Genomic DNA, 130,636 nt, shown 5'->3' on the forward strand with positions numbered 1-130,636 from the left:
CTTCCTCAAATATGTTTCCCCAGAGGTGCCACGAGTGTTGCTGAGCCATGCTCTGCGGTGGGTCCATTGGAGCTGCCCAGAAGTGGCTATGTCTGGCACAGGGCAGCCCCTGGCCTCTCCTCACAGAAGCCACCTCTGCAGCCCCCACTACCAACACTCGATGCATACCCACTTAGAAAACTTCAGAGACATTCTAAGTGAACTAAAGGATGGCATTCCTGCTGTAGGAGCAGAAAAGGAAAAAGAGAGGAGAAGCCCTGGAAAAGCAGCAGAGAAACGCTCTGCCAGTTGAGCAGGCTGAAAGGCTCACCTGGCTCAGGGCCCCGGGGACAGCAGAAAGGAGGAAGCAAGACCAATTGGCCAGGAATGGTTGCCAAGGCAGGGGAAGACTGACACCCTTTTTGGCGTCAGCTGTACTGCGAAACCTTACGTCTGGGCGGGTGTGAAACCTGCTCTGAGCTTTTGATGCTACAGCCCAAGTCAGCAGCTCAGCCAGCACTACCGACGACACAAAGTACAGCTTTATACACGGATTTACTCTATGAACCACTCGTCTGTGTTTCTTGGGCACTGGCTGGCTGGATCCTGGTCTTGGTCATCGAGACCTCTGTGCACCAGCTCTTTCCACAATGTGTCCAGCTAGGCCAGTTGGAGACAGTTTGCAATCACAGAGAGTCTGATACTGCCTCACCTCTTCTAGCTTGCTCTCTTGAAGTCTAACAGTCCTCCCAGACCACTGTGTAATTTATACAGATTAGCAAAGTTCTGCAGTCTTTTGGCAACCAGGCTCCTCTTTCTGTGCATCCACTAAAAAGATTATAATAATTTTTGACAGAAGGAATAAAAATAACATTTCATACTTTTTGTTAAAAGCTAAAATACAATTTAATTAATCTATGCAAAACCTAAAACTACATTACCAGAACATTGTTACCTGACATTAATGGATTATCTGTTGTAACAGAGGACTTCATAGTCCGTGTACATAAAGAGAATTCTTCCCCACTGAGATGCAGCCAGCTCTGCAATGGAAAAACCTCATCACCGATGGCAGTAATGCTCCACAAAAATGTTTAAATGCAAGAGAAGAAAGTAACTTTTGCATTTCTAATGAGCAGATGCAAGGCAAACGCAAGTTTCTGAGTTGGGATTTTTCCATGCTGCCATGACCAATATACTTGTCTTGCAAAATTATCAGTCCCATAAAAATACAGGATTTTTTATATAGCTACGGCTGATCAGGACAGGCCATAGGTTTTATCTCTCTGTCACAACACAACCGCTCAAGCTCCAGGGTGTTTCCCGACACCAGAATATTTATTCCAGACCAAATTAATATGACTTGTGATTTATGAGCACATGACTTCTTAAGAAATTGCAAATGCCTCTTTTAGTTCTTCATTATTCATACGCCAGCCAGATCCAACCCTCTTGGCTTCTGAGATTTGATACAATCATAGCCTGAAGTGTAGTAGTACAAGATTGCAATAATATCATAGTCACTACCAACCATTATTATACTTACTTTAATTTCAACAAACTGCTGTAATTAGTGATTTCCCTCGTGGGGATGTTGTGAAATATATCTAATTACAGCCTAATATAGAGCTGTGTGATCCCCAGACAGTAGTTTCTAGGTAACTGAAAAATAAAACTTTTTCATTGTAAAAGTTATATTAGCAAGGATTTGGTGAAAGAGTCCTGGCATACCCATACCCTCTGGGCACACGCAGCTCGCAAGGAGCCTTTCAGACTCCACTGTCCCTCCCAGGAGGGCAGCGATTCCGTTTCAGGAAGAGGGAAGTCCCTCTCAGGCAGACAGGAGCATGTGCATGGGCTGTGCCCCTGTATGGGCTGGCTTTTATCCCTACACAGCTTTGTAGTGCCTGCTTACCTGCAGGTAAGAAGATCCTAACTCCCTTTCCTCCTCCTCTGGTTTGACACTCGCGCATCACCCCAAGGGCGCCGGGAGGGAGCTGTGCTCAGTAAACATGGGGACCTGCAAATCTGCCCAGGGCTTCAGCAGGTAGCGTAAGGAAGCGAGAGTTCACCGTGCGCGCATCTGCACTTCTCCTAACAGCGGGCAGAGTCAAGTCTGCTCTGTGCTGTTGGAAGCTTCCCAGAATGCACAATGCCAAACTTTCACAATCTTCTTTTTAATGAGATTCATCGTAGTCTCTGTGTGCGTCTTTTAAAGCTCTTGAAATTGTATCTTTGTGACAAAATCTGAAGGGTGTCTTGTTTAATGCAGGTGTTTAATGCTGTTGGTTACAGAGAAGACCTTGAAAATATCACCTCTAAGACAGGCAAATCAACAAGACAAAACAAAAGAACTTAAATACTACTACTTTTTAAAAGCTCATTTAATGTTTTTTATCAGGAAAGGTTATAAACCCTGTACCTGAGATCCTGGCAACTTATTTAGAACAGGCATAAAGCTTTGAAAGCTTTGAAAAGGGTTCCTAGTTGAGATTAGATTCAGCTATACTCACAGGAAACTCTGAATTACAGATGAGACAAATTACACCTGACAGTGGCGATTCCTTACATAGTGTTCAACAGAAAGGAAGGGTACTTCACTGCTGGGTTCACTCTCTGAGGCTATGTTCTGATACACGTTTAGGACAGAACTGTTACAGAAAGCACACCTTGCCTCCAGCTGCTTATTTAGATCCCCAATCACCTATTGCAGTGGGACAGCACAAATGTTTGTACAGATGTGTGGTAAACTGTGTTGGGGAACTGATGAATGTGAAAAACAACAATTTCAATGAGCCATCTGTGCATTTGAGTCTCATAGAGACACTCTTTTTTTGCAGAAGCAGATGACAAATATACTGAATAGTATTTTCACACAGCAGTCATCCAATGTCTGAGATGACATGAGCCTTTTTTCGTCTCCCTAGCAGATTCTCCGCTGCTGGAGACTCTTGCCAGACTGAACACCAGCAGAAGTTGGTCTGGAACTTGAGACCGGGTGGAACAAAAAATATTTCAAGCATTGGAACAGGCTGCCCAGGGAAGTGGTTGAGTCACCATCCCTGGAGGTATTTAAAAGACGTGTACATGTGGTGCTTAGGGACGTGGTTTAGCGGTAGACTTGGCAGTGCTAGGTTAACAGTCGGACTTGATGACCTCAAAGGGCTTTTCCAGCCTAAATGATTCTATGATTCTGTGGCTAATTGTGCACTAAAATGCACTATTTTGTGTTGCTATTGGTGATTTTGGATTAACTTCTTCCTGTTTTTAAGCAACATATAGTTTTCCAGCATCTCCTTGCACATATGATTTATCCCTGGTCACCAGTAACTTTGCTGAACCACAATACTGCTGGACAGCAAAGGAAGGGGTTTCTCGTGGCTGTCGCCAGCATAGTCTGTTAACTGTGCTATACAGCTTTAATGCTGGGGTTAGTTAAGTGGGAATGATGGATGGGTGTGCCTCTGTCCCAGGTTACTGTGTACTTACATGCTATGACAAGGAAAAGCACAAACAGCAAAACTGAATAGTTCATATTTGCTAATTTGTTTGTTCAGAAATTACCTTCCACATATTCCCAACATAAATTACCTCCCCTGTAAGAAATTACATCGTGTCTACAAATCTTCTTCTGTCGCTGGTTTTCAGGACAAAGATGAGCAGAGTTCTGTGCAAGACATGAGACACAGACAGGGAGCATACTATTTCAAATCACTCTTAAAAGGCACTTCACAGAACTACGTGTAATTTCAGAAGTTTTTAAATGAAGATCTAAATAGTCAATAATTTTAAACAGGCACAAATTAAATATTGTTGGCCAGATGAATGAAAGCATCCTTTGAAAGTAGACCATAATGTATTTTATCCTAGATAGTTGAAGTGTATATCCTAATATTAGCAAAATGGACAACATAATGTATGATACAAAACCCAAATTAATTCTGAACTTTGCCGCAAGCCATCTCTGTGGCAGAAATTCTGTAGCTGAGAGGGTCACAATCTGCTTAAGTGCTGCTAAAGTGGTGAGCACACTCACTCAAACAGAGCACAATTAAGTTTTCAGCTATAAAACTTGTTCTCATTTAGCAATTACAGGTTCATAGATCTTACACAAGAGTCTAGACCCTAGATCCTTTTTCGTGATACGAAGTGAGCTGCCATAAGTGAGGTGTTGCCCAGCATTCACTTCACCAGGAAACCTTGTGTTCCAGCTGAGCCTCTAGTTGAGGCAGGCACGACTCTTCAGTTTAATGTTAAATGAAAATGCAATGTAATGACAATAAAGTTTATGGAGTGTATCTTTTGCGGTTTATGTTTAATAGGGCAGAAATTCAGATAACAAGCTACAGTGCTGATTCAGCAAGGCATGTATGCACGCGCTAAAACCTACAGATTTCAGTGGGATTTAAGCAAGAGCAAAGAGCTAGGCATGCAGTTAAAATTAAGATGAGTTTTAATGGCTTGCTGCATCATAGCCCCGCAGCCCTTACTTTCTCCCCTAAGCTTACAGGACTTTTTTGTTTTAAAGAGACACTACAGTTCCCTTTGTATCCTCGTTAAAATTGGCAAGATCCTCTGCCAGCATCTACCTCCAGTTACGTCTCTTTATCCTTTACCCAGGTCTCTAGCACCTCATGTATGGGATACTAAGTGGAGCACAGTTCCAAAGGTACCTTGGTGAAATCCTGGAAAAATATATTCAAGTGCTGCAGCAGTGCTGGACTCTGCCTACATTAACTGTAGGGAATTACACAGGACCTGTAACCCTGAATAATCCCCACACAGGTCAAAATTTTTATCAAACTTCATTAGCACACTAATGAGCCAGTGAATCAGATCTAAACTTTTTAATACTCTACACATTTTAATATTCAGTGCTAACTGTAAAAAAGCCCTACTATTAAAGTAAACAAACACAGGATTCCATTTGTTTTGCCTTTTCTTCCCTTTCTGTCCTTCAGCAGAATGTGTAATAAACATTCTAGACACTGTTTTTGGAAATACTGCTACGTCACTGTAAGACTCTGAGGAATAAATTAGTCAAACTGTTGATAACACAAAATTGCAAGGGATTCTGCAGAGACAGCAGATGGAAAGAAAATACTGAAGTAATTATTAATTGGAAGAGTTTAAACTCTAAAGCTTGCTTGCATATGAGGAAGACTTGTTGCACTAAGACTGGTTTTCAAATAGCATAATGTGCACTGAAGGAGCAAAAGTGTTCAGTACAGAAATCAATAAATTAAAATGGTCAGAGAGGAACTGGGGTCAAATGAAAGATATGTTCTCTTGCAAAATAGACCCACTCATCAGAGAGCAGTACAAATTAGACAAATATGACATGTGGAAAGACCTTCCTTTCAGTCCAGATAAGTAGAAATACAGATTTTAATACTGTAAGGTGAAATCCGAAAGGAATTCTGTGATCATATCCAGGGGTATGTATACTCCATGTAACCTAGATATAGTTTAGGCCAACTGATAGTGACTTAAAGGGCAAAAGAAGGGAATCACAGCCATGTCATGAGAACCTGGTGCAGAGCTGGCCGATGAGCAATGTGAAAATGGGAAATGTCTTTGAATTAAGGAAAATGAAGTCGCTGCTCACTCAACTCTGTGCTGTTTGATGAATTTCAGTCCCTCTCTTTCCAGGAGCTCAGGAGTTATTCAAACTGTGGTAACCTCTGTAAAAATTTTTCAGCCAGAGAGGCATCAGGACAAAGCCAAATAAAAAGAAAGAAGAACCAAAGTCCAATAAGGATGTCTCACTTTGGGACTCGTACTATACTCTGTTTCAGACCTATTCAGCAGGATCTATGTTCCCAGAAAAACAGTCTAGTAATTGTTGCTGGTTTTAATCAGATAAGGAAAAATCTATCTCTCCTCCAGTTCTGTAAGTGACTGCACATCTTCAGAACAGGCAAACTATTTTTTGAAATCGCAGTACTCACTGGGATCTGCTGCTGCCAAACAATCTAGGTCCATGGGTTTCCTTAGCTCTGGCATAATAGGTCTACTAATTAGATATGTAACTCTGTCACCCAAAGCAACCTCTTTGTAGGCAGTGGAAAAAAACTTTGGGATTGCAATTGATCTGAGACAAGCACTTTTGGATGACACATCTCAAATGTCTGTTTTTCTTTGTTAACTATAAAGTCAACAAATGGTGGTGAACACAGACCTAGACATCAAAATTTTGTCTCCCTAAAGCTGACCTTCCAAAGCTGTTTTAGGTAAATCACACTTTTTACATGGAACTGTTTATCATTGATTATTTCTAGCAGTCTCTGTAAGTTATAAGTGCTATACGTAAAGGAAATCACAGTCCATGCCAGAAAGGGCTTACATCTGGAAAGCAGCTAGACCAAATCAGCTCACACACATTAAAGAGGTGCCTGGTATAACAACTCAGCTTCAAACAACTGGCTAAATTATACTTACTTATAATTATGAAGGTGATGTATCTATTTAGGTAAAAATACTGAGTAAACAACTCTTGATCATACCCTGAAACAAATCCACTGAAAGTCTTATTCAGGCATATGAAAAGAGGTTCTGATTTAAATACTTTTGTAAGACAAGGCAAACACAATGTTAATTTTCTGTGTTAAATTGGTCTGTGGTCAATTTTGTATACTACCTATTTGAAATTATTTCCTTTTAAAATAATTTACTTTGAAGTTCCTCTCTCTATTTCACAGCTATTTACACACTAAAGGACTAAATAGCAAATAATAGAAACCAACAAGGAAATAATTAGAAAACATCAAGAATACAGCCAGCTGCTATGAATGTATAAGTACATGAGAGAAAGGCCTCAAACCCCAGAATGTGAGTGAAACCAAACTTCAGTGCAAATAAAACAAAATATATCTTCCATAATGAGCAATTGCACTTTGTCAAGATGTCTATGCATCTCTCGGTTGTGGCAGAGCACTGAAATACTTTCCACTGACGGGCTGTTGGGGACTGACTCATTGCACACTCAGGGTGTCTCAGAGGCTGCAGAATATGATGGATGAGAAGGGAAACCGTAGGAACCATCCCTGTAACTCTAAAGAACGTAACTTGTCTGTGTCAGGGTGTCCTGCAACCTGCTGGCTGTCCTGCCGAGAGACTGCGCCAGCAAGTCCCTGTGAGAATGCCAGTCCCCTCCTCCTAGCAGTCCTGTGGGGAAGCCTGGTTTCCTAACCACACAGTCATGTTCACTGTTTCCTGTTGCCACGTTTGTAGCCATTTCCACCTCACCTTTGTGCCAGTAGCCTCCCTCTGGCAGCCCTGGTCCTACTACTTCCTGCTGCCAAAGTCCGTATCCCAGGCAGTGGGTCATTCCTAGACTCCTTCTCGTTGTGTGGGGACTCTGGACCCTCTAAGGGGATGTCAGCTATGACAGCTTCACCTCTTCGAGGGAACGGTCCCTGATAGGACCCACAAAAGCAGTGAAACAGAACATTATTCTTCTGCTGATATTAAAAGAAAATGTTACTCCTTGTTAAGTTTCTGAGTCACTGCGGAGAAGACATTGCAGATTTTACCTCTCAGTTCTCAGGGTCATTTCTTCTTGCACTGGTGCTGCTGGGTGCCTTATTCCTCTACGTGAAGACAATAGCAGAGAAGATTAATGACCGTGTGTGAACAGTTGACAAACGAAAGCATCGCTGCAAAACATTTGCTCTGCTGAGTGTTTGGAATTTCTGCTGAATTAAAAACTTGTCTCGATCTTATCATGGCAGTAGGACAAAATTTGAGCTGGCGTAAAGCTGGCAGTAAGACGGGGTACAGCAGGATAGAACTAGCGCGTATGTGATAGTGCCTCTGTAACCTTGGCTTTTCTCCCACCGTACCAGACTGCTGAGTGACTGACAGTGCCTTGGGCTTAATACCACTAGAGGTCATGCAATGTACTTATTATCTAAGCTGCTTTTGAAAAATGCTCTAATACTCCACATCTAGTGGATATATTGGTACTGACTCCATTGGTAGACACTGCTTTGACCTCTAGATATCCCTGCTTTGTATGCCTGTAATAACAACACCACAATAAATCACCCCATCTATTCTAATGGCCAAACTTGGAATTTATCTTGAATAGCACACAACCGGGGAAGGATGAAGACTTTGGAATATGCAAATAATATTAGCATCAAAAGCTTTCTTTATAGAATGAAATATCCCGTCCACTAAAATAAGGAATAAACAGGGAAAGACAGTGCAGTACAACATCAAATCCTTCCCTACAGCAGCCCAAGTGGTGGCTTGTGTCTGACCTGACAACTGTGATGCTGATTCCACTAACATATCTGCCTCAGACTTTTCCTATCTTGGGTGTGCAGCTTGAGATAATCTTGATTGCATCTTGAAGCAGCTGACAACTGCTCTCTGTCTTTGATTTCAAGCCTTTTGGAGTCTTTCTCCTCTTTGCCTTTGGCCAGCAGCCTGGCAGTCAACAAAATAACAAACACCCCTATCCGTATCATCCACATCCAGCTCCACCTTGAATAGGCATGCTTCTAGGGAGCTGTCAGACTTCTACATTCTGTCACAGCTTGGGCCAGCTCCACTATCATAATTTTTCCAGTAGATGTAGATCTGTTGTGAGAGGGCTCAACTGTTGGAGCCAGCATGTTTTCCCTTAGAGCTTACCATTGGTATCAGCCAGGGTCCATCAGGAACCAATGGCACTGCCCTCACCAGCCCAAGTTCACTTATTCTTGGAAAAGAACAACCAGCTCCCAGTACTGGCATCACCTGTTTTTATTCTGTACTTATGTCTGATACTTGTCTTTCAGCTAGGCAGCCCCTTCTGACTCCCTGACTCCCAGGTTTTGGGGAACTGGCTGCTTGCATAACCTTTTGAAAAACATGTCTCCAAATTTCCTGCACAATTTGGCAGACTCTGTAAAATAAGATCAGTAATAGTCATTCAGTTGTTCAGTTTCCACAGTAATAAAAATTTACAATCAAATTGTTCTCATCCTTTTGAAGCACCGTTCTCTTATACTTTTGCCAGTCTGGAAAACTCTGGAAATAAGTATTGTTACTAAACTAGATATTACATTCATAATCTCATTGTTGATAATCTCATCTCATTTTATCATACATTGATAATCTCATCAATGTATATAAATACCTGAGGGGGCGGGAGTAAAGAAGAGGGAGCCAGGCTCTTTTCAGTGGTGCCCAGTGACAGGACCAGAGGCAATGGGCACAAACTGAAGCACAGGAGGTTCCCTCTGAACATCAGGAAACACTTTTTCACTATGAGGGGGACCGAGCACTGGCACAGGTTGCCCAGAGAGGTTGTGGAGTCTCCATCCTTGGAGATGTTTAAAAGCTGTGTGGACATGGATCTAGGCAACCAGCTCTAGGTGGCCCTGCTTGATCAGGGGGCTTGGACCTGGTGACCTCCAGAAGTCCCTTCCAATCTCATCCATCCTGTGATTACTGGCCAGTTAACTGACATTCTGTCACTGTCTTAGTAAGTTATTTATTATCTATGTAGAAGATTGTTTATATTATACAAACTGACTGTATTTGTATGTTGTTAATAATTCAGTAATTTCAGCAGAAAAAGCCTATGGAAACACAGCAGGCAAGTTATACCTTCCTACCAAACCACTAGGCTTCTTCCAAAGCTGCAGAGCACAGTGTTCAGCATGATGGGAGCCATTTATCGCTCGAGCCCGCTCCTCCATGGATGTTTTAGGATCTAATATTTATAGGAGATCTTGTTTTCCTGTAGAAGAAACTAGAAGTTTCCCTTTTTTTTTTCCAGAACAAGAGCAAAAGTAAATACTTTCAGACATAACTTCCCAAGATAGATGTAACTATATTCTTTCATATGTCCAGCCATGCCTCTGGGCTGCCTAATTCAGATGAAGCCAAGATACTTAGAATAACTTTACTTACACAGATTCACTCTCTAGCTAGGCAATGCCTACAGGCATAGCATACTGAGCGTAATCAATTTAATCAAATATAATTTTGACTTTCTGTTTCTCTATCAAGAACAGAACAGTAGGCTTTTCTCTGAGAGCTTTGTCAAAAGATATGATATAATTGTACAAATATAGAATAGAAATATTTTATAATAAATTTGAATGCCACAACACTGTACCCACATTTTCCCCAGTCTTTCCTCCTTTGTGCTTTAGAACTACATCTGGGGGAACCTTCCATAGGCATTGTTTCCGGCAGCAGTCAACTGACAATTAATAGTAACAGAGCATCCATGTTTGCATACAAATGAAAATGATGTTCACATAACTTCTCATAGGGCTAGGCAAGATTAATTTTGTGCAGGAGGAGGTCAAATTATAATTCATATGTCTCAACCAAGGTTCACTTGCTCTTTTCCAGAACTTTTTCAGACTCTTCTGGCACAAGTTGAGCCATGGCATTAGGGTATTCACTTGTTTAAATATTTATAGGGAAAGTGGTGGGGAGTGATGGGAACAGTGATCACTTAGCTGCTTCTTTGACCAATTATAATACTGAACGTCATAACCATGATTTGCACGTGCAAAGGGTAATGAACTGCCTGCTTCTGAGGAATAAGGGAAAACCTGCTTTGTCCCTAGTAGAGTGACACTTCCTGATATCACATACAGCTAGAAGGGGAAAGCAATCTGTTTGGATATGAGAGAGATGGCAGAGCATCCCTCTGTAGATAAAATTTCTAGTCATATCCCTCTCAGACATTTTGGAAGTTTACCATGACATGAAAGCTGCACAGTGAGTGACTTTTGGACCTTGCAAATAGTACAGAACAGATTTTACTCTAGCTAGAATTTTGCCTACTGGAAAGGCTAATGTTGATTTCTGCATTTCCAGTGATGAAAAATAGGGTGGGCTGATCCATATCTCTCTCTGTGATGTTTTGGTCAGACTTCTGTGCTTCAATCCTACAAGTCAATCACCAACTATGTGCAAATGCACGTAATTATTAGCATTTAATACCAAAATCCTCTGGCATCGCTCCAGGTATGGTTGAACTCTGTCAAATGGCTGGATTTTGTCCTTCGCTCTATTTCAGCCCCATCTCATAGCTTTAGTTTAAAGTCTTCGATACCTCAGTTCTGATCCCACTTGGCCATTGCCTTCCATCTCCCTAAGCACACATCATTGTTTCTGCCTCAAGTGTGGTCTCTCAAACAGCAAGCAGATCAAAGACCTCTGCCTGGCACCAGACAAGAAATAACAACTGGGCAGAAAGCAGGAATAGAACAAAATGAGTTCTGCAAAGCAGGCAGGCTGACTTCCGCAAACATACGTGGTGGCCTCCAGTCCAGGTCCCACCTTTACAGAACACAAAGGAGGTTTTAGTGTGGAATGGCTTGGGAAGGTAGGTAGAGGTCTGCCAGAAAAGGTTTGGAGCACGAACTGTAGCCGCAGGGTTATTACAGAGACAGAGCTACCCCTAGAGGTGAAATTACTGATGTTCCTAATGGACTGAAAGCACCACAACAATCTGCTAGCCTCACCGTGTAAGGAGTTGAGCTCTGTGAACACAGCTCTCCTGCAAGGGTTCAACCTGATTTACAATGGTGTATAGACAAGCTTGGCTTGATACCGTACTCTCCAGATGATCCTGTTTAAATCAGTTAAACTATCCAGGCACCATGATACCAAGCTATGAGCATAAGGACAGCAGACTTTGCCTGTAGGAACTCAATATACTGTGCATATCAAATTCCCTGCCAACAACATATTAGACAAAGCACTAAGTTGAGGAGACCTCAATTAGATCACTATTTGATGCCCTAAATGGGCAGAAACAATCATACTCCCATCACCAATTTGTGTATGGGATTTAGTCACAGCCACGTAGCCCAGGGTAAGAATGAGTTGTGCCCAATTTTGTGCACAAACAGTGGTGGAGATATTTTTTTTTTTTTTTCCAGTAAAATTATTTGGGGACAGTACCTACTGGTGTGTTGATTTTGGTGGAGGTGTTCCTGGGATAAGGTGATACCTGTGCAGAGGCTACACGGGTAATGCAGCAGTGAAAACGCCCGTAGTTGCGAATGTGAAGGTTTAAAGCTTTTGCTGGTGGTAGCACTGATTTGGCAAACTATGAATGAATACTTTCCTCCACAAACAACATAGTTCAGCTGGAGAAAAAAGTAAAACCGGGCTATTATGCTTAACTATTAAAAGACTTGCCCAGATACTTCTCATTGTTGCCTCGAGAGCAAGAGGCATAGTGCAGTGACCTGTGCGAATGCTAAAGGATAAAACACAAGTTACTGATGGAAGATTTTGCAGAAAGTTACTTAAGACCCTGACTGCAGCTCTGCTAAGAAGTAGATGAAATTATAACATATGTGTAAATTGTCTTCTTAAAAAGAGACGCAATATGCTTGGCTGGTATTGCCATTCAACTTTTTATTTTCCAACTTTATCAGCATTACACATACTTAGCACCATATTGCATACCTGTAGTCTGCTGTGAGGCCTATAGGTTATTACATCCTAAAGATATACATCACATTGTATGTACGGATGTAGGTTGTATACCCTAAAGGTATACAATAAAGATTTAGAGGCACAATGCTCTCATTATAGCAGAAATGTTAATTTTGAATGTGAGATTTAATGTAAGGCAGTCTTCAGGCAGTAATTTTTAATGGTTCATGTAGGTTTAAGAGCTAGGTCTTCAGGGCAAATTAATGCTTTTCATCTCTAAGAGGTTTACAAATGACATCACTGTCAATGTAAACTTTCAGCCCCACACAAGCAAATAGTTAAAGGTAATTGCATACAATTATACTGGATTTTGAAGGTTGTTGAGGAGTTTGCATAAATACCATCTTTAAAAGGATGACATATAAATAAAAATGTGGATTTACATACCTGTCATCTTGAAATGTTTCTAAAAAGGAGTCTCCTAAACAAAAGTACATGTGACAAGAGACAATTCCAGATTGACTAGCAGGAGGGGAGAAAGTTTGGAGGAGAGACTCTTGTAACTAGAACATCCCAATAAACACCCTCAGAAACAGCCAGGCAGCAACATTAAGAAAGAGGACAGCACTAAAGGAGATACGGTCTACTGTATAACAAATTAAACATGTGGCCAAAGGTGTTCCACTTTCTTTTAATGCACAATAATGGCTAACATACAACTGTTAAAAGTTGTGATTGAAAATAACAGTGCTGGGAGAAATGTCAGCACGGCTCATGCCACCACTGGAAACAGGGAGGGAATCCCTTTGGTAGCCAAAGGCAAAGCACACTCCTGATGAAGCTGATAAAAACAAACCAACCAAACCCAAGTTTTACATCCATTCGTATTTCTTTAAAACCAAACATTTTCAGCACTCAGAATTCCCTGGTTTTCCCCCTTTCTTAAAAAAAAAAAAAAAGTTTTGTGATTCATTAGAGAAAAAAAGCTAAAAGAGAAAGTTCCACTTTTGGTTTGTTTGCAAAAAGTGACTTTTCTTTCCCTCCCCCAAAACGAGACGATTTTAAACCAGTAGGCATATGCTCCTATGTTTTTTTCAGCAAAGAAATTTCAGATGAAAAAATACCAACCAGCTCTGTTCATTTCCTACAACTGTCTTGCTCCCTAGAAGCAAATCTCCAGTAGGATGTGTTTGGATGGAAACCCCCAAGTTAGCAATTTGCATTCAGTAGGTTCCGCTACCTCCGGGGCAGGGGAACCCCCCGTGGGAGAACACTCGAGTGAGTGTATTCTCGCTCTTTTGGGACAACTTTTGCGAATTCATCGAGGCCCTGGAGCAACCAGTGCCTGCGTTTGTTCCCTTCCAGGTCTCAGAGAGGGCACCAGCTCCTGACCCGGCTCGGGGAAGGGCGGAGCGGGCTCCAGGGTGATACTACACCGGCTTGCTGCGCGACGCGGAGGAGCGGCACCCACTCGCCAGCGCTGCCCGGGGCTCCCAAAGCAAACCCGGCCCCCGTGGCGGGACGGCTCTCACCCACCCCGGCGCCACGCGCCGGGCCGGGCACGGAGGAGAGAGGGAGAGAGAACACCGGACCCACGCTCCCCGGCCGAGGAAGCCGGTGCCGGGGCTGCGCCTTTAAGGGGCCGGGGGAGGCGGTGGCGGCGGGCGGGTCCCTGCGCGCCGGGGCCGCTCCCTCCCGCCCTCCCTTCCCCGCCGGCCGGCTGGGAGGTGGGCAGTCCCCGCGGGTGTGGGACGGGGAGCCGGCGCGCAGCCATGGCTCTGCCCCTGCGCCGCCGGCTGCCGGTGCTCCCGCTTCTCCTGCTGGCAGCCGGCGGGCTGGGGGCGGCGGAGCGGAGCAGCGGTAGCGACAGCAGTAGCAGCGCCATGGAGGAGCTCGCCACCGAGAAGGAGGCGGAGGAGAGCCACCGGCAGGACAGCGTGAGCCTCCTCACCTTCATCCTGCTCCTCACCCTCACCATCCTCACCATCTGGCTCTTCAAGCACCGCCGCGTCCGCTTCCTCCACGAGACCGGCCTGGCCATGATCTACGGTGAGTGCGGCCGCAGCACCGCGCCTCGGCCCCGCTCCCCCAGGCAGCCGGCTCTCTGAGGGCCGGTGTCACCCCCGGCAGGTGCCGGGAGGGGCGGAGGCGGCGGAGGGTCCCGGTGCTCGGCCGCGCTCCGCCGTGTCGCCGCTGCCTGAGGCGAGGCGGCGGGCGGGCGGCGCCGCCGCGGCCTGGCTCGCGCCCCCCTCACGACGGGCGGGCGGGCGGGCGGCAGCGCAGGGGTAGGCGGCAGCGCAGGCGTAGGCCGCGCCCCGGGGGGAGAGGGAGCCCCGGCGCGGCAGAGCCCGTCCGTGCCGGTGCTCCTGCACCCCTCCCGTCAGCTTCCCCCGTCCCTCGGGCCGGGATCAGGCGAGGGGACGCGGCCCGCTGCCTCCCGTGCGGCTGCGGAGCGGTGTCCCGCCACCGCCCCTCGGCGACGGAGTGGCAGGGCACGGCCACGGGGAAGCGAGCTGGCCGGGGGGACTTACAGCAGTTTGGAGTACCGGGCCACGCAGGTCGCCGCAGTAAGGGTTTTTTGGGAAGGGTTATCCACATGCCCTGGCCGTGCTGTGGCACGCAGCGTGTGAAAAGCAGCGTGTTTAAACTTCGAGGCTGCGGGCTTTGCTCGCTGGCTGTCAGCGTGCTGCTGTCACGGGTGGCCTGCGCCTGCCGGTTGCTGGCTGACTGCAGTGACACCAGGCACCCTAGGCAGTGCCCGCAGCTCTTCCTTAGCCCACCCGGTGGAAGAAGGGCTTGTACCGAGTTGAGTTTGTCCTCTCCAGCCCCCCCTCTCCCCCAGTGGATGGGAGCAAAGGGAAATAAACCCCTCGGCAGAAGGTGTGTTCTCCCCAGCGTTCGTGGGGCAGATGATTCGGAGGAGCTGGGCTCTGCGCTGGTATGGTTAATGGCTGGCGCAGAGGCCCGTAGGTGAGCCTGAACCCGGAGTACCCGCTCTGCTGTTAACTCACGCAATTGTATTTCGTGCGCGGTTCGCTACGTGGAGCATAAACAGTTGCGATGAGAAGCAGCCATCCGTTTAAAGAAATGATTTGTCTGACGGTGATTGGCTACTGCCATAGTGCCGAGGGCACTTCTTCTCCTCCGTGAGCCGAATCGGTTCCTCCTGAACGGTGTGAAACACCTACCCAGTGCTGGCCGGGATAAGCACGTTGAGGGTAACCACGATGACAAATTCAGCACTCGAGGGGAGGAGGAAAGTGAACCATTTCCTCCCCGATGAGTACTACTGCTCTTGAGAGCTATGTGATTGCTTGCAAAGCAGTGGAATTTTCCTCTGCTGATGCTTCTCTTAAACTACCTCGATTTGCTCTTAGTCACTGATTGCTTTGCTGCATTGCTGTGTATTTCACATATGCTTGTTGTTGAAAAGTGGCAAATTAACGACTGGGCATATAACTAAGTTATGCACTAGCATGGTAATGCTTAGCAGCTGAATAGTGTTCAGGAGATGGTAGATTAAGTGTATGTGCTGATCACAAGAGACAGGGTAAGGTTGTATTGAAGATGCTGTTCAGATATTACCCTGGTGTTGTCACCTTCAGAAAGTTAATTTATATTTTATGATTAGTTCAGTGATTCAGTTGTTTTAGTTGATGAGGGAAATCTTGTGTAAGTGGGGATGCTAATGTGTACAATACAAGTACCAGGGCATCAGGGGCATTTGGGTATGCATTTTGATGAGCTGTGTGGAAAATAAGAAATTGTTCAACTTCTGCCTCTGATTAAACTCAAATTAGCTTACTCTGATATCTGGTTCCTGATCGATGAAATCACAGAATCATTAAGGTTGGAAAAGGCTTTTAAGATCATCAAGTCCAACCGTCAACCCACCCATGCCCACTAGACCATATCCTGAAGTGCCACGTCTGCACGTTTTTTGAACACTTCCAGTGATGGTGACTCCCCCACCTCCCTGGGCAGCCTGTTCCAATGCCTGACCACCCTCTCAGTGAAGAAATTTTTCCTAATATCCAATCTAAACCTCCCCTGGTGCAACTTGAGGCCATTTCCTCTCGTCCTATCGCTAGTTACTTGGGAGAAGAGACCAACACCCACCTCACCACAACCCCCTTTCAGGAAGTTGCAGAGAGTGATCAGGTCTCCCCTCAGCCTCCTCTTCTCCAGACTGAACAACCCCAGTTCCCTCAGCCGCTCCTCATAAGACTTGTGCTCCAGACCCCTCATCAGCTTCGTTGCCCTTCTCTCGACACGCTCCAGCACCTCAACATCCTTCTTGTAGTGAGGGGCCCAAAACTGAACACAGGATTCAAGGTGCGGCCTCACCAGTGCCGAGTACAGGGGCACAATCACTTCCCTACTCCTGCTGGCCACACTATTTCTGATACAGGCCAGGAGATGGATGCTAGTTTCCCAGTTGACGTACAAGTGCTGAAATTGTATATTAGGAAAGGCACTATGCTATAGCCCTTTCCGCCCGCTGGCAGCACTGCCAAAAGAATGATTGGCTCAAACCATTGCACGTTATTGGTGTGCTCTCACTTAATATTTTTGTTTTCATAGATTATTCCTCAATACACTCGCCTTCTAAATGAGACCCTTTATTATACCAAAGTACATGCTGTTTTCCCTCCCAAACAAACTGACTCTTGCCATGTCATGGCAAACATCCGAGGAACTATGTTTAGCAAGTTTGTTTCTTTTCTAACAGGGTTAACCCTCATGGCAGTAAAGCTCTGTTGAGGCCTGGCTTCACTTAAGCATTTTGCAGACTTCCTTTAGAGCAAAGAAAACAACATAGCAAGTGTCATAGTAGCTGTCTGTTATACTTCTGATAACCAGGCTTTATTGTTCAAATAGGAGTTTGTCCTCTTCCATCTTTGTCACTTAGACGATAGCGGTTCAACTGAGAGATGGGTTTCTGTTTTGCTGATAACTTGGTATCTGAGAAATGCACATTTTTTTCATGCTATGTGTGTATTTAAAGTGCATATGTTTGATCAGTCTGAGTTAAACACAAAATCATAAGGCAATATTTCAACCAAAGTGTTTGTAATCCTAAAAACACAAGTATCTAGCATGAAACAGTTCTGGGTGTCTAGGTGTTCTCATAAGGATGCATTTCATAGTATGTAACTGGTGTAGGCCCCAAACTCTCCACAGTAGGTAACTTTCACATGGTTTCATGGTCAAGTCTACAGCACTTGTACCATTTGTGGTCAATTTTTCTGACAGAAAGAGTAAAGTGTTTCTATCACAGCAGTTTTAAATGCTACCTGAATAAGTGGCTTTCATTTACAGGAGAAGTAAGCTGGCAGTTCAGCGCTGATTAATTTTTATTTTGGGGACAATGACCTAGGAAAAACTGTCTTGTTGCACCTAAAAACCCCCAAAACTGTTGGTTTTACAGTGATGAATCTTTGGATGATTGTATTACATCAAATACGCATTTGATCTGAGCTAGTTAGAACTGCAGGTCTTGGTGGTTGCTTGCTTCTTTTGCTCTTTAAGAAGAGGTAATGGAGCTGGGTTTCTTTTCTTCTTATCTAGCCATGTTGATTTACAGTAATGTGCAATGAGACCTCTTTCCTTGGGCGCAGCAGGAATCAGGTGGCACGACACTGGCTTGGAACGGTGAGCGGAGAAGCTGCCTCCAGCCAGAGCTTTAATCAACACTTCTCACTTTTCTGAGAATCCAGGTACGAGCACATCCTGTTCTACTTTCATGTCTCTGCTGTTGATTTGATCACGTTTCTGTTAAAGGTAGAATGTGTTTTACTCAGCTAAAAAGACCCAAGTACTGCTGATGCTGCCAAAGTCTGCATTTCTTCCTGACTTTGAGTAGCATGTTTTCTGCTGCTCGTTGAAGGAGAGGCATCTGTCATGCCTGACAGTTTCAATGTGGTGGTCTAATTGCTCAGTCCTCAACAGAGCAAAGGCTACTGCCACGTCCAGGTTTGCTGTGTTTTTTGTAACTTCATCATGCTAGCTGCTTCGACTGAAGATTAAGAAGTCATTAAAATCATTATGTAGTCTTTCCATGTTTCTTATTTCCTGTGTTGGCACTGTCTCTTCAACAGACAGCCGCTGTTTGTCTGTCTGTATTATTCTGATGTGTTAAATATCTTTCTCTGGAAACATCTGTTAAGATGGGAAATAACATGAAGTTTACATGAGTGCTTAATGACTTACAGTGCTGCTTTTTTTTGTGATGTGCAACTTAAAAATCTTATTTTTGATTAAGCAATATGAAAGTTCCAGACCTCAGCTGCACATGCTAGATCTAATGATCGTGTATATGAAAGAGGAAGAGACACAACTTTTTTGAACGTCATAAAATACTTTGCACCTAAAGCTGCAGGTTCAGGCACAATGCTGTTTTTAATTGATTATGTACCATGTCATCGCACTGTGATTATCTGCAGGTCATTCCACAAGATGCATTTGTCTTAATAAAGTGCTAAATACAATTGAATTCTGGTCTTGAAACTGTAACAAGGGTGTTGCTCTGTGAAAATTAAATATTTGCATGGGGCAAATGTTCTGCAGCTGCTCCAGCAACACTATTACTAATGCAAATCATCATGGAGCAATTAAAAAAACCCAACCAACCGAACAACCCACAACAGAGCAATTAAGGAATTGAGACTTTACTGACACATGTATGCCAACTTGTGACAGTGATGGTGATGCTCGCTTTTCTTTGTGCTGGCCTGAGTCCTAAGGGTAAAGTGTTCTGAGCTGTTTTTCCTGAAGAGGTTCAACTCCGTGTTTGGCACAGCGTGTTCTCCACTCTCTGCCGAGCAGCATCCCCATGTGGTCGGGAGCCACAGGACATGGGCTGTGTGTCTTGAGAGCCCAGGGAAGAGCTTAAGGGTGGTAAGTGATGGTGGCTCCTCAGCTCTCTGCTCTGTAGGAAGCAGCTATCTGTCCCAGCAGATCACAGAATCACTAGGTTGGAAAGGACCTTCAAGATCATCAAGTCCAACCATTAATCCAGCACCACCATGTTCCCTAAACCATGTCCTGAAGCGCCACATCCACATGTTTTTTGAACACTTCCAGAGATGGTGACTCCACCACCTCCCTGGGCAGCCTGTTCCAATGCAGATCCAGTGGTATCACTCCCATTAGGCAATTAGTTTGTCCCTCTCATAAGTGGTAATTTGGGTAACTGGCAACCTGCACATCAGCACAGGTATCAGTCCTACCAGGTACCTTCTTGACTGTGGGGTTGTGCTGGAACTCCCTGGGGGCCGTGCTGGAGGTAATGGTAAAAGCAAAGCCAGACTTGGGTACAGAGAAGTAAAAACAATATATGAAGAGACATATAAAACTTCTGTTGCCTTTTGTGGGTCAGAAGTGAGAGAGATGAGGTAAATGGTCAGAATAAAAATATCAGATTTATTCTGAAATACTCTGTATCAGACAAAGTTTCTGTATCCACAAAGTAGACACAGAAAAGGCCTATTTTTATCTCACCTGGCTGCAGTGCTCTCTGTTACAATTCTAGTCTCTACGCGTGCTAGAGATGACCTAATGCATCTCCATGGCCATCAAAATAATGGCAGTGTTGGTATTTAATAAGCCACTTTTACATAAGCATTCTCATACCAGATTTAGGAGCATAACTCTGAGCACCCAGTTTCGAGAACATTATCCTTTCTCTGGCAACCTGCATGTTCCTCCTGGATGTTATTTTAAATTACGTAGTTACAGGCTTTCAAAGCAAGTCTTGCTCAATTTCTTGGCCGCTCAGGACACTATAATTTTATTGTAAATCTTGTCTCTAAGCTTGCTTTGTGGCCTGTGACTGGGTGGAACTTAAAGTTTTATCTTGTGAGAAATTTTGGAAGAAATGCTATGTCTCTGTTATTAACCTACCTGTATTTCAGATTTGCTCTTCAGATGGGGTAGTTGGATAGTTTATAAATTGCTAATGTTTCTGAAATGTCTTTAGAGTACAATTTAGCTGTAGTCCTCAGAGTAGAGATTGTGGGGGGGAGGTTGTGTTGGTTGGTTTTGGGGTGTTTTTTTTGGTTTTTTTTTTTTTAGGGAAGGCAGTGGTTTTAATAGCAATTAAGATAAACCAACTAATTTTTATGTTTGTTAACTTCAGCTTCATGAGATGTTCTATGAAATAAGCACCAGAGTATGCTTCTGATCACCACTGTGAGCCAAAGAAGAGAGAAATGGCAACCCGGGTTTTCTCTACAGGAGAAGACATAACTGGCTGTTAAAGCTGGTGCTGCTCTACAGCACCACATGGTTGTAGGAACCAGATGGAGGCTGAAGGGGAAGGTGTTCCTTTGCATACACTGTAATTCTCACCTGAATTAGAAAGTTATCACAAACAGATGCCAGTTCTGTAATATTGCAGAGCTTGCACGTGTGCCTGCCTTCTCCTGCATGCGTGCTCTGTGACTGGTTGTGTTGGTAGGATTGTGCTGAACTGAGGTAACCTGATGGCTGGTGCATGAGCTTGTTGTCAGTCAGGTGGTTCTGCAGCATGTGACAGGTTAGCAGTGCTCTTGTCTGGGCCCTGTAGGCGCCTGGGACTTTCATTAGTCCACTTCAGAAGACTTTTTTTTTTTTTTTTGGCAACCTTTTCCAATTTTTCTTTGCTACCTTGCAATAGACATAGGAGTCTAAACAGGTCCTCCAAGGAATCTCCCTAAAACAACACAAGGACTGAGCTCCTCTGTAGATGCAGAGCCTCTGCAGCTGCTCCAGTAGCTTCTGCTCTTGGTGCAGATGAGAAGACTGAAAAGGGGATGGTAAGGGAGTATATAAAAGCTGTCAAGTCCTACAGGGTGCCCAAAACTGCTTCTCAGGTGCTGATGGTGTCCCCATCTCAGTGCTGCTCTACTCAGTCACTGGGGCTCTGTGTGTTTTGGGGAAAAGGTGGATGGGACAGTTGAGGTCTTGGTTTTCAGGTGTCTCCTTTCCCTTTGGTATCTTAGGCCTTTGTTTTATGGATGATTATAGACGGGTAATACGGAGTGTTTCCTTGGCTATGTTAAAAAATCTATGTAGCAGCTGGTGTGTAATCTTATCTCTGGGTTTCAAAATACAGCATTGACTTATACCTTATGCAAAACAGAATGCACAATTCTGACATTATTCTTTCCAATATTTAATTTAAAAAAAACCCAAAACAACATGTTGTGCTGGACTGAAGTGATTCTAGCCGTGCTTTCTCTTGCAGTGTGTCTTTTACGGACCTTTCTCACTTCCTGTGCTGTAGAAAGACTAGAGTATCTTAACACTGAAGTCATTTTCACCCCAAGCAATTAGTCACGCAGCAGGGTGCTTTCGGAAGTGCCTCTGGTACAACCAGTCCTGGGCAGCTTTTAGGTGCAGGACTGCAACCTGTGAAACACCTTTCTAAACTACTGCGTGTCCTGGGCTCGCTAACAGAGGTGGAATTCTGAAGACTTCTGCGGTGTGTGCTCCCAGCTCTTACTGTCAGCAAAGTTGGTACAACAGGAAACAGGCGTAAGCCTCGCCTCTGACCGGCTGGGGCCCAAACCCTCTCTTCTCAGGGAACTGGCCTTGCCTCCAAACTGGGGTGGTTTCCCACAGCACACACAGATAGCTCTGGAAGCGGTGATGGGAGGGCTCGATTCCCTGTGACAGAAAAGTGACATCGTTCAGCTAATTATGCTCCCCCTTGTGTCCTCTGTCCCCACGAACCTCATTTTGTGGGTGCATAGTAGCCCTTTTTCTTCATCCTTCCTTCTGAAAGTGGGCCTCCCCTTACCAGCCTACTCTGTAGAGTCGTTCAAGACAACATCTTAAGGAGTTGGGTGAAACCTTTCCCTTGCTTCTGGTAGGGAGATATTTCCACTGTTTCCCCTGCTATCTGAACAACCATTCTCTCCGTTAGGTATAGTTGTCAGAATCCACCCCCCTACTGGTCAAGAGACCAGAAATCCGGAGCAGGAATCACAGGTCAGCCATCATTTAAAAAAAAAAAAATAAAGCCTCAGAGCTATGGTGTGTTATAGGATACCTCCTGCAGTCCAGAACTACATATCTTGGCCTGTTAGGGGCCAGCAGTAAAAATATTTTGCAGTTCCTATCTAGCCGTTTAACAGGTGCTGCGCACCATGGATGCTCTTTCCTTGATCACATGCTGACTGCTGTGAGTCCGGCGCTGAGCTGCTGAACTGTCCCTGTGTGTTCAGGAGACAGCCCCAGTGTTTAACTCAAGGCTGTTGTTTCCACTCTGACAGCCAGAAATACTAGCTTTTCTTTTCTTTTTTTTAAGAGAGTCCTTATTTGTGACTGAGGATTACTGCAGTATCCCCATTTAATACTGAGTATAGCCTTTCTCCCACTGCTTTAGACTAAGTAGTGTCTATATTGAAAGAATGTGATGCAAGCAATTATTTTTTCAGAAGGGCATTTATCTTGAAGGGTTTTTTACTAGTGTTGTAAAAAATACACAGTTGTTCTCAGCAGATCAGATCTTTTCTGTGTCTACCGAAGATGGGCAATTTAGCTCAAACGCACTGCTTCCCCCCCCCCCCTTAAAAGGCACTTCAGTCTGCTATTAACTGAGTGTGAAGGGAGAAAAGAGAAATGCTATAAAACTGCTTTTTTTTCATGCCCTGAAATCAGACAATTCAGATTACTTTAGAAGTGCATCAAGACCCTTGAAAACTATGGTGGAAGAAGCTGAGCCTTTTTTATCAGGGAGAAATAGGTGAAGGCGCCCCCTCAACTGGAATAGAGATGAACTGTGCTCTTAGCCAGGGGAGGTGCGTGTTCTCTGTGCTTTCTTCTTGTCTTCGGTGTTTCAAAGGCTGGGTTTAAGCTCTGCATTTCTCCTGATAAAGCTGCATGTGTGAGCCACGCATGGAAAAAGATCACACCCCTACCTGCCAGGTCTGTCCTGGCAAAGCTCTTGTAGGTCCAGCACTGCTGCCGGGAGGTGTCTGTGAGCTTAACCGGGCTGCTACCCCAGCTGGCCCAGCAATAGGGTAGCTCTGCCGCCGCTGGAGGGTCCTGCCTGTAAAGCTGTGCTGGTGGGGCTTGCAGGTCTGCTGTTGTCTGGGCTACTTCTCCATAGCTGCCGTTTTCTCTGCTAGCAGGGTTTTCAGACTACTCCCACCCTGTTAAATTAGGTTTTAAAGGCAGCTGGGAAGCACTGAAATACGTGGTGCAAACTTTTAAGTGCACGTAGTAAGTGTATTACTAGTTTATCCTCTGTTACTTTGTAAACCTCTCGGAGGGGGCAGTTTGAAGAGCAGACCTGTGGGTCTGATGGACACCTTGGTGTGCTAGCGTTGTAGAAACGTTTAAACAAAGTGGTATGCTTATTCTGAATGCCATATCTTTCCATAGTTGTCTTCACTTCTCACTAATGCTTAAAAAAATAATTAGTTCTGAGGAGATTTTTTTTTTTTAAGTGGCTGCTCTTTGACTCTTTCTTCTCTTTCATTATGAAGGTGAGGGACTACTGTGAACAAAAAAAAAAAGGTGGAAACAAAGGAGCATGGTGTAAATGTATTCTAAAATGCAATTAACTTGTCTGTGCATAAGATGAGTCTTCAACGTGCTGTGTGTGGATGCACTTGTGACTCTGACCATCAGTAGCTAGCTGAAGAGAAAGCTGCTCGTGTGGATTGATGTCCCCGACGTGTGAGATTCTTCCCTGTGTCAGCTCTGCAGCAGGGCATGCTGTGGCCGTGCTGGGTGCCAACACACCGGGAGTGCAGTCATTGCTTCTGAGGCTCAGACACTATCCAATTAATTCAAGAATTTGATTAAATATGAAAACTGCTGTTAACGTTTGCTATTGCTTTGAGTATGACATACTAATAGAAAGATGTTATAACTGATGATAGTTTAAAAATATCAAGTGTCCCACAAGGATATGACTGGCTTTGACTCTTTGAATCCGTTAGAATGGATAATATCTGTTTCCACACTAATTCTGAGAAATTATTCTCCCCCCCACTTCTTAGCACTTGATATCAAGTCCTTCAGTAGTGAAATGGGATCTGAATTTAAGGTTCCATATACCTCTCTGCTGTTGTTTTACTGCTGCACAGTCCTGTTTGCTCTTTCCTTCATGTCAGTCTTCATTGTGCTTACTGATTGTGTAATGGCCTTTCTCCTGGGAGTAGTTTCCTTATCCATGAGACAGCTTTACTGTTCTTCCTTAAATTGCCTTCTTAGTGAGCAAATTGTTAGTGTTTAGCCCCAGAGTCCACCCTCTCCTGCAGCTAGAGAACTTGCTTGACAGCCTTTGCTGAACATAAGTCACTTGCTATGGAGTTGGACACTTGCCCCAACCAAAACTCTTCTGAGGCTGAAGGTGTGTATTTACATTCCGTGTATACCCAGCACCATTATTTGCAGTCTTGGGATCTGGCTGTTTTTGTAGGTGAATTACAAACTCTACTTTTATACACTGTGAAGTTTCAAAAAAAAAAATTTTTGGAGAAGTAGAGTGTGTGTATGTTTGAAAGCGATCTGGGTTGGCTTTTTCGTATAACAGCAATCATCAAAGACTTAGCTAGCTTCTACCTAATTGATACTGTATTTGCTTGTCTGTGTATGTGCAATGAAGTTGATAACCTAAAGTGGCTGAGAGAGAACACAATTCATGCTTTATTTGTGTTTGCTAGTAGATAGCATATTTAAACTTGTTATCCTTGGCCTGAAATACCAACTTATTCCATCTGACTTTTAGCTTTGCTATGTAATTGACTCTAGCCTTTAGAAGTTGGACTCAATAGAGGAGTTTGAACTGGCACATGTAGGGATCTGTTTGGTTAGGCAGGAGGACTATGCCACCTGAGGTGGAAGGGGCATTCACAGGACATATGAAGCAGTGCATGGAGTTGTCATCACCGGCTATGCTGCAGTTCTGCAATGGCTGGAAATACAGGAATAAGCATGGAGGAAGAAAACTCACATAAAGGCTTATTCCGGTTGTGGAAGTGCCACCTGATCTTTCCTTCTGGGGTTATCTTTGATATTCTAGTGGGATATTATGTAACATTGCCTATCAAGAGCAGAGGAGGGTGTATGTATGTGACCTTCCACAGACATGTCTAGCAAGGTTGGCTGTAGCATCCTTTCCAGGCTCACAGAATTGAAGCAGGCACTTCAGCTTGTTTAACTTGTCTTGAAGCTTTATACTTCGGCAGTCATGGCTGCTGCACAGCATAAAGGATATGTTTTTGTCATGCCTATGTGCAATACTTGCAGGGAACATATTCTCACTGGACAATGTTTATAGTGAATAGTTTTCTGAAGGAGGTAAGTATTTTGGAGACATGAAGGTGTGAGTAAAGTAGCCTTAATGCTGAAATAGACTTCCACGTGGGCATCTGAGTGCCAGTACAACATTTCAGCCTAACCATTTTTGCTTTTCATCTCTGCACAGCAGTATATGAAACTTGGCAAATACTCTTTTTATGAAGCTGATTTTTATCTCTAGAAACTTTTAACCTTTTTCCCAAACACATTCATATATGTTAGAGCAATTGTTTACCTGCTCAGCCCCAGACATGTTCTTCAGGCTTCAGGGGCTTGAATGGAAAGATTGTGTTTCTGTACCAGGTTTCATTTTCCTCTGAAGTTCTGACTTAGCAAGTTCTTAGGGAGTTTGCTGCTCCCAAATCTCTCTCTCAGAGAGAAGGAGTCTCCTTAGAACACATAACAAATCTCTTGGGCTTCCAAAAAAATCTACTGGGTGATCATCCTCCTAATGATCTTTTACAAAGATTCATGGACCTAAAAATAATCTTTTCCTCACAGCTGCATGACCGAAGAGCTAGTGAGTGATTTTCTACTGGTGACCTGCTTGTTAAGCTGCAGTAACTAAATATAATTGCAGCATACTCAGTTTTATGTGTCCCTACATGAAACAGAGAAATGTCAACATAGATAACTTGGTGATACCTAGTACTTGCTATTTCCCTCTTCTCCATACATTAGCCTCAGAGAAACATAAAAAAAAGAGTTCATTGCTCTTGCTGGCAAATGTGTATATTTCAACACTTTTCAGTTTTCAACTCTAATGGTTTTGTCTTTTCTTCCAAAATGTAAAACATAGGACAGTTCTATTTCTTGTATGCTGTACTTCAAACACAGTTGCCTGCTCAGGGATAGAGGAAACTTTGCATTACATGCTGTGCATATGTATGACAGAGCCCCTCTCCTTAAGACTGGAAGGTCGGGGCAGGAGTTGTAAGCACAATCTACTTTGTGTTGATGAACACTTTCTTCTTAGCCTGTTGAAGCTAAGGCCCCCCATCAGGGCCTTAATCTTTTAGGTGCTGCTTAAATGTATAGTTAGGTTCTTAAAAACAAACAAAAAGTGCCTCTGAAGTGTTTGATTTGCTACTTTGCTGACCAAAGTCACATGTCTTTTCTCTGTTACTAGACCACAAGTTATTTTCCTGCATTAGGGGCAACCTGTACCACAGCTTCAATAGAAACTAGTAACTCCCAAAAATTTGGAGGATGATACCTGTATGGATTTTGGTAGTCTCCTTTTCCCCTTTCTCTCTTCATACATGAGTTGTTGACACAGATACAGATAAATCTTGCCCTCTGGCTCTTGAGTATTCATTTCTGGTCTTCGCATTTAGCTCTTCTGAAAGAAGTACTATACTTATTTTGCCCTCTTGCTTTTTTGTTGGAATTGCCTAAAACGCTTTCCTTGTCTGTTCTCCACTTCTCCCCAAGGTGCATCTAATAGCTTATCTTAATGCTGACAACTTGGATTCCTCTCCATATACCTGACCTTTTTTTCTTTTCTTTCAGTCTAAACTAAAATTATTTGCCTGCTTCCCTGCCTCTGGTGAGCATGTGGTAAATGGCTCAAGCTCAGAATGACTGAAATAACTTCTTGTCACCTTTTTCTTCCTTCTGCTGCCACAGTCTTGTCAATCACTTGGGCAGGTTCCCTGATCACTGCTGAAATGCTCTGTACCTTGTCTTCCCCTGCAAGCTGTTCAAGCTGTGCAGCTTCTTTCTAGGTAACATGTATGTAGGCTATTCATTCCTATCTATCTTTACACAGCTGTAGTTCAGGCTTTCATTGCTACATTGACTCCTTCGATGCTCTTAAGACATGAGTGAAAAATTGTGTTCAGATTAAACTTTTGCTGCATTGTTATGAATAAGTAACCTTTTTCTCCTAGACCGTCTCTTGCTTTGTTGCTATATTCTCAACTGTCCTCATGATTCTGTGGGTATTGTTTTAGATTTTTGTTTTTAATTAATGCTATATGAATCAGTGTTTTTGTGAAGTGAAAGGTAAAGATGCCACTGTCTCTAGGAATATTTCATTATAACAAGAATTAAACTAACATTATTTAACTTGCTAATAGCCCGTGTCAAAAGCAAGACTTACTTTTCAGTCTTCGGACTTCCAAAGAAGGCTTAAAGTTTGACTCACGGGCTAAATGCAGGTTGCTCGGCTATAAGATGAAAACTTGGACCACTGATGATTATTTACTACCAGGGTTATGTTATGGGATTTTCTTGGAATGGCGAGTGAGGAAAATAACTCAATTTGTAACACTAGATTATAACAAATTTGTAAAAAATAGTCTTTTAGTAAATCTAATCTTCTGAGATTTTCAGAACCCTTAATGGCAGAAAAAGGCAATGCTTAAGGACAAAAGTTGGCAGCTCTTTCAATGATGGCAAGGTACCAGAACCCAAATGATGCAATATCTGCATGGTGTTTGCTGGGCACTGAGATCCTTGAACTGGTCACATTTCTGACCCACGTGTGTGCACCCACATACAACATGCACGCCTCAGACTTGAATCACGTGCTTTCCAGAATAGCCTGTTCTTGTGTAATACTCTCTATCTGAGCACGGAGACAGTTTTCTGATGCTTCACTTGATTGGAAACAGTATTTCCTTGCATTTGATTTAGTATTGAAAATATACTATTTTACGTGCAGAGATGGTATTTTTTTCTAATGACACCAGAAAAACTTGTCAACTAAAACTTAGGTGCCCTCTTTCTATTGTCCTGAAACATAAACTGAGTGTAATATTGTATGGAGAACATAAAAGGTCTATGAATCATATATTGAAAAAAATGTATGATCAATGGCAATCTGATGCACCTTAAGTAATCATTAGGTATACTCCTAAACTTTGACAATTCTTGCTATAGGTGATTTACCTGTTACAATGTATTTGCTTCACTGATGGACAAACTTGAAACAGTAGCTTGTTGATGAATGTGGATTTATGGGAAGTTCTCGAGTAGGCAGGAGTTCAAAGGCAGAGGGCTGGTACAACCAGGAGGGTGTCCTGGGGCTGTTAAAAAGTATTGGGAAGACCTTACTGATTCCTGTCAGCAGCTGTTTGCCAGAGGTCCATTCCATAATGCTGGGCTTCAAAGTTAAGGAAAATTCAATTTGAGCTGAACAAGTTCCGTGGACTTGGGGTTACTACTGGGATGTCACATTTGAGGACACGTTCTGCTAGACAAGTGGCTGTATTGACCAGGAGAATTTATCTATGACTTAGTTTGATGTGCTTGAGGATCGAGCAATTTTGTTGAAGCTTCAGTGGGCAGGAGATCAGCCAGTGCTGAAGAAGTCACCTACCCTGTCCAGAAAAAGTTGCAGAACAAATTGCTGGGGCAACAGGTACACCAAGGAGGAATGCTTGCCTGAATTGTATCTGCAGAGAGAGATTTAGCCAAGGAGAAGGCAGCACATTCAGCCAGGCTTACTGAAATGGGCTGACAGACTGCCTGTGGGAAGACAGAAGTATTCTGGGGGGATATGACTTTTTTTGAGGGGTGACGAAACAATGGCTGAAAAACTAGAAGCTTTTCTGCAACGAAGAAAAATATTCTGATTACTGGTCTAGGCTTTTCACTGCTACATTCTGGTGCTATTTGGAAGATCTTTCTGCATAGTCTGTAGGTCACAGTCCAATAACATCAAGTCTTTGAGATGATAAACAGGAAATCCTGAGACAGAACACTTCCCCTCAGGAACTTAACTGGGGAGGGGGCTTCTGGCTGCAGCCAGTGTTATAGGCTGTTGAGCTACCTGGCATATATTCTCAGAAGTCAATGCCAGTTGCATCATCTCTGAACTACCACAACTATATTGCTCAGCCCATAAAAATGTTTCTGGTCACCTGTTTATGCTGCTGTTTTTTCCTTCGTACTCCTACTTGCTTGGCACGCTTGAAGGGATGGTGTGATGGTAGAGAGCAGGGGAAAGGTTGGGCCCCTGCTGCTCATCAGCCTAAAGTTTGGATCAGTTCTCCTCACTACACTTTAGACCTGTTTACGTGGATGGAAAAAGAAGTGTGTGTATGTATTTACAGCTCCATGAAATACAATATTAGCATCCAAACATTGTAAAGCCTTAACCGTTTTTGCCTCCTAAAGGTGGAAGATAGTACTGGACCTGAAGCATGCCACAGGAAATGTTTGCTCAAAGCTGCTTGGGAAACTCGCTGCTGAATTTGGATCATGAGCTGTGATTCTGTCCTTAGTGATTTCCACCAGCGCCATCCTTTCTGTTCAGGGGAAAGCAGAGCCCTCTGCTCTGAAGCAGTCGATGCTGTGCATGCTCTTTGCTCCTGTAGTGATCATACAGTGTCCCGATTAAACTTGATCTGGCTTTGCATATCTTAACTGTGCCAATAACAAGTCCATGATTTTGGCTTTACAGCAGCTGTGTAAAGCAGGCAGGCTGCCATGTCCCGTATGGGAGGAGTGGGAGCACTGGAGAGCGTGCGGCTGCTGGAGTGCCCCTTCCCCATTGCTGAGTCTTAATCTGGTACGGGGGTGTGTCAGTGACTTCTTGTGCCTTTTTTTTCTAGCCAACAGTTATAAGGAGAGGTGATTATTTATTTTTTTTATGGTTGTCTGAGTATTGGTACAATACAGGTGACAAGGGGGGGTCACCTGGGCTTTTTCTGGGTTTTTTTGTGTTTGCCATGAGTGTCTTAGTAATGCACACAGCGCCCAATACTTACCTCATAAGATCCGCTCAGTCCTTTGTTTGTTTGATTCAGTGCAAGATTTTTAGTTACCGTTGTGACAGGAGAATTGTGGCATGCCTGGTTAACTTTCAGTTGAATTTAGTGATAAATCTTCCACTTAAACTGCTGGCAAAAATGATCTTTTGCTCAGAGAATAACCAAGTCTGAACCCAGTGCTCAAAGCTTATCTTTTAGTTGTGCCTAGTCATCATGCTGGTTTCTGAATATGTAGATTTTATATGTTTAATGATATCTGCCAATTTTTTTACTGTTATGTTTGTGGTTTAAAACTTGGCTGACTGCAGTCTGATGAGTGTTTTCCCAATGATCTGGCAGTTCAGTCTGTCAGCGTTTAGCATGAGTAACTGGGCACACCTTTTGTCTGTGTTTTGCTATTATAAAAATCCAGAAGGTGACACTGTCTTCTACACCCATCTGGATCTCATAACCTGAAACATTATGGTGACAAAGATAATGCTGTACTCATCCTCAAAGTTCTGCTGTTCCTTCTGAAGTATTATAGTTATTTAGGCCAGAAGAAAATGATAGGATATGTTAGCTCTGATCCCAAAACTGATCCTGTATACCTGTGGGTCTAATAACTAGGTAACACTTTACTGTAAGGAACAGTTATCCAATTTGATCTTCCATTTATTGTTGCTTAACCTGCTAGTATTTCATAACACGTCCTCTTGTTTAAATTGATACAGCTTGTTAAAAGCTTCGCAAAAAACCCTGTGATGAATGTGTATTTACTGGGCTGCATTATCTATTCTGTAATCTGTTATTTTAGAACTTGGGAGGTGATTTTTTTTTTTTATTCACATTGGGCTATAGTAAAAGCACTGTGCAGCTGGTTTGCCTGCTACTGAGGGAAGGCTCGCTGAAGCAGTAATTCTCTCGAGGTCTTTGGTGTGAATAGGCATCGCAGCAGTAATTTTTCTTTTCTCAAGAACTACTTTAATTGCTACAGCTTCAGAACCTATCATTGTCAGGAGCTGACATGAACATACTTGCTGTACAGAAGCAGCAGAACGCTCCACAATGCCCGTAACAGCATTTCAGCATATCCATAACTCTGTTTTATTTTTGTTGTTCCTTCTTTCTGTGAGTTACTGATCCCTAGACAAAGGATTGGGGAAAGGTAGTCTCTCTGTGTATTTGGGAAGGAGGGTGCTGCAAAATAACTTTATACAGAAGCACTTTGCAGCTTTTGAAATACAGCATCTGAATGGTGCAGTGCTTCATAAACCCTTTCTGACTCAACTTCCACAATTTTCCAGTTTTGTTTTGAAGAGTGTGTATGTTTTCTAGCTGACTGTTGTACAGATCAACAAATCTTCAGTGCATGCTCTGAAAGCTTGGATTTTCTTTGGACGGATTTTCATTACGGCCGTATTGCTGTTCTTTATAACCTAAAGAAAGCCCGCATTCATAAGGATTACTGCATCTGCGAAGGATGAAGAATAAGTAGGAATGATGAACTCCAGTAGTCATGAATGGACGGATTGTCCCGGGATTTGTTCAATTGTCAGTATCTTGTGAAGTATTTGGGCTGCCAAAAAAAAAATGTTAGCTTTGGGTAACATACTCATTTTATTAGAAGCATAGTAGAGTACTTGGAGAAAACGTATTCCAAGACAGCACGTGACGTACTAGTGTATCTCTCTTCTGTGATTGATTTGTTTATTTCTCACTAAAAGACTGTAACTTTAGATTTTCATTCTACTTTCCACCACTAGCTGTGCTTGTCTTATCAGACAAGCCTTATCAAAAAGGTACTTGGAATTCAGAGTGGGATACTGCATTGTGATATGCCAGGAGCGCTGAAGAAGAAAGACCTTGCTGTACTGGCTGAACATTAGAGTAGATTCTGGAGTCTGAAGTCTTCCCTGTGTTCGCAAACATAAATAGTGTTGTGACCAAGAGTTGTGTGCCTTCAGATTCCACTATGCTGCCCCTGTCATGGTGGGTGGTAGTAAATGCAAGTTTTTTCCATGGTGTTCCGCACTTTAGCGGTTCTATCCTCAGTGATGCCAGTCTAAACTAGTTCTAAATACAGTGTTAGTTGGCAGTAGATGGTCACTGAGCACTTGCTGTAGTCTTATGTAGCATGCAGCACTTTGCAATGCTCCAGTACTAGACCAGCTAAATAACATCTCACATTACCAGTTTGCTCTTGATAGAACCATCTGGTTCAACTACGACCAACACTTTCAACAGATAAAACATTAGAAAGCTAGTACAATGTAATTTAAAATAAAGAATGAGAATGAAATTGTTTGGTAAAATGTTTTGCAGGGTATGGGTACCTATTGTGCCTGGCACTGACTGTGCAGAACAGAACAGAGATGTCTCTTGTGACTGACTGGGGCTTCTGATTCCATTGGTACTAACTGTCTTAGCAACTGCATGAAACAAATATAACACCTGTTAATATTGTATAAAAAATGTAACACTCATATGAGTGGTATTTATTGCACACAGTATTAATATTGCACACAGTATTAATATTAACATAATATGAAGAAGGTTATTTTGCCTTTGAGTTTTCACTATGGAATCTGTTTTGGTTGAGTCAACAAGCAGACCCATGGACTTTCATACAGCTACTGAAGTGGCAAACATTTAGTGGTGCTTTCTGAAGACATCTATAGTTAAAGAGAGAACCTTTCCTGAACAGTATTATGCTAGTGACAGGTCATTACTAAGCACAAGTCTTGCATAAAGAGCCTTTGAATAGCAAACCAAGAGCCTGAAAATAGTAGCTATTTGAGATACATATATTTAGAGGGAGGGAAGCAAGGGGGAAGAGATTTTTCCCTTGATGAAGACATAGTGCTCTATAATCCATATAGGTGCATAATTTGAATATTGTTTTCTTCAGATTTTCAGTCAAATAATTTTGCACACAGTTGCCGTCATTAGGATCTTTGCTAGTGGCAGACTTGAGCACGTAGTGATGTGCTTTTTTGCAGATCTCTGCTAATGTATGTGTGTTCCCTGGTTTGTCAGGAATTGGTGTGACTGCATTCCTTGACATCAGGACATCTGTGATTATTGCTGATAGAAGTTGTTAATTGAGTATTTGCATTTCTGTAGGCATTAGTTGCCCAGCTGTTATCTGTCAGGCTGGATTTGCATTGCTATAGTCATGTCACGGATTTTTTTTCTTTTTTTATGTTCCTATTTGACAATTTTGATAGGTCACACTGAAGGAACTGGCCTGTACAATACATTTGTATGAACCGGCTTCCACGCTACTTCTGGCACAGAAAATTGAATAACAATGTCCAATATTACTGCATCCCATGGTCATGTGGACTCCTAGGATGTTTCACCAGGTCTTTTGGCAACTACAAAAGCAATGACTGTCACGCTCCAAAAGTGTGTTGGATTAACCTGTGCTCTGCTCGTGCCCACTCTAAGAAAATGCATCATCATCTTCGTGTCAGCATACCTCACCCATGCTTCAGCATTAGCTGCAATAGCCCAACTTGTGCCTCACCTTGGGCTCAAGGATACTGTGTTTCTAGCAGCAATGAAGGTTAATTCCTAGATATTGTGGGAGATGGAGGGTGACCAAAACAGCGAATGTCTGCATCCTCATAGAGTTGACTTGAAAGGTCTATTTTACTCAGTGTTGTCTCTTCTTAGCCTCTAGAAGAGAGCTTGTATGTGGTATATGGAGCTGTTATCATGTATCGCATCTGTAAAGTTTTCTTCCTTGCTTCTGTTCTTTGGGAACATGACTGCTACTCTCTGAGGGCTCACAGAACCATTAAATCCTGTGACGTGTATGCAGGGGAGTGCTATTACTCCATCTTGCAGGTAAGGGGTTGTGGCAAGGAACAAGATCAAAAGCATTCACTGAATCTCTTTTAGTTGTCCCTTTTTGGTGCCTGCAGTTGAGATTGTCTTCTCTTGATGCTCCCAGATATGCTCTTGCGTATCAGTGAAGCTTGCAAAGTCTCACTACTCTTGCAAACCAGACCTCTAAATACTTGTTCAAGAAAGCCAAGTCATGCTCCCTTATGAAAAGTGGTTAGTGGTTGTTTGCATCACCCAGAAACTCTTAGAGACTCAAGCCTGGAATCCAGCTCTGCAGACAGCATGGCTTTGCTTTAAGGTTTTGTCGCTCTTGGATCTACCTTGCTGATGTCCTTTCCAATTTTTAAGAAACCTGACATGGTCTTAGTGTACAGCAGCCTCCTGTGAGTTGTAACAAGTCCAATCTTAGAGTAAATTCAAAATGTATGTTGGAATGAGGCAGGATTTCATGTTTGAGCTGTCTAACCCAGTGCAATGTTCTCATGTTCTGCCCGCTAATTTCTGGGAGCGGAGAGCCATTTTCTAAAAGCAAACTGAAATGAAGTTTATTGTGCTGCATGTGCAGAGTGGAACCCTTCAGTTAGCTTTAGAAAACTGTTCTGCACAAAAACGTGTTATTGGAGTTAAGATAAAGTAATGGTAGCAGTAGTGGAGAGAAGAGACAAGTCAGGGGATGTAGCTCCATGCAGTTTTGGTTACAGCTTTTTTGGACTCTGCTTCTTGGCAAGTGTGTTTGTCTCTGCTTCTATAGCCTGTAGTCACCCAGCCACCTTCTTCCTCCCTCTCTGAGCTATGTCATGGTGCCTTCCCTGCTCCAGTGTCTGTGGGTTTTGATCAAGGTAAATGTGGAAGCCTAGGTAGATACCCAGAATTGTTTCTAATCTTTTATAACCAATGCCAGAACCGTGATGGAAGCTTCTTTGGAGATACTCATAAGCTAATTCAGATTTTTCTTTCTAGTGTAGTGATTGTCTTAGCAGCTACAGTATAGAGCCTTTTCTCACTATTGTCACTTTTCAGAAGTCTTGACTTTCTTCTTTCAATCCCATTTTAAAAAACTTTTATAAAGCTCTTTAGTTAATTTTTTATAGCAAATTTGTTTTAAAGCATAGGCATTACTAAGGGCTTGGACTTAAGACCACTCGGTCTGCCACTGTTGGATTGCAAAGTCTTGAGTCTTGTTGGCATCTCCGCAATTTGTCTAGCCTTAATATTTAATAAGCCTGATACTCTGCAAGCTCCAGAGTGAGAGCAGTTCTTTTAAAAACCTCCTTGTGCCTTTAAATTCAGAGGTGTGATTGCAACACGGTGTCTGGAGGGTAAAGCAATAATCCTCAATTTTATGGCTCCATACTCTTGTTGTATTAAACGTTTTTAAGCAGTTTGCAGAAAGAATACTTTATATAGCACAGCAGGACCTTGGTTTTGCTCCTGATCCGTGGGAACTACTGCAAGTCTCAGGTTGCCTTTTCAGGAGGGTGAGCTTTAAGAGGTAAGTGACTTGTCAGAGGCTGCTTGTCCAGGCAGCGCTACAGCCTGCGTGTTCCGGTTGTCCGCTTGATGCCGAGTGGCTCACTGGGACCTCCAGAGGGAGCTGGTTGTTGAATGCACAGGTGATGCATGAGACGCGCAACCAGCATCCATCAGTGAAATGGCAGCAGTCGAAACTGCAGATAAAAGTCTGCTGATGTGCTAGAAAAGAGCAGCTGGGGCTGCTTCATGCAGACAAACTTGGTTTTGTTTGCCAAAGCCGGGGGGGAGGGTCTCAGGGAAATACAGTTGAGTAAACTGTTTCAGGCAGCATCTGTGAACATAAGGGCTCTTTCATTTCCAAACTTCTGATTTGAGCTCTGGTTTTGCCTTTGGATGCACAGGGGTCAATTTTCAGGATTGCTAACTGTCTGCAGGTTCCCACCAGTTGGACTTACTTGTGGTAGCGGAAAGCGTTTATCATATGCACCTTGTATCTCAGATTTGCTAGATCAAGTTGGAGGCTGCTGTTGAAACAGCTGCCTTTTCTGGTTTTTAGGCAGCCTAAACAAAGAATCTGACTTCCTTCTTTCTGCAAACTCTTAGCCAGTAGAAAGTCAGGAACAAATTATTAAAAGTATTTGTCATTACATTGGCATATTTCACCAAGGAAATCCATGATAAACATGATAACACTTTGAATTATTCTTGTGTAAGAAGCTGTGTGGCTGAACAGTTGGACTTGATGATCTTAAAGTTCTTTTCCAGCCAAAATGTTTTTATCATTCTATGAAACTGAAAAGCACTGCTCTAAGTTATGTGGTTTGGGAGTTTTCTAGAACTCTTCCAAAAAACTTCTCAGTTTTTAAACACACGGAAGTGGCTTTTTTTAGGTCTCAAAAGTGGTTTTAGCAAGTAACTTTCAGCTGACTTCTAAAGGAAAAAAAAGTAATTTTTTTCCTTTTCCCCTGGAGGCTTGAGTAAAATTTTGATAATTTCTTTCTCTCTTTAGTTACGTATGCAAGTTGCAAATGCTTTATAAAGACATCTCATTTTTGTCCTAATATGTGTTTAGATTTTGAACTTGAGCTTGAACTTTAGTATTAGATTTGTTTGTCAGACTTAAGTTGGTGCTTATGCTTCAACACTGTAATTTGTTTTGTTTGCAGTTGATTACTGTTCTTTTTTCCGCACCCATCTTGATGAACAACCTGAAAGATAAAACCATGGGTGCTCTTGCAAACTGGTAATGGCTTTTAAAAGGCAAATTATTAAATAAGAATTCTCTTCTTCAAGTTCAGCAGGGACTTTCAATGTCCGCAAAAAAATGAACTTTGTTTATAGCACTTTTGTGGCTTTTTTAACATGAATTGCACAAAGGAGATCCAGAGTCTGCCTATGGGGTGTAAATGAACTCAAGTTTAACTTGAGACATATTAAAACATAGCTTCTGGGATGTAGAAAGTTTCACGTTGGGCTGAAAATGCTCTATTGAGCTGGAAGCCTCAAGCAGTGGGATGAAAGGAAAAGTTATTTATCTTCTGGCTTGGAGCAGTAATGGGAGAAACAGGCAAGCCTAGGCTCTGACTGGTTTCTCTTCTTAGCTTGTAAGCTTGGCTGCTTGGAAGGGGATGAGATGCCAGCTGTGTTTCCTGCTGGCTCTGGGCAAGAGCCAGTTACTTATCCTAATGGCTTCCCTAAATGTCAAGGTATACAGAGTGGTTGTACCAAAACTAAGCTTGGTGGAGGCAAAACAGAAACTTGCAGTGAGGTGCCCTAGACATTTTACCTCCACTGAAGTAAATCTGCAGTCGTTATGTATTGACCACTGTTCCAGCTTTTGTGCTGTGAGGGTACTAATAAATGCACATACACTGCCATTTAACCTGTAAATTCATATGGTAACAAATCCAAGATTTAAGAAGAAGTACTTCTTAAAGTTTTAAGAGGTGTTTTTCCAAGCGTCTAGGTAATCATCCATCTCAACCACATTGTCCAAAAGCAATAGTACTACTGTGTAATTTTTTTTTTTTTTTTTTTTTAATTAAAAGCTACCTGAGGGTAGCTCTCTCTTGATGAACAATGTTGACAGATGTAGATTGCACTTTAGTGCAGGGTAGTGTAACCTGGTATCTACACAAACCAATGTTTTTGGGTTTTTTGTGTTAGTTTAAATTATTTATCTGGTACCAGACCTTTCAGCCACATCGCTATTAAATGAGGTACTTTTTTGTGGTTTGGCATGGCAGTTGTAAGTTAGGCAAAATGCACTGTATTGTATTGCATGTTGTTGTCTCTGGCACTTGTATTATTCTGTCAAGCATTTTCTTAGTTTAAGAAAAGGGTATCTTTGGAGAAGTCAAAGTGAAGTGAAGTCAGAGCTAGCTGATGCTGTGTTTCACTTGAAAAATCTAAATGGAAAAGTAAAAAGAAAAGGCCATGGAGGTTACATCTGGGCAGTAATGTGTCTGGTTAATTAAACTCACATATGCAAAAATGGTAAAGGATGTGCATGGTGAGCATCAGTGCTTGGTTTCATGGCTTGCTTACTCTGGGTGCTACCTCATGCGTGTAGGTGTGAGTCCATTCCTTGTCCTCAAGTTTTATGGAAAGTGGGAGTTTTTCATGCTTCTGATGGCAAATGTGTAAGTTCCCAGGTTTTTATACATACCATGTGCAGTTAATTCTTTTAAAAGCAAGTTAACTTAAGCAATTTTCTAACTGAACTAGTTAGACATAGTTAACCCCTTGTATTGATAAAAATGATGTTATGAGAAACAACTTAAGGAAGTTTGGAGGATATTTTGGTGACACTTATCTGAAGCAGCCCTGAAAGTGCAGTGGTGTGAAGCAAGTGAAATAGAAAGATCCTTCTTTTGGCTTGGTATCTTCCTGACAGGGTACCCATCCACCTTGGCATGCAAGAATTGCTTTACAGTGATTATTTTGCATATGTCCAAACCCAAGATTTTAGTGTGGGGCTGGGAGTTGTTGTGTTGAAACAGTTTGTGTGGAGAAAACCTGCTGGTTCAGTCTGAGAATCTCTTATGTTAAGATATCTCATCTCACCCTCTACTCTGCGCTGGTGAGGCCTCATTCTGGAGTATTGTGTCCATTTCTGGGCTCCCCAGTTCAAGAGAGACAGGGAACTTCTGGAGATCCCAACGGAGGGCTACAAGGATGATTAAGGGACTGGAACATCTCTTATATGAGGAAGGGCTGAGAGACCTGGGGCTGTTTAGTCTGGAGAAGAGAGGCTGAGAGGGGACCTTATCAATGTCTACAAATATCTGAAGGGTGGCTGTCAGGAGGATGGAGCCAGTCTCTTTTCAGTAGTGCCCAGTGATAAGATGAGGGGCAATGGGCATAAACTGCAGCACAGTAAGTTCCACCTCAACATGAGGAAAAACTTCTTTACCATGAGAGTGACGAGGCACTGGAACAGGCTGCCCAGAGAGGTTGTGGAGTCTCCTTCTCTGGAGACCTTCAAAACCCAACTGTATACATTCCTGTGCAATCTGCCCTAGATGACCCTGCCTTGGCAGGGGGGTTGGACCAGATGATCTTCAGAGGTCCCTTCCAACCCCTACTATTCTGTGATTCTATGTTTGTTCTTGAGGTTGTATTTGTTTGAGAGAGTATGTAAGGGAGAGGAACGAATGGCCAAAGGACAGTAAATAAATAGCTTTATGCACTTAAAATGGCTAGCATGAGAGCATGGTGGTTCTGCTCATGTAAATGAGATTGGCCTTTGGAAGGATGTTTTACTCCTTACCTTTTTCTCTCCTGCCCAAGGAGTCTTGCACCAAGCCCCAGTGGTGTCGGTAGCTGCCCTGGATGTCAGTGGGTCAGATGATTCCACACAGCAGGAATTGGCCACTCTTTCTCTCTGATAAATCTGATCTTGCTAGTGCTTTGCTGGCAACTTTGGACTAGGAGGGAACGTGAAATTATAGGTGCCCAACCATGTCTGTGCCACTGGTGAGACATGCTGGGGTTAGATTTGAGGTGGGATGCAGAGGAGAGCTGAAGCAGATATGATTACTCGGGCACCGTGCTGGCACCATTGATGCTAAAAAGGCTGGAAGGGATGGCAAAAATGTCGGGCCAGAGATATGAGATCTGTCAGGAGTGGGCAAAGAGGCATCAGTCTGTAGTGGGAGCAGAGCAAGAAGTTAGTGACTAGGAACTGTAGGGTGAGTTTGGCTGGAGTAAAGTAAAGCTTGTACCAGTTTAGGAGGGAAGAAGGAGGGTGTAACAGGCTGCATAGGAGGTTGGGAACTGCAGCTATGGGACCCCTGGACAATGTGCTGCTTGTAAGCAGGCTGAGCTTTTGGCTGGCTTTTCTTGTCGCAGTTCAAAGTGCAATGTTTCTTCTTCCTCTCTAGCTGGTGGGAATCAGTCAGGAAGACAGAAGTGTCATAAAACTGCTCATGCACTGCAGGCTGCAGCAGCAGTCATTTGCCTGGCTTCTGCAGTTAGTGCTAAAGCAACTGCTTAAATTTTACGCTATATATGAAAGTGGAAAAGGCAGTCTTGGGCAAGTAGTAGTCAATTTTTTTGTTCAGCTATCCATAAGGTTCTAGAAGAGTATTTCCCAGCTTTTTTTGGTCCCTAGCATGTAAGGTGGGATGGACATCAGAGTAGCTGGGTCAGAGGGTTAAACAGCTGTAGAGTGGGACTGAGAATTGTGGTGTGTTTGTGGGAAGGCCATGGCTACTGAAGCGCCCATGCTCAGAGCAGTCACCCGGAAAGCTGAAACAGAGGGAACACGTGTCTCTGCTTTGGGAGACATCTGTAAGTGTTAGGTTGCCCCTAGGAGATGGAATAGATCTTCTGTCGAGACTGTGTTTGAAAGTTGCAATAACAAGACTTCTATGGTCAGACATAATGATCACAGAAAGCCTGTTGTCATCTTGCCACTGCTTCTGTCTTTTGGGTCAGTGCATTTCCCTGTAAGCCACAAACCATCTTGTTTACAAGTGCTGGTTGGTCTGCCCACAGCTACAGAGCATGGGTTTTGCCTCAGCAAAAAAGATTTCCTTGAAAATTTGGTCAACTTGAAACCTTTGTCCGTGCTACAGGTAGGAGGCTGTGTTGTTAGTAAATGGATGGGGCTGGGGGCAGCAAGACCTTTGGGAAGAGAGAAGTACTGGGAAGTTCTCCTCGAGACAACTGAACGCCTTTCTGATGCAGATTTTGGTTCATTCACCTCATTCACCTTGCTCAAACTTCTTCCTTTTTTTTTTTCCTCTCCCTAACAATTTGCTTGGGCCCCTGTCCTAATCAGAAGCTCCCAGAAATGTGTTTGGGTTTTTTTTTTTGTTTGTTTTGGCTTTTGTTTTTGGTTTGTTAGCTTTTTTTTTTTCAGGATGAAGGCCTCCACACATGTCCATCACTTTAAATCTCCTTCAAATGAGCAAAGGCCTGAGGCTGGGATGCAGAACTCCTCATAGCCAGAAAACAGTTTATTTATAGTTAGCAGCTCTCCTTGTAGCTATTGTGAGGTCTTTGAAACTGAAGCTATGCCTGTATTTCCTGCTCCTTCTCCCTTCATCCTCTGCTTATGTCAAACTTTGCTGACATTGTCATTTAATTTTGAAAGAGATTGCTGCTGCTTAACTAGTTCCAATTGGCTTGCAAATTGGAGCCTGACTCCTTGCAATGACAGATTAATAACTCCTGCTGAAGCTTTCCAGTACATTTTAAGGGGAAAATAATCATTGCCTGGGCTTTTTTCTTTTAAACAGGGAAGCTTCACTTCTTGATAGTGCCTGAGCTAGGTGATATTACTGTAATGCTTTTTGTAACAAGTGGCTTGACATTATTTTTTTTCAGACTCTGAGCCTGTGGCCTCCTGTTTGACATATGCCGAGCGTTTCTAGCATGCATATGCAAATGAAGAGAAAAGCAATAAGAAAACACAACAATTAAATAGGAAGTTTTCTGTTATATACCATAGAGCTGCTGCTTCTCCTGCTGTTTGTTCTTCTCGAGTGCCTGCCCGTGTGGTCACCAATGTGCTTGGGGGAAAGAATCTCAGTTTTGGGGTTTTTCCTCATCTGGCTTAGAAGTCTGCATTGAAAGAAATGCTTCGGTTCTGCTCCTGCCAAAGGGGACTGGGACCAGTTCCAGTTTGCACCCTGTTAGGGAGTTACTTCTGTATGGGACAAGGAAAGGGAATCGCGGCGGGGCAGAGGTTAGTGTCTTTGTGGTTGCCCATCGCTGCTCATGCCTCTAGGAACATGTGTGGTGTTGGTATGTGTATGGTTTCACTGCTTTGGGGTTTATAGCTAAGGGGGAATACTTAAATTTTTTTTTAAATATAAAGAATCTTTTAAAATGTTATTTTTAAAATATTTAACAGCAAATGCTGTGTTAAATCTGTGTTGCATGAAACAATGGTTATGTGGTAAATTAATTTGAAAACATGTGAGTTGAGATTAGTTGCAGACTCTGACCTTCTTTGTAATCTCTAACAAATACCTGTGCCTTTCATAACTGTGGTATCTTATTTCTAAGTTGAGAGCATCTCTTTAAATTGTCTTCTGTGTCTTGTCTGAGCTTCTCTGCTGAGTCACTGCTGAGGTTGGGAATTGGGTCAGGAACCTTGACTCACAGTCCTGTGCTTGGACTAGAGGCCACATGTTCTCACCACAGGACAGCAGTTTCTTCCAGGGTTGAGCCTTAAGTTTATGCTGTTCAATATATGGTGTGGGGTTGTAGTTTGTTGTGGTGTGTTTTTTTTGTGTGTGTGTGTGGGTTTAACTCTCTCTTTTCTGGATTTTAGATTCTATGGGAGAACACAGGGAACAATTTTTCTTCCTGATTATCATTTTGCTACATCTTTATGATGATGTTTCTGTGGTTGCCATCTTGCTGATAATGTCTGTTCTTCCCTCCAAATTATTTGGAAGAAACTAATTTTTTGGGAGTTATAACTCTCCTGTGCAAATGTGAAGCTATATGTGGAACTTAATAATTCTTCAGAAATTAGCTATTGACATTCCAAAGCAGTCTTCTGTGTAACTGTGTCAGTAGTTGTATTTTTAAATTACCTTTTTCTACCTTAAGCCTGTTCTTTAACCCCATCATCAGAGGGTAGATTTCGACTAGATGTAAGGAAGGAATTTTTCACAATGAGGGTAGTGAGACACTGGCCCAGGTTGCCCAGAGAGGTGGTAGATGCCCCATCCCTGGCAACATTCCAGGTCAGGTTGGACGGGGCTCTGAGAAACCTGATCTAGTTGAAGATGTCCCTGCTCATTGCAGGGGGGTTGGACTAGATGACCTTTAAAGGTCCCTTCCAACCCAAACTATTCTATGATTCTGTGATCAGTAAGAACATGCATTAGAGAATAAAGCATATCTGCCTGTTTCTGTAGTTTATAATTTTTTTTGACCATTTCACTATACAGTAATTTAAAAATACAATTACTGAGTATGTAGATCACAAAAACATGACAGGACCTGAAAGAGAATTAGTTCCCCTAGGAAAAAGCAGAGCAACTGTTAGTCAGAAGGAATTTCTGACCATCACAGATGCTCGTGTGGGTTTTTTTGGAACCCAAGGCTTGTGAGAAGGCAAGGGTGTGCACGGTACACACGTGTCTGGCAGCACAGAGCCAGCAAGTTAATTTGACATTTCGTTCTACACAGTGTCCCAGTAACTTTTTTGAGAAATCTATTTATTTAAATTCAAAACTATGCTTAGTTTGGCTTGTTTAAAAAGTGAATAAAATGCTTATTACAAAGATGCCCTTGATAGCATACTGCTATGTTTGCCTACAAGGAAGAATTACCAGCTTGTTTACTGTCTTTTAACTTCCTTATCTAAAATAGCCCTAAGGCAATGACAACGCATGACCTTGAATCTGTTGTTCAGAATTTCAGGTTCTGGATATCCCCTAAATTTCCTTCAGACTTAAAGAATTGTCATCACCTGTGTGGTGGGTTGACCCACCAAAACTGCTCTATCACTCCCCCTCCTCAGCTGGACAGGGGAGAGAAAATACAACAAAATGCTTGTGGGTTGAAGTAAGGACAGGGAGAGATCACTCAGTAATTGCTGTCATGGGCAAAACAGACTCGACTTGAGGAAATTTGTCTAATTTATTAGCAATCAAGTCAGAGTAGGATAATGAGAAAATAAAACCCAAATCTTAAAATACTTTCCCCTCGCCCCTCCCTTCTTCCTGGGCTTAACATCACTCCTGATTCTCTACCTCCTCCCCTGAGCAGCACAGAGGGATGGGGAATGGGAGTTGCGTTCAGTTCATAACATGTTTTTTTGCTGCTCCTTCCTCCTCGTGGGGAGGACTCCTCACACCCTTCCCCTGCTCCAGCGTGGGGTTCCTCCCACGGGAGACAGTCCTCCATGAACTTCTCCCACGTGAGTCCCTCCCACGGGCTGCAGTTCTTCATGAACTGCCCCAGCCTGGGTCCCCCCACGGGTGCCATCCTTCAGGAACAGGCTGCTCCAGCCTGGGTCCCCTGCGGGGTCACAAGTCCTGCCAGCAACCCTGCTCCAGCCTGGGCTCCTCTCCCCACGGGGCCACAGGTCCTGCCAGGAGCCGGCTCCAGCGTGGGCTGCCCACAGGGTCACGGCCTCCTTCGGGCATCCCCCTGCTCCGGTGTGGGGCCCTCCCCGGGTGCGGGTGGAGATCTGCTCCCCCGTGGAGCTCCATGGCTGCAGGGGCACAGCCGGCCTCACCATGGGCTTCCCCAGGGGCTGCCAGGGAACCTCTGCTCCGGCACCTGGAGCCCCTCCTGCCCCTCCTGCTGCTCTGACCTGGGGGCTGCAGGGCTGCTGCTCTCACACATTCTCACTCCTCCCTTCTCCAGCTGCAGTTCTGCGTTTTCCCTGCCTCAACTCCATTCCCCCAGAGGTGCTGCCACCGTCGCTGATGGGCTTGGCCTTGCCCAGCGGTAGGTCCATCTTGGAGCCGGCTGGCACTGGCTCTGTTGGACACAGGGGAAGCTTCTGGCAGCTCCTCACAGAAGCCACCCCTGCAGCCCCCCGGCTACCAAAACCTTCCCACGCAAACCCAGTACAACCTACCTCCATTCCCTGTTGAAAAAATGCAAAAATGCTTTTTTTCATTTACTGAAATGCAGTGAGGACTTGTGTTTATGCTCTTGAACATAAACTACCAGAGACAAGGTTTAATTTCAAAACAGGCTTTCATGTCTCAAATCTTCTGCAGTGATGTGATGAATGCCATGCTGGCAACATTGCACCATTAAGTAACTAATAGATTAGCGATGCTGCGTGCAAGATGCTAACAGAGGTTTGGAGCTCTGCAGTCACTTGCTTAACCCTTCTTCAAGGGGTCGTATAGCCGTGTTCCTCTGCACTCCGCTACGGGATAGTACAGTGAATGGCAGGCAAATGGTATAGAGAGTGGGTTGCTAGCGCTTCTGGAGGTGGTATGTAATGTTTGATCTGATTTTTTTTTTTTTTTTAATTGTGCAACATTACTGGCTCAGTTCTGGATCAGAAACAATGCTTGAATTACTTTGTAAGAAGCATTGAAATGTCCTCATAAATCGCTGTCAAATTTGATGGTGTGGACTGTGAGGTTCAAAGATTGACCGTCTATTAGGAAAAATACTTTCTCTGGTGTTTCAGGCTATTTAAAGTAAAACTTTCCAACTGTGGTATCTCAATGCACACAAACATCCTATAGTAAAACAAGCTGTGTTAAAAATACTGTGTATTATTATTAGTCTTTTGCCTTGAAAATAATTACAGGGCTTTCTTTTCTTACTAAGTTTTTCTTTATTGTTGTTTCTTTGTCTTCCAGCTGGTAAAAAGCTCCATTTGGGAGTAGGGAGGAAACATCTAGAATTTCAAATGTAAGAAATCCTTTTTACATATTCTTTATGTGTTTTTTCAAAAGCGAACAGGTATTTTACTCACCATCACCTTGCACCACGAGGAAGCTGGTGTCCAAGTACCCAAAATGGGCTACTCTGCCTCTCTGTGTGGGCTGCGCTAAGGGGAGGTGGGCTGCGTGCCAAGGTGAGTCTGGGTCTCACCACTGACAGTGCTGCTGGGCTTGGCAAACCAGTCGATGATCTGCTGTCGCTTCCAAAACTTACTATTTTTACATTAAAAAAAAACACTACTAGCAAGTGCTTTCTCTGCTGTATCACAGTACCTGCTCTTCTGTATTTATGTCACTAACAGTAGTTGGACATCTCCTGGTCACCCCTTCTGCCTGCTTTCTGTAGGGTGAGTTGTGGCCAAGGGCAGGGGGCAAGTCAGGGCTAATTGAGGAAGTAAGAGCATCCCCTTCCTCGTCTGCTGGATCACTTTGGCTTTTATGATCAGACTCATATTGCCATTTCTTTTCCTCTGTCTTAGCTTTAGAGTCAGCAGTGCAGTCTGTCATTTAAACAAACAAACAAAAAAAACCACCTCCAAAGCAACAGAAATCCCCAAGGCTGACCCAAGAAGCAACAAAGCTGCTTTTATAGAAACCTTTTGCAGCGTAAAGTACCTGTCTGAGGAGTCCAAATGTTTGTGGGAAAGAGTATGAATTGCAGAATAATTTAGGCTGAAAAGGACATCTGGAGATAGACTTGTCCAGCCCTCTGCTCACAGCAGGCCCCTACAGCTTGGGTCACTCAGGGCCATATTCATGTGAGTTTTGGCAATATGCAAGGATGGAGATTATACAAACTTTCTGGACAGCCTTTTCTGGTCCTCAGCCACTTCATTTTTTAAAAAAAACACCCAAACCTTAATCACCATGCACTTTTCAGAAAAGTGTTCCCCTCTGTTCTCTGTCTTCCTGCTAGATAGCTGCAAGGAGCAATAAGATCTCCGCTGAGTCTCCTTCAGGCTGAAACGTGGTTAATGCAACCTGCACTGCATAGGGAAAGACCCTCAGTATTCAGTGCCGGGCTCTTTACCAGAAGCGTATGAAATAAACAGTACCAAAACAGGTTTGAGTTCACAGATTGATCCAGTCCACGGATTCAGAGTCTCCATTCCCTGATTGAACTGTGTGTCATGGCGTGCAAATACCTCCGGTTCCTGCAGGCTGCTGAAGCTCCCTGAAACGTCAGGGCTGGTTCTTCAGCAGAGAATTGGGATGGAAACCACGCAGAGGTCAGCTCTGACCAGGGACAGTCGCTCGCAGTTGTGCATGCTTATCTGAGTTCATGGTCTCACTTCACTCACAGTGAGTTCTGTACTCAAACAAAACCAAAAGTAAATATGCCATTTAAAATGGTGTATTGTTAGATTGGTGATATGTCCAAAGTCCAATTTTTTTTTTTTTTCAATCAATAGTGATTTGTTTTAAAAGGGAAAAAAATATTCCCAGCTTTTTAGTGCTTCATTTCCAGTAAGATGTCCTTTGTGTACCAGCTGTGTGATCAGCATTGTACAGGCAAGGTACTGGCATAAATGCTTTCTTTGTTAAAAGTCAGAATGCAAGTCATGCATACAGGGCATTAAGTATTAATTTTTGAGGTTATCCTTCCTGAGAGTCTTTGAGCAGTGATGTAAACTCACCCTTGCAACAGTTACCACAAACCAAAACTTTGAAAGTAAGGCTTCTTGAAGTATTTGTAGCCCATTTCTTTTTTTCACTTGTGACAGTCTTGCATTAAAAGACTGTGCTGGATTAGTGGTCATAGAGGTTTCTTTCTGAAGGGGCAAAATGTTCTTAAGCAGTCAGATAAGTATTTGCTCTGTTGATCCAGGTTCTCCATAAACTCTTCACCAGTGAGACCTTGTGGCACAGAAGTGTCACGGTTTAGCCCCAGCCAGCAACTAAGCACCACGCAGTCGCTTGCTCACCTCCCCCTGCCCCATTGCAAGGTGGGATGGGGGAGAGAATTGTAAAAAAAACCTCAGGGGTTGAGATAAAAACAGTTTTATAGGACAGCAAGAGAAGAGGACACAACAATGATAACAATAATAATATTACTGATAAAGGAATATACAGAAATAAGTGATTCACAATGCAACAATTGCTCCCCACCTGGTGACCCATAGCCCGGCCTGGAGCAGCGATTCCCACCCTCTGGCCAACCGCAGTTTATACACTGAGCATGATGTCATACAGTATGGAATAGCCCTGTGGCCAGCCTGGGCCAGCTGTCCTGGCCATGCACCCGCCCAGCTCCTTGTGCACCTCCCCGCTGGCAGAGCGTGGGGAGCTGAAAAGTCCTTGGCCGAGTACAAGCACCACAACTACTTGGCAACAACTGAAACATTCAGTGTGTTATCGGCGTTACTCTCATACCAAATCCAAAACACAGCACTGTACCAGCCATCAGGAAGAAAAACCAACTCTATCCCAGCCAAAACCAGGACAAGTAACCCAGAGATTGTGTGCTGACTCTTCTGTATCTGTTCCTAGCCTCCAGCATCCATCCCTCCCCTTGCTTCCAAGTAAGTGGCAGCACTATACTGATTTTATGACTGTTGGCAGCCTAGAAGTAAGTCTATAGAGTATCCCATTAGGTTTGTCCATTGAGCAATGCCAGGTCTCTCTCTCTTTTCTGTTTTTGTTCTGCAGCTGCAATTCTGGAAATGGTTGAAATCAGGTATCCAGAGAGAATTTATAAAGTGTGCCCTGGCTTTCCATAACACCTAATGGCAAGCAGCTTAGAAGGGCATCCTTTCTGAAGCTGTAAATCAGTCTGTTTGGTCTGCCTGAGAAGTGCTTAGGTTTTTTGGTTTTTTGGTACCTTGGGGGTTGACTAAGTATGTAAGTTTTTTAATGTTGCTTTCTGAAGTGATAAAGAATGTAGAAATTGTCTAACAAGTCCAGTAAATTTTTAGTTTGTAAAAGACTTGATGTTCATTGGAAAACTGAAAATACTTCCATATATTTTTCCATAAAGACTTCAAATTTTTTTTGGAAAGGTGTTAATGACTTCAGCCTTTCTGCAGCTCATGTCTCTGCCAAATGTGCCCAGCTGATGCATTTCACTATAATGTTCAAAACCTGTTATTTCGGGACTGTATGATAAATACAGCAGTATGCCTGTACCTTTGTAAGGTCAGGGAACTTGCCCTTCTTCTAACTCATCTTTTGAACTACCAGGTGCCTGGTGTTTTTGGCTAATGAAGCTGGCCATGGAATCTGTGTGGCCTCCTTGGGGCCCCTTCTGTTTTCATACCTATGTCCCTTATCTGCCACGGGTAGCTTTAGCCACTTGACTGCTTCTGCTGGCCTCCTGCCTCGACGCTGGCCACGCTGGTCCCAGCTGCATCCTGCTGCGAGACAGCAGCCTGGCACCAGGGCTCTCGGGCATCCCTCAGCTCTGTGGTGCTTGGTGCAAAGCTCGTCCAGTTTGGTATTTTATCGGGAGAAGGTGCATGTTAAACCGGGTATTTCCCTGTTGTTAGCTGGGCCATGGGACGCTGAGGGTTAAAGGACGTCTCACTTAAACGCTATGTATCAGTTACGGATATAATTGGCACGTCTTCAAAACTTGTTTTAAAATAACCGGTATATTTTATTACCGGAGGGAAATGTATGAGTGGATTATATCCAGTTGTATAATGCAATGACATCCTGCTCTGCAGTGTCTCTTACTAATGCTGTAGCGACGGGGTTCCCCATCTGCTTTTGCAGTGAATTCACCAAGGGCAGCCTCTGAGCCAAGAAGCTGTTACGGCTGTCGGTGTCCCCCTCTCTTTTCAGCTCAGCAGCAGTATAGAGCCGGCTTTGTGCCGCTGCTATGTATAAGCTCCTCTGTACTGTTTTCATTCCAGCTTCTGATTTACTACAGGATTTCTGGCTGATGCCGGTTAGATCCGTTTTTAACACCGACGATCTTCCTGATGTATTCTGTGAGCCTGGGCGTGAGAGCAGCAGAAAGCAAGCTTTGGCTGCTTGCCTGGCTGGGTTGGTGACGATGTCTCTGGCCATAACTGGTACTGCAAGTGGCTCGGAGGTGGCTGGCCCTAACCTGTCACTTTGTGCAGAGCTGTGTTTCTGCCGCATCCATCATGTGTAGCTGTAAAATGCTCTGGGGTCATTAGGGGCCCGCTTGTATAAACCTCCCTATTTAAGTTGTCAGCATTTGAAATTTCAGTAAGTAGATTTATCTTGCTGAGGGGGTTTCTTCCCCTGTGTTCTCTTTGAGTATGTACTTCTCTTTTCAAAATAAAACACATCTTAATCTTCCAGTTACTTTTTAATGACCTTGTTGCTGCTGTGTTCTCTTGAGCATAGAGAAAGAGGGCTGGAGGCAAGCGGCCCACTAGTGTCACAGCTACTACCTGCTGTACCTTCTCTTGCCTTAGAACTATTTTTCCACTCTGAACTTGGTTGGCTTTTGTCGGGTGCAGTTTGGTTAGTTTTCACACTATGCCATAAAGATAAATCTCAGGGCTTTTTGTGGTGTGTGGTAGGATTTTTTACTTTGTTATATCTCATTTATTCTCTGGTTATTACCCATCAACTTCATTTGCCACCTGGGGAAACAGATCTATGGATGCAGATTGAGGGTCACAAGGAGCAAAACCAGCATTGACTACTGACTTGTCAATAAATGGATCAAACATCCATCTTCATCTTGCAGTTGTCTGGAATGAGAATTAAATTGCAGATCGTCTTAAGGAGACAGGGGAGCCTTTAGTAAGTGGGTATCAATTTGTTTGATTTGTTTGTTTTGATTTGACCAAAACCACTTTGACTGTTCTTATGTTCTCTCTGCAGAACTGGAGTCTTGTTCTTTTCTTAGCACATTGTAAAAGGAATGGTGCTCAGTTAAAACCTTGTGCTTCTCCAGCCTCCTGGCATGACCCTTCCACTTGGCTACAAATTATTTTTTGTCATTGTGTTTGATGCATCCCTTATTGATAGTGTTTTCTGGTTGGATTTTATCTAGACTGGCTGAGTAGTTCTTCCTATATTCCTGAATCTCAATGCTCTTATGATTTCTCATTTTTTTTACCATACTTTAATTTTGTTTTCGTGAAATGTGGAAAGTGCTTGCAAAAGACATGTAGCTGGCTTCTTTGTGCATGCCATCTGAATTCTAGGTGTGAAGTTTGCAGGGTATGTGGCAGACCGTGCAACAAGCATTGCTTGCTTGCTTAGAATTGCCAGGCAAAAAAGCTGCATCCTTGCTGCAGCTGTAAAATCTTATGGCAAACACCAGGGTTTCAGCTCAGTTCTGGTCATGTGTTTTCCGCAGTCGTTACTTGCCAGCAATGGTGGAACTGCTTGGGTCTGCCCTTGGGCAGGTGAAATGCATTCCATGTGTCCTAGTGCTTAGCCTCTCGTGTAACTCGGGGTTTAGGCGTTAGAGGTGTGAATGAGAGTGAGGAGGACAAAACACAAAATGGCGTATTTTGTTTGTTGCTTCAGGGGGATACCGGATTTTATAAATTCATTGGTAGCTTTGATGTGCTCAGGGCCTCTCTTCCTCTGCAGGGAACTGATAGTAACTACTCACTGCAAAATGTTTATGATGGACGTATGCTTGCAATGCTCATGCATTGTACCTTGGATGTTATTTGAAACTAGAAAGTTAGGGACAGGAGTAGTAGATCAGCCTCATAGCTTTGTGTTGTGTTCTTTTTTTTTTAATTCTCTTCCAGGACTCATAGTTGGGGTGATCTTGAGATATGGGACTCCCTCCACCAGCGGCCATGACAAGCCGTTCAGCTGCTCGCAGGAGGACAGGCCGTTTACAACCCTGCTGGTCAACGTCAGCGGGAAGTTCTTTGAATATACGCTCAAAGGGGAAATAAGCCCTGGGAAGATCCACAACGTGGAGCAAAATGACATGTTGCGAAAGGTGAGGGTGGATGGTTTCTTGTGCTTGGCTGAGTGTTTCTCATTTATCTGTGCTTCCCTCCCTCCTCCCCCCTCCATCCATTTGAATGTTGGGTAGTATCAAGTGTCTGTATTCCTGATAGTAACAGCACTCCAATGCTTAATTCACAAGTATTATATTGCCGCCAGCAAAACTGTGCTCTGTTGCATGTATGTAATGCTTTCCCAAAGCCCTTGATTGCTGTTTGAAGACTTAATGTACGTTTCTGACATCCGTGACAATTCATGGAGGCCAGCTGAACAAAAAAAGCCTGATGCTGCCTTGTATAATTCAATATAAGGAAAATGATAATTTCTTAGTGAAAAAGTGATTGTTTCTTGGTGCTTTTTTTAGGGTTTTTTAATCTGTTTATTGTCAGGAAATAGTTACTGCTTACATCCCTATAATCCACCAAATGAGATAGTCTGGTATTGGAAGTGAAATTTATCTATCAACTGTTACTGGGATCTGCTGTTTGGCTGCTTACACTATTCAGTGTAAGGAATTAACCACCTTTTGCATGTATCCAAGCTAGACTTTGAAGTATAGGATTGAGACTTTAAGGTTTGTAACCTAAAAATACTACTGTCTGCTGACTATGAAGAGAGCTTAGGTGTCTGTTTATAGATATCTATAGCAGACAGGTACATAAAGGTAGCTGAAATGAATCCTATTCTGGGAGTGCACACTTGTGTTTGTCTTCTAACTGGTGCTTAGAGAAGGGGTGAAGAGAGCATGATTAGTCTCACATGTGTGCAGGTCTTCTGTTTGGATTTTAAATGTTGTTTTTTGTTCCTTACTATAGTGTAGTCTTTCATGGATATCTGGAGCTTCTAGTGAAATACATGGAAATGATGTATGATCCCAATTCCTGAAAACCAGTCTTGTATCTGATTTGACTGGCTTACAGTAACTGTGCAGTGGCTAGACTTGCAAAAAAATCCATAAGCTAAAATAACATTTAATCCTCAGATACAGGAAGATCATGTACCACAATGAGAGATCTTCTTCAGAGTAATTTCTATTAGAATTTTTTAATTTAAAAAAGGGGACTGTGTTTGGGACTGCTGCAAGATTATCATTGGTGATGAATGTAATGCCTGTTTCTTCTTGATGCTGTTTACCAAGAAGACCTGCAGCTTTTCACTGCTGCTTATGTATAGAGCTGGCCAGTATTTTGGAGGGTCAACATAGCTATTTCAACAACCAAAATAATAGTTGTCAGAAAATGAAAGAGGAGAAAGACCTAACGATTTATGTATGTCTGTTTCTAATTGAAGTTTCATATTTTATTTTTTAGGTAACATTTGACCCAGAAGTTTTTTTCAACATTCTGTTGCCTCCTATTATTTTTCATGCTGGTTATAGCCTGAAGAAAGTAAGTGTAATCATTTCTGAGGAGAATAGCCCCCCCCCCCTTTTTTTTTTTTTTTTGTTAACATGAGACTGATTCATTCAGAAGTGCAGTCTCCATTCCAAGCATATTTTTTTTTTATGGCAGTAAGAAAAATTTAATTTCCTCCATAGATGGTTAGGTCATATTGTTTTAAGAGAAAATATGTGTACTTTTTACTATTAACAGATTAAACTATTTAATCTTGCTGATTTGTTTTCCTTTGAACTTTACCAGAGGTTAACATCAGTTTCATTAAAAGTAAAAGATATCCTGCTGTGAAGTGTTTTGGTCCTTCTCAAATATCCAAAATGCAGTAAATTATGCTGAGAAGTGGACCCAAACCTGAATCGCAGTAGGGATCTGCCAGACTCTGAATGGCAGAAGGGCCCAGATTCTGCTCTTGCTTGAAGACACCATGAGTTGGTGCTGGTTTTCAGTCTTGCAGCTAACTCTTACATCTCTTACGAAAATGTCCGTGTGGAAAGCTTCCTGTCAATAAGCTACATGTAGGATTTAATACATGGTTCAGATTTGGTTTATTCAATTTGTTGAAGTTGGACAGAATTTACATTGCAGTAATTGAAGCGCTTCTCTGAAATGGAGGAGGTTTTTTGTGTATTAATGCAAGTGTAGTAGTGCGCTGTATGTTTTTGAACAGGTGATACAACTTGTTTTAAATAAGTATATAAACCTGTTTTTCCTTTGCAGAGACACTTTTTCAGGAATTTGGGGTCCATTTTGGCTTACGCCTTTTTAGGAACAGCAGTCTCTTGTTTTATTATTGGGTAAGTGAACTCTGTTCTGTAAGTATCTTACTTACTTACTTACAGTCTTTCTTACTGTCTTACACTTACTATCTGTAAGTGATATCAGTTCCTTTCCATACTAAAGTTTAAGTTGATAAAGTGTATGTTGAGCCTTCCAGATTGCCTCAGTTTTGTAATTTGTTTGAGGATTTTATTTATGTATCCTCCAGACAAAATGCAAATGTAACTTTTTTTTCTGAGACTTATCCCACTTCTAAAAATACTGTCCCTTGAAATGATATTGTCAAGTTTGAATCACTTGACAAGTCCATAGTACTAAAGAGCGGCACATGTGTGTGTGCGTGCTCTCTTTCTCTCTGCATATGTGTATATATAATTTTATGTGCATATGTACACACACATTTAGTTTAAGATAGCTAGTCACATTGGTTTACTTGCATACAATCTCTTATGCTGCTAATATTACTGTGTGCGGTGTGTAGATATTCTCAAATACAGAAATCCTGAATTGCATAGGTGACCCTGGTTTGTGTCTCAAAGAATTTCACTAGAGAAGTATTTTGAAGGCTATTCTTAGCCTAGAGCTTTTGGTCTATGTGCTGTGTTGGGATAAGCAATACTGAGGGGAATTTTGAGCAGTGAAATGCTCTCTGGTGGAAAAAGGAAACAACTCGTTGATTCTGTGTACTAGTTGTGCAAACAGATTTCATGCTTTGCTTACTGGTTTTAAATTATATCTGCTGGATCATATATCACTTGACTCAGTTCATAGCGAAAAGAGGAAAATTAATTTTGAGAGCTTAGTGTTAAACTGTGGCAGTGTCCCAGAGAGCTGTAGCATAACCAAACCCACCTGAAATATGCTTCCTTGTGCTTTTCCTTTGCCTGACTGAAATGCACCAACTTGTGTGACTTGTACTATTTTCTCCTCCTTCTCTTCAGGAATCTCATGTATGGGGTTGTGAAACTAATGAAGTTGGTGGGTCAGCTCTCTGATAAATTCTATTATACAGACTGCCTCCTTTTTGGAGCGATAATATCTGCCACTGATCCAGGTAACTTGCTGAATGTTTTTAATAACCTTCCAAAATAATCCTATTGCTAGGACTTTTGGCTGCGTAGTACCAACATGTTAATAGCACTTTATTTTCAGTTATGTTATGCTAGTATCTCTGATCCTCTTCTCTGAAATGCGTGCAAATTCTGAGTATTGTGAAAGCTGTTCTGTGTCTGTTTGGTGCTGGACTGGTATGACATGATGGTATGTTTGGGGAAAAGCGTAACTTTGCTGTTCAAATACTTGAAATATTTTTTTTTCCCCGGTAGTGTTTTTTTGTTTAATGTACATCAAGTTTAAGACTGAAAATAGATTAAATTATGACATTGTCTGCATAGCAGAACTTTTTAGCTACGTTGCTTGGGACATTGGATAATTTCAGAGCAATATTTGAGGTTTTTAGGCTCTTTAGGTGTGGGGAATTTTTTTTCCCCCTTCAAATGAACTTCATATTTACAAGTTTAAGTGGAAGAATGCTCTTCTGGCAAAGTAATTTGAGCTTTTGCCAAAATAATCTAGTCATTCTTCAAAGACGAGCAGGCTCACCTAGGGGTGTCTGCTTGACAAGTCAGCCTGGAGAGCTGGTGTGTGTCAGGGGATGGGATAGAGAGTGGTGAAGTATGAAGCTTGACATTTAAAACAGCTTATTTGAGGTGCTCAGCGGTGATTTGTGCAAAAATGGGAAGTAGCTCTTGTGCTTGAGCTGAGCTCTGAACAGGTGGTGGTTGCACACGATTTATGCAAAAAAATCACCATGTGATTTTTGAAGCTCATATATGGGAACACCTTCAAGATCATAGTCTTTCATCTCAGACTGAAGTTTCTTGAAAGGATGGTTATAAATACTTAGCAGTCTTGCCCTTTTCAAATTCTGCGCAAATGCACACTCCTGTGGCATAGCATGTGCTTTGAGGAACACTTAGAATTATTAGCGCTATTTTATAATGGCTGAAATAATATAGCTATGTCAGCAATCCATACAGCCTTTAAAAGTAGCAAGAGCTGCACAGCGTTTTGTTGATTATCTTGTATGGAACGTGTTCCACAAAAAACGATCAGGGCTTTGGTAGAAGTGCTTTGACTGCCCCATGCCCCTTGATCACAGAGGCTTTCCCATAAACACTGTGCAAATGGGAGGACAAGAGAGCCACCTCCTAATGAAGCTGCCCTAAAACTGATAGTGGAATTACTTGCTTATAGATAAATGTGACTACTCTATTTCCCAGTTTAATTTTGATCCTGTGCTTCAATTCCTCATTTTTGTTGCTTTTGGCAAACTGGAAAGTCTGCTCCAGCTCATGCAGTTGTTCCTGAAGTCAGCCACTGTGTTTTTTCTCTTTTCTTTCTGTAGTTACCGTGCTAGCAATATTTAATGAGCTGCATGCTGATGTCGATCTCTATGCCCTTCTGTTTGGGGAGAGCGTGTTGAATGACGCTGTTGCCATTGTATTATCTTCGTAAGTAACTACCTGAATTTCTACTCTGAGAGTACTTAATTGCTTTTGGTAGTTGTCTAAAACAAATGCTTTTTCTGAGAAATGTTATTTTAAATTTAAATGGATTGTCTTGAACGGAATTAATAAACATTGCAAACATTTGCTGAGATCCCTCATGCATACATATACCGGAAAGGCGAATTTGCCTTCAGTATGGGATTGTCTCTTCTGTTGCTCAGGTGTTACTGTTAGAGGAAAACTTTTCTGATGCTGCTTCTAACTTCTCATTGAGTTACTCTCTTTCTAGATCTATAGTTGCCTACCAGCCAACAGGTGAAAACACCCATGCTTTTGATGCAGCAGCGTTTTTCAAGTCTGTTGGTGTTTTCCTGGGAATATTCAGTGGCTCTTTCATGATGGGAGCAGTGACAGGGGTTGTGACAGCTCTGATATCCTTTTTCATGTTTAGCTCTTCCAGAGTGGATGCCACATTCATGTGCTATCTGGGCTCAACTGTTTCCAAGTATAGCAATGTTGACACTAACTTCGTTTTAATCTGAGTGTGAAGATGTGATCAGTATTTATGTAACCTTTGTCTATAGAAAGATCTATAGGTACCCACAGAGATCACCCTTTTTACAATATAACTCTGGCCGCACTAGAAATTTTAGTGATGTTGCTGTATACTGCAAGCCAAGGAGAGGCCCAAAATGGTCATGTCCTAATATTCAGTTTCTTTTTAGGAAATTAAAAAAAGGTTTTTTATTATTAGGCTTGAAAGACATCTCATAACTGATGTTTGATTCTGTTGTCACCAAAATCATTAATAGCTATCTCTGACCCAACAGGGTTCTTCCTGAGACTCCTGCATTTAACTTTTCTGCTGGAAATCTAATATCATCTGTTGTGCTTTGCACAGCATGTCTTGCTCTCTTGAAGCTTGCTGCCACTATTCGATTAGAGCTCTGAGGCACTCAGCGAGCTATCTTGTGTGGGTTTTGTTTTAGGCTCAGGTAGTAGACCTTATTAAACCTGACCCGCTCCAGAAATTGTGATGCTTCTTCAGGAAAAAATTCAAATTCTTCGCTTTTAGACTGGGTAGTATATTTGTATACATCCCAGATTGCTTTGATCTGCCTAGATTTATGACAACTAATCTAAAAGGGGTAGAATGTGATAATTTATATAATAATAATGAACCTGTGATTCTTCATCTTAAGTAATAATGTCTCAACCGTGTCTTGTTATATGTACAACCATGCAGATTTGTCTGATGTATGTCTGCATAACGGTAACCCTTCAAGTATAAGGGGAAGATGAGCTATTGATGCTTTAATGTTCGGTCTTCCAATTCTACTGTTCTGCAACCAATGTGGCCCAGAACCATGATTCTTCATCTGGCTTTTAGGCTACCAGCAATCTATATCTTGCTGATCAAATACTGTTGCTGTGTTTTTTGGCTTGCTGGTTGGCTACTAATTACAGCTGAAATGCATTGAGATCCATTTTGTAAAATTATGCTTCTGAAGCATCAATTGGTTCTTGCTGTTTCTAATGTTTGTGCTTAGGAGGGTGCATGAGGCTGGGAGCAGGGAGGCTGTTCAGAAGGCTGTGGGTTATTTGGTTTTGCTTGTCTTTCAAAAAGAAAATAACATAATAAACAATCTATAAATTGTTGATCAGTTGTAAAACTTTAACTATTTCCTTTTGGAAAAATACTTAATGTCATGCAGTACTGTAGAAGCAAACTGTAAATTTGCATTTTACTCTTTGTAGCTGAATAGGACCCATAACTGAAGTATGAAGTTAATAGATAGCTTTGAAGTACTTAGAACTCTACATCTCTATGAATGAGGGATTTCATGCAGTCATGCATTGTCCTTTGAAAACAGACAGAATACTTATTTTCTAAATATGATTCAGATAATATACAAGCACTTGTTCTGGCTTTCAGCAAGTGGTTCTGGCCTCACTATCTGTGGTTATTTTTATAACAGTTAAGGTATTGTACCAGTTTGTATTTTCTTTCTAAATTGCAGAGTCTGCTTCATTGAAATTAAGTGAAACAGAAGGCCATGCCTAAGGAATAAAGTTAGTTTGGAATAAAGTTGGTCTTTGCTTTAATGTTTAAATTAAGTAAATAGAAATAATTTAATTTGAATTCACATACCAATTTTGTCAATTGTTATATAAAATAATAAAAGGATTTTTTTTTTTCTCCTTACCTTTCTCTCACCCTCCTCTTGCTCCAGAATGGTGAGCACAGTTTTTCATTTCAGATTTAATTACATGTTTTGGTATGGTTACTTATAATAACAGCAAGAGGAATAAAGAATTTAATTCACAAAGCTGCCAGAAAAGACTGGAAACAAGGAATTGGTTCTGACAAGAACCCTTGCTTAACTTCAGGGGAGCAAGGTTCAACCTCTTCCTTTCTGGTGGAGTGACTATGGCTGTCCAGTTTCCAAAGCATCCGTGAATGTCTCCGGAGCCAGCCACTGGGATAAGCTTGTGGTGGGATTATCTGAGCACTCTGTGGGAAGGTGGGTTCTAATTGCTGCTCTGGTGGATGTTGCTGCTTCAGAAGCACGATGTTACAAAATGGGTCTGTTTAGGGGAGGGGAAATAAAATCTATCTCAGTGTAACACTACATCCTCAAAAGTTTTGGAGAGATGGTTTTTATGGAGAAGTGACTGTGGAGAGTAACAGCTGTTTAAAAAAATGCTGAGTTTTATATTTGGTGTAATGTCAACTGTCATGGAGAAAGATTCCCCCCCCCCCTTTTTTTTTTCTTACAATAGTTTGGGCTTTTGTTTAGAGTGCAGCCGTCTGACAAAGTAGGGTTGCAGCTGAAGGTGTGGCTGCAGCGTGTTTCGGAGCCCTCGCCCTTCTCCAGGCAGCGCAGAACGTCAACAAGAAGTAGGTGTGGGTGGGAGCGGGTGGCTGGCTTCAGGATTGCTTCATCCTAACCAGCACCCACTGAAATGCTGCCAGCTGTTTGTGTCTGGTGTTAATCACGTGTGGCTTGTTGTGAATGCCATATTCTGTGATAAAGCCCACAGGAGATTGATTCCCCCAAGTCTTTTGGGCTACCTGACTGCTGCTTGTAAGAGACAGCTAAGAGTGCTGCGAGCCCAAGACCTCCCAGGACCTGTGAATTTCCTTTGAAAACGGTGCTGCTCATGGCTTCTAGCGTCCCTGCCCCACGCTGAGCCATGGCTCCCCAAGTAGCAGCGCCGCCGTTAGCTGCAGATTGTGCAGTGCTGCAGGGAGCCCAGGATGCAGCTGTGTTATGCGTGGAGAGCAATGGTGGACGATGGTGCAGCCTAGGTGTGTCTGTCGAGGTACCGATTGCCTCCATACGGGCAGGGGAGAGTGCTACCACTATGCTATTTCAGGTATCTTTGCCGTGCTCTTGCTGCCCTCCTGCCTGAATTTCAGGAGAGACTGTACTAGTTATCAGCCTTGGGAAGGTCTGGGGACCTCTCTGACACCCCTGTTAGCACATGGTTTCTTTCTGTATCTTCTGGTAGAGTTGCACGCAACTGTCTGCACCTCAGGTACAGTGAGCTGTACAGTGCTTACCTGCTGCCTGAGTAGTGATGGGGCGGGAAGTTCTATAAATACGTGAACAACTTTTTTGTAGGTGAAGAGCTATATTTAACACTACTGAAGTCTGTTCCACTTCAGTAGCTGTATGAACTGTTAATTCAGTGTGTGCCTGACGATCCTCAAATTTTACTGTTTTCTGGAAGATGAACTTTTTTTTTTCTTCCCATTGAAAGACTGAGCTGCTGTGATTGAGTTGGCTTTTACTCTAAAACACATCAACACAAGGAGAGGAAATATATTTTATCGTAGGCAGGATTTCTGTTTTGCCTCAAAAGTACAGAAGTAGCCATGCTTGCTGAAAAAGATTTGTCAGCAAATCTGAGCAGAAAAATTCTGATAAATCTACTTCGTCTTAGGGTTCCTGTAGTCAAGAACAGCCCTGTGAATTAAGTGCTTCTGAATTTATTTAATGCTTTATTTAAAGTTGGGGGGGGATATCTTTACTGGGGAGAGGGGGAAGCAAAACAAACAAACAAAAAACCCGAAAAACCAAGACACATAATCTAAAAGGAATGCCAATCCTATCCCTTCCCTGCTGGCACTTTGCAGGGAAATGTGGCATAGAGTAAGATACTACCTCAAAGAGGTGGAGCCACAGTTATGCCATGGATATGTAGCAAAAATATACAAAACTGGCTGTTGCAAGGGGAGACCTTGATTCTGAAGTCTGTCTTGATGTAATGAAATTTATATTTTTCAGCACTAAAAGTGTTCTGATTTCCAACTACCCTTGGTTGTTAGCGTATAAAAGTGTTTTTCATAAATACCAGCTACAGAAAAGCCAAAGGATTTACTTTTTGATCCCTTAACAAATGACTTTACGTGACAAAGTTTACCAAGTTGCACTGCTTCCCCCTGCTGGAAACGGCTCTCTTCTTCTTGATGTCCTGGAGCACTTTCTTGCTTGCAGAAGCTTGTGGATTTACTGGTGAGTTGTTTGGATTCAAGCATATGGAGACAGAAGTCCTCTCTGTCTTAGCAGCCCTTTTTCCACTTTCTTACTGAAACCTTCCCATGAGAAACAAGATGTCGGTGCTTTAAACTTTTCGATGTTCTGTACAATGCCATAGAAGGTGCAGTTCACGATGTGGCTTTTGAAAGCACTGGTTTGGTTCACACACCCAACTCCCCCCCTGATTCCAACCTGGAATCTAATTCTGTTGAAAATAAGGTCCATAAAATCTCAAGGTTAAGGATTGTGTATACATTTAATAGAACTTGAGAAGGGTAAATGTGTTGAACTCACGCAGTGAACAAGTTGATTTTTACATGTTGTTCTGTTCACAGGTGTGGTGGCTGTCCTCTTCTGTGGAATTACCCAGGCGCATTATACGTACAATAATTTGTCAGTCGAATCAAGAAGTCGCACTAAGCAGGCAAGACCGTCTTTCACCTTTTGTACACTGTATTGCTGTAGTATTCTGCATACTATTGTTTTTGAAAAGCAGCTTTATTGCTTGGCCATTAACATGTGACTCTTTTCTCCCTAGCTCTTTGAGGTGTTGCACTTCCTGGCAGAGAACTTCATATTTTCTTATATGGGTTTGGCTCTGTTTACTTTCCAGAAACACATATTCAGCCCAGTTTTCATCATTGGAGCTTTTGTATCCTTTTTGGCTTTGTGTGAAGTTTCTCTGTCTTATGTGCCTGAAAACTTGTTGGTGTCTGTTGGGTTTACCAAGCAGAGGATGGCGGCTGGCCTAAGTTTCCCTCATGTCTTGCAGGCACAATAATTTTGAGAATAATCTTTGGTTACCCCTTACATCAAATCGCTAAGGCCTCTGTGCCACACAGTTGTTGGCTCTGCACCTGAGCAAGTGCTAGAAGTCATATAATTTCAATAGATAGATAAATGAATATGCTCTATTGTGTGACTTGGCTATTGACAGCCGGCAGTGCTTGTGTTGCTCTTGTATGTGAGCTTTGGGGGCCTAGGAAGGATTAATTTTTCTCTTCACTTCCAACAGTCAGTCCCTTGAAGAAAACAAACAAATTTCAAGTAAAAGAGGATCATGGGCAAACAGAGAATCTTTGAGCAATGCCCCAAAGGTAGAGGTCAAGTTCTCAGGTGATGGGAGGAGGAAGGAACTGAGCTGTGGTGCAGACCTTGACAAGGTCCCTTTCAACCCTATGATTCTGTGAAGGGTACACACTGCTGAAAGGTGCTGGAGTTGGAGGCGGCTATCCAGTTCCTATTGTCCCTGGCTGACTTGGTACCTGGCTCTTGAATTTCCCAAAACTGAACACTTCTGTAGCAGTCACACTCATGTAACCTGAGAATTGCTAGATGCCTCTCTGCGCCCTGTTGAAATAGCTTATGTACCAATTTCTTCATTATATTCCTGGCTGTTTGAAAATTTGAAGCAATTAAAAGTGTGTGTGAAGCAAAGGGAACTAGTTTTACAGTTGTGATTTCTCTCTGCCTGCTGCAGGAGGAGGGCTATCGGCAATGACATAAAACCCAGTGAAAGGACATTTAAAGGTGGCCTAATCCAGAATGTATTTCTTTTTTCTCCTTCTTTCTGTTGTTTTTCTCTCATCTCTGTACTGCTTTCTAGGAATTTATCACTTGTCTTTATTTTCCTTTGGCCATTTACTTTTTTTCTGAAACAGTAATAAATTTTATCCTGTGTTTGCTCACCTCTGTTCTGACCTAAAAAAAAATGCTCCAGAGCCCTGCAGCTATTGGATAAAGACATTAACAGAGTAGTTGCATCAGGTATACTAAGCATTGTAATATTTTATCTTTGCGGCCTTCTGTCCTGTCTCAGGTTATGCTATCTGTCTTGGGTTTGTTTTCAGTATTTACTTTGTTCCTTTCTCATCCTACTTGCCAACCTTTTATTACATTTTCACATCTTTTTCTACCATTGCACTTGACCTCTGTTGCCTCTTGAGTGTTTTTTCTAGCTTTGTGAGGAGGGCAGCTAGTACTAGCACCCACATTTTGCCTCAACAGTTACTGACCACATTAAGACCTTGCAGGAGCGAAATGCAGAGGTATCATTACCTGTTGAGGGAGAAAGGTTGGACTGCAACAGCAGAGCTAAAGCCTCAGTGTCATTGACAAAATCCTAGCCGTTATTTCTATGTACATTTGGTCACGATGGCTTCTGATGACTGATTTCTGCACTCCTCAAAAGGACTGCTATAAAAGTTGTTTGTAATAATTATATGAAACTTTTTGTATGAAGTAATAATCAAAATCTTCTTTTCTTAAGAGACATAATTTCCTGCAGACAGTGTTGCTTTACTTTAGCTATGGCAACAACCCAGTGTTGTCTAGAGCTCTTACATGGTTTAATTTCGTTTTTGTAAGAGAGCTGTTTGATTCTTCTGATGTTGTTATCCCAGCAGCAAATGATCAGTGTTTGGTGGGCTTCTGGTTGTGTTGATGTTTTATAGGATTTCAGCACATCACTGTAGTTTGTCCCAAAGTGGTCCTTAGACCGTGGAGAGTATATTCAGCTTTCTGCTTCTTCATTAGAACCATTGGATGTTTTACACCACAGTAAGGGGGGGAAGGAGCTTAGCACCTACTGTCATGAATTTCTGCAATACTCTTACTATTCTTTTTGATCTTGATTCTAGAACTGACAAGTGGTTTTTGGATTTATCATCTTAGTAACTCTGTACTCTTAAGTGCTTGCCAGCCTCTGCAGGAGCAGTAATGGAGTGGCTACTTACTGGCCTTATGTTGGTTTTCCTTCTGTACATAGGACTGCATTTCTGTTGGTCTGAAACACATAATTGAATGCAATAGCTGTTCAAAGTGTGAATTTTTAAAGTCTTTATTTGTGCCACTGGTAGTTTTATTATTAGGTATAATTTCACTGTGCATTAAAAAACTTGGTTTTATTAGTTAAAATTTGCATTCTGTGCAATGAGTTCTGTATGTACATATTGGTGAAAGTCTGTTTTATATAGACGGAGAGAACAAAACCACCTGATACCATGATGTAAACCTCTCACTAAAACAGAAGCTTCATGTTAGAGCCAGGTACCCAAGAGTACATACGTCAGGAAAGTGAAATCCTTAACCCTCAGCTGTGAATAGATTGCAATCTTTTTGGGCAGAGCTGCACACGTCTACCCCCTTTCTTTCTTGCTGAATCTGGGCAGAAGGCATAAGATCAGCTGGAACTTTCAGCACATGATGATGTTTTCAGGTAAAAGCAAAAATGTTTGGTAAAGCAAAAAAATCTTATTTTTAACTCATAAGCAATTTATACTACTACCATCTGTTCTTATAATCCACATCCATGCATCCTGAATAGAAGGCTTAATGGTTGTTGCAGCGTGCCATCGTGTATCTTTCAACCTTTACAGAAAGCGTGTCATTATCTGGGAAGAATGTCATCTTGAAATGCCAGCTGCTGACAGCAAGCAGTCACCTCATGTTGGCCATAGAGTATTTTCATTTGAAGTTCCTCTGAAGGGGATGGGGGAATTGGGATGTACCTCTTCCAGAAGGCTACTTCTAGCTGAGATGATGTACACATTCTGCAGAAACAGATACCTGCTGAGCAAATCGAGGCGTGTTTATGGGTGCCCTCTCCCGCTAAGTCAAATATCTTGCTTTCTCCAACTAAAACTCCCTTACAATTTCTGTCACACAGATAACTGTTGAAGTTTGTCATTTGAAGCAAATCATGGAGGCTGTGTCTAAACATGTGCATCCTCAAGAAGTGCCAGGGATGCCTCTGTGCACAAGAGGGTCTAAAGAAGAGGGAGCCAGGCTATTTCCAGTGGTGCCCAGTGATGGGACCAGAGGCAGCGAGCACAAACTGAAACACTGGAGGTTCCCTCAACATCAGGAAAGAGTTTTTACTGTGTCTAAGCACTGGCACAGGCTGGCCAGAGGGGCTGTGGCATCTCTGTCCTTGGAGATACTCAAAAGCCATTTGGATGGGGTCCTGGGCAACCTACTGCAGGTGACCCTGTTTGAGCAGGGGAGTTAGACCAGATGACATCTGGAGATCCCTTCCAACCTCAGCCATGCCGTGATTCCCCCTACTAAAGAAGCCTGCAGACGGCCAAATGCCATGGCTTGTCCTTGCTAGGGGAGTTTCATAATTGGGGGCGGGGAAGGGGGGAAATATAGTCTACTTGTGAACACATTAGAATATTTTTCCAGCTGATAACAATTTCATATCAAGAACTCATGCTTCAGTTATGGAATCAACTGGAAAAGTGTGCATTTTCATTTGGACTCAGGGAGCTGCTTAATTTCCACAATATGTTTTGCTGTTGTCCACAACGTGTTTGTTTCTGCATTTCCTTCATGTTAGTTTCTGGAAATACTTACACCTTTTCTGAGCACTAGTGGATTCTGCAAGTTGCAGAAATGTACCAGGGCAAATTATGTACTAATTCATCCCAGGGCATAATTTAGCAGGGAAACCAAGGGAATTAAAACTTGATGGAGCTCCATGCTTTCTGCCTGTCACTTTGTGCCTGTGTGGCAGGGAGGGAGCAAGGAAAGATGCTTTGTTATAAATAGGTGCAGCTGCACTTCTGAAGCTCTGCTATTTCATTCTTTTGCATAGGTCTCAGGGGAGCCATGGCATTTGCTCTGGCTATACGAGATACTGCTACCTACTCACATCAAATGATGTTCTCAACAACTCTCCTCATCGTCTTTTTCACTGTGTGGATTGTTGGTGGAGGTACAACTCCCATGCTGTCATGGCTGAACATCAGGTCAGTATGCAACTGTGTGCTGGGGAAACATCACTTTTCAAGTGGCAACTGTGCTAATCGGGCATAGTCCTACAGGACTTGTTTGATGCTTACTAGAGGTGTTCTAGGTATTTAGAACATTATGTTTTATCGAGGAAGGTGCTCGTGTAGGCTGGTGAAGAAAATGTACTGATGATGCTGGGATTCAGTACTTTTGGGCTGCAAGTACAGTCATGTTTGAGGATATTTATCAACAGAAGTGCTAGAGAATCCTGAATCAATCATTGTTAAAGACCACATCTGTTATCTTTCTGTGAAAGCTTTGGTAGCTGGGGAGGCAAAGGTAAATAGAGTGGAATTAAAACAATACACACTGTACAAACCCTTCAGCATGTTTTTCATATATAAATTATTTGTGCTCTTTGACACTTGAAAGCTTACTTTGTCTTCCTTCCTAATTGTGCTAACCAGAATTCGTATCCCATTGTCTTGTGATAGGATAGGAAAAAACAAGCTTATGTAAAACCAGTTTCAGTCTTTGGAAGAGCTGATCACTTTTAGGGACTGGTGTTGCTTTTGGAAAACTTAAGTGAACTGTTTGTGGCAATACGTAGCAGGTGGTTTCTAGGTTGGCAAAAAAAGTATGCATAGGAGTCCCAGAAATGCTTGTGAACTTCTCACTGAAGTTAGCATGCTTCCAGCCAGACAAGCATTACAGCAGTGGTTTACAGTATCTCAGCTCTGACTGACAGCAAACATTGGGAAATCACGTTTCCTTTTTTGTTAACTAATGAATCCATTTCTAACCTTAAAAACTGTCTTTAAATGCAAGTTCCCAGATGTTTGGCTAGCACACCAGAAAGGAGCATCACTTCCATGTAGTCAGACTCTCTGAAGGTCATGTTGCTAACAGGTAATGCAATGCCTGGTGTGAAGTCAACAACAAAACTGTTCCAGTGCAGCTGTGTCATTAATGATCATGACATACCACATCATAACGACATTTCGAAGCCCAGCCTGACTGGTTTCTGTTTCCACGTGAGAGCTGTGTAACAACTTTAAAAAGGTACCTGGAACAGGTGCCATGTGCAGCTTTCCGTTTGGAAGCATCCAAGAATGTGCACTTACTCCTTTAGCAGAAGTAATCTGGCTCAGTAATGAGACTCCATGAGCCTGGCTGACGAGTTGCTCCTGAAGGGAGAAAGGGCTGACACTCCCGCCATTCCAGGCTTGCCCTTTGGGTAGGCTATACTTGCAAAAATCCTTAATGTGGCCAACAAGGCAGAACAGCTGGAGAGGCCTTGATACCATTCCTAGAGGAGCAGCTGCCAAAAGGCAGTTGGCCAAACTGTAGTTATGAGTGTTTAGCTGTAGTTTTTTGGGAGATTTACCCACCCTTGCTAGTAGACAGTAATTTTAACTATCATTTGTTTAGCATGGTTGACAGAAAATAAATGTTTAACTTCTCTATTAAGGGAAGGAAGTCATGTAAACAAGGGAACTCTACATAGGAGGTATTTTAGAGAACTGCATGGGTCTGCCTACAGAAGCCTTGATAGGCACTGCTCTATTAAAGATAAAGATGAAGACTGGACTTTATGAGAGCAGATGAAATGAGATTTGTGCCAGGAGGTGGCAGCCGTGTGCAAATGATCGAGAATTAGAAACTGCTGGTAAAGTACCCTCTGTGATAGAGCCCTTTCTGCTGGAAAGCAAGAAGTCCTGTCTGACCTTACAGATTTAAGAAAGGGACAAATTAGTTTCCAGCTGGATTTTAGAAATATGCTGCTTTTCTCTTCTTCATCCCTTGACTCAGTGGAAGAGATAGGCAGGAGAAGATGAAGATGAGATGCTGTCCCAGTGCCTCGCTCAGCGGCACAGTGTATAGTGCTGATACAATCCTGAGGCTGTGCAGTAGATAACTTGTCCCTGGGATGCTTTCTGCCCCTTGGCACTTGTCCATTAGGTTAGACTGCAAGAGGCTGGAAATAAGTAGTGCTCCCATACAGGATTATTTAGCAGAAAATAGGTTAAAAGATAAAAGGTTGTTTGTTTTCTATGCTAAGTGAAGGGACGTAGGAAACTAATGCCATTTGTGTGTTGGACTTAAATATCAGGATTTGTGTAGACTCCTAAAAGTCCAGCTCTGGTGTGAAGTTCACACCAGTTGTGTCCTGGTTGACTTTGGCCTTTGTGGAAGTAAAGATGGAAAGCCAGTCAGCATTACAAAGTCCTCAGGAAATAGCTGGCCTTGCTGCAGTGTGGATGTGAGAAGAAGACAAGGGCATGCTTTAACGAAGAGTCGACCAAGCTGACTGACCCTTTAGACTGGTTTAGCTTGCCTGGTCATTGTGTGGCAGAGGGTTGTTACTGTAATCCTGTGGGTACTGGTCTGCCCATCAGTGGGGCTTCTGGGTGACCCCTCCAATAGTTCCTGTGGGCTGTGAGGGGCCGTGCTTCTTCCCTAGGAACTGCAGGCGCATGTCTGTTGTACTGGGCAAGTCAGAGGAGGCCAGAAGAGCTAAGACAGCCGTCAACAGTCAACACCAAGGAGTCAGGTTATGCCTGTGCAATTTAAGTGGAACAGTACCAGAGAGCTGACTTCAGCCAAGGCTTTTAGCCTGGCTTGATACCAGTACGTTCATGGGGAGGCAGTTGCGTGCATGCATGCATGAGACAATGGCTACGTAAGGATTCAGAATTGGTCTGCTGTGGCTTAGAGGCAGAGGCCCATGCCTCTGGCTGCACCATGAATTGCATTAGCAATTGGGATGCAAATGCTTTGTTGTCTACTTCTGGTGGTCCCTTCTCTCCCATGATGTGAAATGTATTAAAAGTAGGTGAGGGGTAGAGAGGCAAATGTATAAATTAAGTTTCAGTAAAATAAAAAGCAGTAAAAGGAGGAAAATAAGCAAAAATGCCCTCTGCCTTCCCTTGCTCTGTTCTGAATGTCTCAAGTAATCGGAAGAGGAGGTATCTTTCCAGACAGGGCATGTTACCAGTGTACCAGTGTCTTGAATGTACAGATAAGCAGAGGACCTACGGTTTGTAGCAGAGACTTAACTTTAGTTTACTGCTTAACTGGTTGGGAAAGTGAGGTCATGACAGCAAAACCAAGTAAAAAATAATGAGATCTTTAGATGCTTTTGATTTCTGCCATGTGATGCTGAGCAAGTTAAAAAATAACACCAGAAGCTAGAGTTAAAGCCATGATGTCATGTGTCTGAATTTTTTGGCTGTCACTGAGATGTATCCAAGCATGTGGGTGGTAAACAGTTATACTTTTCTAGCTGTAGATTATCCTTTTCTTAGAAGGCAAAGCATGACTTGGATATTAAAAATATAGTCTCACCCTTTGAGACTAAAACAAAGAAACAATTTCCTGTCTGAAATTTTAACAATTTCAGCAAACTTGAGAGCCCTGTAAATCAAAACCACTGGCAAAGTTCCTCTTGTCAGAAAAGTAGCTGACATCATTTCATTTATCTGTCACAGAAAAAAGGGAACTCCTAGCATTTGTATTGCAAAATAATCTTTATTCCATTTTTCCTTAGCGGTTACTGACCTGGCTCTTTTCACCTTGAATGAAGCAACATGTAGATTAATGCTGCCTTCTCCTTTATAATCTGCTTCAAATGAGGACGTTTGTGTTTGTTTTAATGAAGTAATTCCTGTGGCACTTAGCAACCGTTTCCTAAATCTTAAATATCTTTCAATTTAAAATATTTTAGGTATCTTTCTACCATAAAAGTTAAAGGTTGTACAGACAATGTCAACTTAGATATTTACTGTCTTATGTCTGACTTTGCAAATACAATCTTTTTAAGAGTTTTCTATGTAGGAATTTTTTTGTTTTCTTTAAATGAGCAAACTGAAAAAGAAATCTGGAAACACTAACTCTCACATAGCTGCTATGTGAGCTACCTAACTATCTGGGATGGTGGTAAAACTGAGAGCTTGGTGGCAGTCTCAGGTTATACTCTATTATCTTACCCAGGGTGGTCCCATGATAAAATGTGCATTTCTTAAATACCATGCTTTAGTGTGCTGTGGTGGCAGGAGGCGAGTGTTGATGCTGGGATCCAGCCTTGTGTTATGTTCTGGACTGGAGTGGGGGATGTCTGCTAGGAGGTTACAGCTGTCTGTTTTGCAGCCCGTTTCCCTTATTCTACAATTTAGATCCTTCACTGCCTTCTAACTGCTCTCTGCTGCCATCGAAGGGCAGATGCACAGACACGGGCCACTCTTTCTTGCCCTTTGTTACTGGCTTTTTCCTTTTCACCTTTCATAACTCTTTCTGCACTGTTTTCTCTAGTCATCTTTCCCTATCTAGTTTCTCCCATCTTCCTCCTCCTTTCCCAGTTTCTAGTTTCTCATCATCAGTCTTGCATTTTTCTTAATGGAGGTGCAGTGCAGCCGCTGAACCTTTACCCTCACCCCTCTGGGTCTTTCTCTTGGTAGGAGAGAGATTGCCTCCTCTTCTGGATGCCTACAGGTAAGCATGGGAGATGCTTCCTTATCTCTCTTCTTGTGCTTAGAAACATAGCAATTCATACCAGAGAGATAAAGTGTGGGGAAGGCCTGGACCCTGCAGGAAGTGGGTTGAGATATATTTAGAGCACATGGGTGATATAGGTTTAACTGCCAAGCTCTGGCAAGCCTCAGCAGGCAGTTTCAGGAGTCATTATCTTGGTTAGGTCAAGTAAAGAAATATCCAAAGGCATACTAAAACTAATCTGAAACAACATTTCCTAATTCTAGGGTTTTTTTTAGTGATTGTGTTGTGTTTTGGTTTTTTTTAAAAACATCGTGGTGGGAATTCTCTTCTTCCTCAGCCATCTTCTGAGAAACAGTTGAACTCTTCCAAAATAGCTAAAATTTTCAAAAAAATGCTGCACTCATTATAGACATCTGGGAAAACTTCAGTATACTAACTTGGCAAAGATACAGCAAAGGGAAAGTTGTAGAATGGAAGTTATTGGGCAGTTATTAATTTTAGGTTTTGCTGAATATGCAGAGCTGTCTCAGTGCTGGCCTTTTGGAGCAGAGTGCTGTGACCTGGAGTGTATGTCGGTATGGGAGAAGAGCTATTGAACCAGGAATCCAAAACAAATCTATCCAAAGTCTGGTATTTGCCTCAGCCTTCAAGGATTAGATGAGTGCGTGCTCTTCATAGCACAAGCTATGGCCTTAAATATTTGGTTCATCAAGATGTCAGCCTGTAATCAGGGTGTGTACACCTGCTCTTTGTAAAGTGAGGCCTCTGGATTTCTGGTCATCTGGGCTTTTATTTCACACAGCAATATATAGTTCAAGTAGCATGCCTTCATTGAAAAACAGGGGAGGGGAAAACCCCACAAGCTGCTAAGGAATTTATGTGGAAGATATTAGAAACCAAACATACTTTCTCTTGTGGTTTTCTTTTTTTAAGTAAAAATGAAAAAGGCAAAGCAAGGAGTAAAAACACACTCTGCTGCGACTGGAGATTAATTGTCTTAAAGATTGTTAGTCAATTGTTAGTTATACCAACCAAGTGATTTAGTACATATTACCAGTTGTTTTGGACTGCTCTGAATCTAGGCAGTATTGATGGCCTCTTTCATATGTGCATAGCTTCCTGCGATTAGTTTCTCAAATGACTTTTTTTCTTTTAGACCATGTGCAGGTCTGAAGTGGTAGGAATTACCTTAGATCGGCTCTGTGTCTGTGTAGCAGCTCTCTTGAGAGCTATTGAATCTAATTTTCTGAGGGAGGTAGCCTGTCATGAATACAGGTGTTTTCAGCCTGAATCTGAACGAATGAAGAAGATTACTGGACATCTCAATCATAAAGCGCTGCTGTTTGTTAATTTTTATGATTTTTGTCACTTTGTCATTGTTCTGCCATTCTTGTATGCTTTGTCTTTTTTGATTGGGTAGGGGGTTTTTTTTGTTGGTTTGCTTTGTTTTGCTAGGGAGCTCTGTGAAGCTACCATCTCATGAGCATTTTGTTACTCACATTGCATTCTTGTACTGTACCAGAGTTGGTGACCATGTTCCATCGGTGGAAGAGATGAGTGAAAGCCGCTGGCTGTACTTCAGGTGACACTGTGCTTTCCTTGATACCAAATTAACGTGGTGCTTGGCTTTCTTGATAACACTGTGTGCTTTTTTTCTATACTATGGCATGCTGCTGCTGCTGCTTCTTTTCTGCAGAAGAGTGCCGTAGATGTTCCTCAATTCTGAATCTGTTCTCTTTTTCTGAGCTCCGAGAGTGTGGATCACACATCATGCCTATAGTTTAAAAAACCAAAAACCACAAAACACCACATCCTTTAACTCTGTATATGGGTACTTAATGAAGCAAAACTGGCATCTCTGGTCTGGGAAGACTTGAAAGCCGAGAAATCATGGATGCAATCCTGTGATCCTTAATAACACAGGTATTCTTAAGTATTCCTTGGGGTTATTTTGTACAACTGTTCAGATTGCAAGGGACTTCATAGGTGATTTAGCCCAGCCTCTTTAGGGATGCATTTTAAAAACAGAGGGTTATCACATTGTTTGATAGGAACACGCTAGTAAGAGTGGAGATAAACCAGAATCCTAGTCTTTTCTGGTTGATGGCTTCTAGAACTGATGTATGGATAGAGAGAGAAGGAAAAAACCCAAATAAATCTCTAACTGGCATCTATAAGGGAATGTGCATTTTTGTGCGTGTGTATACGTGTATATAAAAATACATACAGAACATTTATGTAAAGAAAACTCTTTGGGATGGGGCAATGGTAAGTTTTTGATGTATTCTGTCACACTTGAAGGCTCACAGCTAGCTACTAAATTTGCCAGAGATGCAGTACATTAGCTTGTATAGAGAATCTGAGAACTATTATCTCTTACAGTCATTTTTGGCTGTTGCCACAGTAATTACATATGCTAAAATGTAATAAAGCGTGGTATTTTGGTAACTTGTCATCTATGTATTGCTGGGCCTCGGAAAGGTTTTTGAAGTATCAGAAGACATGGTTCTACTCATGTTAAAATGACATAGAACTACTTCAAGTTTTCCACTATCTGTTTTTTTTACCATTCTTTTCCATACATTTCCATATACTTTGCGTTCCACATTTGGTGTGTTAACCATTTTCTACCACACTGTTTAAATTCAGTATTATGTATACTTTGGTATTATACATAAGCTTAGTGTTTGAGGGATCAGATCTGAGTAACTGTTCTCCTATGTGTGATGCTGGAGTTGTAGCTATAGAGTAAGGACCAAGAAGGTCAGTAGTCAGTTAGGAGCAGAGACGTGGTGCTTTGGTATTGGGCATTAGGAGCTCAGTGGTAGTCCCTTAAGTGAGCTCTTAAAGCATGTAAAGCCTTTTATGCCTTAAAAACAAAAATGTATTTTAATTAGGGAGGAGTGAAGTAATATATTTAAATTGGCTTAATTTTTACTGTAGAATACTGTTGTCTACAAATTCCAGTAAACTTCCCAAGGTAAAAATAAAGATGGCTGAACTTTATGTACTAGTCACTGTCTGCAATGAATTATTATGGTATCTGTCAAATACTGAGTTGATTCCAATGGAGGAAATAGATTAATTTTTTTCACCAGTTTTGGGATATACATGCATTGTTACATCTGAAAGACTGCTCATACTCTTCATCTGGCATCTGCTTTTTAAGAGTTACTTGTTTGAATTGCTACTGCACACCCTCAGGGAATCCACACACCACTGCTGCAATGGGCTTTCAGAAAGGATGGAGGGGAAAATGAAATGCTTGCTGTCACCTGCACTGCCGTGGCCCTCAGTCCCCACCACATAGACTATGCCTCTTCAGCAAAATACTGTTTTCAACTAGATCTTGCTCGCCTGCCTTTCTGCTACGGGGTTTGAGCAAACCACCACAGTCGTTAGCAAGGCTACCCTCTCTGTGCCTCTGAGCTCTGAGAGGGGCTCGGCATAAATAAATCCAGTAAAAATTTTTCTTAATTTAAAAACTGCTTAAATAAATGAGAACTGATATTGGGATTTCTGGCACATTTAAATTATGGGAAGCTTTTTAAATGTACTTAAGGATGTGAGATGGATTTTTTCCTTTCTTTTAACCACCAGAAAAAAATTGTTGAAGACATACATGCATCAGCTTTACTTGTACTTTTAATTAGAGAAGCAGTGAAGTAAGGATGAAGTAACTAAATATTTTCTGTTCTTCTCTTCACTGTAAAGGAGGTTGGGAGAGACTTGACTGGTTTTTGGTATTGTTTTGTTCAGGTGATAAAGATGAGACTTCCTTAGAAATTTGGGGGCAGGTCCTGCAAAAATGTGACGCTTGTCATGACACCAGGGTGTATATACCTTGAAACTTAAACAGGTAGACTTGCTACAAAAAAATAAAGCTTCCTATACAATTCATGCTAGAGAGAGGATAAGAGACACAGTGTGCTGGTTAAAAGATATAAAAAAATAGTCATGGGAATTCAAAATAATAATGTATTTTGTGTTAGTCTGTGAACAGAGGAACACACTTTGAAACATGAAGTTAAAAAAAAGTGATTTATAGAAAAGAATTAATTAGAAATACTTAAAATATAAAATCACCTGAAGAATAAATTTGGGGGGAAAAAATTAAAATGGACAAGTCTGTGTCATTGTACTATTTCAATATTGAAAGAAATGTCTGTAGTAAGAATTTTTTTCTAAAAGTTGAACATTTTTAATATAGAAAAGCTCTCTTTTCCTCTCCAGCCCAACAGTGTTGTGATGTACTATGACCTTTCTCTGAACAGTATGGTCATCCTTGCTTTGGTCCTCCACTAAGCCCCCTTCCCCTGCCTAAGGGCAGTTAAAATCCCCAAAACAAATGCACAACCTTGTAAGTCAGGTAAAAGCTGACACATTCTGTATTGTTTGTTTTTCTTATGTACTGTGAAGTAAATGGGTAGCCCAGTGAGTTAAAACTATTTAGGGAATGCAAACTATGTTCATCTTCTGGAACAAGCTTCTTGAGCTCCCCGTTACTATTGCCAGCTGCACGGCTAACATGAGCATGTTGCTGTGCGTAGCGTGTTGAACTTCCCCAGCATGCAGCTGGGGTTTGGAAAGCCACAAATCTGTTTATGTGTATTTATAAAGGAATGCACAGTCTTATATACGTTGCCATACTGAGCAGGTTTCCTGATGTTGCTTGTCAGCTTTCTGCGTGAGGCTTCATTAGGTAACTAGTTTGTCTGGAGCAAACACTTCTTACAATGTCTTCATTGCTTAGTGATAGCCTAAGCAGTAACATCTAAGCCCTTGTAACCTTTCAGAGCTCTCGTGTGTGGCATTTTATTTTAGCATGTGTTACAATCCTGACCTGTCTGTCCAGTGTTCCCTTAAACTGGTGAAGATTTTTAGTCCTGAGGCTGGTCAGTGCCAGTGAATTCCCAGGCCAAATGTGCCTAAGGGTTAAGATGACTCTGTGTGGAAAAAGGAAGCGATGAGGAAAGAAAAGAGACTCAGGAAAAAATCCTGGGTCAGCACTAGCTCTGTGTGAGGCTGCTGCAGGCTGTGTTAGAGGGGCCTTCCAGGTTTTCCCTGAACTACATTAAGTCATGTGAGGCCTTGGATTGGTCTTGAGCCCACAATGATGACTTAAAACTTCGGTTCAGTGCCTACTTTTCTTCTTCTTTTGTTCTATTAGAAAGTGCTGCCCTGGAAGTTATTTGAAGCTGTTTCCTTTTCGTTTAATCCTTGCCATCTTCTGTGCCTGAAGGTAAATCATGTCTGGATCACTGCCTGCCTTATGCAAGCACGTGTCCCTGGACACACAAATTATATGGTCTTAACCAGCAAGTTTTTGCTGGTTTCTGGTGACCCTCAGGGATGTTGCACAAACACTGTGGCTAGAAATAGCTGACACAAAGTCTAGGTAACAAAGAAATTGCACTAAACGAGCTCAGTCCCTTCCAAGAGAGAGGAGATGAAGCTAGCCATTTCAGACAATATGTTTTTGTTATTGTATGCATTTTCCTGCACTTATTATGCAGGTAGGACTGAAACGCAACACATTTGAGACTGACAATCTTACCTAACATTTGAGGTTGGAGGTCTAGGTTCTACAAGAGAGCACAGAAATTAAAGCATGAATAGGATTTAAAACTAGACAAGTCTAATCTTAACAAATAACTACCCCAAAACAAACCAGAAAAACCTGAACATAATTGTAAGGATTAAATATCCATCTTGGATAGCAGCACTACGTGAAAGGACAGTTCAGTAAGAAGATGCTTGCAAACTATGCAAAAGTGAGTAGGCAGTTTCTTATTAACATTATTCTGCAATCATCCACCACCTCATTATACAGACCCTCCCTCACACAGGTGGGAGGCTGGACTAGACAGACCTCGTGTTAATCCACTGTGGCTGTGTTGTCAGGTGAATTAAACTTGCAGTAAACTAATATTATCAGTCTTTATAAAATACTTTTATTGTTTCACACAGTGCATTAAAACAGGGGGGATGTGTGTGTGTGTGGCTTTTAAAAATTGTGTATTTGAGCCATTCTCAGGCCTGTCTGGCAGCTAAGTTATTTGCTGTGTCAAATATTCAGGCTGGGCTTATCCTTAGTCTCTGGTTTCTTGCTGTTGGACATAAGGGGTGTTCTCCACTGAAAAGGATGTCTCCCACAGTTCAACTTTTAAGCCAAAAATAACATTTGCCAGTGTCCTAAAAGAATTGGCAACAAAGGTAAGCAGTTAAAGTTGACACTGAGATGGAGTTAAAGCTGTTATCTACCGGTAGTTGCTGCTTGAGTGAAAATATCTTCTTTATAGCTATGTAACTGCAGGGGAATAATGGACAGCTCTTCCTCAAACTATTCTTATAACCTCTCTGAATGCAGCTTTGCTGGGTGCTTAAAGTGCTTTTAAAATGCATTCTGCAGCATTTTCAACCCTCAGTAACACCACTTGCTTTGTTTTCCTAATGTTTCTGTAGGGTTGGGGTTGACCCAGATCAAGATCCTCCACCTACTAATGACAGCTTTCAAGTCTTACAAGGAGTAAGTAATTACGTAACTTCTCAATTAGGCTGATCTTATTTTATAATTAAGGCGATAAAGAACTGCAGAAGCGATGTGCATGGATAAAAGTTTTCTCTCTTAGCTCGCGAGTCAGTAATGCATTTTACTTTATAATATTCAAGTAATGCCCACCAAAAAACATTCTGTGGTGTTGGGTATAATGCTGCAGCATTCAAATTTGTGTGTGTACTATATATAACAAGGCATCAAAAATCTTCCCAAATCTACTAAAACACTCTCTTTAACAACATCCTTTCCTCACCCCCACCCACCCAACGAGCTTGCTTTTAACACGCTACAGCATAAACAGTCTTCCCCAAGACTGACCCAGAGATAATCCCTCTTGGCTTCTGTTCAATAACTGATACCAAATTTTGGCCCTTGAACTTGCTTAGAATCAAAGATTAGGTTCGCTAATCTGATTTCAGCTCCTGTGTATTGTACCACAAGCCAGATGGATCTGACCTGTACTACCTACCACCTGTATGAGGAAAAAGGAGCACTAGAAAATTTATATTCAGGAAACTGTTGCTATGAATCTTTAGTGCAGCTTTCTATGTGTCAGTAACAACCCAAGAGTTAACTTTTTTTCCCTGCAATATGGTATTGGCAAGCAAGACTATCAAAACCCTGGCACAGGTTGCCCAGAGGGGCGGCAGGTGCTCCATCCCTGGTGCTCCATCCCTGGCAACATCCAAAATCAGGTTGGACAGGGCTCTGAGCAACCTGATCTAGTTGAAGATGTCCCTGCTTATGGCAGGGGGTTGAAATAGATGGCCTTTAAAGGTCCCTTCCAACCCAAACTATTCTATGAAAGAATATTGTTCATAGCAGAAATTCCAGTTTTCTTCATCTATAAACTGAGTGAATTCACAGGAGTAGTGAAAGGTCTTGGAAAAAACAACCAACCAACCAACCAAACCCAACAACCCAAAACCAAACAACAGAACATTTCCTGAGGCTTCCTCTGTCCAGACCTTAGTTTACACTCTCCCAGAGTAATGCTTGACACTAACTGTTCACTAGCACAGCTGGTTGCTAGTGTTAGGAACCTGCTAGAGGAGGTTGAATGGCAGGAAAGACAGATGACTTTGGACCCAGAGGATGGATGCAAGTGTGTGAACTCTGCTTTGTAAAGCTCAGGTTGTATGATGCTGGTGTTCAGGCTGGTCACAGACATGCATGGGATACCTGCTGTATTTGGGGTCAGCTTTCTTATTAGTGGTTTCTTCTGCCTTGCCTTTTTTTTTTTGTCACAGGTTGTACAGATAAGGGTTACTTGTTCAGGAGGCATCTCTCTCATTGCAGAAACTGCATTAGGCATCTCTGTGTTCTTTGAAGAAGGCTGTGTCCAGCACAAAAAAATTGATTCTGAAATGGTGGGTTTGGGTACCAAAAGGGGTGAACTTGGTTTTGTAGCTATCTGGAAGCAACCAGAAGGCCAGGCCTCAAAACACCTTCTACAATGAAGGCCACAGTTACTGCATAAAACCAAGGTTAGGAAGTGGCATCATGGTAAGATGGCTTTGGCCAGTTCAGGCTGAGCTTGTCAGTATTTGAGGAATTGCTTTAACAGGAAACAGAGCATGGGTATTCTGTTCTCATTCAGTGTCTGGGTGGAAATAACTTGTTTGCTTTTTTCCCATGTAAACATAAAGCACTTACCCATTTGTTTCCCTCTTTAGCCTGTGCATTGCATTCCTAATGAACTCCATTAGTCAGTTCCCTTTGGATTACTTTTTCTTTCACCAAGCCAAGATTAGCAGCATGTCACAATTAAAGAAAATATATCATTTGGGATGGGGAGGGTGTGAAAATATACTAAGCTTTAACTCTTGGTGGATCATGGATTTTTTTCAGATCAGAAGTACACAGGGCAATCCCATCTTGTTCTTTTTCCAGTAGTTGGGAAGATGACTCATGCAACGCGTTGTCATTTCATCTGTTTTCCTGCATTTAACCTTGGCCTCTGGACAGAAAAAAGAAAAAAAAAAAGTAACAAAAGTAAAAACAAATGCAGCTGCAGACCAGCTGGTGGAATGACTTGCAGCACAGCTAGTAAAGGGATTATATTTAACACTGTTAGCACTTCTGAGGTTGATCTAGCCCTTATGAAATTTGCATGACCTTCCTCAATTGTGATTTTATATGGATTCTCTGTTAAGCATGTTTCTTTTAAGTGTGATATATTTCATCAGGTTTGCAAGAGTGTGTCAGGTATGGTAAATTCTCTTGTTTTTCCAAGGAAGCAACAGGGTTAGGGAAAGAACATGAAATAGGCCTGGAGTTAAGGAAGCCAACCAAGCAATGAATAGGAATCAGTCTGGATTACTCCATTTATTTGGGGAGGGCTATGGGGACAGAATATCAGTGAGGCTTATTTGTCAGTTTTGGACTTAATTCTATCTCCATTACTGCATTAACTGTGCAATAAACTTCTAGACTCAAGGGACCTTGGTGGCAGAGGGCTTATTAAGGTAACTTTAGGATAATGAAGAGATCCTACTTCTCCGCACGGTTATTTCTGGTCTTTCTAGGGAAAATAACCTTCTCAGTATAAGCATGCCTCTAAATAGCTTTCTTCTGCAGTCTACGTACAGTATTGAAGTAATTTGGCTTTTTTTGGACAGGACATTATAATGCGAACGATTGGAATATATGATTTGGGGTTTTTTTCTGCCTGAAATAATGCAGTATGTTTTATCTTATTTTTAGGATGGCCTGGATTCTGAAAGAAGGAACAGGACAAAACAGGAAAGTGCTTGGCTCTTCAGGCTATGGTATAGCTTTGACCATAAGTATCCTTTTGAAAACACAGCTTAGCTTCAAGACATGAACTGTTGAGTTTGTTTCTTTTCCGTGTACCCATATGTAGGCTTAAGCACTCGAGGAGTCAAACATGAGAAAGATCAAGTATTTGACAGGTTCAAGGCACAGAACTGAAGCTTGAACTTGCTGACTCAGAAGATGGACCTTTCTTTTCTTTGATGCATGGTATGTCACACTTGCCAGGGGATGAAAATCAGTCCGTTCTAGCAGCAGAAGTTCTTTCCTAAACAATAAGACAGCCAATTAACTACTTCTGATACTCTGATCTGTTCTATTAAGCTGTTTTCATCTTCACTGATGCTCAGAGCACGATCTAGTTTTCCAGTTCATTGTACATGCCTAACCTCAAACTCATTGCTCTGAGGAGCCATCTGCTTTTGTGATGAAGTCCTCTTTGGAAGCCCATCATTGATAGAGGAAGTTCTGGAACTAAAAATCTATGTCTGATCCCAGCTTATTCCCTTCAGTATATCCAGAATTTCCTATGGGTGTTAAAACAGAGGGTGTCCTTGTGTGTATATAGTACTGTACAACCTTTCTGAAGCTATTATTACACTATTTAGATAGCCTTGTTTAAGCTTCTGAGCAATTTTTGTGTAGCTGTCCTGTCTTTCATGCTTGTGGTTTTTTTAATCTCCTTAGCATATTCTTAATCAGTATATCATACAGGTGCCCCTCCTTAACAGCTTACACTTACTTAGTCGAAAATGGGAAAGCTAATCTTGTGGCCATGGCAAGTCACTTATACCTGGAAATTCAAAGAAGTTTCAGTTCTTGAGTCCTAGTAACTTCTGGGGCAGTTAAATATATGTAAATATCTGTGACAGGGCCTTAATCTTGTTGCAGCTGGCATCTGAGAAGTGAGTCTTCTCACTGGGGTCTTGTCCATTGGTGGTTGAGATACTGCTGGCCTGGTTGGAGCATAGTAGTTTCCGTCCATGCCTTGTGCATCAAGATTTCCTGGCCCAGGGAAACCCAGGTATAGTGCTGAAAGCATTCAGATCCTAATAGCACTTGCCTGTTCAGAATAAAATCTGTTTGTGACCAATGCTTTCAGAGGCAGTAGTATTGGGCCAAAGCTAGTTTTAAATATTCATAAAAGTTAGTAATTTCAGGTTAACCCTTTGAGTTGTAGTGGCTGGTGTCAGTCTATTGAGGTCAATTTTTGTTATTTAAAAAACAGACTTCTGTGGTAAGAGCACAGAAGGATCTGTCTGTGGCTGACTGCCTTTTTTTTTTTGTTTCCTTTTTAAGAAGGAAGCAGAGCTATCCTCTTCCCCTGCCTTTACAAAAGGGATGTGCCTGATGGGGGGGGAGAGTAGTTGGCAATGCTGATTTCCCCTCGGCTGCTACTAGCACAAGTGCAGTCCTCAGCAGCTGCAGCAAGGGCAGGGGGAGTGCTAGGTGAAAATTACAGCTTAATTAGCTGTTTCACAGAAACTTAAAATATGCTGATAGTGCCCTTGCTTTTTCAGTGGTGACTAGCAATCTGTGGGGAAGGTTTCTGTGAAGTTTGTCCCAAGGAAACTTTGACATCCAGAAGCAGAGGTGTCTTACTGTATCTTAGAAGCAAAATTCTGCTCCATCTGTTGCAAGGGAGCATTGGCTGGGTGGGCTTAAATTGCATGGCAGGGATGATCTTTAGAGTTGCCACCTCTGTACCCATGGCTAAATGTCAAAATATTTTTTGCTGATGTAGTCATTTGGTTTGTGGGTATAAAAGCAGATTGTCTCAAAATTCACTCTTTGCAAGGGAACTTAACTTGAAAAAGATGCGAGCAAAATGCACTTGGCAGCGTGCTCCAATGCTGGCTACTGCCTGCAGAGCGCTGTGTGGACGGATAACCGGGAACTTCATTCCTGGGGAATGCAGAGTTCATTCAATGTCATGGGCTGTTCCCTGGGTTCACCCACAATAGTTAGAAGCAAGAAAAGAAGCAAACTGCAACTTTGAAGTATTAGATTTCTTTCACTGGGTTTGTTTACTACAACCGAGTCATTGCGTGCCTGTCGGCCACAGGACAACGTAGAGGCTGGTAGGCTGGTGTGCACGGGAACAGTTTCTTTCTTTCCAGGACTGGGTGTAGCCACACTGTTACTGGGGGAGGGAGGAAATATAACTCTGCAGTGGCATAATCACACTGTTATGTGCTCAAGTAAACACGCTATGCCAGGCTCTGCTAAAGGAGAGGGATACATCTCTGCTAAAACAGACCCTTTTTTTAACCCCCTCTGTCCCCAAAGCACCTGATCTGTTGAGAGCATCAGGGAAACAATGTTATATTTCACAAGTGGACTTGATTGTCTCTGTGCTTAGAGGCCTAAGAAAGTAACCCGAATACCTGCAATATATATTTACCTTTAAAATAATCAGACTGACTTAAACAAACCAACCCTTCTGCTCCTGATTCCTGACAACGTTTGGAAGTCGTAGCACTTTCCTCCTGAGCACTGTTCTTGTGCCAGTCAAGATCAGCATAGTGCTCTGTAGCAGGGACACCTTTTTTGACTCCAGGGAATTTCCTCATGTATGTCATTAGTCTGGCGTACTAGCTTGAACAAATATGGATTTACCTGGGGGCAGACCTATGAGGAGAGCTGTAAAGACACGTTTCCCACCCCCGTGCCCCTTCAGAGTAACCTAGGTAGCATTGCCTGGGCAGATGCGTTCCTTCCACGCTGTGTTACATGGTTCTTGCCATACAGTTTTCCCTTTGCCTTTTCGAGACTCTGTGTGGTATGTATATGTGCACTGCAGAGATGTCTTTGAGCCTTACCAGAGTAAGATCTCTGGTTGCATCTCTGTGTCTCAGTGACCAGCTAGCAGTGGAACAGTTCAGGTGGCTCCATTGCCTGGAGGATGTTGGCTGGACAGTATTTCTTTATTTCCCTGTGTTGATCCACATAGGTGTGTCTCCTTATTACCTCCACCTTGTAATCTTGACACCATGCTCCCATCTTCAGAGCAGAAATACCCTTGGACCTATTAACACTAACGCACCTGTACTTCTGCTTGGTCCTTTTGGCTCCACAGAACCTACCGCTGGAAACATTGCAACTGTTTGAAACTTTTAACAAGGGAGTTAGCTAGTTTCCCGTGCAGAAAATGTGGGAGTGAAGAAACTGCCCTTGAAAGGATCAAGGGGAAAATGTTGGGAGGTAGATGTTTTTCATTTATTTATTTACAAAGGCAGATTTTTTTCAATGGATGTTTTATATAAAGTTATTGCACAGTACATAGATCAAAGGCAGAGCCACATTTATGTACCATTGTCTTTTTATTTTCAATAGTGGTTTTCAAGCACTGATGTGTTTTCCTTAACTACTTAAGTTATTTAAAGCCAATTCTCACTCACAGTGGCCCTCCGTTAACCACAACTCTACCCAGCTGGTGTGGCCTGATAGCCCGCTGTCTGACAAGTCCCCAGGTTTATGATGTAAGTAGAATGACTCAATAATTCTGTGTTTTGTCTCTTATTTAACTTCATCAAAGCAGGCATCAAAGCATTTTTTTTTTCCTTTTAGGCAAAAGGTTGGTGTGATACACGTATTGCAAGAAAGTGCTGGTTTGTCCTAGGCAGAAAAGAGTTAAGATACTCTTCCCTAAGGCAACACCTTCTGTTAGTAGAAAATAGAGATGATCTTATTGTTCAAATACTACATTAAAAAAATAATATTTAAAGATACTAGAAAATTACAGGCCTAATCAATAAGCCAGTTCTTAGTGAATCACTTCAGAATATTCAGTCCCTTCTTAACACTTTTGGACAAAATTCTTTGCGGGTTAGTGTTAAGGTTGCATTGTGGTCTCCTTCAGAGAAGACACTGACACATTTACCCATGCTGGAAAGAAATCTGGTAGAGCTTCCCTTCATTGTTTCCACTGTGAAATTTGAGATCACATTTCAGAAACTGTTAATCAGTTACTTATCTCAGTCTAGCAGGCCACTATACTATCTTTACAGCCATGTCTTGCAATAATTAATGCTTCATTCTCCTATTATTCTTGCAGGATCCTGATACATATTATTCTTATCTGTACAGTGCTTCTGGAATCTACAACTTTTTGAGCCGCTTGTAAATAAAACCTTAGTACTATGTGAGATCACTCAAATTTTCAGGTTCTCTGGAATGGTAACATCTCTGCTATGTTCAAGTAGTCTTGGACCAGATTTCTATTAAAATTTTCCTAGAAGGTTATGAATTCCACTTGTAACTTTGAAATACTTCCCTGTATTTCTCTCTGGTATCATTAGCATCTTACTTCTACCTGGTTAGAAAAATTTCAGAGAAATTTTATATGTGTGCTGCCCATTTTGGAGCTATTAGTGATACAAGAAATTGGCCTTGTTCCCATTTGTGCAATGCCACTGGAGATGTTAAAACAGATCTGGGCTGGAAGGCATCCATCAGACCAGTTAGCCTACTTGTGTGTTACCCACGTGTCCGTCTATGTACGATCTTGTAAGATCAGTTATCCAGTAACTGAGGATCTAACCAGAATGAACATGCAAGATTTGGCCTTCATTTTCTCTAATAGTTGGGCTCTTTTTTTCTTCTTTATTCCTCACTCTTAGCTGCTACTGCATGTGGAAGCTTATTCTTTAACTGGATTGGGTCTGTGACAGCTCCCCCCCCCCCCCCCCCTCCTTGGGATGTTAATGTCATCATTAAAACTGCTTATAAGGCTGCATAATTTTTAAAGGTATATAATGTGGAAATTTCAAGTTACATTTTTATATATATTCCTATTTCAGTGCATTGCTGCATTAGTCTTGCGAAAGGATATAATTTCGAGATTTTTATTTCTAGTTTCTTTTCAAGATTTAGGAACTCTGCAGCTGCTTTATTGCTTTTCTTTGCATGGCTGCCTTTGCTATAGCATTTGCCTATACCTTTTTATTACTGGCTAAAAAACTGGAATCTTTTTGCCTTCCTATTAAGTGCGGGCAAAGCAACTGAGAGCACCATATTTTTGGGGGGGGAGAAACTGCTTGGAATAATTATGCTTTTGTGAGATATTTCCAGGAAAATTGAATGGTACATCTGAAAGAATGAAAGACTGAAGACTTTGAATTAAACAAACAAAAAAGTCTGTAAATACTCAACATAACACAGCTGGAAAATGTGTTTCAAAAAGTAGTAGTAATTCCTGGATCTCATTCAAGTGCATGTCTAAGCAGTTATGACATCTGCATAGAGAAGAAAGCCCACAAGTATATGGCTGTACTGCCTGTATATTTGTGTATTGTTTTCAGCTTTTGTTGTTTGGTTTTTTTCCTCTGGCTTTAGTACAACCTTATTTAGAAATAATTTTAATTTCCATGAGTGGGAGTACATCCTTTTAATTAGATGCTGAAGGGGTGTTTTAAAATCTGAAAGTTAAATAATCTTATTACATAGTCCACCTACAGCCTATTCCTAAGTATGAGCTCATGTCCTCTAAGCTTGAATTTGCATGGCATACATGTACGGTTCTGAGTCAGCATGCAGCTGTGAGGTACAGAGGATTTTTTTCAGACCTGTCATTACTATTACTTGCTGATGTTCTCCCATTGCTTTAAGGCTGTGCCGCTAGGCTCACCATTAAGTGTTTCCTACGCAAAGAGAATCCAAATTGGAACTTAAAAGCATGAAAGGCTGCAGTAGTTACAGTATTTAAAATTATAATTTTCAAAAATTCACTCCTATTTTTTTCTCTCCTGGTGTTATCTTTAGTGCATGACCATTTGACAGGGCTTTACAATTTATCCCAAACTAATGTAGGTCACTTTTTTCTTCCCTTTTGACATGTCCTTTGAAACTTTTAGTAATTCTGTTTCATCAAGCATTTATCCCATTTGGAAGAAGCATCTGTGTTAACACCTGCTCTTCCTGATGAAGCATTCCTGGGGAATTTTTTTTTTCTCTTGTTTGTTCAGGGGTGTGTTTCATGTCCTACCCATGCTCCCACCAATTTTTTTTTTTTTTTGAAAGTTAGTTCTTGCACCATACACAGTGTGACAACTTGGTATGAAGGTAGAGGGAATTGAATTATTTTTCTAAATATGCAAACCCAGTAAAAAAACTTCATTTACAGTCTATATAAGTCTTGGAGGAGGTAACTCTCAAAATGAGTAAAAAAACTGTTCAGTCATGCCCCCCCTCCCCTTTCTTAGTGGTTCTAGCTTCATAGCAAAAATTGTTTAGTTTCCCTGACGAATTTGAACTCAGCTGGGAGATAGAGAAACTCTAAGCAGAGCATCAGTAATATATTTTGCATGCATATTACTTCATGCTTTTGTTTTGGAGCTACAAAATAACTAACTTCTGATGCAAGTTTTGTCATCCGTGATGCCTGTGTTGTATTCAGCACCAGCAGCATACGTGGTATGCACTACCAGTGCTTTGTATGTGCGGTGTACTTTGCATGTGCTTCTTTTTGCACTGCCTTAAGAGAAAATAGACCGGCTTTGTAAGCAGTAACTCTTAAGTTTTAGCTGTTTTAACGTCTCCAGCATGCAATTTTAGGAGCATGAGTAGATTGTACCACAAATGAGACAGAATATGAGGTCCCTCAGGGGTATGGTCAGTACATCAAAGTAAAATTCAGTCTTCCGTAGGGTTTTGGATTTAGGTACTTAGCCATTCTAGCTTGTCAGTTCAAGTAGTGAAGTTCAAACCTATGTTTCTTGAGTGAATTGAAGCTTTTCCGTCAGAACTGTAGGGGACTGCAGAGGCCAGTTTAGGGTTATTCTTGGAAGAATTTCAAGTCTCTAGGGATCTACTTGGATACATTTCCTGTCTTTCTTGAAAGAATTGTTCATGCTGCATGAAGCACAGTAGGTTTATTCACCCATCCTCTCTGCCTGCAAACATAGCAAATCCGTATACTACATGGGATTGCTCATGGATGTTCTCCAGGGAAATATATGAAATAAATTGCCTGCTGCTTACAGTGCTATTCCGAAGTGAAATAAGTGGAACTTGGCTCGTACAAGGCAATGTTTGTTCGCTGTGTTGAGAGAAAGCTCAGTGTTTTCTCTGGAACTGATTGTGTTTATGTACATGTAAGTATAGCCTGGGACAAACCAGCAAAGACTGAGTTAGGACTTGCCATATAGCATAAAGCCTGCAGCCTTCTCCTTTCACTATTGTGCTTCCAAGAGCTTTTTGGCCTTTTGGGGAAGCTCAAGTGTAGTGTGTGTTCCTACCAGTTCTTACCTGATAGGTGGCTGCAAGGATTTGCTGTTAAATAGTATTGTGAAGATGGGAAATGCTTCGGGAACTTGCTGCAGCTGCTTCACAGGCGGCCCTGGTGCCGCAATGCCTCCTGGCACACCCTTAGCCCTGCCTTCCCCTTGGTGCTTCTCCAAGGGCAAACACTGTGAAAGGCAACTTGTGATACAGCTTCTCAGCTTCTTTGACTTCTTAGAACGTAACCAGTCAACAGTCGTAAACTGCTTGCTGCTTACTTGTTTTTCTGCTTTTCATCTTTATTTGAATGTCTCTTCTTCAAAACCAGAAGATAGAGGGATGTCAGATTTTCTTAAACAGCTGATTATTTTGTGTACCTTTTTTAATCATCTTGGTCTTGTCCCTCAGACTTTCACTTTTTTGCAATGGAAAGCTTGTAAAGGCTTCTTCTGCCAACTATAGCTGAACCCTTTAATTTCTGCCTTTTTTCTTTTTAATATAGGGACGGTAGTTCACTATATTAAACAGTTCAGTGTTTTCTTTGCAATTAAAGAAAGCAAGTGGCCTAAACTGCATTTTTCTCTTTGAGAACAGTGCTTTCTATCACAGTAACCCTGTCTCTAATAAGCAATGATAAATTTGGATGCCAAGAAGGTTCTGAGAAATTAGCATTCATCCTAAGTAGGGCTTGTCTTGCACCTGACACTGAACTGCACCATTTCTTTCATTGTTTTTTTGTAAAGTTCTGACATCTCTTCCAGTCTTCACATTAGTTAAATATTCTGTATCATCTAGAGACTTCTGTGGCTTTATTTTGGCTGATTATCATTCTGAAATAATGACAGGAAGTTTTGCCAGGAAGTTTTATTTAGCCAGGCACTGCATTTTTCATCATGGACAGGTTAATCAGCATTTTCAATCTGAAGTGCCCTGAACTCCGGTCCTGCAATACAGGTGGGGCTTTCTGGTCAGGCTGATCACAGGCGTTCTATCTCACATAGCCTGTGCCCTCCTTCCTTCACCAAAGTGGAAGAAAATTATATATTTTGAGAATCTAGCCTGATTGATGTCCAGCTTCCCAAGGAAAACAGACACTTGCGTTTCAGCTCTTGCTAAGCAGGGGGAAAATAATTGCTTTCAGTTGCAAGAAGGCAAGCTTATAGTACTGGTAGAATTTTCTTCAAATATGAGGAAGCCCCGTTTTCTGACCAATTCGGCTGTTTTGCCTTTTACTAAGACCATGTTAAACAGGAGTGAAACATGGTACAATTACTTGCTGTTGTAGAGAAATTAAGTGTTTTGTTACACTTCAGCAATTTCTAGTCTCTGACCATATATTTTGTCCCATCTCTGCCAAAATAAATTCACAGGGTTTCGTGAGCCACTTTTTAAAATTATTTTGAAAAGAAAACATATCCAAACTAGTTACAAAACTATGAAGAAAGCACTTTCTTGTATCAGTCTTTTGTACTATTATGGGTCAGGAGTGTTCCAAAGAACTAGGTCAAGTAATTCTCTATTTAGTACCAGGTAAGAGTAAACAGATAGATCAAAAACTAACCTAGCTAAAAGACCTTTAAACTATAACAAAAATTTGTTGAGGAAACCTTGAATGTAAAGTATTTGGGCCTAATGAGTTTTTACCAGTTTGCATGAATCTTTTACTAACGGACTTGACTAATTAGCAACAGACGCAGCTCTGACTTCTTTGTGTCTTAATGTGCTTGGTGACTTAATGGTGACTTAATTGTGCTTGGTCTCCAGTCTTTTTCCTGTACTGCCTTCTAAATTGTCATGCCAAAACCAGTGCATACAGCTTATCTCTCCAGTACTTCTGGTAAACTTCCAGTGCTATTAAATCCCTAGTTACCTGTTTCATAATCTAGTTCTTGGATTCAGCTTCCCCTCATCTCTCCACAATAGTAGTAGTTATACAGGGAGCAGTAAGCTGATTTGCAAACATTGAGTTCAAGGTTGTTTTTAACATTTCATAAGGTGGAACTTTACCACTTACTGCATCTGTATTGACACATAGGTAAACTCTTGTGTTCAGCTACCTTCTTGGCAAAGACCAGATGTTGTGCCCTGTACAAAGATTTTTTTTTTTTTCTGCTTTTTTTCCAGAATCAAGAACAGCTTAGAGAAGAGGATTCTGATTTTATTCTGAATGATGGTGACCTTACTGTGACATATGGTGATACTACAATAACGGCAAACGGTTCTTCTGGCCCCCATACAGCTACCACTAGCCTTGACGGCAGGAGAACAAAAAGTAGTTCAGAGGAAGCACTGGAACGTGATTTAGGAGCAGCAGATCATGAAGTTACAAGCAGGGGTACCCGGCTAGTATTTCCTCTGGAAGACAATGCATGATTACTGACTCAGTAAAAATAACTCTTGCTCTGTGGATGGATCAAGGAAGACTGCAGGCCACTGTGTCACTTGAGGTGGGGATGTTTATTTAAACAAATTAACGTGCGTAAGTGATTTTACTAGGATCTGAAGATGTCACCTATTTTTTACTCAAGATGCTGACAGTGGGGTTTTCTAAATGTCTGAAAATAGATGAATGAGAAAACCGATCATTCTCTCTTCAACTGCATATTGAATCCAAGTATAACTAGCATGCTGCAATTGTCTTGTTCAGCTGCAGCAGCTCTCTCTGAAGAGAGGTACATGAAAACATTGTCATAGAACTGAGTTTGTCTTGGCTTAGCTTGGGAATGTGAAAGAAGAAATGCAAACATGATAATTATTATGAGATAAAAAAAGGATGTGTGCTTATCTGAATGTGGAGAGATCCATTGTTAACTTCTCTCGTGAGGTTGAGGAGACTATAAGGTAAAATGGGACAGTGTACATTAGGACTACAGGTGCATTAATGCAAGACTCCACGGGCAATCTGTTACTGCAAGCTGTACTTAACGTATTTCAGGGAAAAAAGGGAAAAGAAGATTTCTTCACTGGCCATATGTTTAAATAGGAAGGCAATGAGACCTACTTGTCCCTTCAGCTTTGGGCATCTTGACTATTACTATTAGCCTAACTTCTAGTGCCTCAAAAGAAAAACATCTAACTTCCTGTGGTCTAAGATGTACCTGACCCAACACAAGCCCAGAGCCAGGCTTTCTCAATTAGAAGTCATGAGGTAAAACTTTCTCTCCCTTAAGGTTCTTAAAATTGCTTGAAGGTAGTTGGAAACATATCTTGGGCTGGGGAAAACAGCAGTTAAAAGGAAGAAGGGGAAAGGGGAAAAAAAAAAAAGAGGCAGTATTGAACTTGTGTGAAACCATGAGGTTTCATGTTGCACAGAAGAATCCATGGACTCTGCTTACAGTTCTTTTCTGTGACAAACAGCAAACATCTAATTAAACGGACAAACAAATACCACTGGCTTTTTACCATTTGTGACTAAAAGAAAGGTGTTTACTCTTGTTCTCTTTCACAGAGTAGATGTGGGGCATTGCACAACAACATATAAGCTACAGAAGTGATGAACTGTAGTATCATCTTAAATGTGAAAAGGGAATCTTTGCCTAGTATTTAGCCCACTTACACGTAGGCTAGCTTTAACTTATTGCTAAATGCTTTCTAATTCCAAAATGAGGAGATACCATTGTTTTTGCCAATAGCTGAAAACATGTGCTTTGAAGAGCAGTTCAGCTATTTAAAGCATGCTAAAATATGGTTTCATTCTTATGTCTCAAAAAGTTTATTTTTTTAAAGAGTTCTGTGGCCTACTAATGTGATGTAATATCAGTTTGTCTAAAAAGTGTTGTTTTTCTTGCTGCCATTTCAGTTGTTCCTCTCATAAAATTGTGTGCGAGTAAACACCCACTCTCTTTTTCCTTAACTATTAAACTTAACGGGCAAACTTTGGTACGAGAACTTACTGCTGCAGAGAAACATTGCAGTCATATTGTCTAGTCTGCTTTCTTTCAAATGTGTTCTCTAATGAGTGATCTACCTCCTTGTCTGTCCTTGTCTGTCCCTCCAAGGTAAATTTGTAAAGGGCATTGATCTGTAATGACTGTCTGACATTAAGAAAAGAGACAGAAGAAAACCAGAAGCTTTTTTGTGAAAAAATTGGAAATGCAGTACAGTCTGAACTCTGCTCTTACATGGTAAAGAGGAACAAACCCAAATGAAGATCTCTGAGCAGAACAACTCCTTTTCAGTTCTCTGCTTTCAAGGAAGAAAAAGCAGATAGCGATGGTCCATGCTATTTGTACTGTTTACATGGATTGTTTTGTCTTTTTTTCTTTTTCTAAGTGCTCCAGCAGTAGAAAAAGTAGTTTCCTCCTAAATTACAAAACCAGTTGCATTCATTTTGGACAAGTCTTTGGGACCCATGCTGTCAATGTTGAGTGAGGACTTGAGACTTCTGCAACATTTAGAGTTATTAGCTGAGTCATATGAACCAAATTTTGGGTTGGGACAGTGAAAGTTACCCAAAATAAATGGACTTAATATAGTGAGGCAAATCTTTACATGCAGCTTGAAGCTGAAGCTTACCAAATCACTTTGACTGAAAGACAGAGCCTTATGCAGAGAGAGATCTGTTCTTTGGAAGAAAGATCAGGTACAGATCTGGAAGTAGAAGTTCTGTTTCATTAACTTCCTCAGGAAGACTGAATCTCTTGAAAGCATGAATAAACCATCCCAATGCAGATGCTTCTCTGTCTGTGTTTTTAATTCCCATAGCAAAAATACACAATTCCACGAAGTTCACCAGTAAGCCCAAAATGTGGTTGTGAAAGAGCAGCCAAAATAGATGGATCATTGGTGAGAGGTAAGGAATATAATAGTCTAACCTTATCCAACGTGGTGAGGAGAGGCCCATATACCCAAGCTTAATTTTTATTCATATATTATAACAATGAATTTTATTCCTTGATTGTTATCTATATTTCATTTTAAGGCTTCCTCTGAAATCGGACTTCGCTGTCAACAAAGGGTAAGCTATAACGTCTAGTCTCTCCTTACTACTGACACAGACCCTTGTACCAAATTCCCAAGGAACTCCTGTACTGAAAAAGTGGGAAAAACAACAAAAAAACCCTCTTTGTCCTGAAACACTGCATATTTCACCAGTCTCTAACAGATCCTTTTTTATTGTGTATAGCCTTTCGAAAGAATAGTTTAGGCCACTTTCAGTTCCTTTCCAGTAAGATCCTGAGCTGGCAAGAACTTGACCAAACCAGCAGCTGTGTATTCTCTTATAAACTTGGGTGTGAGGTTTTGAGTAGAAAATACAGCTTAAGACTGTAATGAACAGCAATTAATACATGTAAGTATCCTCTACAAATTGAAAAAGGAAACCTGTAAGATGGTCTTCACTGAAAAAAGTATTGCTATGCCAGCATAGGATGTTGCAGCTTACGTGACTGCCCTTGTGCTTGGAACTGAGTGGTTTCTCCTCGTAGATTTTTTGCTTGCTGCATTGTCAACTTACTGCTGAAAATCTTCACTTAAAGTTGCCAAGGAATCTGCTAACTTCAGTCCCTGGAGAAGGACAAAATGAAGTCCCTAATTTAATTTCAGTGCTTCATAGAAGCTGATACTGACAGTAAGGCAAGCCTGTTCTGCAGTTGCTTGAATTCCCATGCAAACAAGTCTGTCTGATTAACTTGTGTTAAAGGCCACAGCAATCCCCAAGCAGCGCACTAACATTGTATTTCAACAGACCAAAAAGTTACCTAAACGCTTCTGTGTATTCATCTATAATGTCTGGTGGCAGGAAATGAGAAAGATTTTCATTTACAGCATTTAGAAAAACACAAAAAATATCTAGAAAACTGGCAGGTTTGTGCTTTTCTTGCTAGTTAATTGTGTGTGAGAGATGATCGTGTTTTGAGTCGCCCATACAACACTACACACGTTTTGTGCAAAAGAGCAAATTCTCTTAACTTCCACGGGACTCGGGGCAGTTTATCAGTTAGAGTTGAGTAGCTATGAGCAGATAGACCCTGTGACTGTGAAGAGCACTACCATAGCAGCCTCGCTACAAACACAGGCATAGCCTGGATTTTTCAGGGTGCTTTTTGTGAGAGGTGTTCAAAGCGCTGCTTTACGCTGGCTTCAGTGGTTGCTCCGATACTCTGATCTCAAGTTATCGGAAAGGAGGAATGCTGTGACAAGTGTATTTGTGCTGTACGTTGCACGTCTGCTATGCAGAAAAAGGGTACAGTGTAAGCTGCCTTTTCTGATAAAGACTGAACAAGGGTAAAGTATCCCGTACTTGGTGCTTGACCAAGTCTAGCCCTGTCCCAAGGATGCAAGTTTTTTGGCCTACAAAAGGACCGAAAATTTTTTTTCTTTACACTGAAGGAATTGTGTTTGGGGAAAGGACTGCAGAAATTTTAACGGAAGGAAAAAAATCTAAGCTTTTCTGGCTCAATTTCCAAAGACCTGATCTGAAACAAGTACATAGCAAAGGTTAAAATGATGTCGTCTACTAATATGATGGCTACTATGTTGTACTCCTGGGGGAAAGGAAAGACCTCGTAGCAGGAAGTCTAGCAACCTTCATAGAAAGCATGAGCAGCTTACAATAAGTAGGCGGCCAGATCCTGTGATTTTAATCTTTATAATCGGTGAGACAATTTGTAGATTGGTGTGGAAAGCAGGGTCCTTCTTGTGTTAAGTTCAATTTAACCTGAATTGCGGTCTCTCTTCAGACAGCATTGGTTGGAGGAGCTTCTTTGCATCTAATTCGTAACAGTAAAACCCTGGAAACTAATACGCTTCACATGCTTTTCGAAGAAAGGTTCAGTGTTTCTTTTAACTCTGTTTGAAGTAGCTCACAGGAACAACATGCTTGACCTCAGCCTTGGCAGAGATGGGCTCTGCCTCTGCACGAGTGTGGGAATGGAATTTGAGTAACCAGAAGCCTCAACTTCATGTGCTTTTCTTTAAGATGCGGGTGAGGGGAGCGCCTTTTTCGGGGAGAAACCAGAGAACTTACAGATGCGTCAGCGGGGAGTATTCCTGAAACTGAACAAAATACTGAACTCATGACCCGCGCAAACTTAGAGGAAAGGGAGAAGAAACCATGAGCAGGAGGCAGAGACCATCCAGCAGGAAAGCAGGCTACACATAGTCCGTTTGGGGTATATACGATCTCGGTCACGATCAGAGTCACAGAAAGTAGGGCAGAGCTGCTTAGTGGCGTGAGCACATTCCTAAGAGAAAAACATGTAGAATAACGACTTCAAATGTCCCTGTATTGAAGAATCCCCCTTGTGAGAAGCAGCCCCTGCAAACCATATTTGCAGTGCAGAAGGAGGGTCTCGCTTCCTGAGTTTGGGGAGGAGGGTTTAACATTGCGCAGTGAGAAACCACGGATACTTCTTTGCCTGGGATTTTTGGGAGTGCTCTTCTGAAAAATAACTTCCAGTAGAAGTAAGCCTGCAAAGTGAAAGAGAACGAAAGTATGGAGGAAATAGTGAATTACAAAGCCAGGAAATGGCCTAAACAGGCGGCTTTACTGTGGGGACAGCACTGTAAACAATTGTTACTCTTCATCTTATGGTCCTAAACACTGAGAAGTTTTGTGGACTTCTGCATACCTTATCCTAAAATAAAGGCAATGGGGTAATGCAAAAGTGATTAAACTACCCCATCCTAATCAATCAAAAAAAATCAAAGGCTTTCACAGGGAAGCACCAACTTGCATTCCAGAGCAAGGCAAGTGATTTTGAACAATTTAAAAAAAAAAAAATCTCACATCATTACTATGTTTTCTTGAATCTAAAAGCCTTCAGTAATTTTGAAAGTAGTTCTCAGGTAACATTAGTCTGGTAAATACGGAGGTGCCTTACAACATGTGCATACATACAAACAGGCTTTAAATGTCTGGCCAATTATATTTGAATCCATGTTGCAGGCTCAAATGAAATTTCATATCTTAATTTGATACCTGCAATTTATACAAGCTTTTGCTATGGAAATTAAACACTTGTGATAAAGTACTAGAATCGGTTCAGATTTTCAGGTAATAAAATGATCTATTTGGTTTGGATGCTTTATCCAATACACCTTTATCCTTTTGCTACTTTCTTGCTCATCATCTATTTTGGACCAACCTACACGGTATCGCGGACTTCCAAAACCCCAGTGGTTTGAAGGTTTATCTAGGGACTGAAACTTAACTGGGAAAGACAGCTCATAATGATTTATACCAGGATGGAGGACTTTGTAGGTTGCTTGCAGTGCCTACATCAGGGAACTTGGTGGTGTAGAAAGGTGTCTGCAGGGAGGGAGAGAAGCCCTGGCTTTTTGAATACCTGGTTGTGCCGGTATGGATCAGGCCAGTGCCCCTACCAGGTTCATATACTGTAGTACAGAGCCAGAAAGGATTTATAGTGGTGCATGAAAATGAGCGGCAATCTTCATTCTGGGGAAATTAAAAACATTTGGGTTAGTTCTAGCTTTTGTTAACATAATCCCTTTTCATTTATTTTTCTGATGCCTCTAGTTTCCTGCATTTTTTTAACGTTTTGGAGTTTGAAAGCATCCCGTATAAACATATTTGATATAAAGTTTTAAAAGAAGGGGAGGGGCAGAATAGTCAGACTACACATTTGTGCCTGACCACAATGTCAAAGCTATGCTACATTGCTAGCTTATGCAAATTTGGTTAATTAGATAGTAGTAATTTGAAATACTGCTCTTAAAGGTCACTTTCGCACTTTTATTTGGAAAAAAACCAGATTTGCATCCCCTCAGAGAATATGAATGCTCAACTTAAAAGGGTTTGCTGCAATGTTAAAATACTTAATTTTAGGCTATAAGAAATAGTTTGGATTTATTTTTTAACTAGTGAAATCTCTGAAGTTGTTTTTATAGAGGCAGGGAGAAGTAGGTCGTGAAGTTCCATGTCATAACATATTCATGAATTTTATTTCCAGATTTTAGTTGAATCGAGGAGGTTACTATCCACTGCCCGAGTCTGAATTTCAGTCCTAAATTGCCTGGCTGAATGCCCTGATATTGGCACAGATTAACACCAGAAAGCAGAATACCAGAAGATGCTCTTCTGGATCATACCAGCAGTAGTAGTTGTTGGGAAGTAGCAGCTTCCAGCACAAGGGGTCACTTGAGGTAAGTTTGTCTGATTTTTAGTTTGGGATATCAGAATTAAAGAAAGGGATATAAACCAGAGCTGGTTTCAGTGGAGCAGGGAGAACATAAGCCATCCTAAGGATGTCCCAAATTCGCTTCCTTCCTTTAAGGGAGACAGGCTGCTGTGCCTTTCCTTGGCAGTTACAGGATGCGCGTTACAGTCTGTTCGCAAAGCAGAAAATCAGAAGCAGCATTTTACCGGGTTTTCATCCTTCTACCCTTCTCAGAACTCTTAACCTCTTGTCATTTAAGATACGAACACATCAGCAAGGTTGCGGGAGGTATCGTAAAGTTACTTCAAACATAAAAATGCACTAGGTATCCGAAGCGTATCATGCTGCCCTGACGAAGACTGCTACGGTAGGTGTTCTGTCGGAAACCTTCGGTAACTCCTCTTCCCTTGTTATCAAAGCACCTAAAGCCTGCGTGGTACAACAGGTTCAAGCTGGGAGTGGGCCATAATGTATATTAAGTCCCATCCTTCCTGCAGATAGTGTTTCTTTCTTGCGTGCAAGAAATTGGGTGCTACTGCACCAAATGTCTTTAACAACGCTGAAGTAATTACTGTAAGCAGAGGTTCAGCAGATCTGGAATATAATACTGTATCCCCCGATACATCCTCTTGACTTTTGTTGATAGCTACAGCAACAACCACCTTTCCGGTATTTGCAGTTTAAGCGGTGAGGATTTGAGGAGGACAGCATCTCTGCAGTTTCAGGGCTTGGTTTTTTGGTCTTAAGCAATTAGTGCAACGATGGCGGGCAGGCGCTCTGAGCCCTAGTTTGGGAGCTCACTATCCTAGTGAGGTTAAATGGCAAGGGATTACCGTTTAACTACAACAGTGGGTGGAGAAGAGAGAAAAAGCAAAATATTGTGAAAGCTCTCCATGCTGTGGGGATAGTAGTAGTGGAGGAGGGGGAATAGAAACACCCGCTGGGCTTTCTGTCACTGGCTGATTTGTGTACATACTTAGCTAAACATTCAATTGTGTGGACAAGATACTGCAGTAATTTCAGCTTTGTTTGAGCGTGCTGATTAAAGCCTCATCCAGCCATTCCTTTCTAAAGAGAAGAAATGCTAGTGCTGCCTGGAGCTCCCGCTCGGTCAACAAGCTTCCGGTTAGGTATGAGCGTGGTGTTACCATCCTAGGTCAGCAAAGTACTTCATCTTTCCATTTCTTCTTAGTAATCCTTACTTCACATAGACTTGGAGTCACTGGGAAGTAGGAGGCACACGGTGTTGCTAGCCTTTGTGGAGTTCAGTGTTTTACGTGGAGTTATACCGTTAGCTGTACTGGAACAAATGATTCTATTTGTCATCTGAGGGCAAGTCAGAAATATGTGGCCTCTTCTTATTTGATTGATAATTGTGTAAAACTTACTGTGGCTTGACACATAAATATAAACTCCGTATTTCAGCTCAGAAGTTAAAAGGGATGGTATTGGTAGGTCTTTCCTCAAGACAATGCTAGCAACTCAACCCTTTTCTCACGGTACAGAATTGATTTGGAGTTCCCTTCCTTAAAACACAATTTATGATTCCCATCTGGGACCATCCAACAATTGCTCTGATATCCTTTTTATTGTAGGACGAGCTGCAAGCTACAACTAAAAGTAAGCATTATTATATGCATCAATAGAACATAGATTTATGATAAAGAGGAGTTATAACTTCTAACTGTTCTTAGGAGTGAATGATCATGCAGACAAAGGATGGTATACTTCACTTATCAGAAGATATTGGAAAGTCCATTAGCAAAAAGTCTTAGCTCATTGATGTCTTAGTCATCATAGGAAGAGGAATCTATCAGGATTAGTATGTGACCATTTATTCTTGGTTCTGTTTCTTATCTTTTCACCAGTTTCCACAAGTTGCTAGCAATGTCATCCAGAGGTTTGTGCTGCTGGATCTGGAGAAGGGATCGAGTAGGAAAGTGAAAAATGTTGGGATACTCGGTTACGCAGGATTATGGAACCCACGTTGACTGTCAAATCTGGGGTAGCGCTTAGTGAAAAGCACCTTCAACTATACAAGTGCAATGGCCTATAAAATAGCTGTTTCCTCATAAGAAAGAGCTTGAATCATTCTAGTTAGTGTTCAGAAGACAGCAGGAATGATTTAAGAGGCAAACAACATTGGGATCTGAAGTCAAAATCAAAAGCCTGTTGCTGTATAAATCCCCAATGTGTCCCTGCTATCAGCATCCCATGTAGCTTTGGTCATCTCTGAAAGGACATTAAAAAAAATGGAAAAGGCACAGAGCAGGGCAAAAAGGTAACCAGAAGTACAGTGCAATTTTCATGTGATGAAAATTTCAGTTGTGTAGAAGAGATGGCAAAGGAAGATCTGATACAGTTTCATAAAATCAAAAAGAGTATGGCAAAGGAGAACAGGGAATGGTGATTCACCCGTTACGAAAACACATTGCTGACATGAAGCAGCAAATCAAAACCAGAGGCAATATTGTTACCCTAAACAAATAGTGAAACTTGCTATTCAAAGCCGTATCAACAGGTTCAAAAGTCAGCATTTCTGACCAGGCCAGTTGCACCGATAGCTGTTCAACGCAATCCAAACCTGCCCTCCGCCTTAGGCGCTCCCCGAACAACCGAGGAGCTGGGAGGGGACTAAGGACATACTGAATTGCGTTGCCTTCCCTACGTGTGGCCGGCTAGCCTGAGTCGGGTACCACCGCTGTGCGGTGGTGGGGTTCTCCCACACACAACGCAGTGAGCTAGTCTGAGTTTTTCAGTAAGAGAAGAACGCTGGAAGTGGACGCCTTGTGTTAACCCCTCCGCTCTACCTGTACAGGCCCCGGGCTGGGGAGTTGAGGGTTCGGTGTAGAAGCTGTTCAGTCATTTTGTCCAAAGCAGTGACGCGTGGGTGGCTTCGAGAGGTGGAGCCTACACAGAATGGTAATTCCAGTGTAAGATGCTAGATAAATAAGTGCTTATTTATCTTGCATTATCTTATCATGCATTTTAGACCAAAACCATGCTAGTTGCATACAAATGGATGAATTTGTTACTGCAGTGGCTAGTTGGCACCGGGATTATTTTTCAGCTTAATGAAAGCAGGAACTCACACCTCAGGGTAAATATCTCCCTCACACCGTGCACTTTTTCCATAAGAACACTGAGGAAATGGGCACTTCTTGGTAGCTTATGAAATTGCTGGCAAGGCTTCTGCTCACAACGTGACCTTCTCTGATCGGAGATGGTCTTCCTTTTCCCAGTGACGCAATCTGAGGGCTGTGCTGTACTTTGCACGCGGCGAGTCACTTCTTTATTTTTTTGATGGCGGGATGAGCCACAGCGTCAGCAAATCTGAACATGAAATATTACAATTCCAGTTGAAGGAGTTGAAACCCATCTTATGCTATTCTTCTCGTCTTATTGCCTCACAGACAGCTGGAAGCAGTGTCTCCAGGGGGCTTATAAGAAGGATGGGGACAGACTTTTTAGCAGGGCCTGTTGCTATAAGGCAAGGGGTAACGGTTTTGAACTAAAAGAGGATGGATTTAGACTAGATATAAGGAGGAAATTTTTCACAATGAGGGTGGTGAAACACTGGCCCAGGTTGCCCAGAGAGGTGGTAGATGCCCCATCCCTGGAAGCATTCAAGGTCAGGTTGGACGGGGCTCTGAGCAACCTGATCTAGTTGCAGATGTCCCTGCTCATTGCAGGGCGGTTGGACTAGATGACCTTTAAAGGTGCCTTCCAACCCAAACTATCCTGTGATTTTGACTGTACTTGTCCATTCTGGTCAACAGTGAGGTTTTAAAGAGACTGGATCACGTTTTAGGAAGAAGTAGTTTCTTGATCCTTTCCCGACGGAAATTTTGGCTGAAGTGCGCGGGTGCTGTTCAGTTGGGACTGTGGCTTTACCCGTTCGCTATCACACCGTATATGCAAAGTGCGTGCTGGCTGACAAGGCGGTGCAGGTACCTCTCGCTGCTTTCAGTGAGAGCAAACTGCCCCTGCGCTGAAGTTCATCCTGCGGTCAAGAAGGGAAGCTCTGCAGTCAGTCTGCAAATGAGAAGCATATCGGGTTTTACAGTAAGAAGTAGGTTTTAGCATCTATGGGAAGACATGAAAGCTTGTGATCAGGTAAATTATGAAATTCGGAAGTGTTATTTAATGAGAAAGGGACTCTTCTTCAACATTACCAAGTATTATCCTGGAAAACTGAGATCTAAGAAAATTACAGCTATTTCCTGCTTACAGCTACAGAGCCCCTTTGGTCGGGAGGCGCAAGAATTGATACTTCTAATGCTACTTGTTTTCAACTTTTTGGGGGACAGGTTTTTCTTTTTTTTTTCTTCAATCCAAATAAACCATTATTTTTTTGCTTTTGCAATGTTTTCCTCAAATATGTGGGAACTTCCTTCTAAAAATAAGCTTTTTAAGGGTCCTCAGTAAATTTTCAGTATGCTACATCAGTTGAATATTTGAACTGGATGAAACATGGGAGGAGTGGAAATAATGATAAGAGATGGGACATTCTGCACACTTTCTTTACCCCAGACATTCTGTGTATTCTTAAATATAAATCAGTAAAGGGTGTTTAAGCATTTATCAATCTAACATGGCTTCTGTTCCAAGATTACCATATCTATGATATGACTGAATTCAATATTCTCAAGGAAACTGAATGTTGTTAATCCATTTACCTCCTATTTTCCCTAATCGAGAGTGGGTTCACAAAGTAAAAACTGTTCCTGCTAAACTAATCCGTGCTCCAAGACAAAGTGATTTCTGCAAAGCACTTCAAGTAGTATAAGCCATATGTGTCTTTGAAGTTTGGAAATGTTTTAATTTCTTTTTTGTTTTTTAAGAAGAAAAAAAAAAAGTGACAGCTTACATTCAGTTTTGTGTAGTGCTATGTTTGAAAATGTGACTTTTTCTAAATACACTACGTGTTCCGGGCCATCTGATCAATGAAATAACGTTATCAAATCCACGTCTGTTAAAAATCTTCAACAAAACCAAGTCTGCTCTCTTGTTATGGGACAAGAAATAGTATTTAAATACTAAAGGATTACATACAATCTGAAAACTGGAGGCACCAGCTGAGGGAAGACTACAGCTGTTTTGAAAACACTCTTTATTCTAGAAAGGATGAGTAATTGCCCATAATAACACATGCCCCAGCTATAGACAGAAACTTGGTTTATGGTGGAATTTTCAACACCAACCCTGTTTCTGCTGAAATGTCTTTCTGTCGAAACTCCAACCTCGTCTTTCCGGCAGCGCTTTTAGTCTTCATATTAAAAAGAGGAGAGTGCTCTTCCCCGTGCCTAGTCACAGCCCAGCTCTCGCTGTACGTCCCGCACAGAAAATTGTTTCTGTCCTCTTACACCAGTGACTTTGTCTTGTGTGGCGACAGCAAAGCGGAGTCGCGCTCGGTCGGAAGCAGAGTCTTCCCGGTGCTCTCCGCTGTGCCAAGCCTCCTGGCGCCGGACCCGCCGGCTGCTGCAGGTGTGGATGCGGCGGCGGAGCTCCAGCCGCCTGCTCCCACCCGGGTCCCTCGCTAGCCAGACCTTGAGAAACTGAGTGCCGCTGGGTTATCCCAAGAGTGGAATTTCAACTGCATGTAGTTGCTGGTCGGGCTTTTCAGCCAACAGTAGGAATTTGGGTTTAGACCCCACAGAAGCAGCAGCGTTGAGCGGTTTAAGGCAGTGGAAGGGAGGAGAGCCCAGGGGTGCGTAGGTGTAGTTCTGGCTGATAGACCACGTAAGAGAGTCTCCTCAGGCACGGAGTAACACACACGTTGGTAAAACTCTGCAAAAATAAACAGGACAAAACAGGATTTACCCTGGCTATTGGGTACAGGCTTTTTAGACTTTTACACACTATTGGGGGACAGACTTTTTAGCAGGGCCTGTTGTGGTAGGAGAAGGGGTAATGGTTTTAAACTAAAAGAGGGTAGATTTAGACTAGATGTAAGGAAGAAATTTTTGACAATGAGGCTGGTGAAACACTGGCCCAGGTTGCCCAGAGAGGTGGTAGATGCTCCATCCCTGGCAACATCCAAAGTCAGGTTGGACGGGGCTCTGAGCAACCTGATCTAGTTGCAAATGTCCCTGCTCATGGCAGGAGGGTTGGACTAGATGACCTTTAAAGGTCTCTTCCAACCCAAACTATTCTGTGATTCTATGGGTATTTAGAAAGGGAGAAGGAAATAGCATCAAACTTCTCCTGCAGTTCTCCCTTCCTAGGAAGGAAGGAATTAACTGTTCCAATATTATGGGCAAATGTAAACAAAACTACCCTCAGGTTCCTAAAGCTACCAACAAAGATGCCATAGCTGAGTGGGGCAGAGGCAGCAGTAAGAAAAAAAAATGCTTCTAAAAAGGAAGGTGGTCCATCCTGGGCCTTCATCCAAGAAAATTTGCAAAGATGGATGTGCATTTTTTTCTGTAGAAGTTCACACTTTATTTGGAGAGTAATACTACAAATATATGACAGCACTTGGTTACAATAATCAACCTAATTTTACCTTTTGGCTGTTATTCCAAAAGCTGACTGTCCAAAGTATGTAAATTTTGCTCTGTATTAATTGCACTTAAGCCATTACAAGTATTCAAATTACTGCTTACAGTTCGATGCTTCTAGCACTACAGCTGGCTTAGTTTAAGGAATAACTATCACCTTCCCTAGAGAGTTTTTACCTTTACTGGTTTAAAACCACTCAATATGCAATGAACATTTCATGGGCAGAGCAGCGATGAAGCCCTGCAGACATTCAGAAATAAGTCTTAGGAATTATTCTATGTGGCCCTATACTGTTTCTGCATTCCCCAGATGAAAGCACTGTTAGAAGATGAAAAAGTTGTATTAATTAAATGTCTACCTCAAAATTATTCTAGCTGTTCCATAACAGATCACAAGAGACATCTCTCCCACTTAGCTTTGGACCTTTCTCTCCCATGCAATAGTAAAGATTTTAAAAATAAATGTTATTAAAGGCACAGCCTAACTCTTCAGAAGGGTGGGATTTTTGCCGTGAGGATGGGGCATCACCCACCTGCTCTGTCGCCAGTAAAGGGGTTTCACTCTCTGTTTCCACCCGCTGAGTGCCCTGGGGAGCTCAGTGTCTCAGAGCTGGAATTACTCCTGGCAGGAATTCGTGGAGCAGTAGGTACAGGCATGACCAGACACGCTTCGACAGCTCCAAGCAACCTGAAACTCAGTTAAGGAATAACCTGAATTTATTCAGTCTTAAAACTGTTTACTCTTTCCTTCAAGGTTAGCATTACCAGTTTACAAGCAACACAGAATCACAGAATCACAGAATCACTAGGTTGGAAAGGACCTTCAAGATCATCAAGTCCAACCATTAATCCAGCACCACCATGTCCCCTAAACCATGTCTTGAAGCGCCACATCCACACATCTTTTGAACACTTCCAGAGATGGCAACTCCACCACCTCCCTGGGCAGCCTGTTCCAATGCCTGACCACTCTCTCAGTGAAGAAATTTTTCCTAATATCCAATCTAAACCTCCCCTGGCGCAACTTGAGGCCATTTCCTCTCGTCCTATCGCTGATTACTTGGGAGAAGAGACCAGCGCCCTCGTCGCCACAACCCCCTTTCAGGTAGTTGTAGAGAGCGAGAAGGTCTCCCCTCAGCCTCCTCTTCTCCAGACTGAACAACCCCAGTTGCCTCAGCCGCTCCTCATAAGACTTGTGCTCCAGACCCCTCACCAGCTTCGTTGCCCTTCTCTGGACACGCTCCAGCACCTCAACATCCTTCTTGTAGTGAGGGGCCCAAAACTGAACACAGGATTCAAGGTGCGGCCTCACCAGTGCCGAGTACAGGGGCACAATCACTTCCCTATTCCTGCTGGCCACACTCTTTCTGATACAGGCCAGGACGCTGTTGGCCTTCTTGGCCACCTGGGCACACTGCCGGCTCATATTCACCTGGCTGTCAACCAGCACCCCCAGGCCCCTTTCCGCCGGGCAGCTCTCCAGCCACTCCTCCCCAAGCCTGTAGCGTTGCATGGGGTTGTTGTGACCCAAGTGCAGGACCCTGCACTTGGCCTTATTAAACCTCATACAGTTGGCCTCTGCCCATCGATCCAGCCTGTCCAGATCCCTCTCCAGAGCCCTCCTACCCTCCAGCAGATCAATGCTCCCATCCAACTTGGTGTCATCTGCAAACTTCCTGAGGGAGCACTCGATCCCCTCATCCAGATCATCAATAAAGATATTGAACAAGACCGGCCCCAGAACCGAGCCCTGGGGAACACCGCTTGTGACCGGCCGCCAGCCGGATTTAATGCCATTGACCACACCTCTCTGGGCTCAGCCATCCAGCCAGTTCCTCACCCAGCAAAGAGTAAACCTGTCTAAGCCATGAGCCACCAGTTTCTCCAGGAGAATGCTGTGGGAGATGCTGTCAAAGGCTTTACTAAAGTCCAGGTAGACAACGTCCACAGTCTTTCCCTCATCCACTAGGTGGGTCACCTGGTCCTAGAAGGAGATCAGGTTGGTCAAGCAGGACCTGCCTTTCATGAACCCGTGCTGGCTGGGCCTGATCCCTTGGTTGTCCTGCAAGTGCCCTGTGAGCACTCTCAAGACCAACCGCTCCATGATCTTCCCCGGTACAGAGGTCAGGCTGACAGGCCTGTAGTTCCCAGGATCCTCCTTCCGGCCTTTCTTGTAGATGGGCGTCACATTGGCAAGCCTCCAGTCTTCTGGGACCTCCCCTATTAACCAGGACTGCTGATAAATGATGGAGAGTGGCTTGGCAAGCTCCTCCGCCAGCTCTCTCAGTACTCTCGGGTGGATCCCATCAGGCCCCATAGACTTGTGGGTGTCCAGGTGGTTTAACAGGTCCTTAACTGCTCCCTCCTGGATTATGGGCGGGTTATTGTGCCCTCCATCCCCGTCTTCCATCTCAGGGGGCTGAATACCCTGTGGATACCGGGACTGGCTATTAAAGACTGAGGCAAAGAAGGCATTAAGTTCCTCAGCCTTGGAGGCAATGATCCCCACCATATCCAGTAGGGGATGGAGATTCTCCTTGCCTTTCTTTTTGTTGTTAATATATTTGTAAAAACATTTTTTGTTATCCTTTACGACTGTGGCCAGACACATTAACCTACAGACACATTAACCTACGACACGTTAACCTACAGTGGAGAGCTCAAAGCAGCAGGATGGCCATTTTCCAGTGCTCAGTAAGGCAGCTAACACATAAGCTTTAGCTCTCGGCAAGAGTTTAACCCCATTCCCATTGAAGCGACAAAGGTTTAACAAACGTTGGTTAGTTACCGCCGGTCTGAATGTAACTGCTTTAATTCTAAGTTCTTAAAAGAGCCAACTAACACAAATATTTTACTAAGAATTTACTGAGAATCAGTAGGAAGATGTGGTTTCCAATTTACAATTTAAGGCGCAAAATGAAATTCATGCTGACGTGACTCCTCGTTGACTGCAGAATATAACCAGCAGTCACTCACTCGATTGGAAAAAAGCAGCTCGAGGCTGGGTCCTACTTTCTATCAGTTGCCATGTCTTGGAGCGACCAAGGATAAAATATAAAAACTTTCGTGAACAGCCAAGACGAAGTTTAAGGTACACAGTAGCACCTCTTTATGCAAGAAACTGAGGTTATATAAATAACCGAAATATTTACCTGGTGATCTGACCTGGTGGCATCAAGGCAGAACTGGGAGCAGTTCTGGGGCTTGACTCAGGTGGAATGTGGAAGCTGCTCCATATGAAAGGATGAACGAACCAAAGCGCTTTATCAAAGCAAGAATTGTTAAATTGAGGCCCGAACTGGAAACTAATAGGCCTGAAAACCGATTAGGGGCTCTGTTTGTTGTGTAAAAAAGAATCTTATACTTGCATGCTTGGGGTAAGCCCAAGTTAGCACAAAGAAATGGCAGCAGGCTGTTTTCTGCAGCCAGTAAGCGCAGTAACAGGCTGAAACTGCGTCAGTGATTCAAACAGATGGTAGAGAGTGCTTTTTGACGCGGACGCGCTGACACTGGAGTAAATGGCTGCTGGAGGATAGGCAGTCTCCACCCTTAATGATTTTGGGAACAACTTGGGGCAGGTGACAAATGTCCCATCCTATGGCCTTTAAATCCATTTGAGATAAAGTTAGCTATCACTAACTGTTCTTAAACTAGTTTTAAAAAAAATAAAGGCGAGGGAGGAGGAGACAATTCACCCAAGTCATCCCTTCTCAAGCAGCAGCTGAAAGGACTGTGAAAAGCCGAGGACAGGTTTCCCAAACTCCCGTCAGAGAGGCTCTGCTGTACGGAGCTGATCTCCTGCAGCCCTTCCCCATGGTTTTAGCAAGCGCACTTACATCTTTGCTGCACTTTAAACGTTTAAACTCCAGAGCACGTCTGAAACTCGTGCTGTTTCATGGGTGTTCATAAACAGACAAGAGGCTAATCACTTCACAGATCTATGGCAAAAGACTAAAGGCAGCTCATCCACAGCCAGGGTGGTGCTAGGCTTGGATGGCCCCGCAGCCCACACTTCCCTGCATGGCTGGGATTTTTACCCGTTGCAAGTGAACAACCACACAGCTTTTGCTTACAAACACGTACCACCTTTCCTTCCCGCTCAGCTCCTGTCTTCTCAAAAACATGGGGCAAAAACTACTGAGTGAGTTAGTGGTGTGGGTTCTGTTCTCGATTTGTTGTACAGCTCTAATACATTTTATTCAAATCCTGGCAAAGACAAAATTACCAGATTTCCTCCCAGGAAATGTTATGAGACTTTAACCTATTGCAGAGTACTCCAGAACAAACTATTTTACAACATTTCTGTGAAGGTCAGCATTGCCTCCTTTTCATAAAGCACAAACAAAATGTACAAAGCATCTTTAAACCAGGGCTTGGGTCTTTTTGTACATTAAAGTTGATTTTTCAGAAGACTCCAGCACTCTGTATAGAACTTTCCACAGATCACAGGGCTCCCAGACCACACAGCCTTCATATCTTGCCATAACATGGTTGTCTACCATATCGGTTCCTTTCTATTTCTAAATTAATGGAGTTGTCTTTTAAAATGAGCTGTCTTTTTTCCCCTCCCTTCCTGCTCCAGAGCCACACTGTTCTCATGGTTTAAAAAAAAACCTTCTTCCAACGTCCAGGCTGAAGTGATTCATTGCTCATGTACAAAAATCTGTTCCTATGCCAGTATTGTCCCTGGCTTGATTACCTCTCTCCCAGACTGCTGCTCACGCTGCTGTGCACCGCTGTCCTCTTTCAACCTTGGCTTTGAGGCTTACCAAACCACACAGCTCAGTCTTCTCCAAGACACAAGGCTGTTACTTCACTTAACATTTCTCTGCATTTATTAAAAAGCTGAATTCATCCCCTTGGGACTTGTGTGGCTAGGACAGAGAACACGTTAATGCCACATTTGCCCTTTTCACAACTAGCGTGCTCAGGGGTTCGGCATCGCCCCGTGAGCCACCAGTGCTCCCTGACCAGGCACACCCGCACACTGACTTCTGCTCCAGCAGCGCTGCAAAGCCAACTCCAGCATGCCAAATGTGTCACTCAGCGTCTGGCAGCCCGATACGCACTTGGCCTCTTCAGAAAAGCTAACTTATTTGTCTGACATCTCACAGATAGCCTGGCGCCAGGGACTGAGTCCAGTTCCTCTGAGAGCTTTTGAATACCTCACCCACGAGACACTGCCGCCATCCGTTCTCTTCCTTCACTCTCCTGCCGTATTCCTGCGTGCTTTCTAACTTCTGCCACAGACCGGGCAATGCTTACGATGCCAGACGCGTTGCACGATCCGTTCCTGCCCCAGATGGGTCTAACCTTGTGTGTTGGCCAAGTGCTGCAAAGAAGAAAACCCAACCACCTGTGACAGAAGACTGTCGAGGAGCATGGAAGGGGAGGCAGCAGATGTCCTTCAGCGCTTGACTTTGCAGCGCAGACATCGAACGTCTCTGTAACAGTGTGCACATACAAGAGGTTTCCTGGCATTTTTAAAAAAAAGCTCATACTGGAAACAATAGATGTCAGTGACACACACGTGAGTCACTGCTAGAACCGGTACTTTTAAATCCAGTGTGCAAACACCTGTCACTTGAACCAAGCACATGGACAAGGACCTCCTCCAGACCCCTCCGTTCTGGCTGCTGGTGGTAATGCCCACTGCAGAAGGCACTCCCAAATGCACCTCAGGCAGAGGCAGCTGGATGAGACAGCTCTCGCATTGTCCCTTGTACTCAAAAGCTGAGCCTGACAGTATTGGGAGGCAGGGTAGGACCCTATTTTTAAGCACTGGAGAAGCGTGTTCGTATGGGCTGCGAAGGCGAGTTGCCATTGCCCTGTGGACCAGTCCACCAGAGGGGCTGGTCCACTGCCAGTTGTGTGCACAGCTATTTGAACAGGGAAGCGGGAAGACCTGACCTTGAAGAGCTACCAGTTTCACCTTTACAATTTGGATTCGGCCTCCCCCTCCATCTCCTCCAAGCAATGCTCTCGGGGCAGTTCCCAGCGCATCACTGCAGCCTTGCTCTTGGTCCCTACTTCTCCTCCCAGCTTGCTGTCTCCATGTCCCTCTCTTCCCTCCTACATGCTCCTAGCTGCCTTTTCCAGTTACACCAGCCACAGCTTCCAACTGCCCCTCCTCATCAAATCCCAGTCCCTCATCCCTCTCACACCCAAGCCCTTTGCCCAGCAAATCCCGCTCTCTACAACTCAAAGGCAATTCCTTTCCCCTGCCCCCTCACATTTACCCCATCCATCATAGAATCACAGGATAGTTTGGGCTGGAAGGGACCTTTAAAGGTCATCTAGTCCAACCCCCCTGCCATGAGCAGGGACATCTTCAACTAGATCAGGTTGCTCAGAGCCCCGTCCAACCAGACCTTGCATGCTGCCAGGGGTGGGGCATCTACCACCTCTGTGGGCAACCTGTGCTGGTGTTTCACCACTCTCATTGTGGTCAACACCTTCTCCCTCTCACCTATAGTTCTTTCCATTATTAAGCACTGGAAAGCTGAACGCTGGATTGAAGAGTCTTCCTTAGGACTACCAGCAAGAGGGAAAGAGGGGCTAAAGGAGGAGGCGTCAGTGGGAGCGCAGGAATGGCAGACTCCTCCCTGCTCAGCCCCAGCCACAGGTGTGTGGCTTTGATTCCCACTGCTGTATGTCCTACACCGCACCGAGGTTTCTATGGGAAAGAAAGGTTTGAGTGTGCTCACTGAAGATAAAAGCAATGCAGATTTTATTTGGTATAAAATAAAGATATATACACACACACCAAAACCACTTTTACTGAGCACATGCTATCCATTTTTTACAAACATTAATGTATTTGGCCAAATCAGAATAGATGGCAGAGGTAAAAACAAGACACGGGGCATCCTCTACACAGAGGTCATTTCCCCTACCCGAATTGGAGTTCCTGTACCAAAGCACTGAAGTGACAAATTATTTCAAAGAAACATCTTTGAGAGTATTTGAACATAGGCAAAAGACCACCACATCCTAACCCTGGGTTCAGAAAGAACATGCATTGTGGTGACTCAAGTTCCCCAAAGAGATTTGAACTTTAAACCCAAGATGAAAAGTTTCAGCCTACATACAGTTGAAGTTTGGCAAAGTTGGACAATTGGAAACAGGGTGGCAAATTTGGAAGCACCTGGGGAAGACCCGATTCCCATATACCAGCACCAAAAAATGGCGCTGCAGGTGCAGGTCAGCAGCAGAGCTTAAGCCTCAGTGCTGGAAGCAGGAATTTCCTGGGACTCAGTACCCAGACAGACTGTAACTGCTGAAACGTTGATCACCTTCCAGCTGTTTGCCCAGCGCTGAGACAGCCAGAGGTATGCCTCAGCAACAAGCCACAGGTCCCTCACTCCTTGCAAACCACCACCTCAACGAGTTTGGATTTAACATTCACCTCTTTAAATCACAGTCGAGAGAAGGAAAATACGGCTCCTGGCCCCTCAGCCCCGCGCTTGTAGCCAGCGAGGTGTTGAAAACTACTAGTGCAAGATTCGCTTTGACAGTCGTGTTTTTCCTATACCCCTCTCCATGCTGGTAGGTGTCGTGTCATGTTAAATAGGAATGGCAAACTAGCGTCGAAGATAGTCCCAGCGCTGCATGGATTGCAAGGTGATTCCGAGAAGTGACGTGCACCGTACTTACTGTCCCTGTACTCCAGATACCATCAGAGAGTCTCAGCGGCAACTCTTTCGTGTTGGAGAAAGGAACAGAATGTGCTGTCAGGCTTGCTGGCTCTTACAGTCTTTCAGGAGCTCATTTCTTCACCGAAATGTTGTTTAATTGCATTGCCATAATAAACCCTGAAATTCTGCACTGGTTTTTTTTGTTTGTTTATCATCGGGCTTACTGAAAATGGTGATATTGAGAATTTCATGTAGAAACTCAGAACTTTTCTTGACACACAGACTGATGGGTCAGAGGGGGAACTAAAATGACCCATGCAATACTTAAGTTGTTAAATAAGTAACTTCACTGCCATTTAACACTTCTCAGAGGATACTGCAGCTGGGAGAGCTACTAAACTATTTCTACTGCATCTGAAGTATGTGAGTGCATACTGTGGGCATCGACCAGGACTCCAGCAGCAATGTTCTAGGGAGTGAAAAAACACAGGGGCTAAGCATTTCTTGACCCTGGACTTTAAGCATTTCTCACAAATATGCCACTACACATTTATCTCACGAAAATCAACAATTTAAATACTGATATAATGTTGTAAGAGAGCAATTAACTATTCCGACGTGGAAATATTGCAGCCTCTTACAATTCTGGTACTCCAAGTTTCTACCTCCCTTAAGGCAAACACATGATGACCAAAAGTTAAGTAAAAACAGATCATAGAAATAAGTCTTACAAGCATTTTTCAGTTTTGTTCCCATTTCCCACTATGATTTTTTAGTATATTGAAGTTGTTAAATCGTTACAGGTAATGTAACACAAATAGGTATTTTTCCCAAATCTCAGTCTGAACTACTAAAACTCCATGGCTCAGTCCTGCTCTCCAACTCTAAGCCTGCCAAGTTCAGCTCGGCTATGAAAAGTGTTTATTGTTCCCTTGGTTATTGTGCCATCCTCTGCTCTGAAAGATGCAGTTACAGTTGGGTTTTCTGCATCATTCAGTAGAACTGGGACTCGAGTTCAAAATCTCAGTTGAGCCCAGTGACAGCAAAAAAGCTGGTAACTGAGCCATAGGTGTCCAGCTGCCCTCAAATGCGGTTTAACCACGGGTCTCCTGCTTTCAGCAGGTTCTACTCCCAAAGACCTCTGCCGGTGAAACTCCATGCTGGTCGTCCTAATCAGACCTGTTTCTGTCTTTTCAGTAGTACCACCACTGTCACTTGACAGTACTTTTTTTTCTTCTTCTTCAAGGTATGCGTTACAAGGCCAACAAGGATATGCTGTAAGCATCCTGAAGGATGCTTTCTGACACCATCACAACACCTTGAAGAGAAAAACGGGATGCATTTTGTTGGTGGGCCTTAGTTGTCCTCCTTAGGCAGGGGAATTTTAGAAAGCCTTCTAGTGACCGAAGCACACGTGTCGCAACATCAGTCATTAAGCAACTGCCATCCAGTCTTAGATGCTCTTGCACGTTCTGCTCAAAGTCCCAATCTGGGCTACTTACTCCTTTTTCAGTTTTGGATATTGCCTGTAGATTGTTTTAGAGTCTTCTAATGAATTCAGGCAACCAGGCAAACCAGGAATTGCACTTGCTGTATTTTGTACACTTTGTCAAACAGAGCGCTTTTCACAGTGTACAAAAAACCCTACAAGAACAGCTTGGAGTGAGAAAAAAATGGAATTAGTCACTAATAAAGAGTGACTGTGTTAGCGAACAACTTCCATTGAGAGAAATAAGTCTTGATACAGAAAATGCATCTATGTCAAACATGGAAACTGCTTCAGAAAATACTAAATAATTTGCAGTTACTGGATTTCTTCCCAGCTATAAGCATCAAGTTAAGCTAGACGGCAACACTTCTCTCTTCATCACGATGAACCGGTGTGAAGTGAAACTAAGCGTGGATTTCTAAAAACTTCTGATGAAAGACATTTACCCCCTGAAGCGGTGCGATGAGATTCCCCGTTAAGGTGAAGTGAGCGCTTAACAGTTGTGGCGTACAAACCTGTGACTGCAACTTGCTAAAAACAAATCAACAATATATACTGGATTTTAATCTCCCATCAGACATATGAAAATAAGTACCGTGTCATCTTTTGGCATGCAAGAAAATCTCATTTTCTTCCCAAATCTGTCAGTACAAGCCAGGCTGGGTGTACTCCCAGAAAAGCTTTCCAAATTAGGTTACCCAACACAGGTTATCAAGGCATTAATACAGGTATTGTCCATCTAAACAAATACCATTATTAAATACCACTAGAACACCCAGTTCTCACGGTGCCTGTGAGAGAATACAGAAACATCCCTCAGATGACACTAAAAGGTTGTTCCAGCAGAAAACGAGCCCCTGTAATTTTTACTTCAAGCAGAAACCAAAGGATGCAGGATTGTATGAAGCACACTACCATGAAATTGATAGATTTACTGAAAAAGATTTTTATGACATCTTCCTGCCAGCTAATGAAAGAAACTTGCTTCTTGTGCCAACGTACTCTCAGGTGGGAGGGTCAAGGAAGGAAAAGAGCTAAAATCAATGAAGGTTCATCCTAACTCACAGACATGTTTTACAGCACAATATTCAGAGCACAAAAACCTACAACACAATTCAAATGTTTCCTCCAAGATAACATAACTTCTTTGAGCTGCCTTTATTTCCCACACTTTATATAAATATAGCTTTCTTCCTGATCCTGGATTATCCTCAATTTGAAGTTCACATCCTCAGTTTGTATTTGAGGACTGCAAGTAAACATGCCTATAACCTAAGTCTCTAAGAAGTTACAGTGCTGCGGCCCTGAATTACAATCAGACATTCTATCCCCAAATTAAGAAATGAAGAAAAAAAGGTACCCGCACATACACACACACATGCACGCCTTTCTCTCATACAAGTTGCAGGACATCTACAGAAAAATGTCATTTTAAAATCCAAAATGAAACTTAAGTTTCTCTTTTTTTTCTTAAATACAAGCTTTTATTTGGGAACGTCACGATTAATTTGTCTTATCCTCGTTAGGAAACATTTGCTTTTGTCCAGGCATTGCCAGCTGAGAGGATGTTATTGTTCGGAAGGGATGTGACCAGGAGGACCCTGTGCACGGCACAATGTGTCAGCCCGGACGCGAGGCAAGAAAAGTGATTCTCTCATCTGGCTGAGAAAACAAAATGGAAATAGCGAGTGTTCACCTTCCAGTCCCAGTCACCTCTACGCGTGTCCCCACAAAACACATTAGTCACCTGAATCTTACATGACTATCACTGCCTAGCTACATCGATATATTAAAAAAAAATCCTATTGGATTTCTGCCCACAAACACCTTTAAAACAGGTAAGCAGGCAAATGCTTACCCCCTCTGCGTGACCGCTTACCCCGCTGCTCCAAATGATGGATGGAGTTGGACATGGCCCCTCTTCCCCCGGCTGGTGCCCCGCTCCCCAGAGTGCCAGCAGCCTGCAGGGCAGAGCCCAGCCCCACAAAGGTACCGGGCAGCTGGCACCCCGCACCCTCCAGCTGCCTGGGCCTCTGCGGCCAGCTGTGCTGAAGCCCCTCATACACCTTTCTGCAGCGATGGGACAGGGCTGAGCGCTCGGGAAAGGTGACACTCCCACCTTTCCAACACCTTCCAAGCCCTCTTGTTCCTCGCTGCAAGTCTTTGTCTGGGAGATTTTTGAGTTTCGATGCAGGCTTTTTTTGTTGTTTTTTTGAAGAACAGCCATGCTTGGCATGTGGTTGTGGTTTCACGTCCAAAGGCCGCCGAGCCCAGAGGACACCTCTTACCAAACCCTTCTCTTAAATACGGTTCCCCCGGTGCCCTCTCCGCACTCCCCAGCGCGGGGCGGCCGCGGTCCCCAGAGGACACGCAGCCCCACAGAAGCCCACGGCGGGAAGGAGGTGCCTGGACACCGCAGCGCTGCCTGCACCTGAGGCGAGGCGGGTTTGCTTCTGCCGGGGCTGCCCTCCGCGGGCAGCCGGGGCGGCCCGTCAGGCGAGCGGCAGGCCGCCGCCATGGCAGTTGTGAGTCCCCGCGCTCGGCTCTGCCCGACAGCGCTCGTCCTCCCGCCCGGGCGGGACGCCATGGCAGAGCCGGGCCCCGGCGCCCGTCCGCCCGCCCTCGGGCCCGTCCGAGGCGCAGCTTCCCGCCCGGCCCGGCCCTCACCCGGCGGCGGCGCGGGGGCGCTACCGAGCGTCGCCGCCGCTGAGGGGGTAGGCGAGGAGGCTCATGGCCTCGCCGCAGGCCGCCTCCACCTGCCGCACCTGCTGGCGGCTGAGGCGCTCCCGCCAGGCATGGATGGCCTCCCGCGCGTCGCGGGCGGAGATGAGGAAGGGCCGGTCGGAGGAGTAGGCGGCGCCGCGGGTCATGTTGAGCACGAAGGCCTCCAGGGCGGGCGGCACCGGCAGCCCGGCGAAGCGCAGCAGGCGGCGCAGCTGGGCGCGGGGCTCCCGCACCAGGTCCTCGTAACGCAGCTGCGTGTAGCGGTGGCGGAGCCAGGCCGGGGCGCGGCGGGCCAGGAGGAGGTCGCGCAGCCAGGCCTGGCAGATCACCTCCAGGGCGCCCCCGAGGAAGAACTCGGCGCGGTGCTGCGGCTGCGGCGCCCGCCCGCCGCCCAGCAGGCCGGGCGGCAGCAGCAGCTGCTGCGGCGGCTGGTGTCGGGGCGGCCCCCGCGGCTCGGCGCGGTGGCGGCTGCGCAGCACCTGGATGCTCTCCCGCAGCAGCGCCTGCCTGGCCTTCAGGCGGGAGTTGTGGACGGCGCGGGGGTCGCGGAAGAGCTGCACCACCCGCAGGTTGAGGCCGGGCTCCCGCAGCAGCGGAAGCAGCGCGCCCAGCTCCAGCAGCCGCACGTCCTTGATAACCACCACCGGGTACTTGCGGCACTCGGCCTCCAGCTCCCGCAGCGCCCGCGGTGGGCACGTCTCCTCGCAGGCGGCGCCGTCGACGAGGCCGATCTCCCGGCGGGGCCGTGGGGCGGCGGGGCAGAGCGGCGGCGAGCAGATCACCTTGTTGGTCCGCCAACCGAAGATGCCGGCCGTGGTGAGGTTGACGGCGGCGGGCGGCGCGGCGGCCAGCGGGTCGCGGGGGCCGGGCGGGGCGGCGTAGAGGCGCAGGACGGAGAAGTCGCATCGGAAGAGGGCCCGCAGCATGTCGCGGAGGGCGCCCTGCAGGCTCAGCGCGTCCCCCGGGTAGAGGGCCTGCCACAGGTGCCACATGGGCTCGTAGAGGTAGAAGACGTCGGGGTGCTGGTTGAAGAGTTCCCCCAGGAAGGAGGAGCCCGTGCGCCAGGTGGCGTGCAGGTAGATGTGCCGCTTCCCCGCCGCCGCCGCGCTGCCGTTACCCGCCGTCCCGGCCGTGCCGCCGCCGCCTTCCTCCTCCTCCTCCTCCTCCTCGTCGAGCGGCGGCTGCCGCTGCTCCCAGCCCCACTCGGTCAGCGCCTCCTCCAGGCTGGGGCAGCGCCGCAGAAGCGGCTCCTCGTCCGCCCGCCCCCGCCTGGCCCCGTAGTCCAGCGCGTAGGGCACCAGCAGGAGCAGCAGCAGCGTGTACAGCACCAGCACGGCGGCGAAGCGGCGGTGCTCTCCCCGCCACCGCCACCGCCGCCGGCCCTTCATCGCGGGGGGGAGGCGGCTCCGGACCGCCGGGGCTCCGCCGACCCTCTGGCTGCCGGAGGGCGGCTCTTCGCGAAGAGGCAAAGTTAGCGGCGGCGGCGGCGGCGGGGGGTGTGGGCTGCCGGCGGCCCTCCCCGCCGGGGAGCACGCCCACGGGCACGCCGGCCAGGCTCGGGGCCGCCAGCCACGCCGCCCGCCCTCGCCGCCGCCGCCTCCTCCTCCTCGCAGCGCGACGCGGAAGCGCCCGCACTTACCCCGCCGCCGGAGGAGCCGCCGGCGGGCTCCGGGCTGCCGCTGCCTCTGCGCGGGGCTGCGGGCCGGCCGGCCCCTCTCCCTCCCCCCGGGCAGGGCCGGAGGGGCGGGCTCGGCACCTCGGCAGTCACCCCCGGCCGTGGAAAGGCGTACCGCAAAGGGGATATGTTAGCCAGGAGAGGTACCGAGCAGCCGAGACTGACCCGGGGTCAGTCCTGTTATCTACCAGGTCTCCAGAGAAAGAACACGCTACAGTAACGAAAAGAGGTGCAAATGTATTTTTAGGACGGATGACAGTTATTACAATCTGCAGTGGGTTTCAGAAATACTGCAGTTCGGCGCTGTAGAGAGCTGCGGGATTTCTCAGCCCCGCTCTTGTCTCTGTGTGCGTGTTGATGGGATACAGACATCTCGTTCGTGATTCATTGATCCAGTTTATGCATCTAAAAGTTTTGTGTCTGTCTGAGCTGATCACCCTTTGCGGCTGGCAGGCAGAAATGGGCACCCACAGAGGGACATTCAACCTGTCTTGGATGCCCAATAGCCTCCTGATAACACTTCTCTTTATTAACTACAGCGGGAGCATAATGTTATTGGCTCAGACTTAGATTTCTAGTTTTTTTAGACATCTAAGATTAGCTTAAATAAATCTCTTGTGGGATGGAGACTCAACAAGAGGTTGACTTCGCATGTTTAAATTCAAAGGTATGGTCTCAAAATCTCCAGCCCAGCCCATGCCTGACCTTGGAAGATGCTCACAGAAGGAGATGGACCACGATCCCATGTTCCTGGTTGAGGTATCCACCTGACAGGAAAGCGATGTCCCCGTCCTGCTGACTGTGTGGCGGGGGCTGCTGACTGCCCTGACCTCTAGGCAAGGGGTGGCATCCTCTGTAAAACATTACTAATATTTAAGTATGACGTGCAGAGTGAAATTCAGGAAGGATAACACAGTTCTCACACTCAGTGTGGGATGCTTTGACTCCCAGAATAGCCTATGTGGTATGTATGCACCTGTGGTAAAGCGCATGACACAACTTCAGTCAATGATCTCACATACAACAGACCCACTAGTTACATAGGTTCTAAAAATGCTCCTTCTATAGCATAGATATATAGACATGGAGTCTGCAGCTGCTGCAGATAGTCTGAATGCCTAGCTAGTAAAGAATAATCTTATTTCAAATTTATCAGGCAAAATAGGACTACAAAGCAATGTGGGAGAAAAAGCATGTTTCTCTTCTGTCCAGGTGGCCAGGCAGCGGTCTGCCTGCTAACACTTTATTTGACCTCCGTTAAGTAAGTGTTAAGGATGGGGCTTCCTGCAGTTTATGGCGTGCTGAGTGAGTAGACGGTACCAAACAAGACTTGTAGGCTCCTGAGCAGAAGGTTGTAGAAATGATGGCATTGGAAGGGAAATTCTGCCCCAGCATACGTTTCACCGCTTACATTGATCATGGCTTTGGGCTTTTTAAACAGCAGGATACACCAGTGTGAGTTTCAGCTCTGACTCTGCAAAGGCCAGGATTTCATCCAGACCCCCAAGCAACTGAAGACGAGAATAAAAATGCACTTGCCAAAACCAGGTCGCAGGCATGCCAAAAAACCTTCACCTGTCCAAAGAGCGTGCATAACTAGTATTTTGAAGAGGTATCTCCGGTGTAGTTGACTGCTATAGCATCCTGCAGAATAGTAATTTTGGAGGATTTACCAAGATGGGATCCTGATAAGTGCAGATGAGAATGGATAGTTCTGAGCTGCTGGCATTTCCCCTTTGTAAGACAAAACAAAATACTGAGTTGGCAGTAGCATCAGCTGATGCTGTCAGCATGGCTGACAAAGGAGCCACAGCACAATACATGTTACCTTAAACTAATTTTGCATTGGTTTCTATGATACATACTTGTCTAAAAACTAAAAGCAAGGTCTTAAAACTGCCTAATTAAAGTAAAGCTGTCTTGAAAAGAATGAAACTTCTCAGAGTCTGCCAGACAAATGAGAAATCGTAGAAATAAAACTACGTACACATTTTGCTGATTTTTTTTTTTTTTCAGGTAACTGAGCTACAAACTTCTGTGGCCACTGTTCTGGGAAGAGTGAAAGACACAAATCACTCTTCCACAGGCTGTCTTTACTAAGATAAGAACACAAGCAGTTCTTAAAAGATTATCAAACAAAAAAAAGAATCACAGTCAATGTTTTGTTCTGCACCTTTACGTTGGTTCCTCTACTGAAAGAGGATTAGCCTGCAAGTGTGTACTTCGGTTGTTTTGGCTTTGGGCTCTTTTGGCATGGGGAGGTGCCAGCAGAGCCGGTTCTCATTCTGCCAGCCAGTGGGTGACTGAGCTAGGCTTGAAATCGCCGAGCTCCAGCCTTCTGAGGGGTCACGTGAAGTACCCCGTTTGAGCACTGGGGAGTCGATTGCTGGTCTGAATAGAGCAGGGAAGAGATCTGCTTCTGCTTTTCTCATTTTTCAATTCCGTATTAATTTGTTCTCTCTCCAGCACAGATAAGGAGGATGATTTTCCCCCATTTAGGCTTTTTCGATGAACCATAAAGACACCATTTACATATACAGATGATCTGCATCTCCTTCCGAGAGCAGGACAGTTCAGTACCCAAGAGAGGCAACCAGGTTCTTCTTCACTGAGCTGTGAAGCAGCCTGCCCATTTGGCTTCTAGCTCCTGCCATTTCTTGGTGATAATTCCATGTTTAATGTTATTCTACAAAGGGGGGGAAAAAAAGAATATAGGCATAACATATTCTGCATAGTTTAGCGTAGCAGTATTTCCTTTCTAGTTTCCAAGCTTGTCACTGAAAGTACTGGCTGTTTTTAACTTAACATAACATTGGCTTCCTGTGTATTATCTCTCTAACTTAATTTTTGCTCTTCCGTCTCCCACAGTACTTCTACAGACAAGAGGGACAGTAAATGTGTTTCAGCCTCAGAATCATTTTTATCTTCTCAGCAGAGGTTTCAAAATAGAAATAGTTGCCTCTATCTCTAGCCATCTTTCAGCTCTCGCATGCTCTTGTCATTTTCAAAGAGTGCTTTGTGATTAAAAATAGCTTGATTAGCTGATAAAATTTAATACACTTTGCACAGGGAGCACAGCCCTCAAACATCCTGGCTGTTAATGAGCGCTCTGCTTGCACATATTGTCACTCACAGGCTTCAGCCAAAAGGAAGTCCGTGGTTAATGGCAGCTCAAAAAGCTTCAAGAAGCCGACAAACTAGGACAATATTTTTATTTTTGAAGTTGCTTTGTCATCAGATGTTTCAACATGTGCAATACCACATGCTTCACATATGAGATCAGTCTTAGTAGCTGACATTTCAGAAGGGACGTGTTGAGAACAGCGGGATGGAGAAGCCGGTCCAGGCGAGGCAGCCGGCGCAGAAGGGATTTTTTGTGGTGGAGTTTCCCCTGAAGCGGAACAGAGATTGAGGGCCTGCAAAAGGTCAAAAATATCACAGAAGTTTTGAGATCCTCAGTGGAGATTTAGAAGATCTGAAGAAAGTGGAGAGTCAGACAAAAGGGGAGGAGACTTCTAACCCAGGGGCTGGTGAGCCGCCAGGTGGAAGGGGCTTCAGTTGCAAAGCCACATGCAGAAGGTGGTAGTTCAGCTCTCTGCGCATCCATCTGATGTCACTCCTCAGTACCTGCAAGAACAATGAGGAAATGAGGCAGGAAAACTGGTGTTCATGACTGTCTTGGTCTGTGTACCCCTTAAAACTGGCACGAGTCCAGACCTCTGAGTTTCTCTGTGGGCTGATTTGAGAGAAGCCGGATGTACAGCTTCAGGCTTGGTTTAATATAACCAAGTAGTCACCATGCAGATTGTACCACCCAATGGCTCTCTGCAAAAGAGCGGGGGCAGCGGGAAGGCACGAGACCTCTCAGTGCCTCTCCAGGCTGCGGGGAGCTGGCAGTTGAGTGTGGGGACCAACAGCCCGTGTGGTGTCGGAAGGGAGGGGGTGCCTTGCTCCCTTCTCTCTCCTGAATTTCTCCCGTTACTCCTAACTGAGCACTGGTAAAGTTGTAAATGTGGACACGCCGCTGCTCTCCGCTGACCGACATAAGAGCCAGGCCCAGAGCGTCAGCTGGGGAGGTGTTCAGATGAAGCCAGATCCAGCCCTGAAACCTGCTTTTGGGCTAAGGGATGCTCGATGGCACAGTCCGGCACCGCTGAACTGGCGGCAGCAGCCTGATGGGTACCCAGCTAGGGGAGCTCTTCTGCGCCCGAGAGAAGCAGATACATTTCATTTCCACTTTTGACTTTTTAAAAATTAAGCTATTACTAATATACCACAATATAAGTGTCAGAGTGGGGATTGTCTGTGGTTTTCCAAGGTGTGGCTTTTCCAAGAATGTGAGATCTGGGTGTTGAAATGGAAAAAAAAAAAAGTTGAAAGCAGTTTTTAAAAAAAAACAAAAAACACACGGTCCCTTTTATGTCATCAGTGATCTTGTGATGATTCCTTTTATGTCATCAGTGATCTTTTGAGCTCCTCTCACTTCCTCTAAGAAAGGAAGATAGTGCCCTCATTGAAGGTGATAGAAAATGCTACTAGGAAATGCAACAAGAAAATGCAGGAGGTGGAAGGCAGAGCAAAGCAAGTTTATGTATTTGTTGAGGTTCAAAGAGGAAGTTCTGAAGGAAAAATCTGTTATTATCTATAACAGTGGAAATTCAGATAAATCAGTAACAATGAAAGAAGAAAACACCTATCCATGATCCATCTCAACGGTAATGTAACTTCAGTCTTTCAAAGTTATGCCAAGGATGACTTTAATTTGACGTCTTTAAACCTTTCCCCTGCAGAGTGTGCTCTGTTATCCCATTAGCAGTGAGAGAGTCCTCTCACAACCCAGAAATGGGCTTAGGCTACATGAATAGCCAGCACCTCTGTCAAACCTCCCACTGCCTGGCAATTTACAGTAGCTGTCGAAGAAAAATTATTCTGATGGTCCTGTGTTTGGGGCCTCACAGCTTCAAGTACAAGAAGTGCCTCAAGACTAAAATGTGTGGGAAATAATTATTTGTAATGGCAGAAACCGTGAATCTTCTTCTGTTTTCTCTCATTGTCACAGACTCACTACTGCTGAATTAGGGATGCTGATTAAGAATAACAGCAAGCTTTCGCAACTCAACAAATTAAGCCATTGTGTTGGTATAATTAGGGAACTAAATCTTTTACAGTTCAGTCAAGCAAAGAAATGAACTAGAAAATTTGAGACTTATTTTTCACCACAGATTATTTTTTTCCCCAAACCCCCCTCTGACAGCCATTGTAACAAAATACTTACAGATCTACTGTGCCTTCATAAGGCAACGCTTTCACGCACAGAATATAATTTTTGGACTGAGAAACTATCTATCTTTTTGTTCATTTCAGTCTTATGCACAAATCCTTACTGGCATGTACAAATGAAAATGCTGAGGGCTCAATCACGGCACCTACTTTATAAATTTGTCCCATCAAATTTTCTAAAGGTAATTTTGTAAATTCAGAATTTCGGATGTAAATTATTTCCAGAAGACATTACTGTGCCGGTATGGGAGAAACACAAATGCCAGAATATATAATTCACTTGAAATTTACTCTTATATATGCTTGTGCCAGATGATCTAACTTCCCTGAGCAAAATGTTAGCGGGCAAAAAGGTAGTGACTCTGGGAGACTCCTGGGTTCCTGAAACCGCTGGGGACCAGTTTAGCTCCCTGGCTGTCATTCCTGGTTATTGGTGAGGAAGTCTTCCCTGGGTTTGTTACGGTGTTAACTGGAGTTTCCCAACTTGAATGGTAGTCAGCAGGCCATAATTTATTTTTTCCCAGCTGTCTAATGAGTGCAACAGATTTAAAAACTGCTGATGGTATCTTGCTTTGGGCCTTCACTACAAACTTTTCAAAACCTGGCCAAAGGGATCATAGCATAACTATGCAGCTGCAGCATACCATTTATTTAGTGATGGATCCATATGCTTAAAACACTATATGAAAATCATTTTGGTTTGACTGTAACCTTTTATGAACGAAGAACTTGCACGCTGGCACGCTTGCACACTTCCCCAGGCTCTGCAGGACAACCCTACTTAAGTTTCCAGTGCCACCATTTCATTTTGTGTCTCCTAAACAGAGGTCTCTGTGAGTACAGGCATGTCCAGCCGAAGCTGAGCCCAACTGAGCTGATCGTAAGCTGCTGGATATCAGTAGTTTCAAAAGGAAATCTTCACGGGTAAGGTTTAAAATAAACTTTGACTACATATAGATTATTATACTAAAAATTGGATGCAATAAGCCGTGTCTTATTTGTCTGTGAGGACAACAGAAGATTTGCTGGTAGGACCCCGCGCACACCCACGCATGCGCAGACTCATGCCTGTCTGAGAATCCCTGTAACAAACAGGACAACTGCGCTGACATGCACATCAGCTGTCAGTCACAGGTATTTTACTCCTACTCACCCTATCAAGTTTGTGGTTGTCAGAGGTAAGAGAAATTTGCTTCTCGAAGCTGCAGAATGGGAACAGGGTGCTGCTGACTTGCAGTCCCAGGACAGGCATCTGCTGCCTGCACTTCTCGCTGTCGGGACCGAGCTTAGGTGGGAGTACAAAGTAAAGGATGTATTAGGTATGAGCACCCTGGCAGAAAAAAAGTCATTAGGACAAAATGCTTACACAAGTTTTCTGCGAAGGGGGGACTGCTTAAATTTATTCTGGGCGGGTTTTGGTATGCAAATGTTAGTTGTCAGGCTCTTTGCTGCTTTAGCTATGTAGAGAATTAAATGCAATTTTAGGTTTTATATTACTGTGAAAATTGTCTCACAAAATTTACTAAAGCTTTAGCACGGAAATCATCTGCTTTTCTTTTCTCACCGTAACTTCGGTCTTACAATACCTATTAGAAAAATTGAGAGAAAACCCACAAACCCAACTCATTAAACAAGTGGGTGAACAGAAGAAAACCATATAGTGAAAGGTCATTACAGGATATAGTGGCTGATTTACAAACGAGAGATAACTAGTGTTCTAGCTGAACAACAACAACAAAAGTTACATTCGATTGCAGAGCTGCTGTGCAAATTAATTTGAACCATGCAGCTCAAACACAAAGTATTTAAATGCAGCCTGAAAACTTCAAGCTATCTCAGCAGAGTTTCTCCTCATGAGCAATACTCAAACTAGATTTGGAGGGGGGAGGGGATAAAACCACGCTCACTAGAGTTGAACCTAGGGGTAGGTTCAATGTGCCAGAGTTGAAATCAATAGCCCAGCTCAGGTCCATCTACACCAATGCACGCAGCATGGGCACCAAACAGGAGGAGCTGGAAGCCATTGTGCAGCGCGACAGCTATGACGTAGCTGCCATCACAGAAACGTGGTGGGATGCTTCTCATGACTGGAGTGCTGCAATGGATGGCTATAAGCTCTTCCGAAGGGATAGGCAGGGAAGGAGAGGTGGTGGGGTGGCTCTGTATGTTAGGAAGAGTTTTGATTGCATAGAAATCGGAGATTGTGAAGACCAAGTAGAGTGCTTGTGGGTAAGGATGAGGGGGAAGGCCAATGAGGCAGATATCCTGCTGGGAGTCTGTTACAGACCACCCAACCAGGATGAAGAGAAAGATGAGACATTCTATAAGCGACTGGCAGAAGTCTCGCATTCGCTGGCCCTTGTTCTTGTGGGGGATTTCAACCTACCGGATATCTGCTGGAAGTATAACACAGCAGAGAGGAAACAATCTGGGAGGTTCCTGGAGTGTGTGGAGGATAACTTCCTGACGCAGCTGGTGAGTGAGCCCACCAGGGGAGGTGCCTTACTGGACCTGCTGTTTACAAACAGAGAAGGACTGGTGGGAGATGTGGTGGTCGGAGGCCGTCTTGGGCTTAGCGACCACGACATGACAGAATTCTCAGTTGTGAGTGACGTAAGGAGAGGGGTCGGCAAAACTGCTACCATGGACTTCCAGAGGGCAGACATTGGCCTATTCAGGTCACTGGTTGAGAGAGTCCCTTGGGAGAGAGTCCTGAAGGACAAAGGGGTCCAGGAAGGTTGGACAGTCTTCAAGAAGGAAATCTTAAAGGCGCAGGAGCAGGCGGTCCCCATGTGCCGTAAGAAGAGCTGGCGGGGAAGGCGACCGGCCTGGCTGAACAGGGAGATTTTGCTCGGACTCAGGGAAAAGAGGAGAGTTTATCACCTCTGGAAGAAGGGGCAGGCAACTCATGAAGAGCACAAGGATCTCGTTAGGTCAAGCAGGGACAAAATTCGAAAGGCAAAAGCCCAGCTAGAGCTCAGTCTGGCCACAGTCGTAAAGGATAATAAAAAATGTTTTTACAAATATATTAACAACAAAAAGAGAGGCAAGGAGAATCTCCATCCCCTACTGGATATGGCGGGGAACATTGTCTCCAAGGACGAGGACAAGGCTGAGGTACTTAATGCCTTCTTTGCCTCAGTCTTTAATAGCCAGTCCCGGTATCCACAGGGTATTCAGCCCCCTGAGATGGAAGATGGGGATGGAGACCACGATGTACTCCTTGTAATCCAGGAGGAAGCAGTCAAGGACATGCTAAACCACCTGGACACCCACAAGTCTATGAGGCCTGATGGGATCCACCCGAGAGTACTGAGAGAGCTGGCGGAGGAGCTTTCCAAGCCACTCTCCATCGTTTATCAGCAGTCCTGGTTAACAGGGGAGGTCCCAGAAGACTGGAGGCTTGCCAATGTGACGCCTGTCTACAAGAAAGGCCGGAAGGAGGATCCTGGGAACTACAGGCCTGTCAGCCTGACCTCCGTACCGGGGAAGATCATGGAGCGGTTCGTCTTGAGAGTGCTCACAGGGCACTTGCAGGACAACCAAGGGATCAGGCCCAGCCAGCACGGGTTCATGAAAGGCAGGTCCTGCTTGACCAACCTGATCTCCTTCTAGGACCAGGTGACCCGCCTAGTGGATGAGGGAAAGACTGTGGACGTTGTCTACCTGGACTTTAGTAAAGCCTTTGACAGCATCTCCCACAGCATTCTCCTGGAGAAACCGGTGGCTCGTGGCTTAGACAGGTTCACTCTTTGCTGGGTGAGGAACTGGCTGGATGGCCGAGCCCAGAGACTTGTGGTGAACGGCATTAAATCCAGCTGGCGGCCGGTCACAAGCGGTGTTCCCCAGGGCTTGGTTCTGGGTCTGGTCTTGTTCAATATCTTTATCAATGATCTGGATGAGGGGATCAAGTGCTCCCTCAGGAAGTTTGCAGGTGACACTAAGTTGGGTGGGAGTGTTGATCTGCTGGAGGGTAGGAGGGCTCTGGAGAGGGATCTGGACAGGCTGGATCGATGGGCAGAGGCCAACTGTGTGAGGTTTAATAAGGCCAAGTGCAGGGTCCTGCACTTCGGCCACAACAACCCCATGCAACGCTACAGGCTTGGGGAGGAGTGGCTGGAGAGCAGCCCGGCGGAAAGGGACCTGGGGGTGCTGGTTGACGGCCGGCTGAACATGAGCCGGCAGTGTGCCCAGGTGGCCAAGAAGGCCAACAGCGTCCCGGCCTGTATCAGAAAGAGTGTGGCCAGCAGGAGTAGGGAAGTGATTGTGCCCCTGTACTCGGCCCTGGTGAGGCCGCACCTTGAATCCTGTGTTCAGTTTTGGGCCCCTCACTACAAGAAGGATGTTGAGGTGCTGGAGCGTGTCCAGAGAAGGGCAACGAAGCTGGTGAGGGGTCTGGAGCACAAGTCTTATGAGGAGCAGCTGAGGGAACTGGGGTTGTTCAGTCTGGAGAAGAGGAGGCTGAGGGGAGACCTTCTCGCTCTCTACAACTACCTGAAAGGGGGTTGTGGCGACGAGGGTATTGGTCTCTTCTCCCAAGTAACTAGTGATAGGATGAGAGGAAATGGCCTCAAGTTGCACCAGGGGAGGTTTAGATTGGATATTAGGAAAAATTTCTTCACCGAGAGGGTGGTCAGGCATTGGAACAGGCTGCCCAGGGAGGTGGTGGAGTCACCATCTCTGGAAGTGTTCAAAAAACGTGTGGATGTGGCGCTTCAGGACATGGTTTAGTGGACACGGTGGCGCTGGATTAATGGTTGGACTTGATGATCTTGAAGGTCCTTTCCAACCTAGTGATTCTGTGATTCTGTGATCCTCATGTTCTGCCAGAAGAAATTCCTGCTCGTTCTGCCTATCGCCTTTGGACTGAATATACAAATGTTCTGTGAAAACCTGATCTCAGCACCTCCTGGAATTATCCTCTGTCCAGGCAGGCTTCCTGACTCATTTACGAGCTGCTGGACTTCGTTGTATGGAGAAGAGCATGTAGGCATTACTGGTGGTAAGTCTGAATGGGTCAAATCTACAGTCATCAAGGATATCGGTCAACCCAGCCATGCCCAGTGCTTCGAGAAGCCCTTTAATCTCAGCTCCCTCATTCTTGATCTATTTTATTTATTGCTCTTCTTATAAAACTCTTCTTTTTTTCCTAACCTACAACCCTCCATCCAAGAGTACCTTGGGCTTTGATGTACCACACCTTATGATACCAACAAAAAGGTTTGATAGGGAAATCTGAATCACCACTTTTCACAGTAGTTTGGCTTTACTGACTTCAAGGGTTCAGATGACACCTAAGGATTGCTGAGGGATTGTTCAATGCCATCCCTCTCCCTCTGGAAAGCCTGACAGTATTTCTGCAGGGAAGTCTAATAGATCAGTTTGCTTAAATGTTTTGTCTGGGATCTGAGATGCCCTTTGTCTATTTACTTGGTTCATTTATCTTTATCCTCTGAGAGTCCTAAAAAAATTGGGCTGAAACCAGACAGTTTCTCTTTAAAGGGCTCCTGTAAAAACAATTAAAGTAATTAAAATTATCTGTGTTTGTGTTAGGAGACCTGTTTTCCTTCCCTACATGGCCCAAATAAGAACTCCCTGTCATCTCAGCCCTACATATTATGTGATGGAATTTTGCGCCGGGACCACAATTCTTTCTGCCCAATAATGCGCTCAAATGGAAAGCGTTTAACGTCTTTTCTGATTTAATTAGCAATGCCTCCAATTGACTCATGCTGAAAGTAAAACTGGTGTCAACACGAAACTGTGTGGCCTTGCTGAATGCTGTCTGTCTCAATTTCTGTTGCCACTGAATGAGAAGATAGTCAAGAAAATCAAAACAATTTGATAGGTTTAATAGATTATAGTGATAGGTCTCAAGTTTTCAAATGATGAATGTTCGTCAGTCATCAGTACCCTCATCAGCATCAGTAGTAGGTAAGGAGATAGCTTCTCAGCTGAAAAAATACACAGGTTTCCACTGTAATCCAAAACATTTTAAACAGTATTTACAGGAAATTAAAAGTGTGAAAGGATTTTAAAATTCAAAATCTATTTCAGTTTGGAAAAAACCCCAGACCAAATGAAACAGCACATGGCTAATATTTCAATCCCAATTAACTTGCCAATCAAACTGGACTGCTGTCTTTCTATTATCATTTTAAGATGCATAACTTTGCAGTTCAGGAATAAAAAAAAAAAATCATTTTTGCAGTCTCCCTTTGAATAACATAGCTTTTGCAACAGACTACAACAGATTACTTATACCAAAACCAGAAAGGGTATTTCCTGTCTGCACCTTGCGGTTCACCCGCTCGTGTTAACTCTGCATCAGCCTGCATCACTCCAGAAGCAGCATCACACCTGCTTAGGTGACTCTTCAGATGTGGCTGCAAGAATGACAAGCCTATCAACACGAAACATCCATAGTTTCAGTTTGGTACAGTTGTGTACTTATGTCACCCGTGTTACCTATTGACAGAAAATATGTATTATTTTTATTATGTATTTTTATACACACGTATAATATATAATATTATAATAAAGAATATATTAAATAACGTAATAACCATACAATAGGTGATATAATAACTATTAAAATGATAATACGTGCATAAATTATTATCTATTTCTCAAGTAGAAAACTGTATTTAGAGGTTGAAATCCAATAAAATTAAACCAAGAAAAGATGTCACCAAAGCTACCTACATAATATAATACTAATTTGCAATAAAACCAAATAAAGTGTAAATGAAATGAAAGTCAGGTCTTGATTATTTTTTTTCCTATGCTATGCTCAACACAGTAAATTCAATATCAAAATCATTCTGTTAATACCAAGATTACCTTTCCTTATATAAACTCTAAAGATGACTTTGAGTTTGATCAAAAAGTCTAGACTAGAGAATTTTACTGAATAAACATAAAATGTAGCTGAACAGAAAAGCAGAATTACTCTTTTTTGAATCACACACTCAGAACCAGTTACAGAGCTCCCTTTAGTTTTTGTTACGATGTCGGGATTATTCCTGTTACTCTCACATTACTGCCACAGAGCCTTTATCACACAAGCCTTAGCAAAATAGTTTCAGTAGGACTCTCAACAACCCGTAATTAAATAAAAGCACATGACAGACTCAAATCTCGAGGTTATTTTAGGTGCATAGAATAGTTCAGAGACTCTCTTTTAGAAAATAATTAGGATCATGTTAAACCTGGGGAAGTTTTTCTCACCGACACTCTCCTATCATTGGCCATGCTGACAGCTTTTTTTCTCCTCCCCCAGCCCTACAGCCTTCAACTATAAACACGACCTGATGCGGTTTGGGACCTCCCTGCAGCTCTGGCTGGAGCACTGCAGATGCCCCCTGAGCTTCTGCACTTTTTGAACTTCTGGTGGCCCACACCGTTGCCTCTCCAGGCATCCCGGACAAGCATAAAACGGTTAGTTGGACTAACGCTTGCTGGACATACGCAGAGTGGTTGCAGAAGCCCAGCTGATCTGCGTATTCGCAGCAAATGTGACACATCTAAAAGATGGTGAGACTTTGTAACCTTACTGTGAGTCTCTTTGGTTGTGTCTCTGGCTGCTGATGTTGGCGGGGCAGCATATAGACACGTGCCCCTTACACGTGGCACACGCAAAGCTGTCACTTCCCTTGTCTTTCTTTAAAAAAAAGAAAAAGAACATAGAGGTGGATATCCCTTCAGCAATAATAATAAATGAGTGAAAATAAAAAGCGGGGAAAAGCTGGGGGCTCACCTACTCTGTTTCCCCCAGCCCTCGGGGCTCTGGAAGGACAGAGTCTAGCACTGCAGGCAAGGAGCTCATCAGATAAAATGACAATTTCATAGAATCATAGAATGGTTTGGGTTGGAAGGGACCTCTAAAGGTCATCTAGTGCAACCCCCCCAATGAGCAGGGACAGGTTCAACTGCATCAGGTTGCTCAGAGCCCCATCCAACCTGACCTGGAATGAAGCGCTGAAGTGCTGTTTTCTGGCACAGCACTGTTTTGGAGAGTTTGGAAAGCCAGTCTTTCCTCAAATATCCAACATCTCAGACTTGATTCTTTTTTAACGAATTTTACACACATTGAGGTTTACAGATCAATCAGCCTCATGGCCACTTGAATTTGAAGTAGGTCACTAAAAATGCAGTTATTTTTAAGCAAGCAACTTAAAAAGTGCTCACCGTTCTCCACATTACAGGTTCTGTTGTTCTGATGTCTTTAGAAAAATAGTACGACACATACAAACAGGTTTTTAAATTCTTAACACAGCCTCATCTCACTGAATGGGCTTAAAAATACATTGCCGTTGTTTTAGTAGAAGTCACTGCAGAAATTACCATTAGAAAAGCCAGCTGCTTAAACATCAATTCATTGGCAAATTACAACTAAGAACTAATGATTACTTTTATCATCTCTGCTTTTCCTTAGTATTACCGAAACCCAGATGACTATCCTAGCTCTTGGTAACAGAGCAGGTGGGGCAACTTTCCTGTTTAAAACTGGGTCATGGATCACCTGACTCATTTCTGAAATCTTGATAGAGGAAAATTGCATGAAAGCTTACCAAAAGGAAACCATTTGACATATACACCTATTCCGAGGCGAGTTTTTCTCTTCTCCCATAAGCCTGCGCCTCAGCAGCTGCAGGTGCCCATTAGCCCACTGCATTTACAGCTGGCGCAGGCTGATTTGGGATTTGGGATTTTGTACCCGAGGCAAGCCTGGCTTGGCCACGTAGCTCGTAAGCCCACACAGGGGTTTGAGGGTGTCACGTTGGTCACAGAATCACAAAGAATCACAGAATCACTAAGGTTGGAAAGGACCTTCAAGATCATCAAGTCCAACCATTAATCCAGCACCACCATGCTGCCTAAACCATGTCCTGAAGCGCCACATCCACACGTTTTTTGAACACTTCCAGAGATGGCGACTCCACCACCTCCCTGGGCAGCCTGTTCCAATGCCTGACCACCCTCTCGGTGAAGAAATTTTTCCTAATATCCAATCTAAACCTCCCCTGGCACAACTTGAGGCCATTTCCTCTCGTCCTATCACTAGTTACTTGGGAGAAGAGACCAACACCCTTGTCGCCACAACCCCCTTTCAGGTAGTTGTAGAGAGCGAGAAGGTCTCCCCTCAGCCTCCTCTTCTCCAGACTAAACAACCCCAGTTGCCTCAGCTGCTCCTCATAAGACTTGTGCTCCAGACCCCTCACCAGCTTCGTTGCCCTTCTCTGGACATGCTCCAGCACCTCAATGTCCTTCTTGTAGTGAGGGGCCCAAAACTGAACACAGGATTCAAGGTGCGGCCTCACCAGGGCCGAGTACAGGGGCACAATCACTTCCCTCGTCCTGCTGGCCACACCATTTCTGATACAGGCCGGGATGCTGTTGGCCTTCTTGGCCACCTGGGCACACTGCTGGCTCATATTCACCTGGCTGTCAACCAGCACCCCCAGGCCCCTTTCCGCCGGGCAGCTCTCCAGCCACTCCTCCCCAAGCCTGTAGCGTTGCATGGGGTTGTTGTGGCCGAAGTGCAGGACCCTGCACTTGGCCTTATTAAACCTCACACAGTTGGCCTCTGCCCATCGATCCAGCCTGTCCAGATCCCTCTGCAGAGCCCTTCTACCCTCCAGCAGATCAATGCTCCCACCCAACTTAGTGTCATCTGCAAACTTCCTGAGGGAG

At 43.4% G+C, this 130,636-nt stretch overlaps 2 protein-coding genes across 2 annotated transcripts; one reads left to right on the plus strand and one right to left on the minus strand.

The window, feature by feature from the left end:
* Nucleotides 1-14,159: 14,159 nt before the first annotated feature.
* SLC9A7 (solute carrier family 9 member A7) lies at nt 14,160-89,122 on the plus strand (the record flags this gene model as incomplete). Its single annotated transcript, XM_082009334.1, has 17 exons — nt 14,160-14,436; nt 51,292-51,491; nt 52,810-52,887; nt 53,614-53,690; nt 54,615-54,727; nt 56,081-56,186; nt 56,473-56,644; nt 60,610-60,706; nt 61,066-61,154; nt 61,269-61,382; nt 63,836-63,947; nt 65,328-65,481; nt 71,481-71,540; nt 76,424-76,487; nt 79,224-79,306; nt 82,669-82,774; nt 88,638-89,122. 17 exons carry the CDS (start codon nt 14,160-14,162, stop codon nt 88,884-88,886), a joined length of 2,151 nt encoding a protein of 716 aa, XP_081865460.1. The 3' UTR covers nt 88,887-89,122.
* Nucleotides 89,123-113,818: 24,696 nt separating this feature from the next.
* Nucleotides 113,819-115,373, minus strand: CHST7 (carbohydrate sulfotransferase 7; the record flags this gene model as incomplete). The annotated part of the gene is made up of 1 exon (XM_082014201.1): nt 113,819-115,373. One exon carries the CDS (start codon nt 115,371-115,373, stop codon nt 113,949-113,951), a length of 1,425 nt encoding a protein of 474 aa, XP_081870327.1. The 3' UTR covers nt 113,819-113,948.
* Nucleotides 115,374-130,636: the final 15,263 nt, after the last annotated feature.

This window comes from Phaethon aethereus, assembly GCF_964289735.1.
Source record: "Phaethon aethereus genome assembly, chromosome: 1".
NCBI lineage: Eukaryota > Metazoa > Chordata > Aves > Phaethontiformes > Phaethontidae > Phaethon > Phaethon aethereus.